General features: G+C 43.3%; 2 protein-coding genes across 7 annotated transcripts; both read left to right on the forward strand.

Moving 5' to 3' along the window:
* Positions 1-14,801: 14,801 nt before the first annotated feature.
* CDKN1B (cyclin dependent kinase inhibitor 1B) lies at positions 14,802-19,989 on the forward strand. Its single transcript, XM_047866229.1, has 3 exons — positions 14,802-15,805; positions 16,372-16,501; positions 18,612-19,989. The coding sequence occupies exons 1-2, from the start codon at positions 15,331-15,333 to the stop codon at positions 16,491-16,493; spliced, it is 597 nt and encodes a 198-aa protein (XP_047722185.1). The 5' UTR covers positions 14,802-15,330; the 3' UTR covers positions 16,494-16,501; positions 18,612-19,989.
* A 935-nt stretch (positions 19,990-20,924) lies between these two features.
* On the forward strand, positions 20,925-83,480 carry APOLD1 (apolipoprotein L domain containing 1). Of its 6 annotated transcripts, none has more exons than XM_047866225.1 (4): positions 20,966-21,017; positions 48,264-48,429; positions 75,834-77,335; positions 78,581-83,480. In XM_047866225.1, the coding sequence occupies exons 3-4, from the start codon at positions 77,333-77,335 to the stop codon at positions 79,322-79,324; spliced, it is 747 nt and encodes a 248-aa protein (XP_047722181.1). In that variant the 5' UTR covers positions 20,966-21,017; positions 48,264-48,429; positions 75,834-77,332; the 3' UTR covers positions 79,325-83,480. The 6 variants fall into 6 exon arrangements, with proteins under 6 accessions (XP_047722179.1, XP_047722181.1, XP_047722184.1 ...); XM_047866228.1 differs by having other exon boundaries at positions 75,834-75,983; XM_047866226.1 differs by having other exon boundaries at positions 48,264-48,400.
* Positions 83,481-101,017: the final 17,537 nt, after the last annotated feature.

Consider the following 101,017-nt stretch of genomic DNA (forward strand, 5'->3'; position numbering starts at 1 on the left):
CTCAAAATTGGTTCAATCAAAAGAATATGATCTTATTAACTGAGTGATGGAAATCTTTTTCAGGATAGAAAACCGTAAGAATTTTTTTTAAGTGTTAAATACATATACAACAGCCAAATTGCAGTGTTTGTGCATGAAACCTTAATGATAAAATAAGGGACTTCAAGGAAATTTTGCTTCTGCTTCTAATTCTCCACTCTTCAGTGTTGGGAGTGATTTTAGCACTCTTGTCATACCTACAAGAATGTTCTCATCAGAAGGAACTGATTAGCAAGGGAGGGGGGTGGAAATGGAAGAAAAAAGGATGAACTTCAGTTGTGAATATTAAGCAATGCCCATTGAGGATATCTTCTCTGCTGAAGCACCCTTCTGCTAGGTGACTCTGCTCTGATCTCCCTCCCACCCCCGTATTTGCATGGCTAGCTGCTTCATTGCATTTTAATCTCTGATAAGGAAAGATGCCTTTCTGTTCTGCCATCCTCAACATATTAAAGATTCGTCTATCATAGTCACAAGATGGCTGCCATAGCGTCAAACATCATGTTCTTCTATCAAATGTTCCAAACAAAAAGAAAGGGATATGGCGGGATGCAGTGGGGGTCGGGGTGAGGGGGTGGTAGGTAAGCTTTCTCCTTGTGGCCTCTCTCTTATCAGGGTGAAACATTTTCCCATATGACTTAACAGACTTCCCTTTACATTGCTCAGAACTGTATCATATGACTACCCATAGCTGAGGGGAAGGCTAAGAAACCATGTACAGGGAAAACAAGGTTCTTTAAAGTGGTGTACTAAAAAATAACAGGACTTAGAGAAAATATAGGTTTAGGAGCAGACCCTCAAAACTTACACAACTTTGTTACTTGAGGGCAATAAAAGTTACTATGCTAATGAAAAATAATACCAATTAAATCTCCACTGGCCTTTGTATTCAACCTCACAGTCATCCTTTAAAACTATACTGCCCAATATGGTATCCATTAGCCATGTGTGGCTCTTGGGCATTTAAATGTGTGAATCCAAAAAAAAATTAAAATAAAAATAAATGTGCTAATCCAAATTGTGATGTGCTTGCTGTAAATGTAAAATATACAGCAGATTTCAAAGACTTAGTATGGAAAAAAGAATGTAAAATATCTCATTAATAGTTTTTATGTTGATATATGTTGAAATATTTCACCTGTTTCTTTCTACTCTGCTTTTTAAAAATGTGGCTACTAGAAAACTTAAAATTGTATGTGTGTCTCATATTTCTATTATATAGCATTTCTTTACAACCTTTAACCCTGGGACATGGGCTTCCCTCTTGTAACATGTAGGTCCTAGAGGATGCTGCTTCCAACTAAAAGCAGTTTCATCAAAATTAAAAATACGATTCAAGGGGTGCCTGGGTGACTCAGTCGGTTAAATGTTCGACTCTTGATTTCAGCTCAGGTCATGATCTCACGATTCATGGGATCGAACCCCACATTGGGTTCCTTGCTGAGTGTGGAGCCTGCTTGGGATTCTCTCTCCCTCTCTGTCTGCCCCTCCCCCTCTCTAAAAATAAATAAACATTAAAAAATATATGTGATCCAAAATTTAGCTTTCTCAATCAGCACCCCCCCCCCACACACACACAGGAGAAAATGCTTTTATACTTTCATTTACACTGTGCAGTTTCACCATATAAGCTACTATTGTGAAAAACTTAAAGGCTCTTTAAGCTACCAAACCTCTATTTATTCTAAGGAAAAGCATTCCTGAGAAATTGTCTGCTTTTTTTTCTTTTTTTAATAATTCTTTTTCCTAAGTTTATTTATTTATTTTGAGAGAGAGAGGGAGAGAGAATTTCAAGCAGCAGCATGGAGCCCAATTTGGGGCTTCAACTCATTAACCGTGAGATCATGACCTGAGCAGAATCCAAGAGTCAGATGCTTAACTGAATGAATCACCCAGGTGCCCCATGAACCAACATGATTTCTGAGTTATATTGACATTATTTCCCTATTTACCAATTGCAATGTGCTAATAATGACTATATCTAGCATATACAGCTTTTATGGTAGGAGATAAGATTGTCAGTAGGCAAAACGAAGAGAGAATTTCCTATATTTTTAAAGGATTGGTAAATTTGTGAGCTATCTTGGACAGTGACAATAAACAATAATGGGGGAATAAAATGACTCTTCAAGTTACCAAGTTAACATTTAATAAACTGTACCATTTGATTAATTCAGTTACTCCTCCCTTCTAGTTAAAACCCATTGAGTTTTCAAGACCCATTTCAAAAGCAACCTCTGAAGCCTTCCCTGATCCCCTCTAAAAACTTCGTTAACACTTTGCTTGTACTATCTTTTCAAAGCACACATATTTGGCTTTGAATTAATGTTATTGTCTCTTTGTTTGTATATATAGAATAAAACTCCCCCCATTGAAGGTAGTGATTGTATTTTGTTCACTTTTCAAAATTCCTCTAGTGATTGCCCTTATGGTTCACAAAATTACACACACTTAAATATTTGTTGAATTTTTTTAAAGTTTATTTATTTTGAGAGAGAGAGAGAGAGAGAGAGAGAGAGAGAGAGAGAGAGTGTGTGTGTGTGTGTGTGTGTGTGCGAGAAGTCTAGGGGCAAGAGAGAGGGAGAGAAAGAACTCCAAGCAGGCCACACACTGTCAGCACAGAGCCCAACACAGAGCTCGAACCCACAAACTGTGAGGTCATGGCCTGAGCGGATGGTGAACACTTAACCGACTGAGCCACCCAGGTGCCCCAAGGGTTGTCTAACTCTTAAATCTAAAACATCAAACCACATTTAAACTCCTGAGAAGCCAGCACTCATGTTAAATAGTGGTCATGATGAAATTAGTAATTATTAACCGTGTCCATATAATTACACCATTCTACATCCCAATGAGCAAAGCACTCAAGAATGATGATTTAATTCTGTTCTCATCTATTCACTTGGGTGTACAATATGCTGACACAAATCTGTGTTAACTGATAAACTGGACTTGGATAGAAGAGCTCTATCAGGATGACGTACAAGCAAAAGGGAATCTACCACTTAGGCAGTCGGTATACAATTTTTCCAAATTTTGTATAATTTGTTTCTTGTATAATCTTCCTATGTCTTTCCTGCTGAGCTTGGAGCCCCTCAAGTAGAGACCTTGCCTTATTTGTTTCTGTTGTTTATTTCTCTCTGTAACTCCAGCACTCATATAATGCCTGACATGTCATAAGTAATCAATAGATACTGAGTGAATGAAGTACAGCTTTGGTCATATAAGCATATGTTCCGTGTGACCCTGGTTGGGATTAAATGTGGGTTTATATTGATTGTGAAGAATATCTGTGCGTGATGGTATATAGTCTTTTGGTTGTAAGGAACAGTCCCGTTTGTTACCTTGAATGTGTGGGATATGTGTGCATGTGTGTTCACATGTTCTTAGCCATACTGCAAAGTCCTTAGAAAATACAAAGCCAAAACTGTGGGGCCTTGAAAGGGTCCCAGGTAAACAGGAATCAAAAGTTCATTTGGGATGTTGGGAATTCTAGACACCTATGCCTAGGAAGTCCATGGCCTGTCATTCTAGCACATAGTGACTACAGGGTCACTACATGTGTTCTCTCTGCATCTGTCGGTTCTCTTTTCACCATGACCTTATGGTTCTTGCTATACTTCCTTGTTCTAAATCTTGAGTGAAAGTATAAGATTGACTTAGCTAATTACCATCTTGTTTCTTTCAGGCAGAGCTCTCTGTATCAGGCCCCATTATAAACCATAGCTCTTGGTCAGGAGCCCATGCCATAACCTTTGGTGGGGCTGTGGACTTGATGGGTTCCATAACTACCGTATCTAGGACCCCTACTAGAATGCAGTGGGAGGTATCTCTTTGAGCTATACTGGAATCATGCGTATTGGTCACTAATACCTATTGGGTGCTATCTACTTTGCATTTATTTTGTTTAGAGCATAAGAATTGGCCTCACTGGAGACACAAAAAAGGCTGTCAATTTATATCTGAATTCAAGGTGAATATGTCATGGAGGCAGTATATGTGTTTTTATATGTTGAAGAGGCTGACTTTCTGAAAGAGCTAAGTTTAGTAGAAAAGAATCAGATTTAAGTTGTTACATTGACCTTATGCCTAATTGTGTGTGACCATAGATAAGTCACCTTTTATCTTTATTGTACTTCCTCACTTGTTAAGGGTTATAATACTTACCTTGATTGCATAGCTATTAAAACACTCTGCTTTGATAAAAGTTAAATTCAGATCACTATGTGAGTAATGTATCTATTATTAATACATAAAATAATCTGAAAACATTTAATAAGATCTATGTAAATTTATAGTTCAATTAAATTTGGTGGGGATTGAAACTCTTGTGTATGCATTTTAAGAAGTAAATTACAGTGGCACCTGGGAGGCTCAGTCAGTTAAGCCTCTGACTTGATTTCGACTCAGGTCATGATCTCATGGTTCATGAGATGGATCCCAGAGTTGGGTTTTTCTGCACGGACAGCACAGAGCCTACTTGGGATACTCTCTTTCCCTCTCTCTATGCCCTTCCCTGCTCATGCGCTCGGTCTCTCTCTCTCTCTCTCCCCCAGAATAAATAAATAAACATTAAAAAAAAAGTAGATTACAAATATGGTTGTGGTTTGGCATAGTTGCAGGATTAGGGCTGACAGTTCTGGCCTTGTGCTGCCCTCCTGTGCTGTTTAAATAGCGCAGCAGGTCAATTACGTTCCTGCCTGATGAATGCTGGGGGGGGGGGGGGGGGGGGGAGTTCTATCTTATTACTTACCCTCTTCTGTCCTCATGTGGCCACAGAGGGCCTAACTATTCTGGATGTTTCTGTTTCTTCAATAAAGGAAGAGATGGAAAACTACTCTGAAACATTCTAGGTCAGAAAATCTAATCCTGAGTTAAGGAAAAAGGTAACAAATTGCATTTGACACTGGAGATCTAATTACTCCACAGACACAGGAATATCCTAAGCAGATTATTGAGGTTTGTAGAAGAATACCATTATGACAGAGTAAGGAAAGGCTTTTTGTCAAAAATAAATAAAAATGCAACTCATTGCCCTTTTGATATGCCAAGAATTTATACTAGAGCCTTACATTGTTTATTTGGTAAATAAGACAGTCTATTATGATGGGAACAGAAGATGCTGTTGTACAATGAATTTCTATGCAGAACACTAGCTAGTTGAAATATGAGACTCCCAAGCAAAGCTAATTCCATACTAATTCTCTTAGCACAGGCTCCCAAACCTATTCCTTTCAAAGAGTTTTAAGGAAGTTTGTTGACGTGATAATTTTTAGGAAAGTTAAGAAAAGACATTGAAGGAAGCCTTGTGAAACCATACAAAGAAATAAGTAGGGCAGGTAAGCAATGGGAGGCACCCTTATAATGTGTTTACTTCCCATCTGCCAATGCTCAGACCCCACCCCTGGCCTGCTTCCAGACTGATGCCTGATATTAGAACCTAGCTACCCTCTGCTTAGACTAGGTACATGTGTGCATATTTTATTCATGTGGATAGATAGCAGTCAGGCTTTCATATCTTCCAGTCTAGCAAAACTACTCTTGTCCAGATTACCAGTGACCTCCATGGCTAAATCTAGTGGTAGGTCTTCAGTCCTATTTCTTGTCAGCAGCAATTGAACCATTTGAACCAGTAATTCTCTCCTCCTTGAGACACATTCTTTAACTTGCTCTCTGGGTCCCTTCTCCCTAGGCTCTCTTCTACTCCATCAGTGTCTCCTTTCCAGTCTCTTTTGCCTAGATCCTCCCATCTTGATTTCTTACTGTTCAGGCCTCTTCTCTTCTCTGTCTAAACTCCCTTGGTGATCTTATCTGGTCCTGTGGCTTCTAGTCCCATCATCTAAATGCTGAAAATTTCCAAATTTGTATCTCCAGCACAAACCTCTCTCCCCTGAATTCCAGACTCGTGTATACATCTACTTACTCAGCGTCTCCATTTGGATGTCTATGGATATCTCAGACTTAACACAAAGCAAAATTCATCCATCCTTCAGCCAACCCCGTTTCAGTAAATAGCCAAACTTTTCTTCAGTTGCTTAGGCCAAAAAGCCTTGGCATCATTATGGACTCCTCTCGCTCATGCACACGCTCTATTTCCAATCCTTCAGCAAATCCCATTGGCTGTGTCTTTAAAAACACATCTATCAAGTCTATCCTTTTTCTCCTTACACTGCCACCATTCTGGTCTCAAATGACATGACCTCCTTTTTGGATTACTGCAATGGTCTGCTCACTGGTCTTTCTGCTTCTCTCTTGCTTCTTTGTAGTGCTTCCCACTCAGCAAAGTGATTAAAGTTAGCCAAAGTCCAATCAAAACTCTCAGCTCAAAGATGGCTTATCTTGATTGGAATAAAATCTAAAATCTTTAATCTGGGCTCCTACTTACTGTCTGATTTCATTTCCTACCTCCCAGGCCCTACTTTATTTCTGGCTTACCGTTCCCTTATTGTTCTTCAGCCATTCCAGGCACATTCCTACCTCAGGGCCCTTGGATTTGCTATTTCCTCTGCCTGGAACATAGAAAATTACATAGTCCATGCCCTCATTTCATTCAGGTCTCTATTCAAATGTCACTTTATCAAAGAATCCTTTCCTCTTAATATTGCATCTGCCGTCATTACTCTCTGTACCCTAAAGTAGTTTGTTTCCTTTTAGCACTTGTAACAACATGACAAACTATGCTTATTTGTTTGTGTATTGTCTGCCTTTCACACTTGAGTGTAAGCTCAATTCCATGAAAGCGGGACTTTGGCTATCTTTGTTTTCCACTGTGTCCCCAGAAAGGCTGGCATCTGGTAAGGGCTCATTAAAAATTTAATGAATGAAGGAATGAACAAATATTCATGTGAATAATTATTCAGAGAGTGATCAGGAGTAGAAAAAGAGCACTCCCCTCCCTTTTTAGGTGTAATTTTGCATAAATTAAATACAGATCATAATCGAAGGAGGTTTTCCCCATCATGTTTTCTCAATTTAAAGAATAGAATGTAATTGAAAACAGTGAATTGGTGGTGAACCTATTTATTGTCCCAAATTCCATATTCTACTCACAGAAGTTGGCCACTTATGTTCCAGTCTTGGAAGCTGAATAAATCAGGTAAATAAATCATGTAAATCAGGTATGTGGTTATGACTCCAGGTTTTTCTGTTTATTTCCCATTCTTTTGAAACCAGCAATACTAGTAAATCTGCCCTCGCTTACCATATTTTACTTGAAAATGAAGATTTTCTCTAAGTAGAAATGCTTGATGCACTTTTTTCTTTAAAGAATGACCCCACCATATCAGTTTGATACCCTTCTTGCAACCCAATTTCTTTCAAAGATGTTATTTTTCTTTCCAGGAATTTAACTTTCATTTCCCCCAGAGATGGGGGGAAGTGTAGTGCATTGTAGGTAAATTAAGGCAATGATGCCTCAGTCATAAAATTTATGGAGTCCTTGCATCTTCTTCAAGTATTGTCACCATGGACTCTGGACTCTGCTTCGTGAGAACAGGCATGCTGCTTCTAGTACCTTCCTCACTCTCTTCCTTGGCTTTGGAACATTCAGCCTTCCGTCTTAGGACTTCATCTGAAAGACAACATGATAGCATTGGCCTCGTAACGGTTGTCTTATAAGGGCCAAATGTGGTAACACCAGAGAAGCTGCTTTCAAATATGCAAACCATGGAGTTCATCAGGAACATCTCAGGTTCAACTAACAGAAACCCATAACAAACTAGCTTGGAAAAGAAAGTGGAAATTGTTTTATAAACATAGGGATGTCCCACAAAACTTAAGTCCAGGGAGAGGAACCTCATGAGTTGCAGGATCCAGAACCTGGGGAGTCTTTGGTTGCTAAGAGTTATCTGTCTTTCTAAATCCCATGGTCTCTTCACTGCCTCTCTTTGCATGCCCGTTTCTTTCCTCTGGAACTCTACAGAAGATCATTATCTGCATCTCCATCACATGTGGGCTGAAGATATCTTTTTTTTTTATAACAACGCTCTTTTTAAAAAATTTTTATTGGGCACCTGGATGACTCAGTTGGTTGAGCGACCGACTTCGGCTCAGGTCATAATCTCACGGTTTGTGAGTTTGAGCCCCGCGTTGGGCTCTGTGCTGACAGCTCAGAGCCTGGAGCCTGCTTTGGATTCTGTGTCTCCCTCTCTCTGCCCCTCCCCCACTCATGCTCTGTCTCTCTCTGTCTCAGAAATAAACAAACATAAAAATATTTTTAAATAAAGAAATTTTTTTTTAATTTATTTATGCGGGGGGGGGGGGGGCACACAGTGGGGGAGGGGCAGAGAGAGAATCCCAAGCAGGCTCTGTGGGGTCAGTGCAGAACCTGAGGAGGGGCCGGATCTCATGAACTGTGAGACCATGTCATGAGCTGAAATCAAGAGTCAGATGCTTAACCGACTGAGCCACCCAGGTGCCTCCTGAATATACCTTTTTTTTTTTTTTAATTTTTAAAAAACTTATTCACTTTTGGGAGACAGAGAGAGACAGAGTGTGAGTGGGGGAGGGGCAGAGAGAAAAGGAGACAGAATCTGAAGCAGGCTCTAGGCTCTGAGCTGTCAGTACACAGCCCAATGCAGGGCTCGAACCTACAGACTGTGAGATTGTGACCTGAGCTGAAGTCAGACACTTAACCGACTGAGCCACCCAGGCACCCCTGAAGATGCCTTTCTTAAAACAACTCTTTCAGCTCTGAATCTGCATCACTTTATTAATCTCTGACTGACAATTTACTAACTGGTTTCTGTGACCTGATTCCAAATTTTCATTAGAGGAATTTGGAATTTGGCCAAGTTTAGGTCAGATAGGACACCTGCTTTCCCCTCATCTGGTCAACTTCAGGATCAGAATGGGAACAGTGTCATATAATCTGCTGTCCCTCAGCAGACGAGGTTAAGTAAGAGGACAGACTCTCTGAGAAGAGAGCCTGGGGCAGTGAAGAAACAATGTTGCACACCTCAAGTGCGACATAGACATCAAGGGATGGAGAAGCTACATGCATCCTTATTCCCATACCTTTGTAACAAAGTATCTGATGTGGCCATATGGTTAATGGCATATTTGTAAATTTGGACAGGTCTTAACAGAGCCCCACCAACCATGACACCCCTTCACATTATGGTTCAGATTTGTTTTTCTAATACCATCTCTGTTGCCCTTTTTTTTTAAGTTTATTATTTATTTCTGAGAGAGAGAGAGAAGGGAGGGGCAGAGAGAGAGAGAAAGAGGGAGACACAGAATCCAAAGGAGGCTCCAGGCTCTGAGCCATCAGCACAGAGCCCGACGAGGGGCTCGAACCCACGAACCACGAGATCATGACCTGAGCCAAAGTCAGATGCTCAACCGACTGAGCCACCCAGGTGCCCCTCTGTTGCCCTCTTAAGGAACATAGCCTCTCTTTCTTTTCTCGGGGGATCCAGTTTCAATGCACACACTGACTGTATCAAATTCTGAATCTTCCCTATTCCTTATTCCCTGATTTCCCCCTCTACATTAATTAGAATTGACTACAAAATGCTATAGCAAATAGACCCAAAATTTCAACGAAATAGAAATTTATTTATTTATTTATTTATTTATTTATTTATTTATTTATTTATTTATTTCTCAAGTCAGGCCAGGGACCCAGGCTGATGTAGTTCTATGTTCTTCAACATGTGGCTGCCAGGGGTGCTCAGGTGGTAGAGCATGTGACTCGATCTTGGGGTCATGAGTTCAAGCCTCACACTGGGTGCAGAGCTTTACTTAAAAAAAATGTGGCTTCCAAAATTGCGGTAGTATTCACCTTCATAGCCCATAGGAAAGGAAAGAGAGAGAGGCAGAAGTAGGAGGTTGATGTGACAGGTTTTATGTGCTAGGCCGGGAAGACACATATCCCTTTTTCTTACATTCTGTTGGGAAATACCTAATCCACAAGGCCACATTCTATTTGCACAGGGGCTGGGAAATTTACTGTGGCTGGGCAGCTGTCAGCCCAGTTATAATTCTGATACTAAGGGAGAAAGAATGGGTTTTGGTGGACAGCTAGCAGTCTGTGTCACATTGACCCCCTGTGTTACTGTTCTTCATTAATGACAGTATTTCTGAAATACCCAACCTTGAGTCCTTAAAGTTGTCCTCCATTTCTCCATCTTTCTCTAATCTCCTTATCCTTTCTAACTACCGAGGCAATCCTACATTCGTTCTGTACATTTCATTCCCTCCTCCACAGCCCTGCTTAATGCTGCTGTGTCTCTTGCTTGAACAACTGCAATCAGGCTCCAAAATTACCTCACTGAGTCAGCCTCTCCAGGTTCATCGGACACATGTTCTACTCTTGTCAGATGCCACTTCCTAATACAGAGATCTGATTGTCCAAGACAGTTTGGGCCCCTTAACACTTACGTCTCCACTTACTCTGGGGGCTGTAATCACCACATACAAAGCATCTAGAGCTATGCCTCTGTAGCTCAGGTGATCATGCCAGATTGCCTCCCACCTTCTGTTCCAAATACTCTCATCCTGGTCTCATGGCCCATGCTTCTACCCTCTTGCCTCACATTACACTTTGCCCAACAACCAGCTTCCTTTGGATTAACACCATAATGGGGCTGTCTACCCAGCTTTCCATTTAGCTCTGTCCCTGGACACTGTCTCTCAGGGCCCAGGCTTGCTCTTGTTCAAGAGACAAGCCTGGACAGTGATCACATTATTTACTGCACCAAAAGCTCCATCAGTTCCCATTGCTTGTTGAATAAACAGATTTTTTTTCAGCATGCCATCCATGGCCTGCCAACTGTCTGATCCCATCCCCCAACGACCAGCCCCACCAATACATCCTTATAATCTTGACATTTTTCTCATTTTTTCAAGAACTGACTTGAACACTTCCTTGAAGACTTCCTCTTTCTGTTCTTCCATGTATTGCCTTCTACCTCTGTAGCTTTTTGTGCATCTGGTGGCCTCCCACACCTATGAAGTATACTCCCTAAAGGCAGGCTTTGTGACTTAAGTCATCCTTTTACCGCCACTGCTGCTGAGAATAATGCCGTGGGGAATACCTTAAACACGGTAAGATCACATCATTCCCCTGCTCAGAACTTCCTAGTGTCCCAGTGGCTTCCCATGATAAAAACTCCACACAGGCCTACATGGTCTTGTATGACCTGAGTTTCTGCTACCACTCTCCTCTTGCTCCTTGCTGTTCCTGGAAGACATCGGACAAAGATCTCACATCAGGGGTTTTGCATTTGCTGTTCCTTTTACTGGGATACCCTTTCCCCAGCTACCCCCATGGGTTCCTTTCTCAAGCCTTCTGAGCTTCTCCAAGGCCAATTTCTCAATGAGGCATTTCTCTGCCACTCTGTTCGCACAGGGACTTCACAAACCCTTTGTTTTCCTTTCCTCTGCTTAGGGTTTCTCCATAGCATGTATCACTTCCTTACATAGTATGTATTTTAGTCATGTATTTTGGGGTTTATTTTCTGTCTCCCCTCCCCCTACTTAGAAGTAAGCTTCATCCTAGTCTAAATCTGTTTGTTTACTTCTCTATCCCCAGAGCCTAGGATAAGGCCTGGCATATCCAAGGCAGTCTGTAACTATTTGTTGAAAGAAAAAAAGAATAAGCAAATTAATGGAAGGGGCCTAATAAATATTTGTTAAGTTGAATGAAAATGTCAGAAACAGATGACTGTGAAATCTTCAAACTGTAAAAGTATGTGGGTTTAGGAGGAGAGTGAAATTGAGTGAAAGCTGCCTTATTATCAACATCGTCCAGGAAGGATTAAAAGCTCGTACTTGTGGGGGGAGGGGCAACTGGGCCAGGAAACTCGGACTTTCGCAGAAACATTCGGGGCTGCGCAAGTACCCACCCCCCATCCTCGCCCCTAGGACTGCATCTGGGAGGCGAGCTGGCCCTACCACCCCGTTTGGACCCTTGTCTACTACGCAGGTGTTTAAAGTTATTTTGGTGTCTGCTTCTGTGTCAGTTTGTGAAGGACACAGAAATCTTGGCTGGCTTACGCGACGCTTCTCAGCTCTAAGTAGGAAACCGTCAGGGGTGAAAACGACAAAAACACGGCTCAGGACTAGATTCTGGGTCTTGGGGAAGCAGAGCCCATTTTAGAGCAGTGCGAGGGGAACTTTCTGTCTTCTACCCAAGCTCCGCCTTCGCAGTGTTTTTCTGAAATTTTTCACCCTGGCTTACTCTTTTGCAGCCGCCCACTTTCCGCAAGGAGGATGGCGCTCGCTCGGATCTCCGCGTTCCCTCTTCCCTTGGGGACTCCATAGTATTTTTTTCACGCTTCGTCGCTACTACTCATTATTTGCCTTACCGATCTCCGGTGCCTTGCCTGTAACCAAAACGCTTTCAGATCGCAGCAAGGTCGATTTAAGCACAGCCTTTCTTAAGGTGGCGTGACTGTGACTCATTTACTCTTCCAAAGTAACAAAGCAACAAAATGGTGCTCCCACATATTAATTGAAGAAAGATTCAGGGTGTGTAGGGGAGAGAAATATTAATTTTCTACTTTTATGTAAGATATTAATTCCATGAATAAAATCAAACTCTTGTGGTATGTTGTAATACTCTAGAATATCTCCTTTTACATCTATGTGGTAGTTTGTGTATTTATACATGTGGATTTATGCTTATGTATAATACAGAATTCCTGGGTAGTCTAACAATTATGTTAAAATGTCAACAGTGATCTAATTCCGGGAATAGTGTATAAAATATGGTTTTGAGGCCTACCCTAATTTTCCTGTCCCTCTCCCCCCTTCTCTAATCCAGGAAATTATGTATAGCTCCTTCGGTGTACAAAAATAAAGGTGAGACCTCTCACGTGGATCGCAGGTGAAATATTTTCTGTCAATAAGGTGGAAAGTCCTGACTTTGAAACTAGTTTTGGGCACTGCCTCTCTCACTGCTCTCTTGGGTATCATCACCCTTGGCCTTCTGGAATCTGCGTTTTAGTTGAACTAGTGCATAGTGATACCAAAGGCCAGTGACAGCTGCATATAAATATCAGTGACCACAGGCCACATCTAGGAAACATCTGCAGGCAGCCCAGGGAATGAGCAGAAGCCATTTTGAATCCCTTGGAAGAGAGGAGGATCTGCAGACTACAGCACAGGCGAATCCAGGCAAAACCTGAACCATTAGGAAGGAAAGAAAGAGAAAATGAACCAGCCTGAGGGTTAGGAGACCTGGCTCTGCCATCTACTGGATGTGTGTCCCTGGACAGGAAACCTCTCCTGCTCTCAATTTCCTCAGTGGTGGAAAGAGAGGGTTTGAGCCACAGGGTTCTGAAGGTCCCTGCCAGCTCTTACATTCTGGAGTGCCGAGGTGAGGCAGGCACACAAAAGTGGAACACACTTTGGAACAATACGTGGTTAAGAAAAGTTAAAAATCAAACTCATCTGTAGCATAGATGCGTAAGAAAACATTGCTGCTGTGTACTATTAGAAGTGAAGGAGATTAGTTTCCAGTAAAATGTATCCACTTTGACCCAAACCAAGATTATATGTATGGGCGGGTGGTGGAGTCCGGTGTCTCAGAAACGACAGCCCTCCCCATACATCTTTAACTCTCACCATCCTGCTCAGGATCATGTTGATAGATAATTGCAAGTTGTAACGGGGAGCAGAGAAACGCCCAAATAATAGTATCAGAAGTGAGGACAGGGTTGCTGTGGTTTTATGAATCATTTCATAATCTGGACTTTCAGATTACTTTCACCCTTCAACGATTTGTAGCTATGTAAAGGCATTCACTTGCATCTAAATTTTGCTCTGGGTGGGTTGTAGCAGTGAATCTAGTGGGAGGGAAAGGTGGAGGAAGGAAGGAGCTGTTGTATTTGGCGGCGGGACTCAGGTAGAGGAAACTGCTACAACCCGGGAAAGAAGTGAAAAATACAAAGAGGAGACGAGTTCCCACACGCAGCCCATGTCAGTGGCCTTAAATGTGCTCGGGAAGCAAGAACCTGGGTCAGGGGTGTGACCTCGCTTTTGAAACCTGTGTCTGAGACAGCTACAGGTTTTATTAGGGACCTGGGAGACCAGTCGAGTTTTTGATCTTGAAATCCTTATTTTTATTGAGGGAGAGAGCTTGGGTTCAGACTAGATTACAGATGCTGCGCCCACGTTCGCTTTGGCCTCTTCCCCAACCTCCCGCCACCCCCCAGAAGAGCCGAGACTTCTAGGTTAAGGGTGAGCTAACCACTGCTCACCCACAGCCGAGGCACCCAGGCAGGGGGGCTCCCAGGCCCTCGGCGAAGGCTCCCCCGCCCCCAGCCCCGCGGTGCCAGAGGTTGGGGCCACCGGCGACAGCCCAGCTGGGGGCAGAACTCCCACTGTACGCCTCCGCCCCCAGTGGCCCGCACCCGCGGCCCGGCGAGTGCCGGGAAAACACGATCGCCACCGAGGCGTAAAACGAGCCTCCAGCCACCTTGGAGATCATCTGATCCAGCCCCTCGGTTTCCCGGGCGCGGAGTGGGCGCGCCAGCCAGCGCAGCGCGGTGACCTGAACCCGAGGTCCCGCCGCCCCCGCCCCTCCCCGGCTCCCCGGCCGTTTGGCTAGTTTGTTTGTCTCGTTTTTAATTTCTCCGAGGCCAGCCGGAGCAGGTTTGCTGGCAGCGGCGCACCTCCGGCAGTCACGCGACCAGCCAATCTCCGGGCGGCGCTGTCGGAGTCGGCGCGCGCGCGCGCGGGCGGGGACGCGCCGGGCCACCTTAAGGCCGGGCTTGCCAGCCGCGGCGGGGCGGCTCCCGGCGCCGCAACCAATGGATCTCCTCCTCTGTTTAAATAGACTTGCGGTGTCAATCATTTTCTTCTTCGTCAGCCTCCCTTCCACCGCCATATTGGGCAACTAAAAAAAGGGGGCTCGTCTTTTCGGGGTGTTTTTCTCCCCCTCCCCTGTCCCCAGAGCCTCGCCGCTCCGCGACTCCGACGCCGCCAAGGTTTGGAGAGCCGCTCGGTTGGCGGGACCCGCGGGCTCGCAGCAGCCCGGGACCTGGACTGGCTTTGCCACCCCCCTCCTCTCTCCTCTCCCCTCCCCTCCCCGCCCTCCCGCTCGCCGGTACACTTGATCGGCGGCGGCTCTCGGCTGCCTGGCCGGGGCTTCCCCTCACCCCTCCCCCAGAGCCAGCGCGCCCCTGACGCTCGGGCAGTTACTTGTCCGTGTTTGTTTCTCTTGGCTCGGAGCGCAGTCGCAGGGCTTATAAGAGGGGTTCGGGCTGGGTCGGGGCGTTTTGTTTTGTTCAGTTTTGTTTTCGGAGAGCGCGCGCGAGGCGGTCGTAGAGACCCGGGAGGAAGATGTCAAACGTGCGAGTGTCTAACGGGAGCCCGAGCCTGGAGCGGATGGACGCCAGACAGGCGGAGTACCCCAAGCCCTCCGCCTGCAGGAACCTCTTCGGCCCGGTCAACCACGAAGAGTTGACCCGGGACTTGGAGAAGCACTGCAGAGACATGGAAGAGGCAAGCCAGCGCAAGTGGAATTTTGATTTCCAGAATCACAAGCCCCTGGAGGGCAAATACGAGTGGCAAGAGGTGGAAAAGGGCAGCTTGCCCGAGTTCTACTACAGACCCCCGCGGCCACCCAAAGGCGCCTGCAAGGTGCCGGCGCAGGAGAGCCAGGATGTCAGCGGGAACCGCCAGGCGGTGCCTTTAATTGGGTCTCAGGCAAACACAGAGGACACACATTTGGTAGACCAAAAGACTGATACATCGGACAACCAGACGGGGTTAGCGGAGCAGTGCCCTGGGATAAGGAAGCGACCTGCTACAGATGGTAATGACCCTTCCCCAAGCAGAAAATGTCTATCTGTCGGTCTGTCCGGGGCACCGCTTTGCCTGCTTGAGGGTCTTAACCTCAGCTTTTTATTTATTTGTTTGTTTATTATTCATTCATTTATTTATTTACTTTTGTAGCGTCTTCTGATTTAGCTTGTGGGGAGCGAAGTGGCCTAATCTTGGGTTTTAAATGCTATCCGGCTGACTGCTTGCCTGTTTATTATTTTTAAGTCAGGAGCCTGAGATGGTATTATCTGATAATTTCTCTAACCGAAAACATGGCAGTTCCTCCCCGCTAGCCAGCGGTGGGTCTGTGACAACGTTGGGATGTGTATCCACGGCCTCCGTCTTCGCAATGGACAGAGCTTTGGGGCGTAGAATACACTTTCTGTTATGTGAAAACAACCTCATTCTGTGCCCTTAAAGGCCACTGGGAATGACGGGTCCAGGATTGTGGGTGGAGGTGTGGGTTTTTCATCCCCTACCTATTGTGCCAACTTCTGTCAGCCATTGTTTTTCTAATAAAGATTGTGTGTTCTTTTTAAAATTCCCTCCTGCCCTTAGATTCCTCTCCTCAAAACAAAAGAGCCAACAGAACAGAAGAAAATGTCTCAGACGGTTCCCCGAACGCGGGTTCAGTGGAGCAGACGCCCAAGAAGCCTGGCCTGAGAAGACGTCAAACGTAAACTCATCGGTGGGTTGATGGCTAGGCGCAAGTAACTTACATCCCGAATTGGGCTTTCAAACCCCAAGATAACCTGATCTTAGTGGTTGCTGGCAGATTATAGAGTTTGTGGGTTTTTGTTTTTGTTTATATTTTGTGAGGTCAAAAAATAGGAATGGGAAAGGCTGGGGCATCACTGGATTCCGGGGCACTGTGGTGCTTCACGCCTTCCACGTCCTGACATCATTTTTCCTTGAAACATGGAATGACTAGACCAAGTGTCCTCGGCAAGTACTTGTGACCAAGGCCCAATGGATAGAAGGCCAATTCCCTGTGAATCCCACCAAAACATGTTGGGGAACAGTAGGTTCTTAACTTCTTCTGAACAAGAACTGGGGTATGCCCCAGTCTCACTTCATGAGAATTCATTTCCCAGGGATTCAAGTTGAGTCTGTAACAGATTTCGAGCCATACGTGGGAAAATGGCAGGTAAATGATTAAAATTTGAGGGAAAAGTTAGGTACAAATGGTTCCTATTTGGTTAACCCAATGGTTACATGCTTTTATCTTTATCGTTTTCATAAACTGCCGCTTTCCCTGTTTTCTTACAAGTTTTGGGAACAGGAAAGGAACCCTGTGTATTTAAAAAAACCAAACTGGAAACCTCAAAAATACTAAGGTTCCTACAGAATTTCTGATGATAACTTCCGAAGTCACAAAGCAGAAGTTAAATTAACTCTGCTGGAGTAAGCAATCCAGGAACACGTCAGCATGTGTATGCTAATTGTGCTATAACAGGATGATTTGGATATTTTAGGGGAAACCGTGAATAGTCATAAGGGCCGGCAAGGGCAGGTCTACCCCACAGAAGAGAAGTGGAGATTTTTTCCATCTACTAAAATCTGGTCAATATGGACAGCTAATTTGAATAATTCAGCCCTCAACTTACCGTGGATTGGCTATCCATATGATCAAAGTGCATATGTTAATAGTTTGTAAACTTCTTACTGATAAGAACCGTGACCTCTCCCCCCCCCCCCCCCCCCCCCAATGCACTCATAGCTTAGCACATAAAGAGATTTTAGTACATGTTGATCCTGGCTTTTAAAAATCCTCATTTATAAAAAAAAAAAAAAAGGAACCTAGAGATTAAGGTGAGATTCAAGTTTGTTGTGTTTTTAAATCATAGTGTCATATATATGACTTCTTCACACACATCTGGCATTTTTCAAAGGTTATACAGAACATCAGTATAGGACTTCTATATTACAGCTGTATACGAAGTGGGAAAAGTGGATGAAAAAAATTTTCTGAAGCCACCTGCAGCTTGGGACTTGTGGTTTGTGACCTGAAGCTTAGCTCATCAGATGAGCCACAGTGAATCACACCTATTGGATTTTGATCTGGTCCCATTCTGACATAGAGAGAGGCATTTGTTAGTAAACATTGCCAGTTCAGAGAATACTAGAAATAGTGGTAAGGACCTCCTCAAAAGCATTCTTGTGTATATTTTGCATATGACTGAGAAACAAGAATATTTTGAAAAAAAAAAAAAAAAAAAGTTAATAGAATTTTCTTTGGAGAGCATTTATAAGTTACAGTTCCACTTATTTTTCAAATTTAGAAAACTTTGATACTCTTAAGTGTTACAGTTTCTTAATTCTCCTTTCTTTCTCACTGTCTTTGACCCCGATTCTCGAGACCAGGGTTTCTCAACCTCTGCACTATTGACATTTTGGGCTGAATAATTCTTTGTTGTGGGAGGCTGTCCTGTACATTAGTAGAATGTTTGGCAGCAGCCCTGGCCTTTCCCAACAGATGCCAGTAGCAACCTCCCACCCCCAGTGTGACAACCTAAAATGTCTCCAAACATTGCCACACGTCCCCTGGGGGACAAATCTCCCCACTGTTGAGATCCCACTCCTCTAAACAAAAATAAACAACATGGAGAAAAGTAAAAAATCCAGTGAAGGAAACGTTGGATGGAGAGGACTATGGTCATCAGCTTTTAGTACACACTTTCTTTTCCATTGCTCAGGTATTTCACAACTAAGACAGTGACGAAATAATTCCTGTACTTTATTGGTAATGCTATTCTAGTGCTTTTTCTCCTAATTCTTTCTTCTTGTTTCTTTTGCAGAATTAAGAGCACGTTTCCTTGTTTATCAGATACATCACTGCTTGGTGAAGCAAGGAAGATATATATTAAAAATTTTAAATACATATCGCTGACTCCATGGAGTGGACATCCTGTATAAGCACTGAAAAGCAACAACACAATAACACTAAAATTTTAGGCACTCTTAAATGATCTGCCTCTAAAAGCATTGGATGTAGCATTGTGCAATTAGGTTTTTCCTTATTTGCTTCATTGTACTACCTGTGTATATAGTTTTTACCTTTTATGTAGCACATAAACTTTGGGGGGAGGGACGGCAGGGTGGGGCTGAGGAATTGGCGTGGGGGGGGGGTTTCTGAAGAGCTTGCTTCCATTTAGAGCAAGGAGAAAAATATTTGACTTGCATGAAGAGAAGCAGTTTTGGGGAAGGGTTTGAATTGTTTTCTTTAAAGATGTAATGTCTCTTTCAGTGAAAACTGATAATTCATTTTTAAAAAATCATCCAAATTTGAACACTGGTTGCAAATAATTGCTAATTTTTTTGTACATGAAGCTTTTTCTCATTTGGGAGCTCTGATGATTCCGTTATGTAGTGGCAAATGGCTTTTTTTTTTTTTTTTAAACAAAAAACTATCCTCTTATTCCCCCCGCCCCCCCCCCCCCTTCAGTTTCTCTTAAAATTGGAATTTACCATTTAATTATTCAGCAGTTAGGTAATCCTTTCAGGTAATTCTGGGCAAATATCTGGGGTGTATGGGGGGAGTTCTAAATGCTCAGATTTAACCGTCTAATTTTTATCAGGTTTGCTGAGAAGATTTCTTAATTTTCTTTGGACTTTGAGCTGTGTAGACACAGTCAAAATAATTCTAATACCTTGGATATTTTTTAAACATCTTCCAGTAACTTCACATAAAAATAATGAAATCATTTTAATTTAAAGGTTCTCATTTTATTTGTTAATTTGCCCCAAGGAAATGGTGTTTTTAAAGGAAAGTGCATATAGAGAAAAGCATACGTGGAATTACTGAAATGGGTACTACATCTTTAAACAGTATTTTTACATTGCCTGTGTATGTGTATGAAACAAAACCATTTGAAGTGTACCTGTGTACATAACTCTGTAAAGACACTGAAAGATTATACTAACTTATTTATGTTAAAAAGAGATTTTTTTTTTTTTTTTAATCTAGACCATATACAAGCCAAAGTGGCATGTTTTGTGCATTTGTAAATGCTGTATTGGGTAGAATAGATTTTTTCCCCTTCTTCTGTTAAATAATATGGCTATGCTTAAAAGGTTGCATACTGAGCCAAGTATAATTTTTTGTAATGTGTGAAAAAGATGCCAATTATTGTTACACATCAAGCAATCAATAAAGAAAACTTCCATAGCTATCGAGTTGAACTGTAATGTGCTTTACTAAGCTTTGAGGTATTTGACCTGGCATTATGGGTGTATTTACACAAATATAACACGAAGTGGCAAATATCTTGATAATTTAGGCCCACATCTCAGATGATGTTTATGTGGTTCTGAATGTGATAGTATTTTCCACTTAGTTCTGTATGTGTGAACAAAGCTTTAGACGTGGAAAGTGGAAAAGCCACATTTTCATATAAATAAGATTGTCAAATCTCCATTAGTTCCAATATTTATATCTTCTAGGATATGTGTCCGACTCAAACATTTTTACATAAGTGTAGACTGTTCATACATTTGCAGGACTGAAAATGAAAGTAACATGGTGACTTCTCTAAATTCTGTATTTACACATGCAAGTGTTGTGAGAAGTTAAAGCGATTGTTCAGACCACCTAATCTACACCTCTTGTCAAAAATATTTAGATATATATAGGTCTTTTAGAAATTGGAATTCCACCCTAATTTAGACGGAACAGGTATTCTTCAAACTGGTCATAACAAATCCTTCAATTTTGAAATTTCCTGGTTATAATCTACACAACCCAAGACTGGTTAATCTAAATACCAAATCTGAGGGTTTGGGGCCCATGTTGACGTGGCAGAGGTAAGATATTTTTTACTTTAATAAGAAAAACTTAGACAAGGTATTTTAAAGTCAAATTTACTAAAAATGATTCCTGTTATTACACATTCTCTTAAAAATGTGGCTAAGGTGTAAATTTTTTTTTTCTAGGATTCTGCAAATGGTTAAATCGCAAACATTTGAACTTGGGTTAAATTGTTTACCTGAAATACTAGCATTTACATTATTGCACCCCAAAGGGGGCTCTACACAAGACAGTTAAAACTTATTTTGACCTGAAGCTGTTAAAGAAAAAAAAAAAAAAAAAAAAAAGACGAAAGCAAAGCAAAGCAAAAAAAAAGAAAAAAAGAGCAGAGTTGACTCTCTTCGGCTGCCGGGAAGGAGAAAAGAAGGTCCTTTGGTGGCGGAGCTACATCTTCCAAGTAGGTATTATTTTAATTAAAGGCTAAAGGTGTTTTTGTGATTCTATTCAAAACACGCATACAGGGTGTTTTTTCAGGAAGACACTGAGAAAGCAAGAAAAACAATTCAAAATGGGGAGGAAGGAATGGAAAGTCAGGAAATAATGAAATAAAATTAGTTTCTCTGAACCAAAAAGAGTACTTAAAAAGTGTCTGTAACAGAGGAAAAAAATCCTCTTAATTGCTGCCTGCACCCTATTTTCCTTCCCTCAAGCGGCATCCTTAATGTGAATTTTTAGAGACTGCGTTTTAGGAGTGTAGGGCCAGGAAGAAGTGGATGCTCGCCGCGCCAGGCACGTTCACAGGAACGCAGCCCCCAAGTCACCGGGGGGATCCTTTAGACGTCTGTGTCAACTCTCCAAGTGCGTCCCCGAGATTCGGAGCGTCCCTTCCCTGGTCCCGGACCGCTGGGCCCGCCGCAGGCGTCCCTCTGAGGGGTCGCGGCAGCCGGCGCCAGCCAAACCCTGCTCCGCTCCCCCGGCCACTGCGCCGTCGTCTCCCCAAACTGCCCCGAAGCCCCGCTCCCGCCTGCCGCGGCAGTTGCGGCGTCGGGCTGGCTGGCGCCCCGCGACGAAAAGGCCATCAAGTCTCGCTGCATTTCTGCCACTTGCAGCGCCCGCGCCGCCGGGGTGGCTGCGCGCAGTTCCCGCGCTCGGGGCGCCCCGCAGGCCGTGGAGGGCGGCTGCTCCCCTGCCCGCGCAGCGGCGCGGGGCGGTTTCTCGGAAACTTTCCTCCCTCATCATCTCTCCTCTGGGTCGAGAAAGAAGCGGAAGCCCCTACTTCTCTCCAGTCAGACCCTCTACACCAAGCACCCTGCCATATTCCAGATCGGTGGGGGGATCTGAGCGAAGGGGAGAACCTTTCCGAATCTGCGGACCCTCCGGAGCAGCAGCCCGCTCCCACCCCCACCCTGGGCTCCAATGATCCGCAGCCCCGCGCATTTCGAAAGGCTTCCCGGCTCGCCGGCGGCCAAGGAGGACCGCAGCGACGCGCAGGAGGGACCGAGCGCCACAGCCGCTTGCGGGGTCGCTTCCTCCTTTACAGCCGTTTTGCAAAATCCAGCTCCCCCCCACCCCCACCCCCCATCGCATCCCCAGCTGTCCAACGCGTCGGACTGGGGCAGGGAAGAAATAAGAAAACGTGGGGCCAGGGGCATGACTAGGGGACAGAAGGGACCGTGGAAATCCACAGGATGGGAGCGGGGCGCGCGGCCTTTCAGGCCCCGGTGCGCCCACCGCCCCGGCCGCGCCAGGCGACCTTTCCCAGCGGCCGGGAAAGGCCGTCTTCGCCATTTCATCTTCATCATTGTGAGCGTAACACTTGCTCTTCATAAGCTTTTTAGGACTGAAAAAGGTGTTTGAAAAGCCTATCTGGATCTCCAATCTGTTTTTCAGAGTGCGAATTTCTTTTTTAAATTTGCCATCTCTTTTACCTGAGCCACACCCTACGCCCGCTCCCCTCCCTCCCGGCCAACAGTAAGGTAAAAATCCTGTAAGCGAAACTGGGGAGGGGGGCGGCGGCACAGAAGAAGCGCCCACAGTCAGGCTAGATCCCCCCACCCCCGCCTCATCCACGGCGGGGTAAGGGGGAGGAAACCTCCCGGATCTTGGCTCGCGTGGGGGTGGGGTGGAGTGGGGTGGGGTCAGCCTCAGTCAGACCCTGCAGAAGCGAAAGTATTTACACGGACACTCAAGTCCCAGGCCTGTCTCGCGTGGGGACACACAGTAGGCAGGAATCGGAAAGCACAAAATACAACAAGAAATCGATGCGTGTTGGGCGCGAAGCGTCGACGCGCCTCAAAGGAACGCTAAGAAAAGGCAGGGAGAAGGGCGCGCAGCCTGGACGCGGGGCCGGGGGATTGCATAATTGCAGCTCCCCCTCCAGAAAATGGGCTCCGAACCGCGGCGACCATCATGGCGCTCGGGTCGGGCCGCGCTTCCCGCGCGCCTTCCCCGAGCGCTCGGGCCGCGGGCACCGAGCCCCAAACGAGCGTTTTGCAAACATTTACCCCCACCCTCCTCCCTCGGGCGCCTGTTCCACCCCCCCCACCCCCGCTTCCTTTTGTGTGCCCGCGTATGTGAGTGCGTGCGTCCGTCCGAGTGTGTATAGGACTAGGGAACTTGAAGATTATTTTTTTCCTCTCTTTTTTCGCTCCCGGGCTGGTGGTTGTAAACTTGATTGGCATTGGCTGCGCCCACTGACCCCTGCGCCGAGTCCACTGAAAATTTAAGGTGGATCCGAAAGGCTCCAGCTTCTAGCGCTTTAGCTGGTTTGGGAGGAAAGGGAAGAAAAAAAAAAAAAAAAAAAAAGCCCCAAACCTTGCGCCCGGCGCGTTTTCACGAATCCCCTGCGGTACCAGCCCCCGCGCCCGCCCCGCCCCGCCCGCCCGCCGCGCTCTTCCTCCGCCCACCTCCCGCTCCTTCCCCATTGGCCCGATGGTGCAGTTTGAATTTTTTTTTTGGATGCTTGTTTGCTTGTAAAAAATACGGTACCCCACATCGTGTGACGAAACCTATTTCGGCGCCCCGAACTGGGGAGCTTCAGCTGGTTCTGGGGAGGAGGGTGGGCGGAGCATCTGTCTGTTCCAAAATTTTGCCCCAAAGTGCCGTTGACAGTGTGCAGGCGGGTGGGGGAGCGTGGGGCCGCGGTAAACAAACCCGAGCAGATTTGGCGGGGGCAGAGATGTAGTATAAAACGTTAATGGATGTCCGGGGCACGCCGTTTCGCCGGCTGCTGGCCAGAGGTGCTAGGGAGGCGCTGACGGAAGCCCAGGAGAAGATGCACCTTCCCCTGCCTTGGAAAGGTAGACGTGGGGAGGGAGGGGGCTGGGGATGAAGGTGGCCCGGAAAAGAGCACCTTACAACCTAGAGGAAAAAAAAAAAAAAAAAAAAGAAAGAAAGGAAAGAAAAGAAACCGGGGAGATGTAAAGACAGATCAGGTCTATTATTTCAAGTGCTACCCAGCCAGATTCCATCATAATTCAGCCAAGTCGCTGTCATTTTTATTGAAAAAATTTAAAGGAAGTTTTCTCTCTTTGATTTCCAGAGTGCTTTTGAGTAAGGAAAAACGTTAAAATAAAACTGAGAAAAAAATTAAGAAAGGAAATATGACTTTTCAAGTGCCTTTTGATTTCTGGGTCTGGAAATTAATTCTTTTGATAAGGGACTTTAAGATTTAGGAGAATGTTGGTTGTATTACGGGTCTAATAGAAACGATATCCTGCATTAATTGTAACTCAATTATGTTTTACTTTGCTGTGAAAATTTCAAAAGTTTATAGTAATTCAAATTACTCTCTAAATCACTCTATTTTCACATTAGTGAAACTAGCATATATGCCAACATTTTGGGAGTCTCTTACTCTTGTGGCAGTGTAACTAATGATTTTAACCTGACGTCCAAGCCCAGCCTTCAGTCTTAACAGCTCTTAACTCCACTTCCCCAGCCATTTTTAATTTTTTTATTTAAAAAAAAATTTTTTTTTCAACGTTTATTTATTTTTGGGACAGAGAGAGACAGAGCATGAACGGGGGAGGGGCAGAGAGAGAGGGAGACACAGAATCGGAAACTGGCTCCAGGCTCCGAGCCATCAGCCCAGAGCCTGACGTGGGGCTCGAACTCCCGGACCGCGAGATCGTGACCTGGCTGAAGTCGGACGCTTAACCGACTGCGCCACCTAGGCACCCTGACCCCAGCTATTTTTTAGTTCTTACCTCCTCCAGTCTTTCCTAACCCAATCAATCCTTTACTTACACAACCTAACTTGGACCACCATAAACTAACCTGCCTGTGCCCTTAGTAAGGAATTTGTTTGAGTTAACAAAGTCCCCAGATGGACTGGCTAGCCTCAGGAAGTAGTGAGCTCATCATCCCTGGAAGTGTGAGTCAGGCACTAGTCTGGATGACCCCTTGATAAGGACATTGTAGACAGGAGACAAATATCAAGTGAGTGTGAGGACTAGTTACTTCCAAAGTCTGTTCTAGACCCTTGAGATATGGTATTTCCAATCTTGGACTTTATGGATATTCAATAAATTAAGCAATTTTCCTTGAGTTGCACTCAAGGAAGATTTCTTCTAGAGTTGTACCTTCCAATATGGTAGCCAGAAGCCCTATGTAGCTATTGAGTATTTGAATGTGGCTCGTCCAAATTGAGATGTAACTGTGAAATATACACCAGTGAAATATACACCAGGTTTCCAAGAATTAGTATGAAAAAGAATGTTAAATATCTCAATAATTTTTGTATTGATTACATGCTGAAGTGATCATATTTTTGATACATTGGATCAAATAAAAATATGAAATTTAATTTTATCTGTTTCTTTCCCCCCCTTTTTTTAGTGTGGTTACTAGACCATTTTAATTTGTATATATGACTCCCATTATATTTCTGTTAGACATTGCTGTTCTAGACCAACACCTATGATCACTTGAAGCACTACCTTTGAGAGTAGCTGGTAACTTCCAATTGCCGTCCTAACTTCCCAACTGAAAGCAAGGCCCAAACTCAGCCTCTGGAAACTTTAAAAAGAATTCTGCCAACACCGAACACCTACTGTTTCATCTTTAACACTTAGTATTGGGTTTGGGCCCAGACTATGGACCTATGGTACAGATATGTCTGATTAAATCTGACTTGATAACAGCTTTCCACATTATGTGAATAGAGAGAGACACTGGGGAATCCAATATGTTAGGAATGATGCTGGGAAGCAATTTAGACCCCAAACAAAGCCTCCACAGGTAACTTTTCACTACTTGTCACTCTTTAGTGGAGAGGAAGGCAGGGGGCAGATGGAGTAATGTTCTCATTCTGTGGATGTATCTCTAACGGAAGACTTGAGCAAATGAAAGGGTGTCCCATATTCTTGGATAGAAATACTCAAGATGATAAAGGGGATAATTAAATTTATGCTTTTATATTAAATTCTGTTAAGTTCTGATTATCCTATTCCATTCCATTGTTCTATTTGTTTATGCACTCAGGACTATATTATTTTAATTACTGTAATTTTATTTCTGGTAACACTAATATTCTACATCCAACCAGTCCCTTTAATCTGCTTTTTTCCCAGAATTTTCCCAGAATTTGGCTGCTTTTGCTTGACTTTTTTCCTATTTGGTTTTAAAATGAATTTGTCTAGCTGGAAATGTAATTCCTACTAGCATTTAAAAAAAATGGAGTGGGATCCTTATCCCATACTTTATACTAGGATCAATTCCTGAAGGATTAAAGAAGTGTAAAAACTTACACTTTTTTCCTGAAGTGTAAAAAATGAAATTAGAGACACACTAGAAGAAACTTCAGGGGACTTTTCAAAAATATAATCTCAGAGCGGGGAAGGTCTTTCTAGGTATGAAACAAAGCAGAATCTATTAAATATAATATTGTTAAATTCAATGACATAAGAGTAAAAATGTTCTGTATGGCAAAGGCTTTCAGAGCAAAGTCAGAGACAATGGCTTGGGGTAATAGTTGCACAACAACGTGAATATACTTAATTCCACTGAGCTATGCATTTAAAAAATGGTTAGGGGCGCCTGGGTGGCACAGTTGGTTTAGCGACTGACTCTCGATCTCTGTTCAGGTCATGATCTCACGGGTCGGTTCATGAGATCGAACCCCCACATTGGTCTCTGTGCTGACAGCACAGAGCCTGCTTGGGATTCTTAATCTCCCTCTCTTTCTACCCCTCTCCTGCTTGCACTCTCTCTGTCTCAAAATAAATAAACTTAAAAATAAATAAAAAATGGTTAAAGTGGCAAATTATATGCGTATTTAAATACATACATACATACATACATGCATATATACTTACATACACTTCTACAAGCACACACACATACATACGCACACAACTACTGGAAACATTTTAAAGTCTGTCCATGTTCGGGGCGCCTGGGTGGCGCAGTCGGTTAAGTGTCCGACTTCAGCCAGGTCACGATCTTGCGGTCCGGCAGTTCGAGCCCCGCGTCGGGCTCTGGGCTGATGGCTCAGAGCCTGGAGCCTGTTTCCGATTCTGTGTCTCCCTCTCTCTCTGCCCCTCCCCCGTTCATGCTCTGTCTCTCTCTGTCCCAAAAATAAATAAACGTTGAAAAAAAAAATTAAAAAAAATAAAATAAAATAAAGTCTGTCCATGTTCTGTCTAAAAGAATCTCCTACACAGTGTTCTGTGAATCCTTTGTGAGACATGGGTATGGTGGTTGTACTTCAGGCTCTGAAATCAGACTGCTTGGGTTTGAGTCCCAGTTACCTAACTCATTGCCTATAAGACCTTTTGCAAGTTACTTCACCTTCTAAAGTTTCTATTTCTTTGGCTATATCATGAGGATGCATTTACCTCTCTCACAGGATTATTAATCTATTCAGTGGGATAATGTATGGGCAGTACTTACACAGTACCAGTTATATAATAAATACTAATCATTACATATATTTATAAACCATATAATTAACAGAGACATCAAGTTCTTATCTTGGATTCTCAAGTAACCATCCACAATCTGCTATATTAACCTTGTAAATATATTTCTCAGTTAAAAAAAAATGTTTATTTTCAACAGAGACAGAGAGAGTGCGTGTGTGAATGGGGGGAGGGACAGAGAGAGAGGGAGAGAGTGAGGATCCAAAGCAGGCTCAGCGCTGTCAGTGTGAGCCCCATGCTGCGCTTGAACTCATGAGCCATGAGATCATGAACTGAGTCAAAAACCAAGAGTCAGATGCTTAACGGACTAAGCCCCCCGGGCGCTTCTATTTCTCAGTTTTAATTCTCACTTTTTTTTTTTTTTTAAGGTTTTAAATGTATTTGGAGAGAGAGAGTGCACGCACACACAAGCTGGGGAGGGACAGAGAGAGGGAGAGAGAGAATTCTAAGCAGGCTGGGCACTACCAATGCCAAGCCTGACCCCGTCATGGGGCTCAATCCTACAAACCATGATGTCATGACCTGAACCAAAATCAAGTCAGATGCTCACCTGACTGAGCCACTCAGGCACCCTGCTGCTGTTACCACTCTTAAGAACAATTTTTTTTTGAACGTTTCTTTTTTTTTTTTTTTAACGTTTATTTATTATTGAGAGACAGACACAGAGCGTGAGCAGGGGAGGGGTAGAGACAGGGGGAGACACAGAATCTGAAGTAGGATCCAGGCTCTGAGCTGTCAGCACAGAGCTGGACGCAGGGCCCGAACTCACAAACTGCAAGATCATGACCTGAGCCGAAGTCGGTCACCTAACCAACTGAGCCACCCAGGCGCCCCTAGAACAATTTTTTTATGGAGTATTTAATAAACAGAATTAATATATTGCAAAAAATAGTTAAAATGGTCAAATTTTTATGTATACTTAACAGTTTTTTAAAAAGCTTAAAAAGTAAGGAATTTGTTCAGTTTAGGGCCATCTCTAATTATCTCAAAAAGGACCTGGTATAGATTTGTTTGTGGTACTAAATCAATAACATACGCACACACACACTCACACAAATACAATGGCAAACTGGGAAAATGTTCACAACCCATATACTGAAGGGCTAATTTCCTGATAAATATAAAGTTCCTACAAATCAATGAGAAAAAGCAAACCAACAGAAAAATAAGAAAGGATATAAACACAGTTTTCAGAAAGAGAACAAAAGGCTTTTAAAATATGAGAACATACTCAACTGTAGCTTAAAACTATTGGGATATAAATTACATATAGAATACATAAATTTAGGCAAATATATTCACAATTAGCATCACTCAGATACAAAGATGGCCATCATCCTTTCTTGATAGTTTAACCTTTGCTTCCCTCCTTTCTATCCAAGGCTGAGTGTTTTTTTTTTTTTTCCTGGCTTCATTGGTGACCAGAGAAGCAAAGAGTTTGCATGGGTGGAAGCCATGACCACCTTTCAAATTCAGTGTAAGATTCCTTTCACTCCAAACCTGCTAGTCTTTGGCTTAGTGCCATCACCTTTTTTTGCCCATAAACATTCCTCTGAATCAGCCTCTTTTTTTTTTTTTTTTTAACACTATGGCCAAGTGGATTTATTTTATGTTTGCAAGTTTGGTTCAACATTTGAAAATCAATATAACCTACCACATTAACAGTCTAAAGAAAAATCATAAATCATATCAGTTTGATGCAGCAAAAGTACTTGGAAAAATCCAACATCCTTCATGATAAAAACTCAGCAAAAAAAGGAATAGAAAACTTCCTAAATTGGATAATGAACATCTCCAAAAATTACCTAGGGCTAACATGATACCTACTGATGACAAACTGGATGCTTTACTACTAAAGCTGAGAGACAGCAAAAATATTATCTCTTAACACTCCTATTCAATATCATACTAGAAGTTCTAGCTGAGTCAGCCTTTTAAAATGAATACAACCACCTTTTTGACACATTTCATCCATTTCTGCTTAAAAAATTTTTTTTTAATGTTAATTTATTTTTGAAAGAGAGAGAGACAGTATGAGCAAGGGAGGGGCAGAGAAAGAGGGAGACAGAGAATCGGAAGCAGGCTCCAGGTTCTGAGCTGTCAGCACAGAGCCTGACTCGGGGCTTGAACTCACGAGTTGTGAGATGAACTGAGCTGAAGTCAGACACCCAACCGACTGAGCCACCCAGCTGCTCCCATCCATTCCTGCTTTTAATTTCTGTATATCAGCTGGTAATCTGAGCTGATAAGTCATCACCTTAACTGGCTTTTGCTTCAACTTCTCTATTCTCTGAAAAGCTTCAAGCGGAATTTATTATATGATAAAACGCAAAATGTCAAATCAGTAGAGAGAGACTATATTATGGAATAAATGGTGTTAGGTTATAGGGTTATAGCCAACCACATGGGAAAAATGTTAAATCTCTCCCCTGCTCCTCCCCACGGACACACACACACACACACACACACACACACACATTATATTTTACATTATATACTGTGGGTTTACTTTTTGATTTAACAATTCATCTTCTACAAGTTTACTTTTGGGAAATAATGACTAAAGATATATTTACCAGAATGACTATTGTGAAGTTATATATTTGATTATAAAAAGAAACAAAAAAGTAAACAACTGAACAACTCCTTAGATATAGGAATGTGGGATTGATTATTTGAATATGGTATATCCAAGAATGACACAGATCGCAGTCATTAAAACACCCCAGGTAGCTTTATCTACGTTAATACGGAGAGTTGTCAATAATATTAAAGCAGGCACAGAGCAATATTTATGGTATGACCTCATTTTTGTAAACAGTTTTTAACAAGAAACAACTATAAACATGTTTCAAATTTGAAAAATAATTATCCTTACAGTTCTTTAATGCAGAATAAGTTTCTCTTTGTGTCTTAGTCTCTTTTCTCAGACATTGGCGGAGAACAAGCATTTCTATAATGCCTATCCCCTCCTTTTCTGTCTATTTCTGTCTAGTTTCAGATATCAGTAAATCCGTATATGAATTATGAGGAGCGTGTGTCTTTGGGTATATGGTTTTCTTTCCAGGGCACACGAACGAGGTATAAATATCATTCCCATTAACTCGGGAATATCTTAACAAACCATGGAAAATTGAGCCAATTCCATCTTTTCTGGCACAAGGGATCCTGTGGGTAACATTATCCCAAACGTCACATTCCTAGATCTTTGGGATTTGGCACACCCAGGGATTCTGCCCGGAATTCAACAGATTAACTAACTGCCTGCCTTAGTTTTGTTATGTAGGACATAGTGCTCAGGAGATTGTTTTAAATTTCTAGTTTGCTAACCAGACCAATCTTGAGCTGTCACTCTCCATGGGACTGGTTTGAGGCAAATCTTAGGATCTCAGAATACCAGGTATGGAAGATCACTGCATCCAGTGTTCATTTTACAGACGAAAATATTCTAATCCTTGATTTCCCGTAAAGTGGGGAAGTTAAACAAGTTGATTTATAGGTTCCTTCTGGCACACAATTCTGTGATTTCTGTTTCCTAGTCAGGATCACGTAGTCTGTCCCTGTGGATCAGGTTATTTTCCAGGGAAGCTAGAATCCTGATTTTTGGCTGAAAACCACATATTCGCAGGAGTCAAAGGAAGATGCTAGTACAACAGTACAGGCTGAACGGTGGACATTTATTATCTTGCTTCAAAAAAAAGCATGTGATAACTTCATGGTTGCTTAGTGATGCCAAACACTGCTTCATTGTTGCGTGCTAAGGGCCAGGCTCTGTTTTCAGCGTAACAAATGGGAGCATTGCCCTCTTCAGGCTGTTGGAGGAGATGGACAGGGCATCACAGCCATGATTATTACATGCAGTTTAGGTGAGTGTTCTGAAGGATAAGTGTTGTGAAGGGATCTCAAAGATTCTGTCTTGTGCTCCCATGGTTTGGGCCCCATACAAAGGTGTCTAGCTGAGAGAGCAAAGGGGGGCTGAAATCCAAACTCTTTCCCCTAGCCAGCCTGTGTTCACCAAAAAGAAACAAGTCTTGAAAAACCTGTCTCTCCACGAGGGGCCTTCTGTCGTTGGTTGCCATGTAGGATGCTGTAAGCATTAGAAACAGGGGGCCTAACCTAGTGGTGGCGGCTAGGAAGTCTCTCCTAAGGAAATGACCTTCAGCTGAGATCTGGAGGCTGAGCGGGAGTTAACCAGTCTAAGGAAGGAGGGGAAGAAGAGAGACCCAGGCTGAGCCAGTCCAAAGCTCCAAGGCAGGGAAGGACTTTGAGGAAGTGAAGAAAGGTGCTTGTGGCTGGGAGTGAGTGCTGTGGGGGAGCTGTGGGCAAGTCCAGATGGGCTTTTGAAGGAAGCCACGTTAGGAATTCTGGACTTGACTTTAAGAGCAATGGGAAGCCATTGGATACTTGAAGAGACTTGTGCAGCTTCAGTTAAACTTGCTTATTTCCTCATTTTATCTAATTCTGGTCAAAGCCCTTAGTCTTGATCAGGATTATTTCCATAAGAGGTGGGGGGCACCTGGGTGGCTCAGTCGGTTACGTGGCCGACTTTGGCTCAGGTCATGACCTCCCAGTCCATGGGTTCAAGCCCCACGTCAGGCTCTGTGCTGACAGCTCAGAGCCTGGAGCCTGCTTCAAATTCTGTGTCTCCCTCTCTGTGCCCCTCCCCTGCTCACACTCTGTCTCTATCTCTCTCAAAAATAAATAGACATTAAAAAATTTTAAAAAATTTCCATAAGAGGTGGGAAAGAATGTTTAGCCTTGCACCTTTTTATTTTTTATTTTATTTTTTGGGGGGAGAGAGCCAAGTGGGGAAGGGACAGAGAGAGGGAGACAGGATCCGAAGGAGGCTTCGTGCTGACAGGCTGACAGCAGCAAGCCCAATGTGGGGCTGGAACCCACGAACTGTGAGATCATGACCTGTAGGCTTGCACCTTTATGTTTCTCTGTGATGCTGTTTAAACATACACCATATAAAACACATTTTAAAACTGGCTTCAGGGGCACCTGGGGACTCCCCTGCTCGTGCTCTGTCTCTCTCTCTTTCTCAAAAACAATAAACATTAAAAACAAAAAAACAAAAAAAACCCTGGCTTTGGGGCGCCTGGGTGGCTCAGTCAGTTAGGTGTCAGACTTCGGTTCAAGTCATGATCTCACGGTTTGTGTGTTGGAGTCCCATGTCAGGCTCTGTGCTGACAGCTCGGACCCTGGAGCCTGCTTTGGATTCTGTGTCTCCCTCTCTCTCTGCCCATCCCCCACTTGCTCTCTCTTTCTCTCTCCCTCAAAAATAAATAAATATTAAAAGAAAAATCCTGGCTTCAGTAAATGAAGGGGACACGAAGTCCTGGGACCATCAGGGGGGATACTGGCCACAACTAATATATTGCAGCTTCAATGCAGGACTCTTCCCCTCCTCCTGGAAAATACTATGGCCTGCTGTGGGTCTTTAAATGATGGAGCTGAAGAAGTGAATCTCGCCACTTTGCCTCCACCCACTAGCTGCTGGTTCACCTTGCCTCCTCTTCTCACAAAAGCTGGTTGCCTGACTTGTTTTGGGTGCCGGCCCATGGTTTGCCCTTTGCCGGTACAGGTGGTGTGAATCTTCTAAGCAGGTGACCAGCTTAGGAGTGGATACTGAATCGCTTTCTTCAAATAGCTCAACGGTTTTTGTCTTGCATTTTTTAAAAAAAAAATTTATTTTTTCAATGTTTATTTATTTTTGGGACAGAGAGAGACAGAGCATGAACAGGGGAGGGGCAGAGAGAGAGGGAGACACAGAATCGGAAACAGGCTCCAGGCTCTGAGCCATCAGCCCAGAGCCCGACGCGGGGCTCGAACTCACGGACCGCGAGATCGTGACCTGGCTGAAGTCGGACGCTTAACCGACTGCGCCACCCAGGCGCCCCAAGTCTTGCATTTTTACTGGGCGACTGGATTGAATGTTTACAAATAATTTGGCCGAAGGATTCACTATTTATTTGGTTTTGGAAAGAGACTTCATAGGAGGGATGATAAAAAAGGACAGCCCACGGAGTTGGGTTGTTTTTTTGTTTTTTTTGTTTTTTAACTGAAGCTTAGGAAAAGAGAGACCTCTGCTGGCTAAGCAGATAGAACCACCTGCATTCATTCGGTCTGCGACCCAGCAAGAAGCTGTCCCTTAAGCTTGTGCGAGGGGGGTTCGCAAATTCACTGCTCCCTGTTCATTTCCTCAGCTGTCAACTCAAGTGTTTTTGGAGTGAATCTAAGTGACCTGTAATTCCCAGCCCCAGTCATGGTTGTTTCGGTTTCAGTCTCTAGGAAGAGGGTCGGTCTTCCAAACTGCTCGAAAACAAAAGCTCTAAATAGCAGCACCAGGGAGCACCCGGGTCTGAAATCACTCCTACACCTTCTCTTTGTTTCCTTTCTCTTCTCTGCCCTTCACCTCCCCGCCTCCCCTCTGCCAGGAAAACAAATCTTCACTGAAAAGGGAGCAGCCGTGATGGAGAGAGAGGAGGAAGTAACCGCTTATCTGTAGCATATCCTCCACTGAAGATTGTGGCTGGGGGCCCAGAGGTGGGGTTATATATATACACCTGAGCAGCGCTGGGAACCCCGTGGTAGTGGAGTGGAGCTCCATCATCAGTGGGACACCCGTTACTCCGCTGCAGAAGATAGAGGGTGGTTATATAGGAGAAGGAAGTGGGGGGAATCGTCTCCTTGAGCCCCTGGTTTGTCAGCAACAACAACGATGATGAGTGCCTATCACGTGCCAGGCCCTGGGCCAAGCATGTTACATACCTTAATTCTGCTTCTTGCTTTGCCTCTCTCTTTACGATTTAAATTTTTTTTTTTAAACATTTATTTATTTTTGAGGCAGAGAGAGACAGAGCATGAACGGGGGAGGGGCAGAGAGGGAGGGAGACACAGAATCTGACGCAGGCTCCAGGCTCCAGGCTCTGAGCCGTCAGCCCAGAGCCCGACGCGGGGCTCGAACTCACGGACCGTGAGATCGTGACCTGAACTGAAGTCAGACGCTCAACCGACTGAGCCACCCAGGCGCCCCTCTCTCTTTACGATTGAAAAGCCCTCTTTCTCTAGAAAAAAAATTAAAAATAGGTAAAGAATTTAGGACAAAGCCCTCATAAAAATAATAGCTATGTGTGTGTTTGCCATTTTATTAGTATTTTTTCGACTCTGGAGTATCCACCAGCCCCCCCCCCCCCCCCCCCCCCGCCCCCGCATAGGAGAAGAGGCCTTCCCTGTGCGGACTGGGCTAAGTCCTAAGCTCACATCCAAGATGACACCTCGGGCCTGTGGTACAGAGCAGCAAAAGGGCCTCTTTGGTTTCGCGCTTTGTTTCCAACGTTGGTTCCACGTCCCGTCTTCCCACACGTCCTGTCTTCCCCTGTCTAACCTGCTCTTGCTCCTTAAACACTCATTCTGGTAGATTTCAACAGCCTTTTCCGGATGGGCTGAAGTAGGAGCTCTTACTATCAAGTAACGTTCACTTTAACGCTGTTGGGGGGACCTTGAATCATCTGGTTCAAGCCCCTCTTTGGGGAAAATTGAGGCCCAGAGAGGTTGTGGGCTGCCCAAAGTTACCCAACTGCGCGGGGGGGGGGGGGGGGGGCTGAGGCAGGACTGGAACCCAGAGCTGGGGTCTTGATGCGGCACCCCTTTTATGACACCCACGCCGTCCTTGCTGTCCATCGTGCAAGAGATGGTTTTTGAATTTACTTTCTGCTTCTCCTCTCTGGTTGCCTGTCAGCCACCCCCTTTCCTAAGGGGTCCACTCCTTCATACCGCACAGGGCCAACCCGGGGCCAATTAGTACAGCCACCTGTCGCCCGCTGCTCCAAGCAGCCCCGGGGCAGTTTCCCTCCCTCCCTCCCCTAAACTAACCTCTTCTGTTTGCACCTTGTTAGTGCAGTAACAAATCACTTGACTCACATTTACCAAGTGACATTCATGGACCTTTTACCCTGCTCTGAAATGCCTATTGATTTTGGCATTCCTGTGCTGCTAGGTAGTCTCGAGTTATATTTCATGCGTGCTTTAAGTTTGTGTGTGTCAGAAGTTGCCTTTACTTATTCTAACGCTCTGATTCCTCAGCATAACACAGTGCCTTTGACTGGAAACATAGTCTCTTAACCCAACAGAATAAATCTCTAACTCTGGGAATTTTAGTACTGTGGAAAGCCAATTATATAGCTATTTTAAAGCGGGGTGTCCTCTCTTAAGAGTTTCAATCTGTGCCTTATAGTTTCTAATATGGTGCCCTAGGTCTACTTGTTAACATTTGCCAAAGTTTTCTAAGTGATAAATCGCCCTACTTGAGTACTGCCGTAGAATTTGTTCATTCATGGGGCTGGCAGTTATTTAAAGAGTGTTCCTGAAGTATGCTGGACTGTGTTAGGCCCCTGAAGGCATTTGAAAAAAAGTTTTCGACATCTGCGGCATTTGAGAAAAAGTTTGACATCTGCCCGTCCATCCCCTTCTGGCTGCCTGGAGGGTGGATAAGATGGATGCAACTTGAGGAGGCATCCTTTGTTTCTGAGGATAGAAGGTGCATTGTGGAGCACAAAGATACAGGAACTGTAGGCGATGCCACACCAGCTCTGTACCGCTTATCTCCCGAATTCCTCTAAGTAAAAGAAAAATACACTTTTATCTTGTTTAAGCCACTATTATTTCTGGTCTCTGTTACTAGCTGCCAAATGCAAATCTTAACTGATATAGAAGTCCTTGAGGATTTTTGAGCAAGGGATTGATTCTGATTGGTAGCTATGCAAGAGCTAGATTTGGGGGGTGGGGGTTGTTCCGGGCCATACAGAGAGATAAAGTTGGCTTGGCAGGTGGGGACGGATAGTTGGGGAGGCTTTGAATGAGGAGAATACAGATCTTGCACAGGGTCATTGATTTCGTTTTTTTTCCCCCAGGACACCTCTGCTGAACTCCTGTTCTATAGCGGTTATTTAAATATGTAGTTACTGAGTGATTTGCATTGTGCTATCGTCAGGTGGCCTGAAAGCTAGGGAGATTGAGAAGATGGGTATTCTTTGTGTTCTAAAAAGGAGCAGGCAAAAGCTGGCACAGGAAAAGAGTATCAGTGTTACAGTAAAGTGAAGTTACTATGTTTTCTGAACTCCCGTAGACTTTTTCAAGGAAAGGAACTTTTGTTACACGGGACTGTCTAATCAAGATACATTTGAAATGTATCCTTTCCTGGGGAGCAACTGTAAGTAATATTTAAAAAATATATCTTGGAGTAACTTGCAGGGTAGAGATACATTTCATATGCTAAAAATTTCTAAAAGGGGAAAATCTATTAAGTTACTCTAAGCTTCACATCACATCTTCCTAGTGAACTTTTCATCTTCAGGTTGGGCAGATAATTTCACATCTTTTAGAAGCCATTTCATTCTTGTTTAAAAGGCTTATAAAAATATAATAGTATAGCTATAATAGAGCATGGCGTTCCTGTGAACTAGATGTGCTAACTTAGTATCTAGGTCTCTGTTTCCTTGAAAATGGGTTGGCCGTTCCAAAGTTCCTTCTAAACCCGGCTCAAACAGGTAATTGGAAGCTTACTACAAATTTCAAGGTCCCTTAAGGCACTGGCCTTCAGTCTTTCTCTCCCTGCACATAGAAAGGCAGATGTGCCCAATGTTACCTGAAAATCCTTATTCATTATGTCTCCCTGTTCTTTTCCTTCATTTGGAAAAAATACATTAGAATGCAAGTAACTGAATAGTAGGTTGTACCTGAACTATCTGTTGCAAACTTCATGCCAGCTCAATTTTAATAGTATCTATGATTGTCCCTCATTCATAGTGGGAAAACATAGGGAAAAAATGATTGCAAATATTAGGTTTTGATTTACACCTCCCTGAAGTGCCTAGGTTGAATTTTGCACATAGGCAAAACAATCCCCAATAGTCTGATAAGCAGATGTTCTCTCCCTACAGATAGATAATAACAGGAACCAACTTTTATGGAGCACTCAATGTGTGCTAAGCCACTTATCTACATTTTTTCCTTTTAACCCTGACAAAAATTCTGAGAAATAGCTATATCAATGAGGAAACTGAGTTTTTGGAACTAACTCTTGCTCACCGTCACATTAAGCAGCTGAACGAGGGCTCAGATCTAGGTCTCGCTGACTCTTCTGACTCTCGCCTGGGTTTAGAGGCTGTCCTGTTATTCTTGTAAATAATCTCAATGAGAACAAGGCCAGCTGGCTCAGTGTGACACTCGATCCCAAATCATTCTCTTTCACTTTCTGCCAGATTGGAAGACTGTATAGTGATTAAATATTTCTGGCCAGCAATGTCTTGCCATTTATGGAAAAATGATACCCCCTAATCTTTAATAATTGTTTCATTAAGAACAAAAACAAAGCTCCTGCTAAACTTTGGAATGACTATAGGAAAATCTTAGTACTTCTTGCACCTTAGTCTCCCTCTCTCCTCGGAAAGGAAAGAATAGTATCGTTTTCCAAAGTTGCTTTAGGAAGAAGAGGATGCTACTTAGTTTTGATCAGTAGACTTTTTTTTTTTTTTTTTTTTTTTTTTTGTGGCAGGCTACAACTACCATGGGACATTTTAAGGTTAGGAAACCCCTTCTTAGGGGATAAGGCCATTTTATGGTAAAAGAGGCTCGGAAGGCCTAAGGAGGGAGGTTATTATTAAAGCATGAGCTTGCCTCTGAAGATCCATATAGATTCTGGTGTTTCTCCAAGGCCACCTTGCGAGTTAGGTAGGAAGACGTGATCCAAGGCTTTATATTTGCTAAACTTGTTTGTGTTAGTTTCCTGCCTCCTATCTCATTTGCCTGGGGGGGGGGGGGGGAGAGGGGGGGGCGCCGCCCAACTTGTTTTGGGGGAAGTGTAGCAAGATAAGAGCCAAGTGAAGTTAGCTAATTTGTTAATTTGGTGAGAGGACTCCGTAAAAAGATCATTTCATGGGGTGCCTGGGTGACTCAGTCGGTTAAGCGACCAACTTCATTCAGCTCAGGTCATGGTCTCATGGTTTGTGAGTTTGAGCCCTGCATGAGGCTCTGTGCTGACAGCTCAGAGCCTGGAGCCTGCTTCCGATTCTGTGTCTCCCTCTCTCTCTGCCCCTCCCCCGCTTGACCCCTGTGTCTCTCAAAAATAAAATAAAATAAAATAAAATAAAATAAAATAAAATAAAAAACCCTTAAAAATTTTTTAAAAAGTCCATTTCATTTGTGTCTATAAGAAGCTCTTAGGGTGGTTTTCTTGTCCTTTGGGTTTTGAAGGTAATTTTGTAAAGAATAATTAAGCCTTAGGTTTTCTTTTGAGCCTGAGAGGTAGGTCCTGGGAAAGCCAGTTGCTTTCCCAGGATGGGAATATACCCACAGCTGGGGGTGGGAGTGGGTTGGGTGGGCAGAGGTAGATCTGATTAGCTGAAGTCTATGGTCTTCCTCAGTGACCCACCACAGACTTGTAGGTGGGGTCGTCATCTTCGCATCACGATGTCTAGGCTAAGCTTACGAAGGAAAGGAATAACCTCCCCACAAGGTGGTCGACATGAGCCACTGAAATAATGTATCTGAGAGTGCTTTATAAAAACATTGTTATAATGTGTGGAAACGGTGGCTAAAGGAAGTGCTTCAAAACGTCAGCTATTATTAATGAGAGTGTAATTCAATATTAGGTCTAACTGGACACGGCTCATGTATACACACATGGGGCAACTTTTCAAAATATATCCTTTCCTTACCTGTTCACGGATATTCCTCACCATCCATTTTCATTCCTCCCTGCTTTCTCCCCTTTGCATAGTATATTCATATAAATACATTTATCCATTCCGTTTTAGCAGCTGGAGTGTGAGTTGCTTACTTAGTTGCTTAGTTGTGTGTGAAGCGAACACTGACTACACATTATTCTTTACTTCGGGAAGGCTGGGAACAATTCAAAGCCAAGGGCATGTTGTAACACTACTTAATAATCTGATGTCACATGGCCCATTCTCGGAATAATAGGTATGTTTTCTTTAGGGCTGGTGTCTTAGACCTGCTTCCTAGGGCAGAGCCTCATTACTAAGCACAATATTTCTTAATTAATCAAATGAGAACCAGGCCATGTTGGTATGATGTCATTGCATTAGTGCTTGGCATAATTTCTTCTCTGGTCATCTGGCTGAATCATTAAGATAGCTAACATAACTGTAGGAACAATGGCTCTCACACCTGGTGTGAGGAAGAATTACCTAACGTAGCTTTGAGGATGCTCATTTGCACAAAGTTCTGGAAGATGTCGATATGGAAAGAAGTTCTGTGTCAGTTTTCTTTTCTTTTTTTCTGCGTCTGTTTTCTTTTACCTTCCTTCCTTCTTCCAATAAAAACGTATTAAGCACCTACTGTATGCTAAGCATTAGGTATAAAAAAAAAACCATCCCTGCTCTCAAGCCCTTAAGGAGCTCAAAGGTGTGTGTGTGACCACAGTACAATAAGTTATGAACAACGAGATAGGTTAGCATAACCTTCTGTGAGCATACACGTGGGAGAGGGCAGCTCTGGGAAGGCTTTGCAGAGGAGATGTTGTGTTAACCATTGAAGGATAAATAGGAATTTTCGGGGCCCAGACCCAACAAACAAGAGTAGCAGGAGGGGTATCCATGTGGCTGAACAAAATCTACAAAGGAACCAAGGCGTGGAGGAAGGTGATTGGGACGTATGATGTATAGTCTGGTACTACTCAGCTTGTCATAGTCTGGTGTTACCAGTGCACGGATGCACAGTTGACAGCAGCAGACCTTTTCGTGGACCTGCTCCTGAGGTGTCTCCACAGCTGGGGTAATCATCCGCTACAATCTGGTTTTGGCAGGCCACAACTGTTTTCCCTCTGCTTCATGGTGTGGAATTCTGGAGGATCAGTAGAGCCCTTCTCGGTCAATTCTCTGCGTGGAGATAGACATGAGGGAAGCTCTGAACCCTGAATCAGCTACCGGTTGCCTACCGCCACGAGATGGGAGATGTGCAGAGAGTAGACTCCAGGATAAAATTACTTTATCTCATTTGAATGACCTGTTCTGGTAAATCATGCTAGATTTCAAGAGTTACACCAACTCCTTTTACCTAGACTAAGGTCCAGTTTAAGTGGCTTCCTCCGTCTCTTTTCTCCTGCGCTTCGATCTATTTCCTACCGACTGCCTACAACTGAGCCTTCCCCAGAAGTACAAGCAGGCCCTGGACCATCTTACTCTGGGTGTGGAAGGATGCACAAAAGGGAGGTCTGAGAAGTGACAGGTTTAAGATAGGAAAAGCCATGGTGGATTGAGTGGTGTGGAAAGAACAGCCAGAGGAGTCTCATGGCTCCCAGGTATGGTCTTACTTCAGTATGGCCGTTGCGTTCAATCATTGGCTGGAGGCAGCCTTGGGAAGCATGGCCTCAGCACAAAGTCAAGTGTGGGTTTCAGGTGACTGGCTTGAGGACTCCCCAGTGGCCTTGCTGAACTTTCTTTACAACCGCACTGCGATCCAAGACACTTTCACTCAGCCTTCCTTCCTTCCTTCCCGCTCTCCTTCACTCAAGGTCAGATATGCATCATGGTTGGACAGCTTCCCCAACTTCTCTTGGCTCCTCTTCACTTCCTCTACAGATGTTTCCCCTGGTAAATGTCTTGCATGTCTGACTATATTTTGGTGGCTCCTTTTTGGAGGACCTGGAACAATACTGCACGGGAGGAGCAAAGGAATGCTGATTTTAGTTCTATGCTCTTTACTGCTGAGATTCACCAGTAGGAAAATGTATTGCTTTGATCAAAATTTTAAAAGAAAAGGGAGAACAGAAAGTGTGCCAATAAGGCAAGAGAAAGCTGTTGAAAAGGATTAAAGTTCAATAAAATAGGGACAATAAGGAATGAGATACAAGAAGATGCAATGGTTTAAAAATATTTGAGCATGACGTGGAGGAACGTATAATAAAAATGCAGTGTCACGTGGGGTCACCCCCTCCCCCCAACCAAGGTCTGTTTAGTGGGAGTCACTAGCCTTCACTTGTTCCTGTTTGAGTCTCAGTCTTGGGCTTCTGGAGCTTACTAGCTCACTCTTGTATAATAAAAACCCTCTTTCACAGTGTCAATTCAGTAACTAAAATTGTCCAGTTTGATGCTTAATCAAAATTCAATCTTCAGGGCGCCTGGGTGGCTCAGTTGGTTAAGCGTCTGACTTCGGCTCAGGTCATGATCTCGTGGTCTGTGAGTTCGAGCCCCGCGTTGGGCTCTGTGCTGACAGCTCAGAGCCTGAAGCCTGTTTCAGATTCTGTGTCTCCCTGTCTCTCTGACCCTCCCCCGTTCATGCTCTGTCTCTCTCTCTCTGTCTCAAGAGAATAAATAAATGTTAAGAAAAATAAAACAAAAATAAAACAAAAAAACTCAATCTTCATTCAAGTGAAAAAGTTTTCTTCTCCTTACCTATTGACTAGGGCAAGAAAGATCCTATGGCCTCTTCAATTCTAGACAAAATTGGTACTCTGTCTCTTCTGCTTCATTCTGTTTGCCAAAGCAAGTCACATGGCCAGCCCCAAAGGTAAAATCCAAGGAAATATACTTATTCCTGAGTCAGAAAAACTGAGTCATGGTAAAGTATGTGGGTAGAGGGAAAAGCAAAAGTTAGGGCTAGGAATTCAATCTCCCATAGTACTAAGGGGAGAAAGTCTCCAATTAGCTATGCGTGGCACCTGTGTTCATCCCTTGACCATTCCCTGTGGCCAGGGTGGGACATGGTAGTATGATTGGCAGCTACAATAGGACTATGTGCTTGATGTGAGTAAGAAGAACTGTTTCCCCAAAAGAAGGAGATGCTAATCCAGGAAGAAAGGGGGAGGCTAGAAACAGAACAATTCTACTCCCATGCTTCCCATGCCTTGGCTTCTTAGCCCTTATAATCACTCTTTCACATAGGTACTCCTAAGATCCTCTTTTTTTTTTTAATGTTTATTTTTGAGAAAGAGAGAGAGAGAGCAGGGGAGAGGCAGACAGAGAGAGGGAGACAGAGGCTCCCAAGCAGGCTCTGCGCTGACAGCTGAGAGTGCGATGTGGGGCTTGAATTCACAAACCGTGAGATCATGACTTGAGCTGAAACCAAGAGTTGGTCGCCTAACCCACTGAGCCACCCTAATATCCTTTTTATAGCTGAGAAAATTGATGTTAAGAGAGGTTATGCAACTTGCTCAAGATGACCCACCTTGAATGATAGAAATTTTGGATTAAAAAAATAGCTTTAGGAACTCCTGGGTGGCTTAGGCGGTTAAGCAACCGACTCTTGATTTTGGTTCAGGTCATGATCTCATGGTCAGGAGACTGAGTCCTGTGTCTGGCTCAGCACAGAGCCTCGTTGGGATTCTTTCTCCTCTCTCTGCTTCTAGTCTGCTTGTGCTCTCCCTCACCCCCATCCTCCACCCCCAACCAAAATAAATAAATTAATTAAAAAAAAAATAGATATACCTAAGGGCGGCTGGCTGGTTCAGTCAGTAGAGCATGTGACTCTTGATTTTGGGCTCATGAGTTCCGGTTAGGTGTAGAGATTACTAAAAATAGATTTATCTAATCACCAAAGCCACAGTAATCAAGAGAGTGGTGTTTATTGAAAGGACAGACACAAAGATTAATGGAACAGAATGCAGAGTCTAGAAATAGACACACCCATGCATTGTCAACCAATTTTTTAAAGATGTTATTTCTAAGTAATCTCTACACCAATGTGGGGCTTGAACCCATAACCCCAAGATCAAGAGTTGCATGCTCTCCTGACTGAGCCAGCCAGGCACCCCAACCAATTTTTAATGAAAGTGCAAAAAGTCAATGTAGGAAGATAGTCTTTTCAGTAAATGATGTTGAAACAAATAACAACCATATGCAAAAAAAAAAAAAAAAAAAAAAAAAAAAAGCCAAAGTAAAGAAAAAAAAAAAAAAAGAATCTCAACTTACACCTTTCACCTTATGCAAAAATGGATATGCCCAAACCTCACAATGAATCATAGACCTAAATGTAAAATGTAAAACTATAAAGCTTCTAGAAAAAAAATAGAAGAAAATGTTTGTGAACTTGGATGAGGGAAAGGTTTCTTAGATATGAAGCTGAAAAAGCACAATCCATCAAAAAAAAAAATCTAAATTGGGCTTCATCAAAATGAACAACTTTTGCTGTGTGAAAGTGACTGTAAAAGAGAATGAAAACACAAACCATAGACTAGGATAAATAGTTTCAAATCACATATCTGACAAAGGACTTGTGTGCAGAATAAATATATAAGAACTTTCAAAACTTATCAATGAGAAAATAACCCAATTAAAAATGAGCAAAAGATTCTTTTATTTTTATTTTATTCTTTTATTCTATATGTGAAATATATATATATATATATATAATCTTTAAATATTTTAAAGATATTTTAATATCTTTAAATAATATTTTATTTAAAGATAATATTTTAAATAATATCTTTAAATATTATCTTTATTGTTATAATCTGAATTTTCTCCATGACATAAGCATTAAGGGGATAACTTAAAAATTTCAAATAGTTGAGCAATTTTAGAGGCTGCTTTTGTTATTTATGACACTACAAGGTGAAAATATATATAGTGATTTTCTGCCTTTTAAACAATTTTTTTAATGTTCATTTGTTTTTGAGAGAGAGAGAGACAGAGTGTGAGCAGGGGTGGGGTAGAGACAGAGGGAGACACAGAATCCAAAGCAGGCTCCAGGTTCTGAGCTGTCAGCACAGAGCCCTATGCAGGACATGAACCCACAAAACACAAGACCATGACCAGAGCCGAAGTCAGATGCTTAACAGACTGAGCCACCCAGGTGCCCCCCCCCCCTTTTTTTAAGTACGCTTCACACCCTGCATGGAGCTCATTGTGAGGTCTTGAACTCATGACCCTGAGATCAAGACCTAAGGTGAGATCAAGAGTTGGATGTTTAACTGACTGAGCCACCCAGACACCCTGATTTTTTGCCTTTCTGATACTTATCCTATTTTTCTTATCTAAGTGATCCAAACAAATAATTGACATGGACTTAGTGAAAAAAAAAAAAGTTTTTCTTCTGTCTTGCCATTAAATTTTTACTATTACAGGGGTGCTTGGGTGGCTCATTCAGTTGAACATCCAACTCAGGTCACGATCTCACAGCTCGTGAATTCCAGCCCCGGGTCAGTCTCTGTGCTGCCAGGTCAGAGCCTGGAGCTGTATGTATATATGTATGTATACATACATATACATATATGTATATATTTGTATATATACATATATACATATACATATACATATATACATATATGTATATATTTAAGCTCTTCTTTATCTGTTCATCTATTGGTGGATACTTGGGCTGCTCCCATAATTTGGCTATTATAAATAATGTTGCAATAAGCATAGGGGTGCTTATCAAACTTTTCAAATTAGTGTTTTTCATATTCTTTGTAGAATTAATTTCTACATTAATTGCACTCATTAATGCAATTAGTGGATTATACGGTAATTCTTTTTCTCCTTCTCTTTTTAAAATGTTTTTTTTTTATTTTGAGAGAGAGAGGGAGAGACAGAGAATCCCAAGCAGACTATACACTGTCAGTGTAGAGCCTGAAGTGGGGCTCAATCCCACAAACCATGAGATCATGACCTGAGCTGAAATCAAGACTGAGCTACCTAGGCGCCCCTCATATGGTGATTCTATTTTTAATTTTTTGAAGAAATTTCATACTGTTTTCAATAGTGGCTATACCAGTTTGCATCCCCAACAACAGTGCACAGCAGTTCTTTTTTTCCCCCACATCTTCAACCTTGTTGTTTCCTGTGTTTTTGATTTTAGCCATTCTGACGGGTGTGACATGATATCTCATTGTAGTTTTGATTTGCATTTCTCTGATGATGAGTGACATCGAGCATCTTTTTGTGTGTCTGTTGGCCATCTATATGTCTTCTTTGGAGAAATGTCTGTTCATGTCTTCTGCCCACTTTTGAATTGGATTACTTGGCTTTTTGGTGTTGAGTGTTATAAATTCTTTATATATTTTGGATACTAACCCTTTAACAGATATAGCATTTGCAAATATCTTCTTCCATTTAGTAGGTACCTTTTAATTTTGTTGGTTATTTCCTTCACTGAACAGAAGCTTTTTATTTTGATGTGGTCCCAATAGTTTATTTTTGTTTTTGTTCCTCTTGCCTCAGGAGACATATCTAGAAAAATGTTGCTATGGCCGATGTCAGAGAAATTACTGCCTGTGCTCTCTGCTGCGATTTTTATGGTTTCAGGTCTCACATTTAGGTCCTTAGTCCATTTTGAGTCTATTTTTGGGCATGGTATAAGAAAGTGGTCTAGTTTCATTGTTTTGCATGTAGCTGCCCAGTGTTTTCAATGCCATTTGTTGAAGAGACTGTCTTTTTCCTATTGCATGATCATTCCTCCTTTGTTGAAGGTTAACATAATAAAATAATCGTGGTTTTACTGCTGGGTTCTCTATTCTGTTCTTTTGATCCATATGTCTATTTTTGTGCCAGTATCATACTGTTTTGGTTCCTATAGCTTTGTAGAATATCTCAAAATCTGGGATGGTGATACCTCCAGTTTTGTTCTTCTTTTTCAAGACTGCTTTGGCTCTTTGGGGTCTTTTGTGGTTCTATGCAAATCTTAGGATTATTTGTTCTAGTTCTGTGAAAAATGCTTTTGGTACTTTGATAGGAATTGCATTAAACTGTGGATTGTTTTGAGTAGTATGAACATTTTAACAATATTTGTTCTTCAAAAAATGGGCAAAGGGCTTTGAACAGATACTTCATGAAAGGAGATACACACAGATGGCAGATAAACACATGAACGTGTGTTCAACATCATCAGTAATTATGGAGTTGCAAATTCAAACACAATGAGATAATACCACATGCCTCTTAGAATGGCTAAAAACCCAAGCCAAGCCAACCCAACCCAACTAAACCCAAACTAAAACAAAACAAAACAAAACCTGAAATGCTCAATGCTGATGAGGCTATGGAGCCACTGGAACTCCCATACATTGCTGGTAGGACGCAAAATGGTGCAGCCACTTTGGAAAACAGTGTGGAGTTTTCTTACAAGGATAAACACACACCAAATGACCCAGTAATTCTAGGTATTTACCCAAGAGAAATGAAAACTGAAGTTTACGTAAAAAAAAAAAATGGTACATGAGTATTTGTTGCAGCTTTATTCACAATCATCAAATACCGGAAACCAAAATGTCCATCAACAATTGAATGGATATGGGGCGCCTGGGTAGCTCAGTTGGTTGAGCGTCTGAGTTCGGCTCAGGTCACGATCTTGCGGTCTGTGAGTTCGAGCCCCGCATCGGGTTCTGTGCTGACAGCTCAGAGCCTGGAGCCTGCTTCGGATTCTGTGTCTCCCTCTCTCTCTGACCCTCCCCTGCTCATGCTCTATCTCTGCTTGTCAAAAATAAATAAAACATTAAAAAAATTAAAAAAAAAAACCCAACTGAATGGATAAACACACTGTGGTGTAACCATACCATGGAATACTACTTAGCAGTAAAAAAGAATGAACTATACACACAGCCACACGGGTGAATCTCAAATGCATTTTGCTAAGTGAAAGAAGCCAGATCTGAGTGACTACCGATTGTGTGATGCCATTTGTATGGCATCCTCAAGAAGGCAAAAGTAAAGAGACAGAGACCAGATCCTTGGTTGTCAGGGACTTGGGCTGAGATGCGTTGGTTATAAAGAGGCAGCACCAGGGGATTATTGGGGCTGATGTAACTCTTCTGTATCTTTTTTTTTTTTAATTTTTTTTTAACGTTTATTTATTTTTGAGACAGAGAGAGACAGAGCATGAACGGGGGAGGGGCAGAGAGAGAGGGAGACACAGAATCGGAAGCAGGCTCCAGGCTCTGAGCCATCAGCCCAGAGCCCGATGCGGGGCTCGAACTCACGGACCGTGAGATCGTGACTTGAGCCGAAGTCGGACGCTTAACCGACTGAGCCACCCAGGTGCCCCAACTCTTCTGTATCTTAATGGTGGTAGTGGCATCATGCTGCTGCTTTACTTCCAAGCAGAGAGAAGAGGACACATGTTTTTACAATCTAGGGAGTTAAGAGGGAAGAATCTTTTGCTTTCTGACAAAATTGAGGTCATTGTATCTACTAGTTGAATTCTCAAGGGCTTCTGTCAGAGCTCCAGCTGGAAATTTCAGGGTCAATGAGAAGCCTGGACACCTAGAAAATTCTATCACAGATAAGATGTGTAAGGCAGAATAATGGCTCCCCGTGACGTCTACATCCTATTCCCCGGAACTTATGAGTGTTGCCTTAAGTGGCAAAAGGGTCTTTCCGTATGCGATTAATGTTGAGGACCTGGAGACAGGGAGAATAGCTTGGATTATCTAGCTGGGCCCAATCTAATCAAATGAATCCTTCAAAGCAAAAGCAGATGTGGTCAGAGACACGCCTATGGAAGACTAGTCATTCCTTTTCCCTCATCCCTGCTTTGTTTTTCTCCATAGCACTCAGTGCCGTATTGTAGGCAGAATGATGGATCCCCAAAGATGCTCACACCCTAATTCCCAGAATCTGTGAATATATGTTACATGGCTAAAGGGGAGGGAAGGTTGCAGATGGAATCAAGTTTGCTCATTTGCTGACCCACGAATAGGGAGATTATTTGGGATTATCTGGGTGGATCCAATGTCATAAGGGTCCTGAAAGGTGGAAGAGGAGGGCAGAAGACATCAGAGTGACGGGATGAGAGCACTCAACGTGCCTTTGCTGGCTTTGAAGGTGGAGGAAGGAACCGTGGAGCCAAGGAACACAGAGCCTCTAGAAGCTGGAAGAGGCAAGGAAAAGGAGCCTCCCCTAGAGGCTCCAGAAGGGAATGCAGCACCGTCAACACCTTCATTGCCACCCGTGAGACCCAGGTTAGACTTCTAGCCCACAGTCCTGCAAGGTATTAAGTTTGTGTTGTTTCAAGCCACTGGGTTTGTGGTGATTTGTTATAGCAGCAATGGAAACCAATACATAAGGAGAATGTATTGTTAAGTGTGAGGGGAGATGTTAATATTCACCAGGCTTCCTGGTTCTTCATCCCTCGAGTCCAGGCAGGTGATCCATTTGTCTACCTTCAGGATCAGTCTCATTGCCACTGGGATCAGCTCTGATCCTGGCAGTAAACATATGGGGTGTTTGTTGATATAAGATCGCGTATTAAACTGCACTCCTGTTGCCTGTGCCAGTGTTTCCTGAAAACACGTTCCCAGCTCCTGCCCTCCTTCAGCACAGGTGACTCGACCTCATTCTGAACCCAGTTTCGGGTCATATCTGCCCCTGCCTCGAAATCCCTGTTCCCGATCTCCTTTTCCTCCACCAGCTTGCACTACATACTTGAGCGTGCCGAGGCCCCACACTTGCTTCACCCCTGACACAACTTTTTCTTCCCTCTGCTTGGGATTTTGTTTTATGCCCATGCGACAGAGGGAAAGATGTATTATAATACATCTTCTTGTCCACGGGACGAATGCATGCTTTGTATACTCAGCTCACTCTAGAGGGCTTGCTGAATTCAGCAGGGTGGCTGGCAGTGAAGAGAATTAACATGTGAGGGAAGACCAAAGTTCTCCACCTACCACAGGCTGAGGGGGATCATTGGAAGAAAATTTGATGAGAAGGTTGAATAAGCAGTAGAGATGGGTGAGCTGTAAGCCTAGAGATTTTGAGGAAATAGAAACTGAACAAATATTTAAAAGGAAGGTTTCCTAAGGGCGCTTGGCTGGCTCAGTTGGTAGAGCATGCAATTCTTGATCTCGGGGGCATGAGTTCGAGCCCCATGTTGGATGTAGAGATTACTTAATAAAAAATAAAGTAAAATGAAGAAAAAAGAGGAAGGTTTCCTATATGGTATGTAATGTGATATTGTCTTTGCCGCCCTGAGAAACACTCAGTAAATGTTGGCTTTGTGGGAGCTTGGAGGCGGTAAGTGCTGAGGGTCGCCCTAAGGCAAGGGCAGGATGACCCCAAACAGCCCAAATAGTTTCAGATGGAGAGAATGAGGAAAGAGAGGGAAGTGGTCTTCCCAGTGGAAGGCCTTTCAGCAGGGATCCTTCAGAAAGGCCTCTCAGAGCAGCTGTCTCTCAGAGCAGTCCAAGAGGGACACAAGAGGGCATTTACCTGCCTGCACGCTCCCGTCTCCATTTCCGTTGGCCAGGGTTCACCTCCTCAACTCCTAGATAGTGTCGTCTGGCCACTCTGTGACCACTCAGAAACTGATTTCACACACTGCCATTTCATTTAAGTCTGGAAATGGGCAGTGACTCACATGGGTGGGGCACTGACAAAATGAAAGAACAGAAGAGGCAGTGGAGGGAATCTGAGAAGGCTGAAAACATTTGTCTCCGTGATGAGAAAAGCTTTTATTAAAATCTGGCTCCAGGGGCACCTGGGTGGCTCAGTCGGTTAAGCATCTGACTTTGGCTCAGGTCATGGTCTCAAGGGTTAGTGAGTTCAAGCCCCGCATCAGGCTCCCCACTGACAGTGCAGAGCATGCTTGGGATTCTTGCTCTCTCCTCTCTTTCTGCCCTCCACCACTCACACTTTCTCTCTCTCTCGAAACAAATAAATAAAAACTTAAAAAGAAAAAAAAGAAGCCATACCTTCTATTTCTAAAAAAAAAAAAAAAAAAAATCTCGCTCCAAATTGTAAATCATGTTTTTAAGTGCACAGCTAATAAATGTATGAATTTACTTTTTTTTTTTTTAATGGTTATTTATTTTTGAGAGAGAGAGAGGGAGTGAGCAGGGGAGGAGCAGAGAAAGAGAGGGACAGAGGATCCAAAGCAGGCTCTGTGCTGACAGCGGAGAGCCCAATGCTGTCTCGTGGGGGCTCCAACTCAAGAACTGTGAGATCATGACCTCAGCCAAAGTTGGACACTTAACTGACTGAGCCACCCAGGCACTCCAAATTTACGTTTTTTTTTTCATAAAGACATATGAAAAACTACTGAGGAAACATTCCCTAATGCTAATTAACAATGCCCCAGAAATCTCATCTTTAGAATTTCAGACTATAGCCATAGTGTTGCAGTCTAACAGGTGGGAAGCTTCTAGCATTTTGATTTTTAAAAGGTCATGCTGTCTCAAAAATAAATAAACATTTAAAAAATTAAAAAAAAAGGGGGGGGGGCACCTGGGTGGCTCAGTCACTTGGGCATCTGACTTCGGCTCAGTTCACGGTCTCACCATCGGTGGGTTCTGGCCCCGTGTCGGGCTCTGTGCTGACAGCTGAGCCTGGAGCCTGCTTCGGATTCTGTCTCTCTCTCTCTCTCTCTCTGCCCCTCCCCTACTTCCACTGTCTGTCTCAAAAATAAGTAAACATTAAAAATTTTTTTAAAAGGTCATGCTGTTTAATTACTCAAGTATTACATATAATATTTTTACTAGTAAAAAAAATTTTTTTTCAAGCCAAAACCACCCTTCCGAGTGAAGGCAGTTGCATTTTCTCTGCCCTTTCTTAACTCAGCCCTGAATGGAAAAGGGGCATGGTTTGAGGGGCAGATTTGGGGAAAATAAAGTGGGCATGCTCAGTTCATTCCCACCCACTTTCCTCCTTGGAATCCAGCCAGCATGAGGTCTGCTCTCAGGGCCGGCTGACGCTTCCACTCACGGCAAGGCAAATCCCCCTTGGACCTGGACTGCTGGATTTTATTCTGCAGCTGGGTGCTGGGAAGCTTTTCTGACTCTCAACCCAGCTTTATCAGGAACTAGGTACGACTTTGGCCTTCTCCTTCCACTCCTTTATCTCAGTTTGTTTTGAACTCAGAAAAGGAGCAAGGGGTGCTATTTATCGGGCTCTGCTTCAGTGTTCTGACATTTGATACATCGGCCAGAAAATTGGTGTGGGAGAAATAAGGCACACAATTAGGGAGAAGCGAATGAATGCCCATGGAGTGACTGAGGCTTCTGGAGTGGCATGGGATTGGCCTTGGCCCTGTGGTCTTGCTCTTTAGTGTGTGTGTGCAGGACATTTCGATCTTGGCAGTCTTACATTGAGCCAGGTAGGTTTTTATGGTGGTGCAGTGGGCTCTTAACAGCCGTGGCCTGGGAAAAAAGACCTTAGAAAAGCCACTCTGAGGCTGTAAGAGGACTTTGGCAAGGGCACAGGGGCCACGAGAGGGACTTATCAGGGGCCAGCAGGCTGAAGAGGTCTTAATAAGCAGTTACAGCTGAGGCAAGGGTTCAATTATAGGGAGAAAGAAACAGTCTTTTCATATACTGCCCTTTTAGATATTGAAGGAGTAGAAAAATATTTGCTGTTTTTAAAAAATTTTTTTTTTTTTCAACGTTTATTTATTTTTGGGACAGAGAGAGACAGAGCATGAACGGGGGAGGGGCAGAGAGAGAGGGAGTCACAGAATCGGAAACAGGCTCCAGGCTCTGAGCCATCAACCCAGAGCCCGACGCGGGGCTCGAACTCACGGACCACGAGATCGTGACCTGGCTGAAGTCGGACGCTTAACCGACTGCGCCACCCAGGCGCCCCTATTTGCTGTTTTTAAACCGTGGGGGCAGCTGGGTTCTCTTTGGATCACAGAGCACTAATGAGAGATTAGTTTTCAATGTGCTAGTACTAAGTTTAGGTGGGTAATGTAAACAAACAGTCCTAATTCTGATTCCTCTTTTATGTTGTTTTGAACTATCTTCAAGGGCAAAAGTGGATGGACCAAGTTTGCATTTATGTGGCTCAAGAATCACTCCCTCTACTTGTCCTTGAGGTTGCTAGAAACTGGTTACGGAAATGGGATGGGGAAATCCTCCCCAGGTGATGGTTTTCTTCCGCCTGAGGAATGCCACAGAAAGAGGCGGTGGAAAAAGCCACGGCAGCACAGGAATAAAAATGCTTACTGGTTACTTTGGGAGCTCTGTCACTGGACGGAATTCACCTTCAGTGCAACACTGCAGTGAAGACAACTAAAATTCAAAAGGGACACGGGAATTAAGAGGTTTCTAATATCTGGGTGGGAAAGGACAGCTCCACAGATAAGATCTGATCCACGAAAACGTTGCCAGTGCTGCGCGATTCTAACTTGGCAAGGAGGCAGCAGCCCCTCAAATGCCTTGCCAGAGGTGGAACTTCCTGGATGTGAAAAATGCAAGGTGCCATTGTGCGGAAATTAACCTGTAGCTAGTCGATTTCTCGTAACTAGGTTTTTAAATTTATTTTTTAAAAGTCTTTATTTTTTTTGTTTTAGAGAGAGAGAGAGAGAGAGACAGAGTGCGAGCAGGGGAGGCACAGAAATAGAGGGAGACATAGAATCCAAAGCAGGCTCCAGGCTCCAAGCTGTCAGCACAGAGACTGACCTGGGGCTCATACCCATGAACCGCAAGATCATGACCTGAGCTGAAGTCCGGCTCTCAACGGACTGAACGGCCCAGGCGCCCCCCTCCTAACTGGGTTTTAACTCACAGTTCATCAATTCTGGATTCTTGGTCTCACTCAACTGGCTTCTGGTGAGGCTGTTATTTCTGCAACAGTTTTTGGCGACCCAAAATACTGTTGGCGACCTGCACTACTGATTCTGGGAATGTATTTTGCTTGATAATTTGCTTGAAAAATCGGCTTGTTTTCTGCCTCTGGTGTGTGTAGAGCGGGTGCTGTGATCATTTTGCATGTTCTGTAAATCTATAGACTCTTGGAAAAAGCAGAGTACAGACTTGCTGGGGGTAACTATTGCTTTCTAATTTGGAGGCCCTCTAGGAGCTGCCCCCATTCCAGTGAGATACAGCTTAAAATATAATTGCTAAAGATCCCTGCCTCTACCCAAACATCGAAATCCCCTCCATGTGAGACAGAGCAGCTCGAATAAAAAGTTGGGGGAAATGAATTTTGGACTTTAATTTCTTTGAATTTTAATTCACAAAAACAGGATAATTTTGTCTTGAACCTTGCTTTCTTTGAACCTTAATGTCTCATGATTTTTATTCATGCCTTGGACCTTAATTTCTCTCTAGACATTTGATAAAGGGAAGATGTTTATGTTAAAACTTTTTTCCCCTCAACATTATTAGCATTTTGTTATTGAGGTTTTGTTGTGCATATTATAATGGGAATAGTGCATTTGTCATTTTTATTTTAATTTTATTATTATTATTCTTTTAAATGATTTTAATGTTTTTAAGTTTATTTATTCACTCTGAGACAGAGAGAGAGACAGACAGAGAGAGAGAGTGCACACAAGTGAGGGAGGGGCAGAGAGAGGGAGAGAGAATCCCAAGCAGGCTCTGCACTGTCAGCACCAAGCCCAATGTGGGGCTTGAACCCACGAACCGTGAGATCATGACCTGAGCCAAAGTCAGACGCTTAACTGACTGAGCCACCCAGGAGCCCAGTTTTATCAGCTTTTAAACACGTTTATTTATTTATTGAGAGAGAGAGAGAGAGAGCAAGCATGTGTGGGGGAAGGGCAGAGAGCAGAAGAGAGAGAGAATCCCAAGCAGGCTCTGTGCTGGCAGCGTAGAGCCTGACGGGGGCTCAATTCCATGAACCCCTGAGACCATGACCTGAGCCAAAACCAAGAGTCGAAGCTCAACTGAGTCACCCAGGCGCCCCTTTGTCATTTAATTTCAATTCCGGGGCATCTGGGTGGCTCAGTCTGTCAAGGGTCCGATTTCAGTTCAGGTCATGATCTCATGGTTTGTGGGTTCAAGCCCTGTTTTGAGCTTTGCGCTGACAGCTCAGAGCCTGGAGCCTGCTTCAGATTCTGTGTCTCCCTCTCTCTCTGTCCCTCACCTGCTCAGGCACGCTCTCCCTGTCTCTCTCAAAAATAAATAAACATTGGAAAAAAATGTTTTTTAAATCTCAATCCTGATCCTCTGCTATGCTATGTGGAAAACATGGATAGGCATGATAAAAACGGATAAAAGAAAAATGAAAATTTCAGATTTGGGTACAAAATGGCATTGAACTATTTAATTAATGCATATAGGGAACTATTTTGGAACCTTTTGTGAGTGAAATCTGTCTTGCCCACCAGTGTTCCTGGGAGGGGACAAAGTTGGGTAATATAAGAGGGAGGAGTAGTCTCATGAAGATGGGGCAGGACTGTTCTGATAGGCTCCTGAGGTCCTCTCGTGAGGATGTCACACACACTTCTGCTGACATAGGCTTAATGGCTAAAACCAGCGGTTTAAGAGAACAAAAATCAAGGGAATATTAGTGGGGGGATAATTCTTAACTGACTTTTGATATTACTTTCTGCCATAGATTGAGTTATTCTCCAAGCATATCCATGTCCCAATTCCCGGAACCTGCGAACATATTCTTTTATGTGGTACCAACGACTTTGCAGATGTGATTAAGTTAAGATCCTGACGTGGGGAGGTTATCCTGGATTATCTGGTTGGCCTGATAACCACAAGGGTCTTTAAAGGGGGACACAGAAGAGTCAGAGAGGAAGGTGATGTGATGACAAAGCCAGAGATGGGAATGACGAGCTTTGGCGACGGAGGAAGGAGACACAGCCAACAAGCACAGGCAGGCACTAAATGTTGAAAATGACAAAAAAAAAGGGGGGGGGGGCGAGTGGGATTCTTCCTCTTCCTCAGAGCCTCCAGAAAGAACCAGCCCTTCCAGCACCTGGACTTTACCTCTGAAAAGTGAAATGGATTTTGGACCTCCGACCTCCAGAACTACTAGAGAATAAAGATGCATTGTTTTAAGTAACAATGTGGTAATTTGTTACAGTCCCAACAGGGAATGAATACAACTTCCATCTGTGAAGGAACCTGACTTAGTAGATCTCCTTGTGTTCTTGGAGAGGGTGATGTAATCTGATTGGTAAATTCCAGAATAATAAATTGAGCATGAATGGCTTGGTTTCATTCTTCTTCCCCTTTGGGAGCCAGGCAGCCCAAGAAAGCACCCACTCGGCTACTTGCAGGGCAGGGCCACCCAGGTGATGGGATCTGCCCCTCTTGGGGCTGCTGGGTTTGGCTGGTTCAGTCGGTATAATACTGTGTGGTTCAGTATTAGTAAGCTCATTTGCCTTCCATGCTAAGCTACATTCTCTAGTGGCTCTCTTTTTAATGTTTATTTATTTTTGAGAGAGAGAGAGAGAGAGAGAGAGAGAGAGAGCACGTGAGCAGGGGAGGAGCAGAGGGAGAGGGGGACACAGGATCCAAAGCAGGCTCCAGGCTCTGAGCTGTCAGCACAGAGCCCGATACGGGGCTTGAACTCATGAACCGCGAGATCATGACCTGAGCCAAAGTCAGACACTTAACCGACTCAGCCACCCAGGTGCCCCTTCAGTGACTTTTATCAGAAAAGGTGATATTTTGGTTCCCATGGATCACTTCTTTGTCTTATTTCTCTCTTTATGTATAGCTCAAGCATGATAAAAGGGTGAACTTGAAGATAATAGATTGAACAAAAGTGGCACAACCTTTTCTTCCAGCTCCAAATTTCTGTAAGGTCTATAAGAAATGGAAAAGGTAGATGAAGAAAATCACAACTGCATGGAAAACAAGAGGGGGAAATTTCCAGGGACCAGAAATTGTGACAAATGCCTGTATGATACAGGCGCAGGTGAAAAAGATCTATGATAGCCAACACTTGAATATTGTTTTTTTGTTTTTGTTTTTGTTTTGCTGCAAAATATAGGAAGGACACCCTGAATGCTCACTGCCCCAAACTGGTAGATGCTAGCAGCAGGAAAAAGTTCAAAGTTCAAATAAGTTGACTGATTCGGGGACCGCAGCAGGAATGTCTAGATGGTTTGATCCCTCCTTAGCACCACCTTCTCCTACCTCTTCTGCCGGATAATAGTAATGGTCGTGTCTATCTCCAGTGAAGAAAAATGGGGAGGAAGGTGACAGTAAGAAAGATAAGGCAGGGCCCCACCTTCAGTGTCTGGCAACGTCTGGGAAGAATGAGGAGCATCTGTACCAGAACACTAGCCACCGAGGTATAACCTCAGGTTATAGGTAATCCTATCCTATAGGTAATCCTGTAGGTAATCCTATCCTTCCTCAAAACAGGCCAAGAAAAGCAATGCGACGTAGATCTAACAGATGCCCTCTACAGAGATTAGTGAAAAATCAAGAATGTCCAACTTTGAAGAATGCCACCATGACAGAGAGAGACGGTCAAACTTCCACCTGAGAAAGTGGAGTCCGTAGAGCAAGAAGATTAGGGCTTTGCAACAAGTTATGACTTGTGTTCACGTTCTTGTGAACGCTGAATACACATAAGTGTAAATAAACCAGAGATTATGGAATCTGGTTGTTGAAATAATAAAAGGGCTCCATCAGATTTGCTGGAAAACAAATTAATGAACTGGAAAACAGAGCTAGAAAGTTCTCTACATAATCAAGATATGTGAAAGATCTAGAATTTTCAGTTTTATCTAATCAGAGTTCCAGAGAGAAAGACTATAGAATATGGAAGAGAGGCGGAGCATTTAAATAAGTCATTCAGAGAAGACTTGCTTCCTCAGATTGAAAGGACCTACAAATAGTATGAAATGTATGAATAGAAGAGATAAGGAAAAAAGCCTTAAAATCTTCCAGACAAAATAAACAGAATGCCTACAAAGGAGGGAGGTAGGGAGAGAGAATCAAACAGACATCAGATTTCTCATCAAAAACACTGTATTAGGGGCGCCTGGGTGGCGCAGTCGGTTAAGCGTCCGACTTCGGCCAGGTCACGATCTCGCGGTCGGTGAGTTCGAGCCCCGCGTCAGGCTCTGGGCTGATGGCTCGGAGCCTGGAGCCTGTTTCTGATTCTGTGTCTCCCTCTCTCTGCCCCTCCCCTGTTCATGCTCTGTCTCTCTCTGTCCCAAAATAAATAAAAAAAAAAAAACCAAAAAAAACCCAAACAAAAAAACCCCACTGTATTAAAAAATATCGGTGCAATGGTATCTTCATAATTTTAAGAGACGCTGACTTTTTAGAGCATTTTGACCACTTTTAATTGTACACAGTGGCATACAAGTATATTCACATTGTTGCGTGACCATCCAATCTATCCAGCTCCAGACCTCTTCGTCATCCCCACTGAAACTCGATGCTCAGTAAACACTAATTCCCCATTCCCTTCTCCCCACAGCTCCTGGCAGCCACCATTCTTTCAGAAGGGACAATAACTTTTAATTTAGGATTTTCCAAGGCCCAATGAAACAGAAGAAAAGGATGGGGGTCTTTTCCTACCAGACATGCACCGTTAATATAGAGCTATTGTTATTAAAACAGAATGACATTAGTGCATGGATGGACAAGTAGACAACTAGGAACAGAACAGAAGCTCAGAACAGACCAAACTATTTATGAAAACGATTTATACAAAATGGACACTCTGGATCTATAGGGAAAGGAAGAACTATACTAGTGATGCTTGATAACCCCTTATACATAATTAGATCCCTAGCTCACAGATATACCAAAAATGAATTCTAGATAAGGACTCAAACTGAAAAGTAACTTTTATTTATATACTTTTTAATTTTTTTATTAAAAAAATTTTTTTAATCGTTATTTATTCTTTTTTTTCAACGTTTATTTATTTTTGGGACAGAGAGAGACAGAGCATGAACGGGGGAGGGGCAGAGAGAGAGGGAGACACAGAATCTGAAACAGGCTCCAGGCTCTGAGCTGTCAGTACAGAGCCCCACACGGGGCTCGAACCCACGAACTGTGAGATCATGACCTGAGCCGAAGTCCGACGCTTAACCGACTAAGCCACCCAGGCGCCCCGAAAAGTAACTTTTAGAAGAGAAAACGGGAGAATGTTTTTATGGTCTTGCTCTTTAGGATAAAACGAAGCCGAAAACCCAAGCCATAAAGGAAAAAATTGGTAATTTCAACAACATTAACATGTAGACAACGTCTGCTTATTAAAAGTCATTATAAACATTGAGAAGTTACAGGGGTGCCTGGGTGGCTCAATCGGTTAAGCATCGGACTCTTGATTTCAGCTCAGGTCATGATTTCATGGTTGTGAGATAGAGCCTCGAATCAGGCTCTATGCTGGGTGTGGATCCTGCTTAAGATTCTCTCTCTCCCTCTCCTGCTGCCTTTTCCCTGCTCATGTGTGCATGCTCTCTCTCAAAAAAAAAAAAAAAAAATTGAGAAGTTACAATCCAAAAGGTGATATTTGTAACAGATATAACCCACAAAGATTGGTGTGCAGATTACATAAAGAACTCCTACAGATCAATAAAATACAAATAACCCATTAGAAAAAGACAAAAATATAAACAAATTCACAGAAAGGTAAAACCAGATGACAAATAGGATGATCAACCTTCCTAAGATTCATAAAAAATGCAAAGAAAAATAATAATGTGATTCATTTTTTTAGCCAGTTTGACAAAAACGAATATAAATGTGATACCAATTGTTGGTGAGAACGTAGAGCCATAGGACCTCTTCTGCACCATTGGCAGGAAGGTAAACTAATATGTCCACTTTGGAGAACAATTTGGTAATGTCTAGAAGAATTACAAATGCACATAACCTAAGGCTTAGGATTTCATTCTGAGGATTCCTTCTAGGAAGTCAAGACTTGCACAAGAATGTTCAGAGCAACACGGTACAAGTAAAAAAGTTAGAAATCTGCATTAGAAATATACATCAAGGGCACCTTGGTGGCTCAGTCAGTTAAGCATCTGACTTCAGCTCAGGTCGTGGTCTCATGGTTCATGAGTTCGAGCCCTGCGTCAGGCTCGCTGCTGTCAGCACGGAACCTGCTTCGGATCCTCTTTCCCTCTCTCTTCCTCTCCCCCACTTGTGCGCTCTTTCTCTCTCAAAAATAATAAATAAACATTAAAAAAAAAGAAATACACATCAATAGGAAAATGAGTAGTTAACTAGGATTCTATTAATAAAAAGTTGTACTACAAGCAAATCTGAGTAAATTATGATTAAGCTTGAGCTTCACCTTCAGAACAGGGATGTCTTTCACAAATGTAATGTTGAATGAAAAAAGCAAATTGGCAAAAAAAATACACCTAGTAAGATATCATTTATAGAAAGTTTAAAACAACCAAAAGAATACTATGTATTGATTCCGGATACGTCTGTAGTGGTTAAAATCTAACAAAATGTATGGGATGATAAGCACCAAATGAAGGATAGTGTTTGCCACTAGAAGGAAAGGTGGAGGATGTGATCACTGAGAGAAAAACAGAGCCAAAGAAGTAACTATAGAAGATTTGAATCAATTAAAAGCTTTTTGTTTTTTTAATGTTTATTTTTGAGACAGAGACAGAGACAGAGACAGAGCACAAGTGGGGAAGGGCAGAGAGAGAGGGAGACACAGAATCGGAAGCAGGCTCCAGGCTCTGAGCTGTCAGCACAGAGCCTGATGCCGGGCCCAAACCCATGAACCAGGAGATCATGACCTGAGGCAAAGTCAGATGCATAACTGACTGAGCCACCCAGGCGTCCCCAGACGTTAAAATCTTAATCAAACATATGCAAATATATGTATCCCATATGTATTTGAGATATATATATATATATATATATATATATATCTCCAACAAGCAGAGAAATAGCATTTTCTTCAAATACACATAAAACATGGACAAAAATTGAGCATGTAGTAGGCCAGTTTCCCAACCTGTATACCATGTGGGACCTGTGTCCCATGGGCCAGAGGTTTGGGGATTATAGCCTGACTCCCACCAGCATCCTAGTCTGGGGCTCCAAATTCCTTTTACCCTAATGAGATGCACAAATATCATTTTTTACATGTACCACAACACCAAAAAAGTTTGGGAAGCAGATACTTGACCATAAAGAAAAGCTTAACAAATTTCAAGTCACATGCAGTGATTACAATGTAATAAAATTAGAAATTGAGGATAAAAAGAACCATTCCCAAATCTATACACTTAAAAATTAAGAATAAAAAGAGACACGTAAATAACTCTTGGATTAAAGAGAAAGTCAAAATAGAAAATACAAATTATTGGGGCACCTGGGTGGCTCAGTCAGTTAAGTGTCTGACTTCGGCTCAGGTCATGATCTTAACGGTTTGTGGGTTCAAGCCCTGCGTCGGGCTCTGTGCTGACAGCTCAGAGCCTGGAGCCTGCTTCAGATTCTGTGTCTTTCTCTCTCTCTCCCCCTACCCTACTTGTGCTCTGAATCTTTCTCTCTCAAAAATAAATAAACATTAAAAAAAAGGATACAAATTATTTAGAAACAAAAAAGAACATTACATATCAAGATCCACAGAATGGGACCAAACAAGGAAATCCATAGTATGTATGTATGTATTTAAAGTAATCTGTATGCCCAACACAATGTGGGGCTTGAACTCACAAGCCTGAGATCGAGTTGCACACTTTTCCAACTGAGTCAGCCAGGAGCCCCAGAAATCTGTAGTTTTAAATGCACTTTTTTGGAAAACAAGAAAGACAGAAAATAAGTGCCTGAGCTGAAGTCAAGAGTGACAGGCTTAACTGACTGAGCCACCCAGGTACCCCTAAGATTTTATTTTTAAGTAATTTCTACACCCAGTGTGGGACTCAAACGTACAACGCTGAGATCAAGAGTCTCAAGCTCCATGGACTGAGCAGGCGCCCCAGCTTACATTTTTATTTGATAAATCAGGCAACTCTAAAATTAATGAAAATAGAAAATAAAGATAGATTTTTGGGGGGGAAAAAGCAATTAGATAAACTTTTTTTTTTTTTTTTTTAGATAAACTTTTATAAAGTTTAATTAAAAAAGATAAACTTAACATTGGGATAGAAAGAGACATACTACAGATATATAGAGGAGATTTTAAGAGTTATTACAGAATACCATGTGTAATTTATGCCAATATATTTGATGAAATGGACAATTATTGAAGATAACCTAAATGTCAAATATTGGATCCACAATAAAGAAAAACCCCGAATATACCAATAACCACAAAAGAAATTGAAATCGTTGTCAAAAAAATACCTACCGAAAAGGTACATGGTCCAAACATGGTCTGTGTTCTACAGTGAATTCTTCCAAGCAGTTAAAGGACATAATTCCCATCCTATCCCAGCCTTTCTAGAACACAGAATCAGATGGGAAGCTATGTGATTCATTTTATAATCCTGACATAACTCTGATACCAGTGAGGACAAAGGACAACACAAGAGAAGAAACAGGCCCAATCCCTTAGAGTCAGTCAGTCACTCAATATGCAAATCTAATTTAGGTGTATTTTGAAAGAATAATGCATCATGAGTAATTAAAGTTCATCTTAGAATGTAAGAATAATCTAAATTAAAATTGTTAACTAATCTACTACATTAATAGATTCATTTGACAAATGGTTACTGAGCTCCTATCACGTACCAGGCACTGTACTGGGAACTGGGAAAACAGCAGTAAACCAAAACTTAAAAAAAAGACGTTTAAGTCAACTTTACCCAAAAACCTATCATAATTCTGTAAATCTTTCATTTGAGTAAAAGTACAACCACTTGGGGCACCTGGGTGGCTCAGTCGGTTAGGCATCCAACTTCAACTCAGGTCATGATCTTATGGTTAACGGGTTCCAGCCCCGCGTCGGGCTCTGTGCTGACAGCTCAGCCTGGAACCTGCTTCGGATTCTGTGTCTCCCTCTCTCTCTGTTCCGACCCCACTCGCGCTCTGTCTCTCTCTCTCTCTCTCTCTCAAAAATAAATAAACATTAAAAAAATAAAAAAATATATAACCGCTTCGGTAATAGCAATTTCCTAAACTAAAAATGAGCAACAATTCGCAATTAATTTTGAAAAGAGATTTCTTAAAAAAAGTCTCTAGTTCAGTAGTAGGTTTGACTGAAAGTGGAAGCAACTCTGAAGAGAACTCACCACGTCAGGATAGAGGGATGGCGGATTGAAACGGTAACACGAGAGAACAAAAGGAGGCAAACATTTTGGTGAATAGGTATTTTTCATTGCTTCTGAAGGATGTGGCAGTAGAGAGAAAATCCTCCGGTGGAAAGGATTTTGGGGTGGTCTATACGTGCTTTCTGGAGAAGCAGGAGGAAGCAGTGATGCCTCTGAACACACTGGCAACCCAGGATTGTGAATTAGAAAACGAGGCATGGGATAGTTAAATTTTTTTTTATGTTTATTTGTTTATTTTGAGACAGAGGGTGTGCGAGCAGGGGAGAGGCAAAGAGTGAGAGAGGGAGAGAGAGAATCTTACGTAGGCTCCATGCTGTCAGCACAGAGCCTGCCACGGGGCTTGATCCCGCAAACCGAGAGATCATGACCTGAACCGAAATCGAGAGTGGGATGCTTAACTGAGCCACCCAGGCGCCCCTGTGGTAATTTTATTGGTCAATTTGGCTAGGCTTTGGTGCCCAGTTGTTTAGTCAAACAAGTAGATATTGCTATGAAGGTCATTTTTAAAGGTGTGATTTGCATTTAAATCAATAGACTCTGAGTTAAGCAGATTACTTTCCATAATGTGGGTGAGCCTCGTCCAATCAGTTGAAGGCCTTCAAAGCAAAGACAGGTTTTCCCAAGAGGCAAATCTGCCTCCAGATTGCACTGTCTATTCCCACTTGACTTTCCAGCCTGCAGATTTCACATTCGAAATTGCAACGTCAACTTTCCCCTGAATTTTTAGCCTGCCAGTCTGCTCCACAAAATTCAGGCTTGTCTGCCCCACAATAGTGTGAGCCAATTCTTTAAAATAAATCTTTCTCCCTCTGTATATATCCCACTGGCTCTGTTTCTCTGGAGAATCCTACTACAAGGCAGAAGAGCAAAGTCTGAGAGCAAAGGAGAGTCTGAATGGAAAGGCATGAAAAGATCTGCTCTCAGAGGAAGCTGACCCGGTGGCAAAGCAATATATTGGAGAATGTTTAGTGCCAGATGGAAAAGCCTGAGTGATTGCAGGGAGTTTGATTTATGTTCTGGTGTTTTTATCCTCCTTGCAATGCCAGCAATCAGTTTTCCAGATTTCTCTTTTTTGGTTCTTTTTCCATCAAACCTGCTTCACCACCTCAGAATGCAGAACTGGACCCGTGTGGCTTTCCATCAGTAGCCTCCAGATTTGCTGCTCCCCATGACTCTTTCCAAAGGCTGGCATCTTGTAAGGATCGCTCCGCACTGTCTTAATTTCTTAATATGGCTAATCTCTTCAAGAATTTTACATTTTCCTCCAATTAGTTTGTTAAGTAGTATAGCAAGCTTCCCCTCCTTCCTCTACAGCTGCTTTCTATTCCTTTTTTTTTTTTTTTTGTATTTTTTAAAAATTGTAGGGGCCCCTGGGTGGCTCAGTTGGTTAAGCATCCGACTCTCAGTTTCAGCTCAGGTCCTGATCTCACGGTTTCGTGGGTTTGAGCCCCGTGGCTGGCTCTGTGCTGACAATGCCAAGCCTGCTTGGGATTCTCTTTCTCTTCCTCTCTCTCTGCCCCTCCCCTGCTCATCCTGTCTCTGTGTCTCTCAAAATTAATAAATAAACTAAAAAAAAAAAAAAAAGGAGAAGAAGAAGAAACAGAACCTTGTCAGCCACCCCAGAAACTCCTTTGTGTGTCCTGTCCCCATCTCAACCTCCTCCCTTGCCCCAAAAGTAACCACTTTTGATTTTTTGAATTACTTTATTGAGATATAATTCACATACCATATAAGTCACCTATTTAAAGGGTATGATTAAATGGTTTTTAGTATATTCACAGAGTCATGCAACCATCTCCTGACTTTTACAGCACTTCCTCATACCTAGTACATATAGGAAAGGCAGGGTAAATGTTTGTTCTGTCCCTTAATTTATCAGTTTTCAAGATATTGAATTAATTTTCTTCCATCTTTCAAATACGACCAGTTGGTTGGGGGTTTTTTGTTTTGGGGTTTAAAAAAATGTTTATTTATTTATTGAGAGAGAGAGAGAGAGAGAGAGAGAGAGAACACACAAGCAGGGGAGGGGCAGAGAGAGAGAGAGAAAGGGAGAGAGAGAATCCCAAGCAGGTTCTACATTCTCAGTGCAGAGAGGTTCTCGGGGCTCGATCTCACAAGCAGTGAAATCATGACCTGAGCTGAAATCAAGAGTGGGAGGCTTAACCCTGAGCCTCCCAGGCACCCCGTGTTGTTGGGTTTTTTAAGCCATTATATACTCATGGTTTTAAATATATTTGATGAATTTCAATCCATTGCAAATTATTAGTGAAGCCCAAATTGTCTCATTTTGACCAACATTGCCTCCTAGGTCCCTTTGACATAACTCTAGTTGTGTTTGATAGCTTTCTTGCTATCTGGAATGATCAACTGCTACAAAGCATGTCAGGCTTTGGTAATTTTATTTTTTATTTTTTATTGAGAGAGAGAGAGAGAGAGAGGGAGAGAGAGAGAGGGAGCAAGAGAGCCAGGGAAGGGCAGAGAGAGAGGGAGAGAGAATCCCAAGCAGGCTCTGCACTGTCATCACAGAACCCAATGTGGGGCTTGAACCCATGAACCGTGAGACCATGATCTGAACTGAAATCAAGGGTCTGTCACTCAACTTACTGAGCCACCCAGGCGCCCCAAGACTTTGGTAATTTAAACCATGTGGGAATAAGCAAATGAGTTAATAAAAATATGGAGACTTAGTCATAAGGTTATATAGTGGACATCTTTTTTCTTTTTTGCTGCCAGCGTTTACTGCATTTTATACTAGGAAAAGTTTCCCAGAGTTTATTTTAGATATCACTCCTCATTTATTCAGCCTTACTGAAGTGCATTGAGAGGGATTGACCACATCATGTCGTCCATGACCACATGGACCAGGGTCCATGAAAGACAAGAAGACATTCATGGGGTCTTTTGGAGACATGTTGGGATAATTTGCCTTCCTTTTGGAAGGAAATATTGAATTTCTACTTCTTACCATTTATACATATTAACTGAAGTGGTATTAAAAACTCAGAAGAGTCTATTATTAGAAGACACAGCAAGGTAAAAAGTCATATTGATAGATTGATAATTTGGTTACATGATGTTAGGACTACAAACCACCATGAACAGAATTCAAAGACAGGCAACAGAATGAAAGTAAACATTTCCTACATACAAAACAAGAATTAGTACCCATATCATTGTAAACCTTCTGCATGGGGATTAGAAAAAAAGGTAAACCAGTAGAAATATGGGCAAATGATATGAGCATATAATCCAAATAGGAGGACACAGAAAGGGGAAAAAACCCAGATGTGAAAAGTGCACCATTTCACTCATAATCAAGAAGGTACATTTAAAAAATTTTTTTTAACGTTTTTATTTATTTTTGAGATAGAGAGAGAGACAGAGCATGAATGGGGGAGGGTCAGAGAGAGGGAGACACAGAATCCGAAACAGGCACCAGGCTCTGAGCTGTCAGCACAGAGTCCGACGCGGGGCTCGAACTCACGGACCGCGAGATCATGACCTGAGCCGAAGTCGGCCGCCCAACCGACTAAGTCACCCAGGTGCCCCAAGAAGGTACATTTTAAACCTGCAGCATAGGGTTCCATAGCATGGATGTACCACAGTGTAATTAACCATTTCCCTACATGGTGGAAATTTAGATTATTTTTAATTTATTACAGTGTTCAATAAACATCTGTCTTGCCTCCTTGAATCTATTTCTGCTTTTGAGAAATTAAACCCGGTAAACTTAAACTTCAGAACATGATAGCAGACATCTTGGTGTCCGGGCCCCAAACAGAAGTTGCGTATAATGCGAATGTCCTCTGAAACTTACCATCAGAATGTTCTTTGGATTATATTCTTAATCATGTGCTTAATCTAATACACTTAGGGACCACTGGAACTTTTTCTGGTCAGATTAGTTCGAACAGTCAGAAATTGTTCTCTTTCCTTGAAATAAAGCTGATTGAAGGATTACATTGTCTGAATAGCTGCAGGATTCAGAAACTCCTTTATAAAGACTTACTTTCTTTTTAGGTTTAAAAATATCCATGATTTCTTTTGGATGAATGGTCTAAACATGCATGTTTTACCAGGGCCTTACTTTTTTATTTACCATAGCTATAGTTACTTGTTGCTCATTGTATGTAAACATGTTACAGGAGAGAAAATTGTTGACTCTCTGCCCAGGAGGGAGAAAAAATATTTATCAAATTCAAAATATGTATGCGTTTGTTTCAGAAATTCCACTTTTAGGAATCTCTCCTACCGAAATACTCACCAAGAATAGACACGAACATACTCTTGACCACATATGAGAATATTCACTGTACCAATGTTTGTACATTGGTACAAAATAAAGAATTCAATTGAAGATATGATAAATGCCCATCAATAAAGGAATGGATAGATAAATCATGGCCTGCCCATAAGCTGAGCGACAGCTACATGTATCAGCTTGGTAAAATATCTGTATACAAGAAGGTCTTGGCAGGAAAAAGAACTCACCCCAGATAGTCAAATGAAGGGATTTTAAGGAAGGATTTACTTATGGAGGTTGGGCAGTGTTAGGCCAGCAAAGAAGAGGTGGAGAAATGCCTACAGATTAGCAAGAGTGGGAAGCAGATCCATGGGGTTGAAGGTACAAAGGAGAAGACATAACAGGAACCCGGTGAAATTTGGAACCATAGAGGCAGGGCCACAAGTGGAACTCAGCCAAAGAGGGGATAATCTACTGCAAAAAGACAGAGCTGAAGTGGGTAAATGCAGGGAAGGAACACTGATTTTTTTCTCTTATGCTAGGATATCTTACTGGTGACTCCCATTGGCTGAACCCTAGCAGAAGCATCTGGCCAGGGAGCCTGGTGAGACGATCCACAGGGGTCAGCCGGCTGGGACACAGAGCAGAGCAGACAGAAAGGCCAAAAAATGATCTATGGGGGTAGGGAAATGACTAACACAATGTTTATGTTATATTTTTTAAGTGGAAAAAAAAAGTTGCATAGCAATATATACAGCAATATGTTATTTTTTGTAAAAGAAAGCCACAATGCATATTTGTATAATCATAAGCATTATGTAAGAATACATAGCAAACTATAAACCTCAGTGTTACTTCTGGAGGGTGAAATCAAATAAATGGAGAGGGAAACCTTTCTAACTTTCTACATTTTTATATTATATAAACATGTTACAAAAAGTATTTCTTTTGTGTTGAGGGAAATGATGATAAACTATATTTTCCATGAAAAGAAAGCATTGTTATCCCTGAAGTGAAGACAAAGTAGGAGAAACCCCTGCATGATTATTAAATAGTTGATTCACTCATGGGCACTGCAGAGAAACACCTCCCAAAATCCACATTAATTATTTTAATGTGAAATTCAAAGAATAGATCTTGTATGCTTTGGTGTTGGTTAGGGTTCTCTGTTTGCAAAGATGAGAAATCAAATCAAGATCACTCAAGGAATAAAAGGGGAGTTAAAAAAAAAAACAACTAAGGGGGCACCTGGGTGGCTCAGTCAGTTGAGCGTCCAGCTTTGGCTCAGGTCATGATCTCGCGGTCTGTGAGTTCGAGCCCTGCGTCGGGCTCTGTGCTGACAGCTCAGAGCCTGGAGCCTGCTTTGGATTCTGTGTCTCCCTCTCTCTCTGCCTCTCCCCTGCTTGTGCCCTGGCTCTCTCTCTCTGTGAAAAATAAATAAACATAAAAATAAATTAAAAAAAAAACTAAGGATATACAGATGGCTCATGGAACATAGGGATGGAGAGAAAGAAAAAGTGATTCTTTCTGTTTACCTCCAGGTCTCTGTCTCTATATTGTTCCCCACAAACACACCTTTTCTGCTCTTTGGTGTACATAATAGGCAAAATGTAGCTGCCTCACAGATCTGGACTTCCATATTTCAGTTGCAGCCACTGAGAGAAGACTAACTCAACTCTCTTTGGGTCCATATTCCAACCTCCCAGGAGAAAGAATCTGATTGGCTAAGTTGGGTTCAGATGGCCACCTCTGGTCCATTTGGCTATGGTCAGTAGTGCAGGATCATACAATGTAGTGCGAACACAGATCCTGGAATCCTCTGCAAGGAGATAAAGAGATATTGTTAGATCAAGGATGGGGGATATGTTCCTAGGCTACCTACTACGGTTGCAAATAAGGCAGAGAACATTATAAATTGCTGAGTTAAAAATCACTTTCGGATTAGGCCATAGCTGAAAAGTAAAAAAGATATTCTGAGGGAGCCATAGAAAGGCAATGGTAAAACACTGATATAAAATGAAATCAATTGGTAAATCAAATGCTATACTATGAGAATAATAAAGTCTACATTTTTTTAACTATTTATTAAAAATTTTTTTTTTAACGTTTATTTATTTTTGAGACAGAGAGAGACAGAGCATGAATGGGGCAAGGTCAGAGAGAGGGAGACACAGAATCTGAAACAGGCTCCAGGCTCCAAACTGTCAGCACAGAGCCCAACGCGGGGCTCGAACTCACTGACCGAGAGATCATGACCTGAGCCGAAGTTGGCCGCTCAACCGACTGAGCCACCCAGGCGCCTCTTAACTATTTAAAAGGTTACAGATAATCAGAAATCACAGTCACTGTTTTGAAAATAGGTACTAATAATATATTTATAACACATTTTGTAGGTCTCAAAAGGATTCCACATGTATTTTATAATTCATTTAAGAAAACCCTCTAAAGGCAATTGAGGATCAAAGAGGTTAAGTTATTTGCTCAAAGTCATACGGGAACCAAAGGCTCAGGACTCAAGGCCAGTGTTGTTACTCTACATGCAGGGCCCCACCTTATAGAATCTGCTTTGCCTGTTTTTCAAAGGTAATTTAACCTTTTTATTTATTTTTATTTTTTTTTTAGCATAGAAAGTAGCAGCAGAAATAATTTTTAAAGTGCTAAATTTTAGGAAAGGTGGATTAAAAAGTTATTTTCTCACCTAACTCAAAAGCAAATAGAGTTGAAACCCTACCATTGAAGGGTTTATTATTATTGTTGTTATTATTAAAGCAAATAACTAGGGGCACCTTGGTGGCTCAGTTCGTTGAGCATCTGACTCTTGATTTCAGCTCACTTCATGATCCCAGTGTCATGGGATCGAGGCCCCCATTGGTCTCTGCACTGAGCATGGAGCCCGCTTGAGATTCCGTCTTTCTCTCTCTCTCTCTTCCTCTGCCCTCTCCCCTGCTCACATGCATTCTCTCTCTCTCTCTCTCTAAAATAAAATAATAATAAAATAAAATAAAATAAAATAAAATAAAATAAAATAACAAAGCAAATAACTAGAACAATAACAATCAACTTCCAGCGTATTGGAAGATACATCCCTGCTTCACTATAATGTTTACTGCGAAATGACTAAGTTCTTCATTAAAAAACAGGCTTTGAGCAAAGTCAAAACAGAAAACTAATATCCAACATTCTCTTGCCTGTAAGAGACATGCTAAAAATGAAACTATTCAAGGCGTCTAAAAGTTGAGAGAGAGCTTAAGATTTATTATGCCTCTGTACATACAAAGCCAGCAGGTGCTCTAATCTAGGTTGCAATGATTATTGTATATGTCTGAGAACTTGAGAGATAATGACTAAGCTTGGGAAAAAGAGAGACAAAGGTAATAGTTTCCTGGTGTCCTGTCCTGGGAGATAAGAGAATCTTTATGGCTACTGGCAGGGTGTGGACTCAGCTGCAGTCTTTCTGGCACCAGAGGAAAAGGCATGTGGTAAAGAAGATATGCTGGAATAGAGCCCATGGGGTAAATGCTTCTATGTTAATGAGGTAATGTATGTTTCACTCACGTGATCCCAGGTGTGTTGTGCACACCTGTGGAGGGGGAAGTGGAACAAAATTAAAGTGTCTTCAATTGATCACCTTAGGGAGATTGGGGCAGTTGAAGAGCTCCCAGTCAGATTTTGCCAGAAAAATAAGTAAGATTATATCTTTTTTTCCAGAAAAAGACAATGATGAGAGATTCTCACTTTAAAAATAAAAATCCTGGGGCACCTGGGTGACTCAGCCAGTTAAGTATGCGACTCTTGATTTCAGCTCAGGTCATGATCTCGTGGTTTGTGGGATCAAGCCCCGCATTGGGCTCTGTGCTAATGGGTAAGAGCCTACTTGGGATTCTCTCTCCTCTCTCAGCCTCTCACTCATGACACATGCACGCTCTCACTCTCAGATAGATAAAGAAATAAACATTAAAAATAAAAAATAAAAATCCTATTATGAAGCAGTGATTTTCAAAATTATATTATATTGAATCAAAAACAGAGAAATTGATCAGTGGAACAGAATAGAGTTTCTAGAAACAGATGCAGACAATAGTAACAAATCAACACAAGACAAATCAGAAATAACACATTTATAGAAAAGCATAAATGCTTTCTCACTTTCTGCTTAGCTTAACTCCCATCATACACTAAAATGAACTCCAGGTGGGTCAAGATAGATGAAAATGTTTATGGTGGATGCTTTCTTTTTCTTTTTTCTTTTTTTCCTTAGGCATCGGTTTCCCTCTCTGCAGCACCCCACCATAATTTCCTACTGTGAAATTTCTTCTCCCTGACTAGATGTAGTGTTAGTGGGAGGGTCAAGTTCTGTTACCATGTTGCATTTGGAAGCTGAAATTATTCACTCCCCTTCTCTCTACCCAGTACAGCCAGGGGATGGGCACTTGACCTAAGCTCAGCTACTCCGGGTTGACTCCTAGAATTTTGATATTAAACTGATGCTACTACAAGAAAGAACAGGGGTTGGTCCAGGGCATCCAAATAGCCTATTCCAGCTATAAAACAGCTAACATCCTTCCAGCTTTGGTTCGCCAGACCTCCTTGGTTCACTCTCAAGCATATCCCTGCAGACACGTACCAAGAGTTTGATTATATTAGCCAGAGTGAGATTTTTTTCTATATCCACATAGAGACTATAATTCCAAAGAAATAACTAAGGAGGAAGAGAATTTATGAGACATGAGATGGTTGGTAGTATCGCCGTTCATCCTGGAATACATATCTCCTCCATAAGAAAAGCACTCTGGGAGATGACCTGATGGTTTGCATTTCTTCTTCTTGTCTTCCCCGATGGCAGGAGTATACTTCTCTAGCCCATTGATGTTGGCTTGGCCACCTGACTTGATTGACCAATAGAATGGAAGTGGATATGATGGTCTGAGAGGCTTTAAGTATGACTTGTCAATTTTGTTTCCAAAATATTTATTTTCTTTTATCTGCTCCATTCCATTTTACCAACACTGTATAAATCCATGATAATCTCATTCATGTATTTAAAAACATTTAAAGTGTTTTTATTTTATTTTTGAGAGACAGAGAGAGGCAGAGCGCAAGTGGGGGAGGGGCAGACAGAGTGGGAGACAGAATCCGAAGCAGGCTCCAGACCCTGAGTTGTCAGCACAGAGCCCCACGTAGTGCTAGACCTGTGAACCATGGGATCGTGACCTGAGCTGAAGTCAGATGATGCTTAATCAACTGAGCCACCCAGGCGCCTCACATTCATTTACTTTAACAGCCTTCTAACTCATCTCTGGCCTTTTAGCTGTGTACCTCTGAAAACCATCCTTCATACAACTGTAAAGCCACAGGTTAAAGCCTTCAATGCCTCCCTCTCCCCGACATGGCATTTGAAAGCCATCACGAGGGGCGCCTGGGTGGCTCAGTCGGTTAAGCGTCTGACTTCGGCTCAGGTCATGATCTCATGGTTCGTGGGTTCGAGCCCCGCATCGGGCTCTGTGCTGACAGCTCAGAGCCTGGAGCCTGCTTCGGATTCTGTCTCTGTCTCTGCCTTTCTCTTACTCATGCTCTGTCTCTCTCAAAAATAAATAAATGTAAAAAATAAAAATAAAAATAAAAAAAAAAAGAAAGCCATCACGATTTACTCCTATACATCCTCTCAGCCTCATCCCTGGACATTCCCAGCTTCCCACTTTATGCTTAACAATATGAAACTGCCTGAAGCATCCCGAATGCTACTCCACGCCTTCGTCCATTCTGTTTCCTTATTCTGTCCTCCTCTTCCTTCTAATCTTATCCATATATTATCTGTTCAACTCTCTAGTTTCTACCAGTGCTTCCAGAAATTCTTCCCTGGTACTTCCTAGACATGCACTTTCCCTGTGCTTCCTTTGTGCACACACCTTTGGCACTTTCTATGTTGAATTGAAATGATCTGTTCTGATGTTTCTCTCTAATAGATGGCCATTTCCTGGAGGGCAGGAAAGGTATCTTATTTAGCTTTTTATCCTCAAAATCAAGCATGATGTCTGGCACACTGTAGGTATTTAATACACATCCATGGAGCTGAAATAAACCAAGCAAATTAATATAAGAATGCTAAGTTGTCTTTTTTAAAATGTTTATTTATTTGAGAGAGAGAGAGAGAGAGTGCACACAGAGGAGGGGCAGAGAGAAAGGAAGAGAGAGAATCCCAAGCAGGCTCCAGGCTGCCAGCGATCTCATGAACTGGGAGATCATGACGTGAGCCAAAATCAAGAGTCAGAGGCTTAACTGACTGAGCCACCCAGGCACCCCAGAAAATTAAATTGTCTTAAATCCTGCAGCTGGGATTCCTAAAAGCTAATGGCATTATGAAGTGGTTCTTCTGGAAAGAAGTATAGCAACATGTAACAAAAACTATGAAAATGTTCTTCCTCCTCCACTTGGTATTTTCCCATTTGTGAATAGCCTCAAAGAAATAATCCAAATGGGTGAAATGTACACAGATGTTCCCGGCAACTCTAGTTATAATAGTGAAAAAAAGAAAAAAACCCTGGAAGCCATCCAACTGTCTAATAGGGAAATGACTAAGCAAACAGTGGGATTATTACATAGCTATTAAAAATGACAAGGTGAGGACTATGTCAACACGAAGTGTGTATCTGCAGGAACGTTAAGTGGAAAAAAGAACACAGACAGTGTTTAAACAATAGTGGTTAATGAGGAGTGTGTACATTAACAAAGATCAGAGGCCAGTTTGGAGAAATGAAAATGGCTAGAGTTCACTCGGCCCTTTTTTTCTTGTGCGTTTCCATGAGTTGATGAAATAATATTGAGATATCGTTGCAACATAGATATCCTGAAAGTCCTCTGCAGTGTCAGTGCTCTGAGTAACCTGCCAGGTTGTATTTTCCAAGAGATAATTTCATGCTAAACTCTCATAAAATCATTATGAAAATAATGATATTTCTTTGAGAGAGCAAAATATTTTTCTTTAGTTTAATTCAACAAGCAATTCTGAGAACTATGTGCTAGAGTGCTTATGTTCTCATGACATTTACAAATCACATGGGCAAAAATGCTCAGATGGATCTGTGTTATTATTTTAACCTACTTTTATTTATTTGAGTGACTGTACATATTAAGACCATTAACACAGGAAAGTTTGAAAGACCTTTGGCCTAAACCTCTCATTCACAAATTGTTTCAATTTTATACTTTTGATGTTGACTCCAAAAGAGGTTCTATGTATAGTCACTAAGATATTCTGGTAAAGATTAAAAGGAAAAAATTATCATCATACAATTCTAAACTTGTGTTGCTTTACCAGTGTAGTGCACTGTGAATTAATATTTTATAAATCCTGTGATTATCTTGTGAATAGCAAAATATTGACATTGCAATATACATTACATTGCAATGAAAAGAAACCATATTTTTTTTTATATCTTGTTTGAGAAATTTTTTACCTTTTTAATTCACTGAGATCCTCAAAAACATGGAGGTGGTCCAGGTGTCCCTGGATCTCTGGGAGACCCCTGGTTATAATCATCACTTTATCTTAAAATGTGATAGTTTTAACAAGGGTCCCCAAATTAATGGCTATTAATAACTGTATACACACCTAACTCACAGGGGCACCTGGCTGGCTTAGTTGGTTAAGCATCGGACTCTTGATTTCGGCTCAGATCGTGATCTCCTGGTTTGTGAGATTAAGCCCCGTGTCTGGCTCTGTGCTGACAGCGTGGAGCCAGCTTGGGATTCTCTCTCTCCTACTCTGTCCCTCCCTCACTCATGCACACACACACACACACACACACACACATACACACTCTCTCTCTCTCAAAATAAATAAATAAGTAAACATTAAAAACAACAAAAAAAATCACCTAACTCACAAACTGCTGTCACTTAGCCCTACTGTTTCTGCTGCCATGTAACCAGCAGTCAGAACATTCACAGCTTTTAGAGCAGAGGTTCACAACCTTGGCTACAGATCAGAATTACCTACGTTTTCCCAGACCCCACTCTGGGCCTCTTGATTTAGACTCTTCAGGACTGGAGTCTGGAAATGACTATGCTTAAAAGGCTCTCTTCCTCTCTTCTTTCCTCCCCTGTATTTCCTTATGGTTGCAGAACTCAGAATTCAAGTTAGTACCGTTCATAGTATGGTTTATCTGCATCATAGGTTTAACAGATCTGAAGGCTAATCTGAGGGTCAGCCACCATTTTCAATGTAGTCTCTCTGGGACAATGTGTTACAAGTGCCCCAGACATAATTTAGAATAGAAGTTTGAGGATGCAGGCCACAGATTTTTGGGGGAACAACTCACACAAAACTTTTTTTTTTTGGCCTTCAGGACCATGTTTATTGTGTCTGAGATGATACATCAGGTGCTCTCTGAGCTACAAAGGGTAAAAGGAAATCCTCTCATTACAAACTGACAAAGGTAAAAGGTAAAACATTTTTCACAACAGCATGAAGCACATACTCAGAAATAGATCTGGGTTTAATACAAATGACGTCATTCCTAGTCATCTACGGCTACTTTTATAACTTCGTACAGATAATGAATTAGGCTAAAATGCACTATTATATTTGGTAGACTTCAGGACCAGTATCCTTAATACATCACAAAATACATTTTGATATCCCAAAGAAGCAAGATTTGCAAGTAGGCATTTTAAAAACATAACTAATCTACAGCTACAAAGTTCTACTCTTGACAGCATTTACCTTTTTGGGGTGTCTCCCAGTCTCCAAAGGATAAAAGCAGAGAGTAGAATCAGTATAACATATGGGGCGCCTGGGTGGCTCAGTCGGTTGAGCGTCCGACTTTGGCTCAGGTCATGATCTTGCGGTCCGTGAGTTCGAGCCCCGCGTCGGGCTCTGTGCTGACAGCTCGGAGCCTGGAGCCTGTTTCGGATTCTGTGTCTCCCCCTCTCTCTGACCCTCCCCCGTTCGTGCTCTGTCTCTCTCTGTCTCAAAAATAAATAAATATTAAAAAAAAAAAGAATCAGTATAACATATACACAGAAGTCCGTATCGTAAAGGCTATAAAGATTTGCAGCACAATGAGAAGAGGACAAAACTTTTGATCAAAAGTTTTCAATCATTCCTCAGATTTCTTATTGTGCTTAAATATATGAAAGTAAATGCTGAGATGAAAGTGTTATATTCAAGTGTCCATTCTTATAAGTAATTCAAAGCCTTATGTTGACCCTTCTCCTCTACCTTCTGTTTTCTTCGCTATAGGTCTGTACTATGATTACTGATGCTCTGAAGATGACGACCCTCCTGTATCCCAATAAGATTCCTCGCCCAAGAAATACAAGCTTAACTGTGGTCTTCTAAACCCGAGCACCCAAGGAAATATCCAGGGAAGTTGGGAGCTGAAGAACCAGGGTACATTCCCACCTTGCCCCCTGCCCCAGTGCACTCTGGCTCACATTCCGTTTGGAGTGATTATGTCTATGGGGACAGAGGAAGATATGTTCCTACCTTTTACCTGAAAAGCACAGGGAGACACTGAAGGCATCTTGACTAAGTTCATATTTCTCCTTTGAGGAGCTGTAGCCGGAATATTTGGACATGGACCAAATTCTGAAAAATCAAGTTCCAAAGGACTGCGGTTGTGAGTCATAGCAAATGGTGTCGCGTTGATAAATACAAAGCATAGTTATAAAGATGGAGAAATTCATTATGCTCCAGAAAGATATGGCTGTTAAGACTTTCCAGATGAACCAGAGAGTTGAGACCATAATTATTTAAGTGAAAAACCAATTTGGCCTTCCTATTCGAAGGTGGGAATATTAGAAGGATGATGTATTTGGGGCTTCCAGGCTGAGCTCCAACCGCATATCTGAATGCCCCAGAAAGTATCCACAGATGCTGTATGTGTTTTTCCCTTCTGAATTATCCAGATGATTGCCCTTCAGCCCATGCTTCGCTAACCTAGGGATAGGATCCATTCATTTAACTATTGTATGGGCTATAATTGCCACTTCAAATGAAAACCCAGGAAGCCAAATCCAGGCTGTTGAAAGTGTATAATTAGCTCCTTGTACAGCCTGACCCCACTGATTTTTCTGACGCATTTGGCCTGCAGTGTGCCCTTTCTGAGACCTCCAGTATCTTCTCCACAGCTGGAGATGCCCAAAACTGCACGCAGCACTTCCTGTGGGTGTGGTCTTACATTCTTAAGGCTGTGGGCTGAATGAATCGCCTTTCAACCACTCAGAGCCACAGTGACTTTTAAAATACGGGAGTGGATTATGAGTAGCTACCTCAGACATAAGAGGGTTCTCCCTCTTCTTTTTCTTTGTAAAAAAATGATTTTGTGGTGGTGCCCTCTCAAGAAACACTATAATTGGTCAGCCTGGGGTACGTTAGTTGTCCTCCCAGATAACGTCATTAGCTATTCTCAGGAGAGGAAAGGCAGGGTATGCCCCTTGGGAGAATGACAACACTTGTTTCAAGTTGGGGAAGAGCCTGTGGTTCTTTTCCTGCGTTTGGGGGAAAGCGAACACACAATGTTCATTTCCTAGATACGGGATGTGCTGTGTGGCTGGCAGGTCATTTTCCACCATGTCACATCCTTCTGGTGGAAGGCAGCAGGGGCCAGGACAGGAAACGGCAAATTCTGAGAATGAGACCAGGCTTTCCCAGAGCAATCATTGGTTCTCTGGAACTATAAAGCATGCTCATCCAGAAACAGCCTCAGATTTTTCTGTCCTGGAGATAGCCAGAAGTGAATGGTAAGTGGGGGAGCCTAGAAGGATTCTGTCTGAAAGATTGCCATTGGCATTGTAATACTGGGGTTATAGCCTTGGTCCACCATATATTTTGTGTGACTTTACCTCATTTTGCTAAGAGGTCTCTTTACTTGGAAATTTATCACTGGTGAGTGGAATAATGGGGGCATGTGAATACAATTAAGACCTAGGAGTCAGGAGACCAAGATTCTAGATGGTTCTGTGAAGAGTCAGCTGTATCTAGAATGTGTCTGTGTTTCAATTTTCTCATCTTTCAGATGAGAATAATGATTCTACACTGATATGTCACAGTATTGAAATTCTCTATTGCTATGGCTTATATGCCACTTTTAAGAAGGTCCTAATAATGATGAGTACAGTGGTTATGAAGATGGGGATCTTTGGCAACTAGGAAGAATATACTTTTACCCCAGATGTACAGTTGTCTCTCTTAGTCATCTCCAACTGGCTTCAACTCAACTTGGTACTAGGTAGCCCTCAGTGAGTTGTTAAAAATGTTGGACACTTTATTTCATTCAGTGGCTACTCATTTTTTAAGGAAGCGTTTGGAATAAAGAAACATAGCAATATTCATTTACTGGAACTTAGTTTTAATGAAGCACCCATCAAAGAGTGAGACTTAGAAAAGATGGCCCAAATAACATTTTAGGCTTGACTGTAAGGTAAGAGCCTGGAAAAACAACAAGCACAAGAGTTGCTTCAGGGAAGCATCGCACGTAGCAAAATTAGTTCCTTACATTTGATAGACAATATGATTTTTGAGTTTTGGGGGGACTTGTCTTTTTCACTCATCCCACACGCAAAACAATGAATTGCAAAGTGTTGGGATCCGAGTCTTCAGGGAAGGACAGGGCTTTGTGAACTGGTACAACCCACCACCTGTAAAGTGATGTTTTAAACAGAGCAGAGGCCTCAGTATTGCGGTAGAGTAATGCCGGCACCCCCTCCTCACTGAGCTTACCTCTTATTTAACAGTTAATAAAGCCCACCCTTAGCGTTCCCCGGGGGAGAGAAGCGGACGAGGGCATTGCATACGCGTTTTTAAGGTCCCGGGAACTGGGGTGCCTTGTGCCAGAGTACAGAACTGGTCCCTGCGCACCTGACCCACGGGACTCGCTGGAAAATGCCCCGCCCGTTCCCCCTCGCGTGGCAGTCGCTGCGGAGCCTCACTGGGGCGTGGGGGGAGCATCGAGACTCCGCGCTAACCGCGCGTCTGTGTCCCCGCAGGGCATGGAGAGGCCGGCGGCGCGGGAGCTGCAGGGCGCCGACGCGCTGCGCCGCTTCCAGGGGCTGCTGCTGGACCGCCGCGGCCGGCTGCACGGCCAGGTGCTGCGCCTGCGCGAGGTGGCCCGGAGCCTCGAGCGCCTCCGCCGGCGCTCCCTGGCGGCCAACGTGGCGGGCAGCACGCTGAGCGCCGCGGGCGCCGTGGCCGCCATCGTGGGGCTCTCGCTCAGCCCGCTCACCCTGGGGGTCTCGCTGGTGGCGTCGGCCGTGGGGCTGGGGGTGGCCACCGCCGGAGGGGCCGTCACCATCACGTCCGACCTCTCCCTGATCTTCTGCAATTCCCGGGAGTTGCGCCGGGTGCAGGAGATCGCCGCCGCCTGCCAGGACCAGATGCGCGAGATCCTGAGCTGCCTGGAGTTCTTCTGCCGCTGCCAGGGCCGCGGGGACCGCCAGCTGCTGCAGTGCGGGCAGAACGCCTCCATCGCCCTGTACAACTCTGTCTACTTCATCGTCTTCTTCGGCTCACGTGGCTTCCTCATCCCCAGGCGGGCCGAGGGGGCCACCAAGGTTAGCCAGGCCGTGCTGAAGGCCAAGATTCAGAAACTGGCCGAGAGCCTGGAGTCCTGCACCGGGGCCCTGGACGAACTCAGCCAGCAGCTGGAGTCCAGAGTCCAGCTCTGCACGAAGGGCGGCCGTGGCCACGACCTCAAGATCTCTGCGGACCAGCCCGCGGGGCTGTTTTTCTGAGAACATCCTTTCCCCCTTGTGACCGAGGCCAGAAACCATCCCCATGGGATGCTCCAGATTTGTAGCTCCCTCAGGAAAACACCAAGTTGGATTAGGAGCTGAACTGAATGCAAAGGATGAGAAAAACTGTTCTTGAAATTGGGGGAAGGAGGGAGTCACAGACCTTCTTTCCCTAACACTAGGACATCCTGCCTGGGGCTGAATGCTAGGGACTTTTTACTTGCCATATCCTGTGGGACATGTGACCCGAAAATTATTTTTCCTTTATCAAAACGATTCAGTCTCCACAACGGTGGGTGCTACTCTGTTGAAGTTGTTTCAGGGTCCCTGCCACAGCGCAGGTGGTTTGAGCAGGTTGGGGAGGGTGCCACGCAGCCACCCTCTGGGTCCTCTCCAAGCCCCAGTAGGCTTTGAGGTCCTCAGGATGCCTGTGAGAGGAGACACTAGCTTTGAAACCTCTCTTTCCGAGTTTCTGAGTGTAAAAGAACTCCAGAATCCAGAGCAAATCAGACCCCCTCTGAACGGGCAGGGCTCATGACCCAAGAGGGTCCTCTCCCACTGATGTGCCCTTCCCTCCCCTCTACTTGTACACGTTCTCAAATCCAGCCTGGGGCAGAGTGCATCTTCCTGGGTGGGGGAGGGAATCATATCCAGACCTCCAGATACCCTGGGAGAAAAACCAACTAAACGGTCCTCTAATTCCTGCCCCCTCGCAACAAGAAGCAGAGGCCAAGGAAGATGAAGTGACTAACAGCTTCATTTACTGACATTCTGGTGTACAGAAGAGAGCAGTGGCTTGGAGTGAGACAGTGCTGGGTTTGTTACTGGCTCTGTTGCTGCTGTGTGACCTTGGCCAGTTCATTTCTCCACGACTTGGCTTCCTGGTCTGTAGAACAGATGCTAAACCCTCACCCTGTTGCGAGGTATTAAGTGAGATTAAGGTGCCAAGGGCAGTGTCTGGCTCACAAAGTGCGGCCCCTGGACTGGCAACGTTAGAATCACCTGGGAACTTGTTAGAAAGGCAAATTCTTGGACCCAACTGTCAACTTAAGGGATCCGAAACCGGAGGTGGGGCCCATCAACCTGTGTGTAAGCAAGCCCACGGGGCGGGGGGTGGGGGGGTGATTCTGATAACCTATTAAGGTTTGAAAATCACCGCAGCAGATACTGGTATCCGACCCCCTTGTGGGCATTCATGAAGTTTTATGGCCTCCCTAGGGGCTCCGTGGTCTTCAGAGTCATTCACAGAAGGTCAAGCACAGACAGTGTCCCAAAATCAAAAGAAAGAATGTGTTTGTGCGTGAGATCCGTCAGTGCATCCTGGGGCAATTTCCCACCATGTGAAGTAAGGGATATAACATAATAACCCCTTTAGAGGGCAGTGTTGCCCAATCATTGTAGAAACTGGTACCTGAAGGACTGTGAACTTAATGCAGATTGACCTTTGTTACCTTCTATGAAAACCGCCAGACCATGTATTGTGTTTTTAATTTATTTTAAGTTTGTTATTTAATTACCGTTTATTATTTGCATTTAATTTTATTTAATCACCACACCACATTTAGGAAGTAATAGGAATAGCAGACTTCTGAATGGGAGACTATGGACGCTCTTTTAAGGAGATGAGGTTGAGTTTGCCTTTGTCAGGTGGCTCATGAGCTGGAAAAAGCATCGCTCTCCTTGAATAAGTCTCTCTCCGTCAGAGGGGACTTTCATTCCCCAGCAAAGGCGGGAAGTTCTGAACAGAGAGATGGGGCCGAATTTAAGTTTATCAGTGGAGGTTTGACTTGTGGGCTCTAGAAATGATGCAAGCATATTTATCCTGAAGGCAGTTGGCCAGCAAATAACACTTGATCTGAAAAGTGAACCTGTTTTATTCAGGGGAGAACCCCAATTTAGAGGCACGTGAAGGAAACACTCAGACCATGGGAAGTCTGATGTCCTGTGAAGTTATGTCTTAGGGATGACAGACAAAATAGCTTGTGTCATGGTGGCGATGTGTCATATTTTCACTTTGAGATCTGTAAGGAATCTGTAAGCTGTCTCTAAGAAAATACATATAACTTTTTCAATTTCCATTCCTACAACTGTAATGTTAAAAAATATGTCGAAAAGTCTTTGGGACCACACACGCAATACTTGGCTGTGTTATTTAATTATTTAACATACTTTAAATTTATCCAGTCTACCCCCATCTTTCCCAAATGATAGCCGAGTGTCTGAGGAACTGTACTTTCAGTGCTGGGGGAAGGGTTTAGTGGTTGTAAATTTTTATTTTTACCACAAATTGCAATTGCTCTGTATCCTGGTTTCTTTTGAAGTTGGTACTGGTTTCTTTTTAAACTGGTGTCGTTTCTTAGGCTACCTTGCACAGATAGCTAGCATTGTAGATCACCAGAATGTACTTTGCATTGTCGTTTATGTTATATCACACAGGTACAACCACTCCCTAACTCCAGCTTTTATTAAAGCTGAAGTTTGAGTTATAGTCTTCCAGTGGGTAGGTTGTTCCTTCCCTAAAAATAAACTGGGCATTTCAGGAAGCAGCAATAGCAAACTTTTCCTATCATTAGGGTATTTCCTATCACTAGGGGGATATCAAAGTCATAAACTCCCAGTTATCATTTCAATGGCCCTCTTTACACCTAAGGAAGAGTGTCTACTTTGGAACAACACTCCGCACATAATAGGAGCACAATAAATGCATTTGAATAATTTAATGAACTGTTTAGCTACATTAATAGGAATCTGTCGATAATGAAAGCTTATCCACCCTCTTATGTGTCTGTTATAAAGATTGGAGCCTCTACCAGGATTTAGTCAATTTCAGTTAAATGGATCCTAGAGATAAATTTTTATTTATTTCTTTTGTGGGAATGTGAAAAGGCTTTTCCTTAAGGCCCTCATTCTATAAACAAACAGATTGAAATGGTATGTTGTAAAAGGAAGAAGGGAGAGGAGTATTTGGATTATAAGTGTATTTCAGGAAAATGTCCGAGTTTGAAAAATAAAAATTTTGTACTCGGGTCTAAGTGCGATTGTTAGTTTCTTGGGTTTCTAATTGTTTGGATTGTTTTTTTTCCCCCACAAAAAAAGGAGGTTTATTTAGCTCTGCATTTCAAGGATTCAGTAAAACTATGTTTTACTCTCTGAAAAAAATGGTCCTTAGCAAATATTCTGATCTTAATCACTTTGATGCATTTGCCCTCAGTCACCTGTCATTTCCAAGATGGCAAATGTCAAAGTCGAAAGTATTTACTGAGAGAAAAAAGAGAAGAGTGCTGTAGAAGCCACCCTACATCAGATAAGTTAAAGTCAGTCAACTTGATATATTTCTCATTCAATACCTTAGTGCGAAAAGAAAGTAGAGGGAAGTGAGACATTGAGATAAAAACATTGCGCAGAGATAAATGGGGATACAGTTCAATGCAGCGATTTCTGAATTCCACATTTTTTTTCCCACTGTGCGCAAAATAAGTTCTTTCCTTTCATTGAAATAAATTACCCATTCCTCAGACTTCTTGACCTTTCTGTAACTAATTACCTAATCTCATGTCTGCCTGTGTATGAATTAATAACTTTGAAAAGGGGCAGATGTGTAATTATTTTCACTTAGAATATTCCATATCAAGCGGTATAATTTTTAAAAAGTAATCAACTCATATTACAGGAATTTTCTTATTATCTAGAAGTCTCAGCAAGTTTCAAAGCCTTTGGACACAATTACAACCTGGGAAGTAATTGAAAAGAGACCTAGAATCAGCCAAATCAGCCTTCACAAAAGCCAAGCACTAGAAAAAGGCAGAAAGGAAGGGTGAGGGGCAGGATCTCTATGAGGAAGGCAAAACTGTCCCAGAAATTTCCAGGAGATTTTACCTTGCAAGTAGCTGATCTTGACCATGGGAGGCCTGTTAGGAAATGCAGTAGTTTTAGCTACAAATTTGCTGCTCCAAATATACCTAGGATTCTTTTGTAAAGAAGAAAAGGAGGCTGGACATCGAGTGAGAGGTCCAGCAATCTAAGCAAAGAGTCTGTAATGGTTGCTGCAATCTTTTGAGAACTTCTGTCCTGGAGGTGATCTCTGAGTGCCAGCCTCTGAGTCTCCACCTTGGAAACACCCCTGGGGCCGAATGTTGCATTATTAATGACTGTGCAACCAAAAAAAAAAAAAAAAAAAAGTCTGTGTTGGTAGGATTGTTTGCAAAGGCCAGCCACAAGCTGGGATCCTATCTTTGCTGAAGCATATGGTGTTCCTGTCGTGACAAGTGTCTTTTTAGTTAATTGCAATAAATCTCTCCTTGTTGAGTTGACAGGAGGTTGGGATGTTGCTTTTGGCTCCTGGCAAACTCAAATGAGAGAAGGTAAATCCTGCTGTGGTCTGGAATAGGACCAAGAGTGAGCCCTAAGATCTGAATGTTCTTTTAGCAAACAGAGTTTTAAGGAGAGGGCAAATCATGCTGATGAAGCAAGACCCCTGTAGGGGCTATGAAGGAACATTAGGGACCCTCAGCACCCCTGATCCTGACTGGCATTAACATTAGGTTGTGGGGAGAAGGTCTTCCAACGTGCCCCTGCCTGCCCTGGTAAAGCTTGTCTATACGAAGCTACATCTGCAAAGGACGGAGTTTAGTCCCATTTTGTATTTCCAGTGCAACCCCAGGGCTGGGAGCGCAGGCAGGCCCATGACCTGATTTGCCCCAGAACCTTAGCAGTGACTCACAGCCGAGGCCTCTGCCTCCCAAGTACACGGGAGCAGTCAGAGTATGGCTCATTCCAGCATTTGTGTGGATACAGTTGCCAAATTTACCAAAATTTTTGTAGATGGAGTCAGACAAGGGTTGGTGATGTCTCAAATCTTTCTTTTAGGTTCAAATTTCTTTTTCCAGCCTCCCTGGTTGGCATGCAGACATTTATTCTGCCCTTACCTTGTTATTAAAACTGCACTCGTAGAGGCGCCTGGGTGGCTCAGTTTGTTGAGTGTCCGACTTCAGCTCAGGTTGACGAGTTCAAGCCCTATGTCGGGCTCTGTGCTGACAGCTCAGAGCCTGGAGCCCGCTTTGGATTCTGCGTCTCCCTCTCTCTCTGCCCCTCCCCTGCTCGCGCTCTGTCTCTCTCTGTCTCAAAACTAAATAAACATTAAAAAAAAATTTTTTTTAATGCACTTGTGAACTGTTGTTGACGAACCATACTTTCCTTAGTGCTTAACAAAATGACATTTAAATGATAAATAAAAGATGTGGATATTTAATGATAACAGTAATAGCTAACATGTCTTGAAAACTTACTTGTTGTGAGTACAATTTGACAGGCATCATCACACTTACCTTACAAAAATTTTACACATGTACACCATGATTACCCCCATATTATTAGATAAAGAAAGTAAGGAAGTGGGAAGTCGTACGGTTAGCAAGAGGTGGTCCAGGCTTTGAATCCTGGCAGCAGACTACAGAATTAGGCTCATTAGCACTTCCGGGAGTGACTGTATTCATGATATAAAATGATAGCTCACAATAATGACGACACTATTAACAACAGGGTGACAGATTCATTCATTCATCCAGAAAACACTTACTGAGTACTAACCTACCAACCTCCTGCCTCCTGTCATTTGTCAGCAACGGAGACTGTGTTCTAGAATCTTACAGTGCTAACAATCCGGTAAGCCAGGTAGGGTAATCTTATGCCATTAGGTTGATCAATAAGAAACTAAAATGTAGCTTTGCAAATGGCTAGTATTTGCAAAAAACGAAAACAAAAACAAAAACAAAAACCAATGTGAGTCTGATTTGAAAATGACCAAACTTCAGCTTAGATCATAAAAACTTGTGCACAAGATATTTTGTAATGCTGTCCCAGATGTCCCAATCGTGGCAAGATACTTGGGAACAAAACATCTAGAACGGAAGGACATGATTAATAAGAACTTTTTGCTAACTGCTGATGTGCTGGGAAGGCATCTTCAGAGACCACACAGACACGAATGAAGAAATGACTGGTTCAACAGGCTTTTCCAGCTCTTGTAGAAAAACCTCTCTGCAAATGAAACTTCTGGGGGTCATGCCACTGAAACCACCATAAAACCTGCTTGTTGGTTTTCTTCCCGTTAGGGGTATGTACTCAATTCCACTGCAGTTGTATGGCCTAAAACTACTGGAGGCTTGTGGGTGAGCAGACAGGTGTGAGTATGAATGAGATCTTAGGTATCATGAAACTATCCAAGATGATAATACTTTGTGGATGATTTGTGGTTGTTGTTTTAAGATTTTTTAACTTTTTTTTATCCATTATTATTTTTTATTAAAAAAAAATTTTTTTTTAACGTTTATTTATTTTTGAGACAGAGAGAGACAGAGCATGAACAGGGGAGGGGCAGAGAGAGAGGGAGACACAGAATCGGAAGCAGGCTCCAGGCTCTGAGCCATCAGCCCAGAGCCCAACACGGGGCTTGAACTCACAGACCGCGAGATCGTGACGTGAGTTGAAGTCGGACGCTTAACTGACTGAGCCACCCAGGAGCCCCTCCATTATTATTTTTTAACGTTTATTTAAGCATGACCTGAGCCGAAATCAAGAGTCAGACGTTTAACCTACGGAACCACTGAGGCGCCTCTAAGATTTTATTTTTTTAAGGAACCTCCACATCCAATGTGGAGCTCGAACTCACAACCCCAAGGGGGTGTTCTCTACTGACTGAGCCAGCCAGACACCCCCAGGATGACTTGTTTTTTTAACATTGTATTGTTCCCTGAGATTTTGCATAGTAAACACTATTAATTGCTTTTTTTTTGTTTTTTTAAATTTTTTCAACGTTTTTATTTATTTTTTGGGGACAGAGAGAGACAGAGCATGAACGGGGGAGGGGCAGAGAGAGAGGGAGACACAGAATCGGAAACAGGCTCCAGGCTCCGAGCCATCAGCCCAGAGCCTGACGCGGGGCTCAAACTCACGGACCGCGAGATCGTGACCTGGCTGAAGTCGGACGCTTAACCGACTGCGCCACCCAGGCGCCCCTATTAATTGCTTTTTTAAATGTTTATTTGTTCTTGAAAAAGAGAGAGAGAGAGCGAGGGAGGGGCAGAGAGAGAGGGAGACAAAGAATCCAAAGCAGGCTCCAGGCTCTGAGCTGTCAGCACAGAGCCTAACATAGGGCTCAAACTCATGGACTTCATCTGAAGTCAGACGTTTAACTGACTTAGCCACCCAGGCTCCCCAACACTATTAATTGTTGGACTTTATTCTTTCTAACTTCTCTGTAGCATTTGACATTGTTGATTACCTAGTCTTAAAATATCCTTCTCTCTTGAATTCTGTGATGCTGGTCTTTCTTATTTGTCTCTCTGTTTAGCTTCCTTGATAGCTTTCTCCTCCATTCCTGAGATTCGAAGGTTCTCTGAGCCACAGACCTGCCTCTATCATAGAGGCTTTCACTGAGTCCTACATGTCTATTCCTAGCATCTCACAGTCCTGGAGTGGATGTTGGTATGGATGAAACCAGTGACAAAGAATTCTCTTAGGGCAACTGAAATTGGTGTGTATTCCATGAGGTGCAAACAAAGGTGGAGGTCGTTGACGGAAGAAAACGGATTACAGGAGCATGTGCAGAATTGAAATCCCTAGCTGATTCCTCCTCATCACAGTGCTGTACTTTGATGTCAGCCAGACATGGTTTTGCTCTTGACTGAACGTCTAAGAGCAATCTGTTTGTGTCTCTTACACAGACTTATCACATGGTGCCTTTTATTAGAGATATTTGTGCATACCTCAAGGCTCTTGAAGGACAGACACAGTATCTCAGATAAGCTTCCCCACGGCGTCTCTCCAGCTCCTGCTACAGGACATGCTCCATAAGCATTTGTTGAATGAATGAACAAATGAACCAGTGCTCTTTGTCCTCATGGATTGGCTGGCATTGCTTCCCAGCACACCTAACGCTAAACATCTCCTCCCCCTCGGCAAAACTGGTGCAGTTTCATGACGCTTCCACGTCTATCAAAGGTAGCAGTGGAATCCCAGGCGCCTACCTTGAACTCTCACTGTCTTTTTTTTTCTTTAAAATTTTTTTAAAATTTATTTTTGAGAGCGAGAGAGACAGACAGAGCATGAGTGGGGAAGGGGCAGAGAGAGAGAGAGAGAGAGAGAGAGACCCAGAATCTGAAGCAGGCTCCAGACTCTGAGCTGTCAGTACGGAGCCCGATGTGGGGCTCAAAATCGTGAACGAGATCATGACCTGAGCTGAAGTCAGACACTCAACTGACTGAGCCACCCAGGCACCCCTCACTTCATTTCTAAATCTTCCCCTTCCTTATTTCTGTGATAAGGTTTTGCCAAAGGATTGCTTTCCTCTTAAATGTCTCTCAACTCCATTTTGATCAATTTCACTGCTACCAGGACACATCTAGGCTTTTACCCCCAACACCTGCAACCATCTTCTATCTGGTTCTCCTGATTTGAGGTTCTTCCTGCTCAAATTCATGCTATACTCCAATCTTTGATTCATTTACATGAATTACAGATTTTCTCATATTCCAACCCAAGGGAGTGTAACCTTAAAACTTGACTCTGAATTTGAGTATACATCCAGAAAGGTTTTGAGTGGCTGTGGTATTTGTTATGTTTTAACAGTATACTACGACTGGTGATACTGTGAAGGGCTAAGATGAACTTGATTCTGTGGTTTTAATGACAAAACAATGATGTAGTTTGGGGACTTTACGAGAAGAGCTGAATCAGGAAGAAAAGGTCCAAGAAGAGTGGTGGTGGGAGGAAGCCTGTGAGGGGGAGGAAGGAGGAAAGCAGAGAGAGAGGAGCCAGGTTGGGCAGACTCAGGCCAGAACTAGGTGGATATCCTCCATGAAACTGCAGGCTTGGTGGTTTTGGTTTTTTTTTTTTTCTTTCAGTTTCATCGAGATATAATTGACAAACAGCCTCATTTAAGTTATATGATGAACTGACTTACATATATTGCAAAATTATTACTATAATGAGTTTAGTTAACCTCCATTATCTCATATAGATGCAAAAAAAAAAAAAAACCCAGAAAATATTTTTTTCCTTGTGATGAGAACTTTTAGGATCTACTAATCTCTCAGCGACTTTCCAATATACTTTACAGCAATGTTACCTATAGTTGTCATATTGTACATTACATCCCTGTTACTTATTTATCTTATAACCAGAAGTTTGCACCTTTTGATTACTTTAATCCAATCCCCCCTTCTCCTGCTCCTGCCTCTCTCCCGTGGTTTTTTAATTCCACATATAAGTGAGATCATACAGTGTTTGTGTTTCTCTGTTTGACTTATTTCGCTTAGCATAATGCCCTCAAGATCCATCCACGTTGTCACAAATTGCAATATTTTTTTCTTTTTTTATGGCTAAATAGAATACTGTTGTGTGTGATATATACATACATATATATATATATATATCACATACACAATATATATATATATCACACATATATATATATCACATATATATATATATATATATATATATATATATATCACATACACAAACACCCCAAGCCCAGCCCTAGGTCACCACTGAATCATAAATCCGTGGTGCTGACCTCTGAAAGCTTTCCTCCCTAGAGTGGCCTCCTTTAAAAGGGGTGTTTCCTAAAGGGGAGAAGACTTCAGGTAGCACTTCTCACCTCTTTAGTATGACCAGCTCTTTGAGCTTTCTCGTGTAGCTGTTGATCCACATTGACCACCCAGGACAGCACTGGAGTGTGGGGTCTTTCACACCATTTCCTTTGGTGCACGGGAGCTAGTAAGAGAGAGAGTTTTCCTCTCTACACCATGGTCAGGTTGGAGCTTGTCCCCACACCCTTGCCTTATAAGTGGAAGGATGTTGGGCTTCTCCTCTCCTCGCCAGGATGACCAATCTGGGCCCAGGGTAATATAATCTGTTTCCAGAAGTGCAATCTAATTTACTGCTTCTTTTACACACAAGCATATAACCTTTTCACTTGACAACGGCTGTTTTGTCGTTCCTCTTCCTTGTTCCCTCCCAGACACATGACACACCTATAGACAGGTAGATATTCATTCATTCAACAAGGCATTTATGGAGTGCTCACTATATGCTAGGTATTTTTCTGGGCGTGAGCACAGAGTTGTGAACAAAATAGCCAAATATCTCTTCTATCGTGGAATGTGGAACGTGTAGTCTAATGATGACAGGGAGTGCAGACATAAGAAAAGAAGTAAATATCTAGTTTATAAGATAGCGTGTATTTGTTTCCTTTTGGGGCTGTAATGAATTGCTGCGGACTTACTGGCTTAAAACCACCACACACATTTATTTTCCTACAGTCAGAAGTCTGACACGGGCCTCTCTGGGCTAAAATAAAGTAGCTGGTGGGGCTAGGATTCTTTCTGGAGGCTCTAAGGGAGAATTGTGTTTTTTGCCTTTTCTGTCTTCTAGAGGCTGCTGCATTCTTAAGCTGGGACCCTCTTCCTTCCTCTTCAAAGCCTGTGATGATGGGTTGAGTCCTTCCATTACATCATTCTGTCTTCCTCTTCTGCCTTTTCTTCCACTTTCCTGGACCCTTGTGATTACACTGGGCCTACCTGGACAGTCTATCATAATCTCCCTATTTTTTAAAAATGTTTATTCATTTTTGAGAGAGAGAGAGAGAGAGAGCGTGAGTGGGAGAGGGGCAGAGAGAGAGAGTGAGACACAGAATCGCAAGCGGGCTCCAGGCTCTGAGCTGTCAGCACAGAGCCCAACACGGGGCTCGAACTCATAAACTGTGAGATCCTGACCTGAGCTGAAGTCTGATGCTTAACGACAGAGCCACCCAGGTGCCCCCTAATCTCCTATTTTAAGGTCAGCTGATTAGCCACCTTAATTCCATCTGCAATGTGATTCCCCCTTGCCAAGTAAGAGAATGTGTTCACAGATTCTGGAGATTAGGATGTGCACATCTTTGGGGGCCATTATTCTGCTTACTCTATGGCAATAAGTGCCATGGAGAAAAGCCAAGCAGGGACAGGGGAGACAGTGCAAGGGCAGGGGAGGTGCTGCAAGGCCTCAACGAGAAAGTCACATCCGAGTGAAGACCTGACGCTGGCGTGTGGGAGAGAGCCATGCGGGTGCCCGAGGAAAGAGCACACCAGGCTGAGGTGACCAGAAAGGACAGAGCTTCTGAGGCAGAAGCATGCTAGATGTGATTTAGGGAGGGAAGAAGATCAGCGTGGCTGCAGTGGGGCAGGGAAGGGGAGCAGGTGGGCGATGAGTTCAGAGCCGAGTGGTAGGGCTCTGTGGACTGCTGGAGGACTGACTTGTACTCTGAGGGAGGTGGAAAGTCATTGGAAGTTTCCGAGCAGGGCAAGGATCTGATCAGACTTATGTTCTAAAAGGATCCCTTTGGTGCTACATTGAGAATTCCCTGCAGAGGGACGAGAGTAGAGGCAAGAAGACCAAATGGGAGGCTATTGCAATATGGCAGGTGGGAGATGTTGGTAGCTGGCAGTGGAGAAGAGTAGGTATATTATCGAGGTAGACCAACAGGATTTGCTGATAGTTTAGATGTGGGAAGTGGGAGACAGTAAGGACTTGGGCCTGAATGGTTGAGATGGGTGACATTGCCATTTCCTCACCTGGGGACAGCTGTGGGTGGGGAGGAGTGGGATCAGGAGTGTTCCATTTTAGAGACGTTAAGTTTGACACACTGGAGACATTCAAGAAGAAAGACAAGTAGACAGTTGAATAAATGAGTCTGGAGCTTTAGGAGGACTTAGACAAGAGTTATGAATGTAAGGATCCTTAGCATATAGGTGGCAGTTGAGCAATTAGGTTGGATAAGACAATTCAGGAGTGAGTCGACATAGACTATATAGGGAATAGCTCTAAGGACTCAGCTCAGGGCTTGCCAACCTTTAGAATGAGGGGTGCCTGAGTGGCTCAGTCGGTTAGGCATCCGACTCCTGATTTCAGCTCAGATCATGATCTCATGGTTTGTGAGACCCCATCACCAGGCTCTGCACTAATAGCACAGAGCCTGCTTGGGATTCTTTCTCTTCTCTCTCTCTGCCTCTGCCTCTCTCTCTCTCTCTCTCTCTCTCTCAAATCACATTAAAAAAAAACTATTTAGAGTGAGGAGTTGGTGGGGATGAGGGAGAGCTAGCTAGGAAGATAGAAGGAGTGGTCATCAGGGCCGAAGAAAAACTTTGGAAGCCAAGTGAAAAGAATTTTTTCGGGGAGGAGGGAGCCAAAGGTTTCTGGAGAATCAAGTAAAATGACGAATAAGAATTGGGCATTGGGTTTAGCAGCATGGAGGTCACTCATGACCTTGACATGAGAACTATCTGTGGAAACAATGGGGACAAAAGCCTTACTGCAGTGGATTTGAGAGACAGGATTGGAAACAGCATGTACAGACAACTCTCTTGAAGGGTGTTGCTGTCGAGGGGAACAGAGAAGTGGGCAGTAGCTGGAGGGGGATATGGGGTCATGAGAAATATTTTGTAAGACAAAGAGAAATCATAGTACGTGTGGTGTGTGCTGTGGGAATGATCCAGGGGAGAGGGAAAAAGTGATGGTGCGGGAGAGAAAATGGAGACTTTAGAGGAGTGTTCTCGAGAAAGTAAGAGGACGGGGTTTGGCCCAAGTGCACAGTAGGGTTTGGCCTTCACTCGTAGGGGCACTGAGCGCACCTCCTCCAAACAAGAGGGAAGGCCGTGGGGCAGGCAGGTGATACGGTCGGCGTGGGAACTCGTGGAAGGTCTCTTCATTTTTCCCCGAATAGGAAGCAAGGTCATCGGTTGAGACTAACAATGGGAGAGGGTGTACTGAATGGTTGGGAGGATGTCTAGGACAGCGGGACAGACAGCACACACAGGAAACGTGCTAGGCTCACCAGGCCGCGTGCGGCGCCACTTACAGAGGGCAGCTGAGGAGCGTGTTTTAATTGTGTAGAATCGGGGAAGCGTGGTTTTTTCTCAGCAGTCCTGCCACTTAGGTTCTAAGGTGCAAACAATAGAGGCTCTTCCAGCCAATTTAGCAGAAAAGAAACTTATTAAACATATTAGGAAGCTCACAGAATCTCCAAAGGGGTGCAAGTGAGGCTTGGGGGTAATGCTGCCGGGAACAATACTCAAACCTTGTGACGTCACCACACCAGCGGAAACTCCTCCGCAGCTGTCGCTAAGCTATGACACCTCAGACTGCATCTACGTGACCTGCACAGGCTGTTGACCCCAGGACCTCTGCCCCCGCCTTCCCCCCGCTGCCCCCTTAGCTGCCAATGCCAGGGACCACTTCCTTGCATTGCTCTGTTCTAAACTAAGCCCTGGCAGGGGTATTCCTGTTTGTAGAGACTGTGCCCTAGCAGTGAGGGAGGGTGGGCGAGTGAGTGTTTGGTTTCTACTTAAGGAGACGAATTGTACCTGGGTGGCTCAGTGGGTTAAGCTTCTGACTTTGGCTCAGGTCATGGTCTCACCATTCATGATTTCGAGCCCCACATCCCGCTCTGTGCTGACAGCTCAGAGCCTGGAGCCTGCTTCGGATTCTGTGTCTCCCTCTCTCTCTGCCCCTCTGCCACTCGTGCTCTCTCTCTCTCTCAAAAATAAATAAAAACATTAAAAATAAGTTTTTTATGTTTAAACTTTTTTAAAAAAGTTTTTTATGTTTTAACTTATGTTAAAAATAAGTTTAAAAGTGCAGCTGGAAGCTGCTGTGTATTATTATTTCACTGTGGCAATGGTACCTGCGTTGCCAAGGAATTACAAAAACACCTCTATTTCTAGCAATTTGTTAAATTGTGCATGCATTAACAATAAAACACTTATGTAAGAGGCTTGTGAAACAACCAGGAAACCAGGAAATGAGACAAAGCTGCCTTTCCTTTGTCAGCCACCCCACAGTATGAACTGGCCTTGAAGCTTTAGCCTTTGTGGTTTTCTACGTAAGGATTATAACATACCATTTGAATTTCCTGCTTGTTGTCGACTTCAGGTTAATTCCATTCTTTCTATGCTTTGTTTACGTCTTAGAATATCGTCCTTTGCTCTTTAATTCTTAAGTCTGGAACACCAGACTTTTTTCGGGTCCCGGACATAAAAATCTCTTATCTGAAAGGCCTAAGGATGGTGGTAGCCAAGGGGTTCTGGCTAATGTTCAAGGGACCAAATGGCAGGGTGGCTTTACTGCCACACTGAGCTAGCTGCTCTTAGCCACCGCTTACGGGGTGGTGCCCATCACGGGAGCGGCTGTATGCAGCCTTGTCAGATTGGATTCAGAAACTCCCGTGATCCATATAATTAGGAAATAAGTAGGCTCTGGGGATTTGCTCATGATAAGCTCACTCATAGGAGACTAATCTACAAACCAGTCTCATTCATTCACTGGGCAACTATTTGCTGAATGCTTATTCTCTGCTAGGCACTGGGCATTGCAAGGGAATAGCACAGTTGGGGTTGCCGCTCTTATAGAGCAGGCAGTCTGCTGGGACAGCAGACACGGAGAAAGTCCATTTTGGGCCACGGTGGTAGTGATGGGAAGGGAGGAGTAGAGGGACTCAAGGAGTCTGTAGGACTTGCTGATGCGGAGGCTGGAGGGAAAGAAGAGGTGCGAGGGGGAGGATGGAGAGAGAAGCTGGTGTGGGGGAGAAATCCAGATGCCAACGTTGTAATGTTCATTGGGAGATAAGGTCTAGTTGAGATTCAAAACTAATTATCCACAGAAGAGATGCCTTTTGGGGTATGTGCACTACACAGGAGACAGAATAATTTGCTTCAGCTAATTGAAAAATTTAAGGACATGTTACTTATATTTCTCCCTCTCTTAGCCATACTAGGGATAACCTAGTGGCAATACAGTGTGGTAGTAAGATTGGGAGCTCTGGAGCCGTCTGCTTGGGTTTGAGTCTTAGCTCCTCCAATAACCATTCCCTTCTGAACATGACCTCACTCCCTTTATCTGCCCACGTATTTGCCCCTCTTCCAGTGCTTCCTAGCTATGTAAAGGTTCCAGCCCATTTCTCCTCGCTTAATCCAGACACTGGGGACCATCGACGCATCCCCGGCCTTCATCTACTGAGTTAAATCAATCATGAGGATTTATCTAACCTCTCCACACCCTTTGAGTTTGTCCATTTCTCTCCAACCCATTACTCTCCTGCCCCTTCCTGGTCCAAAATACCATCATCTTTGGCTTGATAACTGGTAAGTGATATTTCTGCATCCATCTCCCCTGACCCAATCTTTTCTGCACTGCAGCCGCCTGTCTGAGTGATCTTTTCTTTTTTTTTTTTTTTTTTAATTTTTTTTTTCAACGTTTATTTATTTTTGGGACAGAGAGAGACGGGGGAGGGTCAGAGAGAGAGGGAGACACAGAATCGGAAACAGGCTCCAGGCTCTGAGCCATCAGCCCAGAGCCTGACGCGGGGCTCGAACTCCCGGACCGTGAGATCGTGACCTGGGTGAAGTCGGACGCTTAAACGACTGCGCCACCCAGGCGCCCCCTGAGTGATCTTTTCAAATGCGTCTCTGCCCAAATCTCTTCAAAGGCTTCCTTCCCATTGCCCTTAGCATAAAGCCCCAGATCCCCAGATCCTTTACATGGCCCATATGGTCCTAGACATTCAGTTCCCTACCTAGACTGCCAGCTTCCCCCTAAATCGTCATCTTATCATCTCTGTAAGCTTCATCTGATCTTTTATTTTTTCCCACCTCAGAGCCAAACCTAGAAGAAGCCTAACCACCCCCTATTCCCACACAGCTGGTCAATTTCAGGTCTCAGTTTAAAAGCCACTTCCATAGGGAAAATGGCCATGATTCACAGATAAAGATTAGGTCATCCCCTTGCTTTTTTCCTAGGTATCTTTCATCCCACTTGTGATTACTTTTCTGTGTAATCTTCTTCCTTCCTTCCTTCCTCTTTCTTTCTTTCTTTCTTTCTTTCTTCTTAAGTTTATTTATTTATTTTGAGAGAGAGAGAGAAAGAGGGAGTGTGAGCACGGGGAGAGGCAGAGACAGAAGGAAAGAAAGAATCCGAAGCAGGCTGTGTCTCGTCAGCATGTAGCCTGATAAGGGGCTCAAACTCATGGATCGAGAGATGGTGACTTGAGCCGAAATCAAGAGTTGGACACTTAACTGACTGAACCCCCCAGGCGCCCCAACTTTCTTCTTATTTTTTAAACAGGCGTCTGCCCAACTGGAGCATAGGTTTCATGCTTCCTTCTGGATCCTGATGTCTGGCCCAAGGTCTGACATAATGTTTGAGAATTTTTGTTGAACAACAAAAAAAGAAACAAACACCGATTCCTCCGCATTTTAAGAAGCATTTAAGAATTTCAACCTAAAATCAAAAAGAAAAAGAAAGCAACAAACAACTGGGACTAGTTATCTTTTTTCCTCTAGACACAGATTGGTTATGTCACTAAGTAATTTGTACGTCAACTCTCTTTCTTCTGAATTCCACGTAGACTGTCCTCTTGTTTTTACCCTCGTTATAACATTATAAGATTCAGAACAGATTTTTAATTCATCAGTTAAACATAATTTTCTGACTGATTAAGTTTGGCACTGGATCCTTCTTGACGAATACAGAACACTTCCAGAACTGAATGGGAGCCGTCTGTCTCCACAACAGACTACGGGGAATGCAGCTGCGGCAGGGGGGAGGGCGGATTTTGAGCAGAAACTGATGAGCAACGGATTCTTGTCTGCGTCTTCCACAGAAGCCTTGTCTGTAAGTTTGGGAGCTCACTTTGCGTTTGGCCCAGGAGCCCCGGCTGTCCTTGTGCCCCACAGCAGCCCCTTGTCCCTGTCTTGCTGGAGGCTGTGCCATGGTCCTCCCCTTATCTGCCAGGTACAGTGGCCACAGTGTCTGGAGGCCAACATATTTTTAGAGGCCCACAAAAAAGGTTTTATTATTTTTTTTAATTTTTTTTAACGTTTTATTTCTTTTTGAGACAGAGAGAGACAGAGCATGAATGGGGGAGGGGCAGAGAGAGAGGGAGACACAGAATTGGAAGCAGGCTCCAGGCTCTGAGCCATCAGCCCAGAGCCGGATGCGGGGCTTGAACTCACAGACTCGAGATGGTGACCTGAGCCGAAGTCGGACGCTTAACCGACTGAGCCACCCAGGCGCCCCAAAAAAGGTTTTAATTTCTTTTAACATCAAAGGGGGGGGGAAGGACTTTTACATCAGAGGAACTATTTTATTTAAAAAAAAATTTTTTTTTTCAACGTTTTATTTATTTATTTTTTTTTGGGACAGAGAGAGACAGAGCATGAACGGGGGAGGGGCAGAGAGAGAGGGAGACACAGAATCGGAAACAGGCTCCAGGCTCTGAGCCATCAGCCCAGAGCCCGACGCGGGGCTCGAACTCACGGACCGCGAGATCGTGACCTGGCTGAAGTCGGACGCTTAACCGACTGCGCCCCCCAGGCACCCCTGGAGGAACTATTTTAATACAGAATATTTATGTATTTGTCCTTATTCTCATGCAGCCTTAAAATATACTTGTTAGTGATTTTTTTTTTTTTTTTTTTTTTTTTTTTTTTTTTTGTGGAGAAAGGGGCATATGAAAGCAGAAGTGTGTGGGAGCCTGCGAAAGGCTTTCAGAGTGGGGGTTGGGGGCAGTCACTTTGCCCTGTCCTTCTGGAGCCAGTATATTGTTTCAGGCTTGCTTTTCCCCCTCACCATTTTGAGTGTTTATTTGGATTTCCTCTTCAATCTTCCTCATTGTTCTAAAGTACAGGATGTGACACCCCTCAGTTACTAGAACAACCTCTATTATATCCCTGACCAGAGTATAAATATCCCAGCTACTCCAAGCCTGGTAGGAATAGGCAGAAGCAGACAGTCCCCTCAGTTGAAGCAGGTTCTTCTCTGTGGAAGCTTCTGTGGTCACCATGAATGACATGAATCGTGTCACCCAGGTGGGTGCTGGTTGAGGCCCAAACCTTGCCGGCACACCCCGGGACCAAGGAATGGTGCAACCAGGCCATGTTATCTTGACATCCCTCTGCACCTCGGGGATGCCGCACGAGAGGAAGTTTTAACAATAGCTGATGCTTGAATTATCTGAGAACAAACAAAAAATTTTTGCTTGGCTGAAAAGGACAGGTTTTTTGTTTTTTTTAAAAATATGTTTTAGGGGCGCCTGGGTGGCTTGGTTGGTTAAGCATCCGACTTCGGCTCAGGTCATGATCTCACAGTCTGTGAGTTCGAGCCCCGCGTCGGGCTCTGTGCTGACAGCTCAGAGCCTGGAGCCTGTTTCAGATTCTGTGTCTCCCTCTCTCTCTGCCCCACCCTGCTCATGCTCTGTTTCTCTCTGTCTCAAAAATAAATAAACGTTAAAAAAAATTTTTTTAAATATGTTTTAAAAATTTATTTATTTTGAGAGAGGGAGAGAGTGCATGAATCGGGGAGGGGCAGAGAGCGAGGGAGAGAGAGAATCCCAAGCAGGCTCTGCGCTGCAGAGCCCAATGCGGGGCTTGAACTCACAACCATAAGCTCATGACCAATATTGAGAATCCGACACTTAACAGATTGAGCCACCCAGGCGCCTCTTTTTAAATATATTTTTTTAAGGGGATAGTTTTATATTATAATAGCAGCTGAGTAGTTTAAACAGATTTCCCATTACAAATCTTCTGTGTGAGGTTTTTTTTCTTTCCTGTAACACATTTTAACAAAACTTGGGTAACTTTAGACCCTATATGATATGCAATTTTTTAGTCCTTACAATTGCTTCCATCTGCGGCCCCTTTCCAGGCTTCCAGCTTCCCTCAACACTTCATTCCCCATTCCCCTCTTAAATGAAATCAGAAAACAAATGTCAGGGAAGCTGAATAAACACTTCAGCGGCTCTGTCGTTCTTACAGAAAACTCTGTGGGGCCGAGGAATCTGAGTGTGACTGCAGGACAGAGCTGCTCGGGGTCTTGGGAGATGATGTTCTCTGCGGCGAAAGCACTGTCTGGGCCTCCAGAGGCCTGGGTTCTCCTCTTGTTTCTTGCTACCTTGCGTTGTCACATGTCGCTTGACATGACTCGAGTTCCTCACTTGTCAAACAAGTAACACAACATTTCCTGCAGGTCTGATGAAGTTTTGGGGGTGCTGGGGGTTCGTGGGGGCCAGAGCCAACGACCAAGAAAGAATTCTTGAAGATATCTTTGGTGTAAAAAGGTGATTTTATTAAAGCACGGGGACAGGACCCATGGGCAGGAAGAGCTGCACTGGGGGCCTGATGGGTAACTCCTTATATACCCTCAGCTTGGGAGGGGATCAGGGATAGAGTAGGTCTCTAAGGAATTTTGGAAGCAAGGTTTCCAGGATCTTGAGGGGCTAGCTGTTGCTAGGGAAACGCTATTTGTTACCTTTAATAAAACCTCAGTCATGAGACCCTTCAGATATATATGGGGGGGGGGGGGGCATAAGCTTGGAGTATGATTGCCAGCATATATCTTGGAGCAGTTGAGATAAAGGAAGTAGACTTACAGGATCCTCCAGGTTGGGATAAGGTTAAGCTAAGGTTCTCTTTTGCCCCAGCAAAGTGTCATCATGGAGGCAGCTGAGCTCTTAGAGGGAGGTCACTCTTCTATCTCAAGGACTTGTCAATGGGCTATAGGCAGAAGGGAATTTAATTTTTCATTTGCCTTTGTTTCCTATATTACCATGGCAAGCACTTAGACCCCTGTGCTTTGTTCTTGGGTAGCCAGGAGTGTCTGAGGAATATCACATATTCCACCTGGGGGAAGAGCGGTGGGGGTGCGTGCTAGCTTGTGCTTTGTCCCTCAGCCTGCCTCATGCTGACCCTCATCAGGTCTACAAAAGGAGACAGCGCTAGTCTGGGAGAACTTCTTTGGGCTAAGTCAACTTCCCCTTATCCCACATCGCATTACCTGCTTTGGAGATCACCTAAGGCGGCCTCATTGCCTGTCCTGGGAAGATGGAGAGGACGGTGGGGATGGGGGGGGGGGGGGTGGGGGGGGTGGGAAGGGAGCTGAACAGACAGCTGGAAGGCCTCAGACTGTGTTGGCCCAAGCGGGTGATGATAGAACCAGTTTCAGGGTGACCCGTTGTGGGTCTTCTCTCCTTCCCTTTAAGGTGGAGACACGGATATGAAAAGAGCAAAGACCCTAGTGTATTCTGCAGGAGGTAATCTCAAAGCTGGAAGCAGTTTCACTCCCGAAAGAAACACCAGTGCAGTTCTCTCCGATTTGCCATCATAGTTGACCCCGGCGCTTTGCCGAGTTGTAATTCACCCACCGAGCAGTTACGGGGCATCCATTTTGCATCAGGCAGCGTGCTTAGAGCTTGGGGTATGAAGATCATCTCTTGCTTCTTAGGGAGTTTCTCTTTCCACCCTTTCCTCTCTACTATCTGTCTTCATAAAGAGTTAGAGTGATATTTTAGCTTGTGTAGGTCACATGCCTCCCTGCTCAGTACGCTCCAGAAGCTTCCTTTTGTATTCAGGATAACGTCCAACCCCAAACTCTTTTACTAACAGCGTCCTGCAGGGTCTGACCTGGGCCTGCTTCTCTGACTTCACCCTACCTGTTTTTGTTTTTGCAGACACCAATGTGATTCCTAAGTCAGGACCTTTTTTCACTTGGTGTGGGGAGGACCTCAGGCACACTGAGCTGAGTTGACAATTCTCAGGTCAAGGCACATTGTCACAAGTCCCTTCTCCTGCTTTGTGTATGTATTCTTTTATTTCCAGTTCCCTCATTCCCAGTTTTATCGCAGTTCCTCTCTCTCCATGGTAACCGTTCTCAAATGTCTGAAGTGTATCCTTCTATTTGTATGTGCTCTAGCAGAAAGTGATATTTTTGTGGGCAAAATTTTTACCTGATTTTATTTTTAATGGAGTACATCTTTCGAAATTATTTTTTAAATAAAAAATATTAAAAAAAATTTATTACTATTAATTTTTTTTAACATTTATTTTTGAGAGAGAGAGAGAGAGAGACAGAGACAGAGACAGAGTGTGTGTGGGGTAGAGGCAGAGAGAGAGGGAGACACAGAATTCAAAGCAGGTATCAGGCTCTGAGCTGTCAGCACAGAGCCTGACCTGGGTTTTGAACCGATGAACCACGAGATGATGACCTGAGCTGAAGTTGAATGGTTAACCTACTGAGCCACCCAGGTGCCCCTATTTTTTTTTTTTATTTGAGAGAGAGAGAGAGAGAGAGAGAGAGAGAGCGAGCAGGTGAGAGGGGCACAGAGAGAAAGAGAGAGGAAGAGAGAATCTTAAGCAGGCTCCATGCTCAGCGTGGACCCAGGGCTCGAGCCCACGACACTGAGATCCTGACCTGAGCCCAAATCCAGAGTTGGATGCTGACCCAACTGAGACACCCAGGCACCCTCTGGGTATATATTTTAAATGCACATGACATATTTTATACTTTTCCCACTCAGCACTAGGTTTTCGAGATCTGGCTGTATTGTTATAGGCCCATTTGCTCACACCATGGACACGTTTTAATTATCCACTCTCCCAAGGATGCATACCAGCTGCCTCCAATAATATGAGCACTGTGGCACCGTGTGAGAACCTGCATGCTGGAGGATTGTGCTTGCTGGGCACAGGCACCTGCAACATAAAATAACTTTTAATTTGCCTCAGTAGTGGCAGACTGTTTCCCAGAACAGCCTCATTGGCTACGCTTCCTCTGGACCTTTGCGTTTGCTGTTCCTTTAGTCTGAAATAATTGTCCCCTGGACTC

Source organism: Prionailurus viverrinus, chromosome B4 (genome assembly GCF_022837055.1).
Source record: "Prionailurus viverrinus isolate Anna chromosome B4, UM_Priviv_1.0, whole genome shotgun sequence".
Taxonomy (NCBI): Eukaryota; Metazoa; Chordata; class Mammalia; order Carnivora; family Felidae; genus Prionailurus; species Prionailurus viverrinus.

What these genes read in the sequence shown, in the direction of transcription:
- CDKN1B (XM_047866229.1), top strand. Translation starts at nt 15,331, where the DNA reads ATGTCAAACGTGCGAGTGTCTAACGGGAGCCCGAGCCTGGAGCGGATG. An exon ending in GAAGCGACCTGCTACAGATG is followed by an intron (nt 15,806 to 16,371) that starts GTAATGACCCTT and finishes TCCTGCCCTTAG; the next exon opens with ATTCCTCTCCTCAAAACAAA.